The following is a 144,179-nucleotide window of genomic DNA, read 5'->3' as shown; positions in this document are numbered from 1 at the left end:
CAGCAGTTACATCACCCCTTCAGCCAGCCTTCGGCACTGGCTCTACTGCCACCATCGCTCTTGAGCTATGTTCAAACAACGTAGAACCTTCCTTCCCCCTTCTTAGCCTCTTGCAGGGCTACAGGCTCCCTGGTCTAGTAGGAGAGGCAAGAATATATATGTGGGTCCATACTGATGCTCATGGATTGGGGGTAGGGAAGGCAGCCTTTGTCCCCATCCCCGGCTTCTGTCTCTCACCCCTTGATGAAAGTCTGCAGCAAATGTGCTGGCCCAAGCTATATCCCAGAGCCAACCCTAACCCTAACTTTTCTAATGTTTGTCCCCAATGCTATGTTTCATTCATTCATTCATTCATTCATTCATGTTTACTTCATTCCAGTCCCCAGCCCCAACCAGTGCCCACCCCTAATGCCCAGCCCAGAAATCCAAGCCCTGGTATTACACTAATAATAGGTCATTGTACACAGACCTACTAGAGAATGGACTTGAGGATATGGGGAGGGGGAAGGGTAAGCTGTGACAAAGTGAAAGAGCGGCATGGACATATGTACACTACCAAACGTAAGGTAGATAGATAGTGGGAAGCAGCCGCAGAGCACAGGGAGATCAGCTCGGTGCTTTGTGACCGCCTGGAGGGGTGGGATAGGGAGGGTGGGAGGGAGACGCAAAAGGGAGGGGATATGGAAACATATGTATATGTATAACTGATTAAATCTGTTATAAAGCAAAAAAAAATAAATTAATTAAAAAAGAAAAAAAAACAAAAAACAAAAATAATAGGTCATTGTAGCTAAAGCTTGTAAGCTAGCACACGCACACACATGCGCGCACACACATGCGCGCACACACACACACATACACTCAGTCTTTATAGCAATCCTCTGAAGTAGGTACTATTATTATCCCCCTTTTATAGATGACAAAACTGAGGCTCCGGGGGATTAGGTGACTTTCCCAAGGTCACATAGCTTGTAAACAGCAAAGCTGAGATTTGAACCCAGGATCTGCAATCCTAACCTCTGAGTTCATGCCAACACTGAAAGTTTCACTCCCTGTCCCCAATCCAACCTCATTCCCACCCTCAGGCTCTCCAGATATGATGGCAGTCGGCACTCCTTAATAATGCAGCTGAGACCCACAGTCTGCCACCCAAAGTCAGGAGGCAGAGTCTGCCCACCTTGCCCCATCAAGTGCTCTCCTGACACACCCTTTCCCATCCTACAGACAACAACAGAGCCCAAGTCAGTGAGAGGTCAGTGCTTAACCAGGCCACGGCGGTCAGCTCTTGGAAGTCCTAGGGAGCTTCCCAGCTGCTGATTAAAATGAGCTTCAGACACCCAGGATGCAGCCATGGTACCTCAGGCCTACCTTCCAGGGCTGTGGAGGATGTTGCTGCATCAAAAGCATTCCTGTGTCTGGAAACGGCTGTGAAATCTGTGGGCAGCGGAAGAAGGCAGCTGTGGGAAGAACAGAAGGCCTGAGGGTGAGAGAGTTGACAGGAAAGAGGCCTGGGCAGAGGCCTTCACTTCCCCTGCAAGAAACAGCAGTGGAACCCACACACTGCCATTCTAGCGGAACCCTGGGCATTGACTTCTCTGAGCTGTGTGTCAGCAACTCCAGGCCGCTGTTCTGCAACTTTCTGGATCAAATTGTGCTCTCCCACTTTATGTGACTTTCCCAGCAAACACGCCTAATTTTATTCTCAAATTGACTCAACATCTCTTAGCTCCATCTGCCCCTATTCCCCCATCCCCACACTTCTAGCACTTCTTAAGGCATTCATCACTGTGGATTATTATTAATAATCAGATGTACAATTTGTTCAGAATTTACAGGCTAACTCATTTAGTTCTTACATTCATAAGTCACTTAGTGCTTTGAGATAGGCATTATGCCCATTTTACAGATGGGGAAACTAAATCCTAAACTCAATTGCCTCAGGTCAAGCAACTGACATAACACATTAACAGGGTCAGTATAAGACAAATAATTACACATTCCTTTTATTGAGATCAAGATAATGCCTTTTACTGAGATCAAGATAACTTTGCTGGGGCTTCCCTGGTGGCACAGTGGTTAAGAATCCGCCTGCCAATGCAGGGCACACGGGTTCGAGTCCTGGTCCAGGAAGGTCCCACATGCTGCGGAGCAACTAAGCCCGTGTGCCACAACTACTGAGTCTGCGCTCTACAGCCCGCGAGCCACAACTACTGAAGCCCATGTGCCACAACTACTGAGCCCGCGTGCCTAAAGCCCATGCTCTGCAAGAAGAGAAGCCACCGCAATGAGAGGCCCGCTCACCGCAATGAAGAGTAGTCCCTGCTCACCGCAACTAGAGAAAAGCCCACGCACAACAACGAAGACCCAACACAGCCAAAAATAAATAAAATAAATAAATTTTAAAAAAAAAAGATAACTTTGCTTTAGCAAATGCTAAGCAGGCAAAACAAAAATGACTCACTGGTTTCTCTGGCCTTTGAGTCACCAGTTTAAGATCCTTGAGTTACCTAACTCAAATCAGCCTGCCTATGCGAAACCATGCTCTTAACACCTAGGCTATCCCACTGCTCTATTATTCCCTTTGTTACTAGTCATTCCACCAGTCCTAAAAAGAGTTGTGTGAGAAAAGAAGCAAAGAACCAGTGTTGAAGAATCCCCAGTGCAGCTTAGAGGGGAATTCCTGCCAACCTATACTGCAATACAAATAACTAAGATACAAGACAGAACCTTGTAATCGTAAATTTGTGCACAGTTCAGGGAAAGAACTCTATCTCATTCTTTAATTCCCAATATAGAACATTTCCAAAGAGAAGCAAAACTTGCTTTAAAAATAAGGGGAAAAAAAGCAAAAGATGCCATCAGAGTCATTTTGTGTCTATTTCATTATCTTGTTAAGACAATGCTTTCCAGCCACAACCAATGGACAGGTCGAGGGGGTACGGGGAATACAACAGCTAAGAACAAGTATGAAACATGATCTAGGGAAGTGGGCTCTAACCTGAGACCATGGAATCTTTAATGGCCTTCAGGGGCTCCCAGTACATCTTGGAAGCTCCTTCAAAAATTTGTGTGTATGTGCGTTTTTCTGGAAAGAGTGTTCATGGCTATCGTCAAGTGGCCCACTATTGGGGGAAAAAAAACAAACCACTAAGAACCACTAACTTACAGTAAAAATAAATCTCTTCTATAACCCAGCAGTATTTTCTAAAACCCAACTGCCCCTCCCTCCTGAAAATAGTGACCTCTCCCCCAGTGGCACCTTAGAGGAGCTGGGGGGGTACCAGGAACTCACTGACACCAGGCTTGGCAACCCATCTTACAAGCCCTTCCTGTCATTCCTATGCCCCTGCCTAGTCTCCTCCACAATGGAAGGCCAAGTATGTTCCCACAGCACCCTAATTAAGCCAAACTGGGAACATTCAAAAGAGCTAAAAGGGATATAGCATGGAGAATAAACACCCAGTCCCCAGGAGAACACAGCTCAAGTAGCCTGCAGAATCGCTCAGGGAAGCCTGGAAGGCTGCAATCAGTCAGGGAAGCAGATGAGGTTTCTGAAGGTTAGGGAGGAAGAGCATATTACATGGGCTGGGCTTGCAGGTGTAACAAGCAGAGATCAGAGGCAGAAACAGATTAAAGCAACAGACATGCTAGGAAGGAACAGATGGTCTGGTCCAGGGCCAGGGAGGAAATGAAAGGCAAGATGAAGGCCATATCATTAAGCATCACTGAGAGATGAGGCTTGAACTTTTGTATGGAAGATGTCAGAGACTGGGCAGATTTCAATGGGGAAAGAGAGTACGTGACTATGCTCTACAGAGGAAGCGACTGAGAAATGTGGTTTAAATGAATAGAAAACAGAAGAAAGATATGACTGCAGAGAAGAGAAATTGGCCAGCACATGGAGTGTCAGGTATTAGTTTTGAAGGGACATGGTAGATGAATGGACAAGTCAGCAAGGAGCATATAAGACAAGATGCAGGTATGGATAAATGGGGTGACTTAGGTCAGAGGAAATGAAGGGATCCTCCCCTCCATTTCCCCACCACAGACCTCCACGGGCTACAGGCCTCCCACCATATGCCTATAGCCTGCCTGAACAGCGGTCTGCCCTTGGTTCTAGTAACTATTAACATAGAATTATTGTTAAGTACCTGTGATGGTTTCAACGTCCATCTCTGCCCATACCTCAGTGGAGCAACCTTTATCCCAACTGAGTAGCAAGGATTAAAGAAAAATAAAAATTATAGCACAAGAAAGTCAGAAAATGACCAATAGTCTCCTACTCAGTTCTAGAACAAGTCCCATACCCTGAACCTGAATGATCTGCATTCTTTTCCTTGACTTGTTGTTATTGAAGGAAATGGTGAAATTCTCAACATCCTAATAACCATCAGTAAATGACTGGTTAAATAGATTAGGGTTTATCTGTACTCTGGAATTCTATGCAGCTACTTTAAAGAATGAACTGCATCCAGATGTACTAACATAGAAAAATGTCCGAGATTCCTTGCTGGGTGAAAAAAAACAAGCTGGAGATCATATATATAATGTGATCCCACTCAGTAAAAAAAAAAAAAATTATACAAATAAATATATATTATATAATTGTGCTTGATATTCATCCATTCATTCAGGAAATGTTTATTGAGCATCTTCTGTGTATCAGGCACTACACAAAAATCTCTACCCATACAGAACTTACATTCCAGTGGGGAAGATGCATAATAAACAAGAGAAATAAACAAAAGGCATATGTACCATGTACAAAGTGCTAAGGATACAAAGAAATCAGAGAAGGGGGACAGAAGTGTGGGGTGGTTGTGATTTTTGACACCACTATCTAGTCTAGACCTCTAGGAGGTGTATTTGAGTACAGAATGGAGGGAAGTGAGGGAGGAAGTCAGGCTGCTGTCCTTAGGAAGAGCCAGGGAAATAGGAGAAGCAAAGGCTCTGAGGCAGGAGCCTGCCTGGAGGGTTACAGCCAGTGGAGGAGAAGGGACTGAGCAAGCAGGGGTAACAGGGCCTTGTAGACATTGTGAGAACACTGCTTTTACCCTAAGTGAGATGGATACATCTGCAAAGAAAAGCATCTTAGAAAATATGTTAATCAGAAGTTAATTGAGAAATGGGATTAGGAATAGGTGTGAAAAAATCTTTTTACTTTTCACATTATATACTTTTACACAGGTTTTAAATTTTTATTGAGTTTCTATACCTTTTATTATTAATTTTTAAACTAGTTCAAACTCAAGATTTCTATTTTTTTTTTTTTTTTTTTTTTTGCAGTACGCGGGCCTCTCACTGTTGCGGCCTCTCCCGCTGCAGAGCACAGGCTCCGGACGCACAGGCTCAGTGGCCATGGCTCACGGGCCCAGCTGCTCCGCCACATGTGGGATCTTCCCGGACCGGGGCACGAACCCGTGTCCCCTGCATCGGCAGGCGGACTCTCAACCACTGCACCACCAGGGAAGCCCAAGATTTCTATTTTTTAATGGTAAAAATCAGCATTCCAATAAATACATAAATTCAATTAATTTGCTGCTTTTGTAGGGGTCTGTGTTTTCTTAGATTCTGCATTTGTCTATTTGTCATCCATTCATCACAGAGCCAATTATGTTAACTATATTTTCTTATTTCCTGTATTCTTGATACTCTGGGGCCCTTACAGACCCAGAGAGACTGCCTCTCCCAGAGTTTGCTAATTCCTAAAGGTAATAACAACTTGCCAAAGAACACACCTTTCATATGCAAACCAATCTATCTCCCAGTCTATACTCCCAACTATCTTTTTATCTAACTCTCACACAACCGAGCCAATGTTTCCCCCACCCTAAATCAAACCCAGAGCCAGGTACGGGGCAACTACAGACAGCCCCTATGTCCCAAGGCCCAGTGCAGTTATTCAAGCCAGCCAATTCTAAACTGTTCATTCTACCCTACCTTGCCTTTCCCCAGTAAAGGCTCTGGTCCAATGTTTCCTGTCCCCTGCCCCTTCTGCCTCCTGACCATCCTTTCCCCTGGGGCCCTGTGCGATGTGGTGTAAAATCTTCATTCAACAGCACTGACGAATGGATAAACAAAAAGGTCCTATTGTATAGCACAGGGAACTATATTCAGTATCCTGTGATAAACCATAATGGAAAAGAAATGAAAACGAATGTGTATGTGTGTATATATATATATATACACACATATATATGTATATTATATGTATAACTGAGTCACTTTGCTGTACAGCAGTAATTAACACAACATTGTAATTCAACTATACATCAATAAAAATTAAAAAAAAACAACAGCACTGACATCTCCAAGCCATCACTCAATCAAACCTCTATATATTAAATCCTGGGAATAATTTTAGAATAGGTAGCTATGTGTCTTTAAAAATTCCAAGGATTTCCAGGTAGAGAGGAAGAGGGATCATTTTGTTTTGTTTTTCATTTTAACTGTTGAATTAACTTTCCCCGGCTCATTCAGACTTCAGCCTATGTCCTTGAGAAGCAGGAAAAGAGCACCAAAAACCATGAAGTGACAAAACTACAAATGTGACTTAGCTGAGCAAACTGTGCCCTAGTTAAAAACAAAAACACAAAATCACATCTTCCTCCTGCCACTCTCAACAATTGCTATAGGTAAGGAGGCCTTAGAAGGAGAAAGTTAAAGGGTGCAGGTGGTATTGAATGTGAGGAAGTCTGTAGGGGAAGCCAGGATGGGGGGGTTTCCGCTAGACCTGAAGCGGGTGGATCACAGAAGAGTACCTGCTTCAGCCCTCAAACTATTCTGGAACAGGGATTGAGATGCCTAATTAAAGGTGTCAGAGTGGAGTTTTTATATAAAAGAAAGATTTGAAGCGGAAGTCATTAGAAACCTAAGAGAATACAAAAGTTGAACCAAATTAAGTCAGAGAAGGCATGTGAATGTGTGTTTAGAAGTGTTTGTTGACTGTGGTCAGCCTCTGAAAGAGAGCCATAAAATGCAAATTATAGGTTTGCATTAGGGCAGGGGCCTGCAAACTTCTGGAAATGGCCAGATAATAAATATTTGCAAGCTCTACTGTATTTGTCATATCATCCCAACTCTGCCATTATAGCACAAAGCAGCCATAGACTACATAAATGAATGAGCATGACTGTGTCTGATGAAACTTTACTGATGGGCACTGAAATTTGGATTTTACATAATTTTCACATGTCACAAGATAGTATTCATCTTTTTATTTTTTTTCAACCATGTGAAAGTGTAAAAACCATTCTTAGTTTCCAGGCTGTAGTTTACTGACACTTTTCCTTAGGGAATGAAGTTTAGAAGGCTGTAAAGATCTTAGGAGAAAAAAAATGCTGGGCTTTGTTTCTTTTTCTGAGGATACCTTTTGGTGTGGGAAATCTTGCAAAACTCCTTAACAAGGAACTCCTACACCTTGTTACTCTTCCATTCTGAGTCTGTCTCAGCGTATTCAGTTCTCGCTCTCCCTCTGACTCAACAAATAGGGTCCTAATCCCCTTTTCTCATGTTGCTGTGGGTTCCTCTGTGTATTAGGCCAATGTTACATCCCTGAGCTAAAGGAAACTTCAGGATGGACTTACTTACTTATGAGCCATAGTAGCATTTATTGGATTTGGGACCCAGAAAACACCTTAAAATAACCTGCTCCAACTCCTATATTTTATAGCTAAAGCAACAGAGGCTCAGTGAGGGTAAATGGCTTGCCCAAGGTCACCCAGCTCTCTGGAAACAGGCCTGGGACTAGAACCCACCTTTCCAGCTTCTTCCACATTCGTACATTTCTGCTCCACTACTTCATTTGCACTCTCAGGAAAAAATTATGGAGCTTGCTATGGAATTGAGGGGTGGGTAGTGTGTGGAGAGATTGTAAACACTTTGTTAAAAGAACATAGAACATAATTAAAATACCATTACCACATCTATGGAACAAACTTGGGGCAAGGAGAAAGAAATCATAGAGATCTGGGAGACAGGGGGAGCTGAGAAGTATTTGCAAGGGATGCTCAAATACACACCTTCCCTAAGCATCGTCTACATACTACTAATGATAATAATGTCTTCCACACATCAATATTCTACAGCAATTCTCAGAGTGTGGTCCAGGAACCCACGGGGGTCCCTAGACACTTTCAGAGGCTCCATGAGGTCAAAATTGTTTTCATAATAAAACTAACACTTTATTTGCCCTTTTCACTGTCAATCTCTCAAAAATATACAGCAAAATTTCCAGAGGCAATTCCGTGTGTAATATTGTAACAGACTGAATGCCAAAGTAGATATAAGAATCCAACTGGCTTCTATCAAGCAAGACATTAAAGAGATTCATAAGGATGTAAAACAATATCACTCTTCTTTCTAATTTTTTTTGTTTTAGAAAACACTGTCATTTTTCTCACAAATGTATTATTTGTTAACATCTAACAGATTTATTATTTTTAAAAATGAATTAACAAATAAATATTTTAATTGTTCAGTTTTAATTTCTAATACAACAGATATCAATAAACAAACAAGAGACTTTTATTATGGCTCCTCAATAGTAAAGGAGTCCTGACCACAAAGTTTGAGAACTCACTGATTTACAATTTTTCAACTGTTTTGCCCATGCACGAAAAAAGCAAATTAATTTGAAAGTGTTACTGAATTTTTAGTAGCCTTTTATCAATATGCATTTTCTTAAAAGATACTAAAATTACAACTACTATTATATGGTTAAAATGGCTTTTATCACCACAGAAATAAAATTTGCATCTCCACAGGAATAAAATTATAAATATCTAAGATAGAAAAACTCTGCTGGACAAACGACGCAGTTTAATCAACAACTCAGTGGCAAGAAAAGAAAGAGGGCAAAGAAAACAGGAAATAAGAGACTTAGAAGACCTAGAAACCAAATGCAATGTGTCTACCTCATAAGACCCTGATTCTAACAAACCAACCATAACAAAGCACTCATGAGACAACTGGGGAAATTTGGATCCTGAGAAGATATTTGATGATATTAAAGAATTGTTACTTTTATTTAAGTGTAATAATGGTATTGTGGTTGTGCTTTTTTAAACAATCCTTACCTTTTAGGGATACAGGCTAAAGTATTTATAGATAAAATCATTTAATATGTTGGACTTCCTTCCAAATAATCCAGTGGGAAGAGGAGTAAGACAGATGTAAGCAAGATTGGCCATAAAATGATAATTATCAAAGCTTGGAGGTGGATACATGAGACACCATTCTTCATATATTTGTGTATATTTAGAAAAGTCCACAATAAAAAAAACATTTAATAGGTTGTCATGCTAAAAAAAAAAGTGATAAACCACTTCCCTAACTCATTCTTGATTTAGCCATTTGCAAATCAAAAAGCCATATAATTTTTCAGCAGGGAACTTAAACAAGGTGCCCCCTTGTAACCAGAACATCAGATGGTAAGAGAATACACTTAGAGCAAAAAGCATATCCCAGGAGAAAGCAGAAAGCAGAAAGCAGCTATTAAAAAAAAGCTGCCCCCAAAGGGGACTCTTGCTTTGGGTGGAACACAGGACCTGTGAAAAGAACCCTTAGATCTATCTTGTCCTACCTACTCCAAGACGCCCACCTGGGTAGCTACTAGTGTCTTACCAATCTACAAGTATACTAGTCTCCCTTGGAGGGCCACCATGTTATCAGGGGTATCCCGAAGTGCCTGGAACAGGAATGATCATGAAAGTGGACCACTTTACTTGAATCTGAGCTCACCTATACTGATCTCATAGACTGTTTTGTTTTGTTTTTGTTTTTTTCATAGACCGTTTTTAATGACAAAATTTAACAGATGCATATTGAAGAATGACTTATTTTACCATTTATTTTTCTATACTGACCACATTTTTTTTTTTTTTTTTTTTGCGGTATGCGGGCCTCTCACTGTTGTGGCCTCCCCCGTTGCGGAGCACAGGCTCCGGACGCGCAGGCTCCGGACGCGCAGGCTCAGCGGCTATGGCTCACGGGCCCAGCCGCTCCGCGGCATATGGGATCCTCCCAGACCGGGGCACGAACCCGTATCCCCTGCATCGGCAGGCGGACTCTCAACCACTTGCGCCACCAGGGAGGCCCGAGACCACATTTTTTAAAAAACTATATTGCACAAATGCCCACCACAACAACTTTGAAAAGTAGTTTGGAATTATTTACTAAAGTATAAGATACATATATCCTATGATCCCTCTATTCCATTCCTTGGTACATATCCAACAAAAATGCATATATATTTGTACCAGGAGACAAGCACAAGAAATTCTTAATGACAATGAAGTCAACCCCATGTCCATCAATAATAGAATGGATAAATTATTATATACATAATCATAATGGAATATGATACAGCAGTAAACATGAGCAAACAACAGCTACACCTACAACAGGGATGAATCTTATAAAGTTGAGCAAAAAAGACATATACCAAAGAAAACTTTCTGTAGTGTTAAAGGAAAAAAAATAATTTCATCTCTTGGTAAAGACTGAGTACTGAGTAGAAAAAAAGTACTGCCCAACTGAGGAACTTAATCCAGCACAGAGTAGAGGCTCTGGAAGATGAAACTGGGGGGACAAGAAATAGGGCAGGTCATTTAAAGCCAAAAAAACCAAGACTTTTCTTGGACTGATATTAGGAAAACAAAGCCTCATAGTGAGGTTGATTAGCTACGGGAATTGTGTTACCCAGCCAGGTTCACACAGATGTGGGCAGGCTAGGTAGCCAAGTTGGTGTTTCTTAGTATTAGTCCATCTAGGTATAGAGTTCAAAAATAGGCAAAACTTTAAAAAGCAAGGAAGTGGTTACCATAAAAGTCAGGATAATGGTTACCTGGGGTGTAGGGGAAGGTTGAGAAAGAGGTGATCTGGATGGGACACATGAGAAGCAGTTCTGGGGATAACAGCAATGTTCTATTTTTTGATCTGGGTGGTGCTTTTGTGTTTTTTTCTAATTATATTTATTTTGTAATTACTCATCATACTTTGTGTTTTATGTACCTTTTCTCTGTGTGTTATCTTTCACAATTAATAAAGGTTTAGAAAAAACAAATCAGCCTCATTTTATGTAACTATAGTAGTCCCTCTGAAATTGTTAAACTTTTAATAAGTGTATTAATACACTTTGACTTTTGGATGAAGGTATCAGTAGAAAATGGAAGCCATCTATTTCTGACTTGGCAAATTCTCATATGTTAAGTTCTCATGCCTGTTGACTTAAATACAGATGAGCTGTAGAATAAAGTTAACAAACTATTCCAAAATATGACATTTGGGTTCTAAAGAATTCCAAGAGTATTCTAAGAATGACTTGGAAAAGTACTGTATTGTAACTTATACCATAATTTAATTTGAACCTTCTCCATTTTACTAAGCCTTATACCAATTGAGCTAACATTTCCAGGCCATGAAAAGTAATTTGAAAGAATTCCCACATTCTCAGAACACTAGAAAACCAGTGCTCTGGAGATCACACTCTACAAGTTGATTCAAGCAAATTTCAATATGCAAATACATGCTTTTAAATTAAGCTTCATTAAAATGCACTTACCGGTTTAAGTGGAGGCTGATTTTGTAACCACATTTGGAATTTAGATTCTTACTACTTTAAAACAAACGCTATGTAAACATGAAAATTAGATAATCAAATGATTCTTTGCTCTCCTTCTACAACACTTTTCACTTGAAACAACTGATGTACTTTAAAACACAAATCTTCAAAATACCCCAGTGAGGAAATGGGAGTCCCTAGCTTTGGAAATACACTTGAACCAAGTCAAAAGCAGACTGCCCTGATGTCATGAAGACCACTGGAACAGGGAAATCTTAGAAAGGTCATCTGTAGCTCATCCCAGAAGCCCTTTCCAGGCCCAAGCAGGCCCTTTGCATTCTCCTGTCCTTGCCTGCCAACTGCAGGAGGCTGACCTGCATTCCCAGACCTGGCCTCCATTCCTCCGAGCCTGTGAGGTCCTCTCTCCCCACGTTTGGCTGCAAAAGGACCCAAGATCTCCTTCACACTCCCTTCATTACTTTGCTTTGTTGAGGAAAGGGAAGAGTGTGATAAAAAGACAGAACACAGAGACCTATAGCACTCATCCACCATGTAATGCAGCCCACACCCCTCCAAAACCTGAGGGGGAAGTGTCATTAGACCCTCATTTTACAGAGAAGAAAATCAAAGCCCAAAGAACTTGTGGAATCTGAGGTCACACAGCTAACACAGTAGAGCCCCACCAAACCACTGCTTAGGGCAACTGACTTCCCTGCCTCTCTGCAGACTTGGTATCTTAGACCCCACTCCACTCAGTGGTTCAGAGCTAGGGTTTAAGGTCAGATAATCCTCATTAGCATCCCAGGTCCATCACTTCCAAGGTGTGTGATCTCAGATGGATTACTTAGCCTCTCTGGCTTCAGTTATCAAGTCAAAGCTCAATGAATGGTGGCCATTATTATCATTTCTTTCACACATGCTAAGCTCTAGTGTAAACCTCTGTTCTCAGATTTTCCTTTCACTAAGGGTCACCTGAGGGAACTTGTTAAAAGCAGATTTCTCCTGCTCTTCCCTGGGAACCTCTGAGCCAGATCTAGAAAGCACCATTTTAATTTTTTAACAAGAGTCCTAGAGATCCTAATACAGAGAGCCAAATTTTAGCAAATACCAATCAAGTACTTCTACCTTCTCTTTTTACTCCTTTGAAATAAAAGAGCTCACCAGATCTATACATACATTTGTTTCCCTCAGGAAAGCTCTGGTTCTAAGAACTTGAGGTCTTTCTTCTGAAACAGATCCCATTACATATCTGTCTTCTGGCTGGTGGCTTTCAAACATTTTTTACCATAACCACAATAACAAATACATTTTACATAGCAACTAAGAACACATATGTGTTTATATATACATATATAAATAATTTTTTCACAAAATAAGGTGCTCACTATGCACATTGCTATTTTCATTCTTTTTTGATCATTTAATGATAGGCACAACTTTCTAATTTTATTTCACAACCAATAATGAGTTGCAATCAATAAAGACCAACACTAAAATGACCCAGATGTTGGAATTAGCATGCAAGGAATTTAAAGGAACTATTATAAATATGTTCAAAGGTATAAAAGAAAATGTGCATATAATGAATGAACAAATAGAGAACCTAAGCAAAAAATAAAAACTATAAAAAAGAACCAAATGGAAATCCTAGAATTGAAAAAAATATGTATATGAAATTAAAACTGCACTTACTGGACAGATTGAGATGGTAGAAGAAAGTCAGAACTAGAAATTATTCAGTTTGAAAAACACAAAGAAAAAAAAAAAAAGGAAGAGTCCCAGAGACCTATAGGACAATATCAAGCAATCTAACATACATATAACTTGAACCCCAAAATTATCAAGAAGAGAGAAGAAGCCCTCCAAAATGTCAAGAAATAGTGCCCAAACAGTCTCCTAACTTGGTGAAAGATATAAATTTACAAATTCAAGAAGCCCAGCAAAACCCAAGCAGAAGAAATGAAAAACACATCTATGTATATCACAGTTAAACTGCTGAAAATCAAAGATAAAGAGAAGAATATTTAAAGCAGCCAGAGAAAAACAGCTCATTACTACAATGATACCTTTACTATCCAACTTCTCATCTGAAACAATGAAGGCCATAAGACAGTGATGCAACATCTTTAAAGCATTTAAAGAATAAAAAACTTTCAACTTGAAATTCTACCTCCAGTGAAAATATCCTTCAACAATGAAAGCAGGGATTTCCCTGGTGGCACAGTGGTTAAGAATCTGCCTGCCAATGCAGGGGACACGGGTTTGAGCCCTCGTCCAGGAAGATCCCACAAGCCGCGGAGCAACTAAGCCCATGCACCACAACTACTGAGCCTGCACTCTAGAGTCCGCAAGCCACAACTACTGAGCCAGCATGCCACAACTACTGAAGCCCACGCTCCTAGAGCCCATGCTTCACAACTAGACAAGCCACTGCAATAAGAAACCTGCACACTGCAATGAAGAGTAGCCCCCGCTCACCACAACTGGAAAAGGCCTTCATGCAGCAACAAACACCCAATGCAGCCAAAAATTAATTTAAAAAAAACAATGAAAGCAAAATAAAGATGTTTTCAGATAAATGACAACTAAAAGAATTCATCACCAACAGAAGTACACTATAAGAAATGCTAAAGGAAGAAATTCAGGCTGAAAAGAAATGATACCAGATGGAAATTCAGATCTTCAGGGAGAAATAAAGATGATCAGAAGTAGTAAAAATGTAGATAAATATAAAAGACAATCTTTCTTCTCTTAATATATTTAAATACATATGACCATATAAAGCAAATTATAATATTGTGGTATTTTTAGCATACTTATATTAATACATATGACAACCGTAGCATAAACTGGAGTCAACAAACTTTTTCTGTAAGGGGCCAGATGGGAAATATTTTAGACTCTGTAAGCTATTGATATATGGTCTCTGTTGCAACTACTCAACTCTGCCATCATAACATAAAAGCATCCACAGACAATACAAAAATAAATGGGTATAGTTGTGTTGCAATAAAAAAAAAGCAGGTATGGGGCAAGATTTGGCCCAAATGTCACAGTTTGTTGACCTCTGGCATAAAGAATTGGGGGTAAGTGAAACTGTATGGTTGCAAAATTTTTATATTTTGCATTAAATGGAACCAAAACTCTAAGTAGACTCTAAGAAAACTTTAAGGATGTATTCTGTAATCACTAGAGCAATCATTCAAAACAAAAATGCAAAGAAGAATAACTAAAAAATAGAGAAAATAAAATGGAATTCTAAAAAAACCTAACTGACTTAAGACAAAACAGTGAGGAAGGAACAAAGAAACAACAAAAACAAAACAAAAAAAAAACCTCAGTAGAACCAATAGAAAACAAATAGTAAAATGGTAGACCCAAATCCAAATTTACCAATGATTTACAGTAAATGCCAATGGACCAAACATTCCAATTAAAAAGCAGAGATTATCAGATTCAGTAGAAAAGCAAGACCCAACTACATGCTTTCAAGAGACACACTCGTGCCAATTATCAGTATTTTGCCTCTCAGCCCCAAATTCATCATTCTTTTCAGGCTCTGTAAAAATGGAGTTAGGAATCTAAATATTTTCCCTTTGCCACCTGCCACAAGATTAAGCTCTGTCAGTGGTGACCACTGGAGATACATTGCAGGAAGAAAAGATTTTCTTTGCTGGCTTCAGAGTGCTCTCTCACCAGACACCTACAACACTGTCAGCTTCTCTAGTGCCCAACTCCTAAGTGCACAATGGTCAGCAGCACCCAGCATCCAGCAGATTCTCCAGAACCCCTTGGGCAGTCTCACAGCAGAAACCACCTCTGTGTGAACAACTTTCCTCAGCATCCTAGAGGGCAAGTTTCTGGCAAGTTCCAGAAGATTTCCAGCAAGATTTGTTGATGTGGCACCACATTGACTTCTCTGCCATACTGCGAGCTATGGCCCAACCCTCTCCAACAAGGTGGAGCTTTGCATTAGCTTTGGCAAGAGGGAGGTGGAGGGAGAGACCCTTCCTTGGGGACCCTATCTCAGCCTTAGAAATAGGGGTGCTACTTATATCTGCTCTTCTTATATTCTTGAGATTTTTTTTTTGGCTTTTTACTAATCAAGCCCTCATTATTCCAATCCCCTCTTTTACTTAATAATTCTTTATATTAAACTTTTCTGGTTCAAATTACTATAGTTTCTGTCCCCCAGTTGGACTCTCACTAATATGACACTTTAAATACAGAGATATATAGGTTAAAAAAATGTTAAAAAAAAAACCCTGCAAACAGTAAGCATAAAAAAATCCGGATTAGCTATATAATTATTATATAAAGTAGTCTTCAAGATGGAGTATTACCAGAGAAATAGTGAGACATTTCACAATTATAAGAGATCTAATTAATTAGGAAGACATAAATATGTGCCTAATAACAAAGTTCAAGATACATAAAGAAAAAGTTGGCAGAATTAAAGGGAAAAACTAACACAATCATTATTGAATACCTTAATACCTTTCTCTCGGCAATTGATAGAAGGCAACAAACAAAAACAGTAAAAACAGAAATTCTCAACAATACTATCAACCACCTTGACTTAATTGACATTTTAGAACATTATATCCAACAACTACAGAATATAGGTTCTTTTCAAACACACTTATTACAGTCACTGAATCAGACCGTATATGGGCCATAAAACAAGTCTCATTACATTTCAAAAGATTAGAATCCTTCAGAGTATGTTCTCTGACCAAAATGAAATTAAAGTAGAAATACATGTGAATATATTTCAACTTTTTCTGAATTACTCAAGGCTTACTATTCTAAATATTAATAATTTACCAAGTCCTAAATGTAAGGCCAGACACTGTAAAACTCTTAGAGGAAAACATAGGCAGAACACTCTATGACATAAATCACAGCAATATCCTCTTTGACCCACCTCCTAGAGAAATGGAAATAGAAACAAAAATAAACAAATGGGACCTAATGAAACTTAAAAGCTTTTGCACAGCAAAGGAAACCATAAACAAGATGAAAAGACAACCCAAGAATGAGAGAAGGGCTTCCCTGGTGGCGCAGTGGTTGAGAGTCCGCCTGCCAATGCAGGGGACACGGGTTCATGCCCCGGTCCGGGAAGATCCCACATGCCATGGAGCGGCTGGGCCCGTGAGCCACGGCCACTGAGCCTGCGATCTGGAGCCTGTGCTCCGCAACGGGAGAGGCCACAACAGTGAGAGGCTCGCGTACCGCAAAAAAAAAAAAAAAAAGAATGAGAGAAAATATGCAACGTTGCTTGCAAACGAAGCAACAGACAAAGGATTAATCTCCAAAATATACAAGCAGCTCATGCAGCTCAATAGCAAAAAACAAACAACCTAATCCAAAAATGGGCAGAAGACCTAAACAGACATTTCTCCAAAGAAGACATACAGATTGCCAACAAACAGATGAAAAGATGCTCAACATCACTAATCATTAGAGAAATGCAAATCAAAAAAACCACAATGAGATTATCACCTTACACCAGTCAGAATGGCCATCATCAAAAATCTACAAACAATAAATGCTGGAGAGGAGAATGGAGAAAAGGGAACCCTCCTGCACTGTTGGTGGGAATGAAAATTGATACAGCCACTATGGAGGACAGTATGGAGATTACTTTAAAAACTAATAATAAAACTACCATATGACACAGAAATCCCACTAGTGGGCATATACCTTGAGAAAACCATAATTCAAAAAGAGTCTCTATGGAAAATATTTAGTCTACACTTGTATAAATACATCTTTATGTATTTCATTTTCCATGACTCACATTAATTTGACTGCAACTTGTCTTGGTGAAATACTTTAACATTATAAAGCAGTAAATAATTTGTTATTTTTACAAAAAAAAAAAGAGTCATGTAATACAATGTTCATTGCAGCACTATTTACAACAGCCAGGAGATGGAAGCAACCTAAGCGTCCATCAACAGATGAATGGATAAAGAAGATGTGGCACCTATATACAATGGAAAATTACTCAGCCATAAAAATGAACAAAATTGAGTTATTTGTAGTGAGGTGGATAGGCCTAGAGTCTGTCATACAGAGTGAAGTAAGTCAGAAAGAGAAAAACAAATATCGTATGCTAACGCATACATGTGGAATCTAGAAAATGGTACTGATGGACCTAGTGTCAGGGCAGGAATAAAGACACAGACGTAGAGAACGGACTTGAGGGGGGTTGGGGAGGCTAGGACGAAGTGAGAGAGTGGCATGGACATATATACACTACCAAATGCAAAATAGACAGCTAGTGGGAAGCAGCTGCATAGCACAGGGAGATCAGCTCGGTGCTTTGTGACCACCTAGAGAGGTGGGATAGGAAGGGAGGGAGGGAGGCTCAAGAGGGAGGGGATATGGGGATATATGTATACATATAGCTGATGCACTTTGTTATACAGCAGAAACTAACACAACATTGTAAAGCAATTATACTCCAATAGATGTATAAAAAATAATAATAACAATAATTTACCAGGTCCATCAGAACCTAATCAAGGTGTGTCAAGACATTCCCCCTATGCTAATTAGCCTCAAATTGCTGTATTTGGGAACCATATATCAGCTTTTGGTAGATTTGCTAGATTTGTTATCTCCATCCCTCACCATCAGTTTCCTTTTATCTTGCTCTCCTTTTATCTCAAGAAACAATACTTTAAACTCCTATTTCCATTTGTAAAATGGAGATAAACAATATGTATTTTCCTATTTAATTTGTAAGGATTAAAACTAAATAGTTTGAAGATATTATTTTTATTTTTAAAAGTTTACTATAGTAGTATCTGTCATTCAGTTGCTCAATAAATATTAGATAATCTCACACACATACACACACACACACACACCCCAAATTTATTTCCAGACCAGACCTTTCTTATGAGTCAAATGAAGGACTTCCCGGTAGTCCAGTGGTTAAGAATCCACCTTCCAATGCAGGGGACGCGGGTTTGATTCCTGGTCGGGGAACTAAGATCCCACATGCCGCAGGGTAACTAAGCCTGCGTGCTCTAAAGCCTGCACGCCACAACTAGAGAGAAGACCGTGTGCCGCAAGGAAGAGATCCCACGTGCCACAACGAAGATCCCGCGTGCCGCAACTAAGACCCGACACAGCCAAATAAATAAATAAGAGTCAAATGATACCTGACACTCTACTTGGAAACCTCATAGGCATTGTAGTAGACTGACTGTAAAAAATGTCCCATTTCTTCATCCCTCCCTATAACTATGCACTTTGCAATGTGACTTTGTAGCTCTTCCCACAAAGAGGTGGAGTCTACTTAGAGTGACCAGCCATCCCAATTTACCCCAGACTGAGCGGGTTCCTGGGACACAGAACTTAAAGTGCTAAAGCCAGGAAAGTCATGGGCAAACCAAGATGAGTTGGTCATCTTAAGTCTACTTCCCCTTTTGACTCTGGACTGGCTTTATGACTTGCTTTGGCCAACAGAATGCCGTGGAAGTGACAGTGTGCAAAGTCTAAGTTGACTCTGGTTCCAGCCAGTGGAAGAAGGGCAGGAAAGAGTCTCAACTCTGTCTTAAATGGCCCATCTTAGGAGTGGTACTCGTGACTCCCACTCTGTTCCACTCATAGCCTAGAATTGAATCACATCATTAACCTAAGTGCAAGGGTTTGGTGGAAATGGCGGTCTAGCTGTGTTCCCCAAAAGATCAGATTTGGGGAGACAGCACCTGTTCTATTCCACAATTTTCCATTACTAGTCCAAATGATGAAGTTTTATTCTGATTAAACACTAAATTGAGGCACAGAGAAGTTAAGTAATTTTCCCAAGGTCACACAGCTTGCAAATGGCCAAGCTAGGAATTGAGCCCAGAGCCTATACTTTTAACCACTCCAATATATTTCTAATACTATTTGATTCTCTGACAAATTACTTTGTAATCTGTTAACAATAACAACGTTTCCTTTTATCTAAAAAAGGATGCAAGAAGCTGGACATAGCTATAGTCAGTTCCCTATGAATAACTTGCAGGGCTCCTCTTCATCCACCTCTACGGTTTCAGAGAGGTGTAGAAGCAGCCCGGGCATGCCACACAGGGAAACTACCTAAGGCTCAGCATAGAGGGACTCTGCCCAGGGGACTAAATGAGGATAGTGCAATGCTATATGAGTTAGGTAGTAAGTAGCCTGAGAGCCTTTCCTAAATTCAGTGCTGCAGGCAGCCCTGCACTCCCCACGTCCCAGCTCCTGACCTCTTCTTAAGGCACATGGGCCCTGCACTGCGACTGGGAGGCCAACGCCCATATCCCCAGCCTGCTCTGGTCCGCTGGAGTTAGCAGGCCTTCTCTGCTCTCAGCCTGCCACCTGGAGAAAGCATCCTTACGCACTGGAGAAGAAAATGGGGCAACACCCTCGCCTTGGCCTTTTAGAACCTGCAGAGCCTAGGCCAGAGAATGCCCAGTTCTCCAGATAAACAGGGCAGCAGACAAGAAAACACGTGGTGATATGTTCCCACACAATAATCCCAGGAGGAAGGTATTGGGTTTTTTGTTTGTTTGCTTGTTTTTGTTTTTGATTTAAGTAGAGTTGACTTACAATATTAATTTCAGGTGTACAACATAATGATTCAGTATTTTTATAGCTTATACTCCATATAAAGTTATCATAAAATATTGGCTATATTCCTAGTGCTGTACATTACATCATTGTTTTTTGTTTGTTTGTTTTGTTTTTGCGGTAAGCGGGCCTCTCACTGTTGTGGCCTCTCCCATTGCGGAGCACAGGCTCCACACGCGCAGGCTCCGCGGCCATGGCTCACGGGCCCAGCCGCTCCGCAGCATGTGGGATCTTCCCAGACCGGGGCACGAACCCGTGTCCCCTGCATCGGCAGGCGGACTCTCAACCACTGCGCCACCAGGGAAGCCCCATTATATCATTGTTAACATTGATTTTATACATAGTAGTAGTTTGTACCTCTTAATCCTCTTCACCTACTTTGCCACTCCCTCCAGGAAGGTATTATTATTACCCGCATTCTACAGATGCAAAAACAACGAAGCACAGAAAAATTAAGTCTTTTTCTCAAGGTCACACAGTAAGAGCAGCGGTTCAACCCAGAAAAGTCTGGCTCCCGAGCCCAGGAGTCAGCACATCCATAGGAGGTGGCACAGCTCTTTAGTGTGTGATGAGGAAGGGTCGGGGGTGGAGAGAAGGGAATCCGTGTACCCAAAACGGTACTCTGAGTTTCAAACGGTTCCTTCCAAGTTCTTTTCCCGTTTGGTACTGGGGGGCGGGTTGCTTCAACCACTGACTAGACAATAAAGTGAAATGGACCTGACTAGAGTCTAAGACCTGTAAGGCACAAGGCGAAATTGGCTCTGAAAGTTCCAAAAGTATGCTATAACTGACAACCCAGCACCATGAGCCTCAGGGGGTGACCATCGAGTTTGGGCGTCCGCACAGGGCTTCACCTCCGCCCCTCTTATGGGAGGAGTTACCCTTCAACCTGACAGGCAGCAGTCAACCGTGGCTGGGCACGCAGAGGGCAGGAGGTTCCAGAATGAATGCAGCTCTCCCCGCCCGCCCCGCAGGCACCTGAGCTCGCCCGACGCAAACGTTGCCTTGCGGCGTCCGCCCATGCGGTGCCTAGGGCAAAGAGGCGGAGATTGTTTTCTTTCAGGTTCAAGAATAAACCTTGTTGAGACCCATTTGTTTGCACACCTCTTATCACCCCACGTGGGTGCAACTGAAAGTGCAAAGTGAAGGTCCCAGTGTTCGGAGCTGGGGGGGGGGCGGGGGCGTAACTTACTCCATCGGCGTTCCTGGCCCGCCTGATCCGACACTGAGCTCTGAAGCTTTTAGCCGAGGAAAGAGAACGCGTCCCTCTGGCTCACTGAAGCTTGTCCGCCTTGCCTAGTCTCTGGCCTTGCGAGCCCCAACTGGACACTGAGGCCCTGCGCAGTGCCTCAGAACCCGGGGGACCCTTCGCCCCAGTCTGGGCGCCCTGGCGGGTCAGGAAACCCCGCTTTTGCTCTCTTTCCTTCAACCACTGAAAGAGGCAGTAAAGCGAAATGGGCCTGGTTCTGGGTCAGGAAGACCTAGAAGGTAGTCGGGGAAATTGGTCTGAAAGTTCTAGAAGCATGTTGAACTGACCACCCAGCGCCATGACTCACCCGCGGAAGGTTCGGGGCTGTGAACGCTGACCGTCGGCTCACTCTCGCCAAGCCCTTTTGGGCTCACTCGAGCAGGGAGCGGAGGTGCGGCAACTCAGCGGGGACAAAACACCTGCGCGGAGCTGCGGTTCGCGGGCGGAGCGGGAGGGGGCGCCCGCCTTCCCCGCGCCAAACAGTGACCCTCGAGTCTGTTCCGGGATGATCCCGGGTCGCGAGCCGTGCCCGCGCAGGCTAGTCTCCCGGAGAAGCCTCTCCTTCCAGTCCGCTCCTGGGGCCGCAGGGCCCCTTCCTAAGCCGTCCCTCTGCCTCGGAGCCCCTGGCCCGGGAGAGGTGGGTGTGCCGCGGCGATCTCCCGTGACCCCCAGGCCTGAAACCGGACCCCGGCAGCAGCGGCCTTGCCTCTGTGGCCTGGACCTGCGTTCGAGTTCTGACGCTGCTGCGTGTCCTGAAGCAAAAAAAAAAGAAGAAAAAAATCAGTCTCTGTAAGCCTTGGTTTTCTCGATGTGGATAATTGTGAACCCACCACATAGGATGGTTCCCAGGGGTCAGTGCTTGTCAGAACTCCTGGACTTAAGGAAACCCTCAAGAAATAAAAGCTGGCCGTTACTACTGTATTAGTTGTCGCAATGTATCTGCTTTTTCCACGAGACTGTAAGGTACTGGAGAACAGGAACTCCCAGCACCTGGCACAGTACGTGGCATGGTAAGCGAGACTAGCTGCCTGGGACCCTCGACGGCAGAGTGCAGAGTGGGAACAGGGGGCAGTCCAGCAGCAGCGCGTGTGACCCCGAGTGACGTAGGCGAGTGAGAATGAGCCTGTCCCGGCTGCGCACAAACGGCACTTCGGCGCCCACCCCGCCCCCGCTGCCGGCAGGGGTCATCCTCTTCCCCCACCCCCCCATCCCGGCACCCCTCGGCGTCCGCTTTCTGTGTAATGGAGGACGCCCAGTGGTCGGGCAGAGGCTGTGCGCAGAGCCAGGGGAAGCCCTAAACGCCTGACCCAGGCCAGCGGTGGGGCAGAGGCCTGAAAGCAAGGCGCAGCAGACCTGTTCTCCAGAGCCGCTCACTGTCTGCCAGAGGTTGGCAGCTGTTCGACCAAGGCTTACGGTAAGTACCCTGTGGTTTACACTATGGCAACAGAGAAAGGAGGGGTACCTAACTCAGAGGAAGTTGTTTCTGCCCTGGAGCCTCACTGTTCATGTGTACAATGGGAACTATGATTCTGTCCTTGCCTGCAAGGCTTGTCACGAGGCTCCCAAGGGAGGAGACAGATAAAGGGCTGTCGCGACAAGCTGGTGGGCATGGGATCCAAAACAGGAAGGTCTCAGCGACCGTACTGGAACATAGAAGACCAGAGCAGAGACACTGAGCCCCCTTCCTTCCCCCATCCTTCTCTAGAAAACTGAAAGCAGAAGAGGGGAAGGAGGGTGCCCTGAGGTGGAGGAGGAATTTTGGCTGCAAGGAGGCATGTCTATTACCCCAAACTCGGTCTGAGCCCCCCCTAAACTCCTCTCAAATCACTATGGAGAGGCATCCCCCTACTCTGAACTGTGGACAAGAGTGTCAGTTCTCTACAGTACTGTCTCCCTGACTTTAGACCAAAGTGAGGAAATCGTTTGGATATTGTGATCTGATAATTTAGGCAAACCCAGATTTGTGCCCAGATTATCAGAATTAACATCTCAGGTCTTTACTTGATTCTCCAAATGCAATTGTAAATTCTGCCTCTCTCTCCCTCTCTTTCTTTGCTCATTGCCTCCGGTCTTTTCTCCCACATACAAACAAGTCCCTTGTTTTGCAGTTAAAGGGGAACTGGGGTCATATTTCCTTCCAGGAAGATGCTATTTTCCAGATCTAGCTGACCTGGACTTCAGGCCATTAATGCAGGTTCTCACAGTTAATAAAATTAAACACATTTGCCACCATGAAAAAGTCTGGAGTACATGCTTGGGGTGGGAACAAAGGAGCAGAGAGACGGCAAGGTTATGGAAATTAGATCTTTTATATTTCGTTTTCAATAGGAAAACAAGTTTTTACCTTAGGTCAAAACAGCTACCACTGTGGTGACAGAAAGATTTGTAACTTGGTGTCAGGACACCAAAAAGCAATCTTGATTACATATCAAGAGGTTAAGTTTGAGACTGGGGCCCACAAAGCAGCAGGCTGAGCGCAATGCACTGATGAGGCAATGCGGCCTGTGGCGAGACCCACCTCCCGGAGCTTTCTAAACCAGCTCCCGCTTCTCCATCTAGGGGCCTCCTGTAACCAAGAGGAAGGCTGCAAACTAAATCCAGGCGGATTACGTCCCTCACTATTCCGCAGAGAGTGAGCTATGTGGATGCTGCAGTTTTAATTACACACTTGCTTTTTCTGAGGAAGAAAACCAAAGATATTTTTCAAAGTATTAACTTGTTTTCCATTAGGCAGTTGTTGTAACAAGTTCTTTCAGCGACGTGTTATGTCTTTAGAACGGGGTGCTTCAGATGGCGCGCACTAGCACAATTTTGTGGCTTTTAATTACTATTTTGTTCTTTTGGGGGGTTTCAGAGGCTGGCGCCTCGGCATGATTAGACCGTCTACTGGGCCCACCGCAATCACGAACACTTCCACCAGGTGGCGCCACAAGGCAGGAACTGCGGACTCCGGTAAAGGCGAGTGTCCCTCAACTCCGGGCCACGGTTTCCAACCACCAGGAAACAGAGATATAAAGGAAGTCGCCACTTCAGATTCAAAAGAAGAAGAAATTGCAATGATAGGGCCAAACACCGCCCTAAAGTGAAAAAAACTGTAAAATAGGTTTAAGTGCATGAGATAAAACTTTTCTGTTTCTGTAAATTTAGCAAGATTTGTAGTATCGAGACAACACTCTCACCAAAGTATCATCCCATTTCCTTTTTCGTAAAAACATGTAATTTAAAGTTAGAACGAACTTTGAAGGCCATCTGGTCAGTCCAACCTAGAGAGGAAATCCCCGGGATCGTTTTTCGGTTGTCAATTAGCTATCAAATACACGTAATTACTCAGAGTCTCGGTGTGTCAGAAAAGTACAAGGGAAAATGCTTTCAAATATATCATTAGCAATACTACCTTTGAATTTATATAGCTTTTCTCTCAAGGAACAAGGAAAATAGTTTAAATATTATCGAATTAATTGTCCTAATATCCCTGTGGGTTGGTTAGGAAGCAGGTATTATTATTATACCACTATATCAATGGACTCTGTCAAGTGCCGAGTGGCTGACAACAGTAAATGCCAGACCCTTCGAGGAAAAGCGGAGCTAGAACTGGCCGGGCTCTCCGCACCGCTTTATTTTGATTAATGTTTGAAAGCTGACCTCGGACGTGAAAGTATGAATCACTGGAATTGGTCGACACTTGTACACAGAATGGGTTGGGAGACCCCATTTCTTCTTCTCGGAGGCGAAATGACAGTCTCCGTCTTCACGCCTTCTGTCCTCCTGCCATCGGTCACCCTGATTCCCCGCCCCCCGCCTCCAGCCCCTCGCTTCGCAGCTCACATTCAGCAGCAGCCTGTCTGCACCCACGACCACAGCAGCCGCAGCGCCAGCCCTGTGATTTCCCCCCACACCCCCGCCCCGCGCCCGGCGTTCCTGAGCTCCAGAAGCCTTGTGGCTCGGCGCTTCTGATTGGCCGTTGCTAGGTGACGTCGCCTGAGCTCACGTGACGAGTGTTAAATGCCCACCCTGCGGGAGCCCGGCCCACAGACAATCGTAAAGCTGCTCGGGGCTGCTCACCTGCTCTCACCTCCTCCCGGAGCCCTGGCCAGGCCCCGCCACCCCTGCCCCCTCCACTGCCCGCCCCTCGCCCAAGCCCGCGCTGGGCAAGGAGCCGAGCGGCCCGAGAGGCGTAGAGAGGATGCGGCCGGAGGCCTCTGTCCCGAGCAGTGCACGGTGATCGCCTCCCCCGGAGGAGGAGTTGCCTAGACCATTGCCGCATTTCTTGTTTTCCTCCCCCCTCCCCCACTGTAATTACATTGGCTGCTGGAGGGGACAGGGAGAGACGGAGGAGGCGCCTCGCAACCCGCCTCGCGCCCGCCACCCCTGCTCTTTCCCGTCCCGGGCCAGGATGACTGGAGTCTTTGACAGTCTGGTGGCTGATATGCACTCGACCCAGATCACGGCCTCCAGCACGTACCACCAGCAACAGCAGCCCCCGAGCGGCGGCGGCGCTGGCCCCGGCGGCAGCAACGGCAGCAGCCTCCACAAGCCTCAGGAGTCGCCCACACTCCCGGTGTCCACAGCTACCGACAGCAGCTACTACACCAACCAGCAACACCCGGCGGGCAGCGGCGGCGGCGGCGGCGCTGGGGGCTCGCCCTACGCGCACATGGGTTCCTACCAGTACCACGCCAGCGGCCTCAGCAACGTCCCTTATTCAGCCAAGAGCGGCTACGACCTGGGCTACACCGCCGCCTACACCTCCTACGCGCCCTACGGGACCAGTTCTTCCCCAGCCAACAACGAACCTGGTAAGCATAACTTTCGCGTCAAGGGTGCCAAGTCGGTCTAGTTCCTGGGATGGGTGGAATAAAAATGTTTGGGACGGGGATCCATCTGGAGCCCTGGCCTTTCACATTGATTGCTTCCCGCTCGCCTCGCGCCCTTTACCCTCCTCAACTTTCAATTGGCCGAGGGTCACCGGGTACGTCCCTCGGGTACCCGGGTACTCGGCTGGTGGAACCAGGTGGCCTCGGCGGCCGCCTCACAACAACCTCATTTCCCTACCACCTGCTGCTCCTTTCTCCCCCGGTTTGCGCCTGTCTTCCCCTTCCCTGGAGGGGCCGACTCCCGGGTTCGCTGGCGGCGCAGGTCCGCGCGTTGCAAAGTTGTGCCTGAGCGCCGCGCAGCGTCTCCAAGAACCCGCCTCCCGGCTTAGGCCAAGTTCCACGCTGCTCTCCCGGCAGGCGGGGAACTCCTGGGCTCCCGCGGTTGCGCGGTTCTCACGATTCCATTTTATTGCAGAGAAAGAGGACCTCGAGCCTGAAATCCGGATAGTAAACGGGAAGCCAAAGAAAGTCCGGAAACCCCGAACCATCTACTCCAGTTTCCAGCTGGCGGCTCTTCAGCGGCGTTTCCAAAAGACTCAGTACCTGGCACTGCCCGAGCGAGCTGAGCTGGCGGCGTCTCTGGGCCTCACCCAGACTCAGGTGAGGGCTTGCGGCCTGGGAGGCACGAGGAGGGCGCTGGCCTGGGATGGCCAGGAAGCAGGCAGGTTTAGGACTATGTTTTTTAAAGTATTTTTTATAGTACTTTTAAGGATCTCGAGGCCCGCGCCTTGGGCGGCCTAAACTTCCACGCCCGAAGCTGAAATCCCCCAGGGTGCCACCTCGTGTGAGAAAAGGATAGGAGAGAGGTGGGCAGAAATCCGGTAGCAAGTTGTCCTTCCGCGTACTACTGATTAAGCGGGTAAAACAAGTGGCCCTCCTGACTCCCTCCGCTGTCACCATCACCTAAGTGCACAAACATCAGCTCTCTCGGGTTTTCTGAGAATACCTCCCATTGGAGCAGGAACCGACAGACCCTCTGAGGCCGCGGCACGTGATCGGCTTACCTGCCCAGGGTGTCCACCTCTTAACCAGCTGTCTTCCTAAGCTTCCTCCCCTCCCCTGCCCCAGGCCGAGGTTCCTCCATTAATGCTCAGGTCCCTTTTCCACAAAGGTCAAAATCTGGTTCCAGAACCGCCGATCCAAGTTCAAGAAAATGTGGAAGAGCGGTGAGATCCCTTCGGAGCAGCACCCGGGGGCCAGCGCCTCGCCACCTTGTGCTTCGCCGCCGGCCTCGGCGCCGACCTCCTGGGACTTCGGCGCGCCGCAGCGGATGGGGGGCGGCGGCGGCCCGGGCAGCGGCGGCAGCGGCGCGGGCAGCTCCGGCTCCAGCCCGAGCAGCGCCGCCTCGGCTTTCCTGGGCAACTACCCGTGGTACCACCAGGCCTCGGGCTCCGCTTCGCACCTGCAGGCCGCTGCGCCGCTGCTGCACCCGGCGCAGACCCCGCAGCCGCACCACCACCACCACCAGCACCACCACGGCGGCGGGGGCGCCCCGGTGAGCGCCGGGACGATTTTCTAACTCCCGGAGACTGCGCCAGAGACTGAGAGAGCAGAGACCAGTTATCCTTACTGCTCGTCCCCAGAGCCATAGGGTCCCTCCAGCTGGCCCGATGATGCCACCCGCCGCTCCCGGAGGTGGCGGCCCAGGATGGCCTACCCCAGGCCCTGCTACCCTCGCGGGGCCACCGCGCGGCCAGGGACTGGAAGGCGTCTTCTCGCGCCACGGGCTCCTCTCGGAGAAACCCGGCATCCGCGGGAGAAACCCTGCCAAGGCCGCCTTTCCGACCTGAGCCCCGCCTCAGACTTGCCTCCCCTCCCCTCCCCTCCCCTCCCCGCCCCGCCCGGCGAGGCAGTCCGGCGCCTTTTTCGCCCCGGGCCGCGAGCAGAGTCCCGGAGAGGGACGCCTGCCCCGCCCGCGAGGCTGCCTGGGCCCTCTGAGGCTCCTTTCTCCTTGTCCGCCCCCAGGCTCAGCTCCTGTCCTCTGGGGTTATTGACCTCCCGGTCCTGCCGGCCTGCCCTCCCCCCCACCCCGACCCCTTGACCCCGGCGGCCCGCCGCTTTTTTTCTGCCCTGCTGTTTCCAGCCGTTGGAGCCCTCGTCCCTCCCCCGCCTTAGCTCTCCTTGCAGGAACGCTCCCTCAGCTCTCTCCTCATCCTTCACCAGTGGAGTTTTTTTATTTTTATTTTTTTAAAAGTTTAGGTGCCTTTGCGGATGACCTCATTTTGATGTTGGGGAAAAAATGATTTTTTTAATATGTGGACACTGCAAAAAATGTGTTTAAATTATCTTTTTTAAAACCTATTCAGGATTATTAGCCTGGACTTCGATATAGCGTTTGTAAATAAAGGTGTCTGTGCAGATTTTCCCACTGATTTATTTGTATAAAAATACTCATCTTTTCAGACTTTTTTGTAAATCCCCACTTGTGAAAACTGCGGTTTAGCAGTGACCTCAGCAACCCCTCCGTTTTATTTTTCCCTTCGAAAAATGTTCTCAGTTTAACTAAGCTACTGATTTGGATTTGTTTTATCTTATCCTAAAGTCTTTGTTCTTGAAATGAAAGGTATTTTGGGGTTATTTATTATGAAAACAACATGCTCTTAATGTTGATTTTACAATATGAAGAGATTATTTAAATAAATTATTGTTTTCATTGGATGTGTGCGCTTTTTCCTTGGTGTCACGACCTGGAAGCTCGAGCCGCTGCCCAGGCAGGGAACTAGGTCAGACAAGAGTGACATTTACATCTATCGGAGGCTTCGACTTGCGGAGAGGTGCGGCGAGGCGAGGACCCGCACTCTCAGCGCAGGGCCGCAGCGAGAGTTCACGCTCTGCCCGCATCCGTGTTCCTGCGTGAGGTTCGCCAGCTCTCCGCGCGGTGAGTCACTCAGCGCCCGGTGGCTCCGGCCTCCGCCCGCCCGGCCCCTTCGGCGCCCGCGCCGCAGCCCCGTTCCTGGGAGGCCTCAGCCGCCCCCGCGCCCGAGGTGCTGGCAGGGCAGTACCTTCGAGCCGCCGCGGGGAACCTGCCGAAGCCGGGGTCTGACCCCTACTTTGGACCCTCCCCACTGCTTGCCCTGCAGCCCTTCTGGGACTGGTTGAGCTGAGAACTCAGTGAGTCACCCAGGCCCTCGCGAGACTCCGGAAAGCAGGGCGACCCCGGGCACACAGGGCTGCGCTAGCACACATGCAATCACACACTGACTCGCACAGTCACATCCATACTATCACATACTGAATTACACTTACACTCCTACACAGAACACTGACAAAAATTCATGTATATTCGCACGGAGACCGACGCACAGTGCTGTGGATTCGGCGTTGTTAACACCTCACGATCTCGAAAGGGAAACGTCCATACATGATTCAGCTCTGCATTCCACCTTGGGTCCCATGTAACTAGCGCCCAGCTTTGGAAGTGACCCTAATTTCTGGCATTCCCTTCAAAGGCCAGGGGTAGGTGGGTAATGCAGTCCTGAACCAAAAGTCTTTTTCCTTGAAAGCGCTGGGGCCTACAATTGGAAACGTCTTGGCTTCAGTCACAAACTGTGTGACTTTAGGCTACCCACTTAACCTTTCTGTGCTGCAGTTTGCAGATCTGTAAGATGGAATCAATAATAACAGATATCTCAGAGCTGTGAGCCTTTAACAAGGGAATGACAGTGTGTGGCACCTGGTAAGCACTCAATAAATTTTGCTTAAGTAGCATAGAGTTTTATCCCAATGCCCCCAAATAGTGAGGACATTGGGATAAAATGCCCTGCAGTTATGAGGCCCAGAGTTACCCAGAGGCCTTTCCAAGTTCACCTTGTGTGGAAGAGCAGCATTCTAGGGCATTCTAGGGCTGGGAGAACTCTGGCCCCTTCCTATATGAGAGGCTGAACCTTAGCCATCCCCTCTGAAGCGACCAGCGTCTACTGGAGAGGAGGTTGGGGGCAAGCCAGAGAGCCCAGTTTGCCATATGTCCTCTAGGATGGCTATTCAGGCCATCCTTTCTGTGTGTCCTCAAGTAATGTCTGCCAAAAAACAGACGTGGGGAACTTCCCTGGTGGTGCAGTGGTTAGGAATCCGCCTGCCAATGCAGGGGACATGGGTTCGATCCCTGGTCCCGGAAGATCCCACATGCCACAGAGCAGCTAAGCGCGTGTGCCACAACTAATGAGCCCAAGTGCTGCAACTACTGGAGCTCGTGCTCCGCAACGAGAAGCCACCGCAATGAGAAGCCCGCGCACTGCAACGAAGAGTAGCCCCCGCTACCCGCAACTAGAGAAAGCCCGCGTGCAGCAACGAAGACCCAAAGCAGCCAAAATTAAATAAATAAAATTTAAAAAAAAAAACAGACGTGGGACATTGGTGACTTTCTAAGCATCCCTGAGAGGAATCCTCACTTTTCTGGCCAGATTGTTTTGAGGCCTGCATTGAATCTAGTTTACAGCAGAGTATGGTCCACAGAGTTGGGGCTCTGGGGAAGGCAGGGAGGCCATTCAGTCAAGTGTCCGTTCGCATTCCTGCATTGTTTTCCCAGGCTAGGGAAGCCTGGGATGAAGCTCATTGACCCCATGATTCTGACTTCCCTAAGCAGTTGCTGCCTAGCAGACCCCCATTCCTGCCACCGCTCCCGCCCCAGCTCCAAATTTCGTGGTTTTCTTTGAGTGCCAGTAGCTGGTGCCAGCCTTCTTTCTGCGGTTGACTGTGCCCTCCCTTCCTCTGCGCGCACTCCCCTCCCCCTCCTGAAACCAGCGAGGAGAGACGGGGCAGTAAATTGGCTGGTGTCGAGGATCTGCAGCAGACAAGATGATTAAGAGGCCTACGCCGAAGCGCCCGGGGCAGGGAATGTCAGCCCAAGTTGGAATCACGCAACAGGCCTTGGCATGCGCGAGCCTGGGAGCCGGGAGGGCGGGCGGCCCCAGCTCTGGGGTGGGCCGAGGCCCCACAGACTCGCCGGAGTCACCGAACCTGGCACCCGGCGGCGGCGGGGTCGGGCCGGGCCACGGCGCGCCTTTTCCCGGGAAGCCCTTGAAGCAGAGAGCAGAAGGGTGCAGGGGCCAGAGGAAGGGGGCGTTTCCGCAGACAAGGAGAAGGGCAAAGAGAAGGGAAATATGGATGCACCTGGGTCCCAGAAGTAAGGGGGCGGGGAGGAGGAGGGGTGAGCGAGGGGAGAAACAAAGCCTGGCTGGGGGAGGAGGGGGCAGGCTCCAGCCCCGCCGGGGGCGACGCGCTGGCAAGTCCTTCTCAGTCTCGCGGCCCGCTGGGAGACGCGGAGCCCTGTGATCAGCCCGCCGCCGCCGCGCAGACAAGCTCCCCCCGCGCCCGACTGCACTCCCCAAAGCGCGAATGAAAAATGGAAATGGGAAGCAGCGATCTCGGCTCCCTGCACTGGGAAACCAGCCGCGCTCGGCACACACATAAATCTTCATTGTAATCCCCTTCCATTTGCTTGCGTGAAATATCAGGCCAGAGACAGGATATGACAAGAGCTGGGAAGCAGAGGGAGGGAAGACGAAGAGTGAGGGGTGCCCGGTTCTCTCCGCTCCACCCCCTGGCAGTGTTGCTCGGAACGCCGGCTGAGCACGGGCACTGAGGTCCAACTCCAGTTGCAGGCACTCCTGGCGAGCCCGAGTGCCCTGCCCCTCTCAGTTCCCCCTCCCCCACCCTCCGTACCCCCACCCTCCGTACCCCCGCCCTGCGCGCCCTGCGCCGCGGGCCACCCCGCCCAGGGTGCTTCCCGGGTGTAGACACACACCCTCCCACGGCCCCGAATTCCCGCCGCCCGCCCCGCCGCTCCCGGGCTGCGGGGGGAGGGGAGGGAGGCAGGAAAGAAAGGGAATGCATCCCGGGCCTAATCAGCGCGGCTGCAATGTGGGACCATTTAGGAGGCTTCCCCTCCGCCTTCTTTCAGGATTACTTGTGAAAATTGTGAATATCCGTCCTGTGTAAGGATTTCCGAGACTAGTGGAGAGAGTTTGGGGGAAGTATCAGGTTTGATGGGGGCGGAGAGAGGGCTGGAACACCGGAGCTTTGTTTACAAACAGTTCTTTGGTAGAAGGGAAGGGGGCGGAAAAGAGGGGTAAAAGGTCCCGTGAAGGAGAGTGATGTCAGGGAGCAGAAAGACCCCTTACCTTTCTAACAAAGATGTCCTCACTGACTGTAAAACCCAGGAGCAACTCCCGCACTCCCCAAAACACCTCCTCCCCCGTCCCCGTCCCAAGCACTTGCTCAAAAGTCACAAGCCGGGTCTTTTCCCGCTAGGGAACAGCGACCACCAGTCGCTTAAACCTGTTGGGGGTTAGAGACCTCTTTGAGAATGAAACTACAGATTCTCTCTTCCTCCTAAAATACTGGTTCCTTTGCATTTGACTTTGGGGTCCCCGCAAGCCGGTGGGTGGGACGCGATCCTGCAGTCTTGATTACGCGGGGCCCTGGCCGGGTCTGACTAGGCTCTCCGGAGATGGGCGGGCTCTCGCAGGGTCGTGATACCCAAAACCGCCCCAGGGAAGCCTCCCTCCGCATCTGGAATCTGCCCCCCAAGCCTAACCCGCTGCCCAGTCTCCCACCCCCCAAACTCAAAGGCGCGGGCGGATTCGGAGGCCCCCGCTACCCTCTGAGGCCCTCCTGCCGGGAGTTCCCCTCGCGGGGACGGGTTTGGCAGTGATTGCCCCATTACAAGACTTTACATTCCGCCCTGGGGCTTGGGGCCTGGGGCCGGGCGGGGCCGCGGGGAGGCTGTGTTTCACGAAAAGAGAGAGCAGGCAGGTCTTGGAGGAGCAGCCATTCCACCTCCACGTGAGAACACAAGCAGAGTCTCTAGATAGACCTTTCTTTCTCCGGCCGCCTCCGCTCCTCTCCGTCCTCCCGGTCAGGCCAGACCGCAAACACTGCAGTGTCTTAGCAGTTTGCGGGCTGCGCAGCGCTCCCAGGATTCTCCGGAGGCCCGTTTTGGGAATCCTCAGGAGTCCTGGTGCCACTGGCTGCGTCCCGGGTCCGGTCCCGCCAGCGCTAGGAGCTGGAGGGCGGAGGGCGGAGACCGGCGGTGAGGTTTGGGCGCGGAGCCCGGGAAGGTGGAGAAAGGCTCCCTGTGGTGGGTCGGGACTGCGGGCCAGAAGATTAGAACTCCGAAGAAAGAGAAAAGGCGAAGGAGAGGGAGGGACTGGACTTGGAGCGCGCCGGGGTAATCCCAGGGGGCCGACTCGGGCCCGCACAGAGCAAGCATGGCGGGCTTACCCCGCTCCCACTCCTGCCCTCCTTTTTGTGGCCCAGGAGGCTCAAATACCCTAGAGATGAAATCGTCGCTCACGGAACAATGGCGACTTCTGGCCCTGGAACCCGACCGAGTCTGGGCTGCTCCGAGCGGTGGCCGCACTTCCGTAGGCTTCTCCAGCCTGGAGCCGCAGCAAGCCCCCCCCACCCCGCCCCGGGGCAGCCCCCGCCCCGCCCCATCCCTCTGCGGCCCTGGCCTTGGCTTCTTAAAGTCGCAGGCTGTCTCAGTGCCCGAGAGAAGCACCGCCCAAGTGGGGAATGGGTGTTTCTCGGGGGCGCTCTCTCTCTGCGGTGGAGATCAAAGAAACGCCTAGGAGTTCGCGGGGCGGGCCCCGAGGATCCTCAGATCCTTCCCTCCTCTTCCCAAAGCTTCCAAAAAAGCAGGTTGGTGTCCGCCGGCACTGGGCGGCACTCTGTCTAGGGGTGATGACCGCCTCACACCAACTCCTCAGCCAGCTACCCCCACACCCCACCTCCCGCCCCCTGGACTAGGCCTGCAGATTCCAGGGCCCTACTTGGCTGCACTTTGGAGGGGGTTTGCGAGAATACGGGAAAGGGGACGAAGGAAGGAGGAGGGGAGAAGTGGAAAGAAAAAAAAAATAGAAGAGGTGTTGGGAGGAGGAGGGGGGTGTCGGAATCCTGCTCAGGCACTTTCTTGCTTAGTTGCCGCATTTAGGGTCGGGGTCCCGGGCCTCTCAGGCATCCCAGCTGGGGCCAGCAGGCACGCGGGAAAAGGGATTCTCTTTTCCCGCGGGAGAACAGTGAAAAGTTGCCTTGGGTGGCCAATTTTCTCATTTGCCCCTATTAAAAGAAAAAGCCCAAGAAATTCAATTAAAGCCACCCTGGCCAAGGCGCTATTTGAGGCATGAATGTCTCCCCTAAAGCTGCAGCAATCATGTGGCATTAGACACTTCCGGAATCCTATAGCCAACCTGAAAAATCCCAGACCCCCTTTTTCCCTAATTTTTGCTCTGATCTGTAATTTTATCCACATTTGCACTAGTTTGAGCATTCTGGCTCTCCCATCTGAAAGCCTGCAATTACTATATAATTCTTCGCAATTTCAGATGTCCTAATATGGACTGTAATTTTTGCGCAAGACAATTTCCTGCTATTTCAAGCATCAACATTGTCAAAGTTGTATGTACATAATAAATGGGAATATCAATGCATAGTTTTTAGCATAACATCTTGACTCCTCGATAATTATATCCGTTCGGAGCCTACGCAGAATTAGCCTGAATTGCATGGTAACTGCTGCTGCTTTAAAATTTTTAAAAATTACTCATAATTTTCCCAAAGATTACCAAGATCTCGAGTGCACAATGTCATCAGCGTAATGAAGAGTAAACATTTATGCTAATAATCTGCAATTTTTTTCATCAGCTATAAAGACAGAGGCTATATAGCCGAAATTTTCAGTCCTATTCTGCAAGCGCAGCGCTGCAAAAAGCCTGCGGCGCTCGGAGGCGTCTGGTCCTGGAGACCTCTTTCCACTCTTTACCTCAGGATAGGAGGATGGGGCTGGGGGATACTTTTTGGTTTTCTGGTTTTGTTTTGCTCTGGTTTGGTCGGTTTTGTATTTCCTATTTTTCCTTTTTTTTTCCTTTTTTTCCTTTTTTTTTTTTTCTTTTTTGCCTTTTCTTTCCTGTCATTCTCCCAGCCAAAAGCCGCCTTCGACCCTTTTGATTTGATGTAGCAAAGATTGTGTCCAGATTATCTGAAATTGACACTGAAGAAGGTAAGGGTGGAAACCGGTTTCATTTTTCAGAGGGTTGGAAGGCTGCGCTGCGCCCGCCGCAGCGGCTCCCGCTCCGGGAATAGGAGGGTGGGGGGAGTGATTATGTATGCACCAGCTAATTCTTCCATCAAAACTTCTTGTCAGCGATGTCAGGATTATTTTTTTTGCTTTTTATAAAAACACTTGATGTTTCAGGAAGTGTTAATCCCTGAAGGTTGGGGGATGAGGGAGGGGGTAGGAAAGGAGTGGGGTGTGTGTGACAGTTTCTTGAACCTGGGGAAGGCACCCTTTAGAGCCGTTTGCCAGTCTACACTGAATTGGGGTTTGTTGTAGAGCTGGGACGCAAGGAGGGTTTCTTTGAGTCATGGGAGGGAGAGACCCTTACCCTCTCTATTGCATTTGATAGAGATTTCTATGGCCACGAGGGATGAGAAGCAGAAAAGTCCGCTTTAGCCTTTGATTTCGGAGTGTTTAACCCAGGCGGTGGGATGACAAAAGCTAGAGATTTTTGAAATCGGTTTTTTAAAGATACAGAATGAAAGACATGAGTAGCAGGATAAAAATATATAGCTAGGGGCCTGGATTGCTTCTTTCCTCCCACTTTTTCTTGGGATCGAGTTTCGCAGGTTTTGTATCCAGCACCCAGACCTACCTTTCTTCTGGTGACAGAAATTGACAATTTCTTCAAGAGGAGAGATTTAGTTAATTTCTACATCAAATGACTCTAAGAGTAAATTCATACTTCCGTGCATGTAGATGCGGGGGATTCTAAAACTTTTTGTGGCTCTTTAAACAGAATAGGCAAATCTGGAGAGCCATCTGACCTAGCCCAGTGCAGACCTCAAAAAGAAAGAAATAAAAATAAAACATAATAATCAACGAAGGAACGTTGTGAATTATAAACATGTTTCCAATGTTGTATTTTAAAATATTGCCTAGATTTAGGAGCTTGATTTTTCTACAATTAGACCACTACTAGCAGGGCCACTCAGTCCCCAGCTTAGGAAACCCAAGACCAGTGAGGAGGGGGCTGGGGATTGTTGCTTCTGTCCCTCCACCCCCACCCCTACCCCTTTTAGAGCGAGTGTGTGAGAGAAGATATTAAAGAGGTATCTGTTGTTTGGCAATTTTGCTAAGTCTGTCTTCATTACTTCGACGCAGTGCATTTGCTAATTTGGAGGCCCGGCCATTGACAAGCTTGCTTCATACACCTGCAAGCAATTTGCCGGCTCCGATACCGGAGAATTGCAGAGATGGCAGCTCGCACCTATTTGATTTTTTTTTTCTTTTCTCAATGCACAGCAAATTTGGCTTTCAGTGCGTTATCTCTTTTGTTAATGCAAAAAGATTCCCTGGGCGAAAAAATTGCTCATAATTACCAGAGAGATGGGGAAACTGCATTAGAATAAATAAACCTGAAATTACTGTAATTATGTTGTGTTTGATGGGCCCGGCTTGTAATCAAGAAGAGAATACAGTGAAATGATGCTGACCCTCTTGGGTTTGCAGCTGTACGCGCACTTTGGGGTCTTTTTTTGCAGAAAAGAGTCATTTTGATAATCATTAAGCTGTGTGTAACCTATTTCAGAAGTGTTTTAAAATGAGGTTCACATTTTTTGAACAAGGGGAAAAAATCCCAAAATTGCATTTTGCCATTACAGACTCATACATAAGGAAAGGTTGTGTTTTCTAAGTGACAATTGTTAAGACATAATATTCAAAATCAGTATTTAATCATTATAATGAGGTATTGTTTAAATATAACCACCTTTAGATTATTCATAGTTTAATTAATATACTCATTATGAAAATCTTTGAATCGGATATTTGATGAACTACTTGTCAGTAACAAGGCAGCATTAATTAGACCTATATTGAGATTAACATTTTTTAAAAGTACAACCTCTTATAATTATAATAGAGCCTAACTAAAGACCGCCTTCGTTGAGCTAAAACTAATAATTTCTCTATTTGAACTGTTAGCATGAGATTATTAAATTAGTATAAGCTAATATCTCAAAGTATTAAAATCCGCTTGACCAAACAGATTTTGCCTGTGGCTTCAGGCGTTGGGCCCTGTCTGCCGTCTGGGGTACCAGAGTGGATGCGTGAAAGAAATCTGCCAAAACCTTCCCGCTAGCAAAGTCACATTTGGCAGGGGAAACCAAATCCAGGAAGGTCCCTGTCCCCGCGCCGGAGCCCAGCCCGGGAAAACAGTTCCCTCTTTTTAGCTTCGACACCCGCCCGCATGCATCCTGGTATCCAAGGTCCGATCACCCCCCTTAGCGCTCCAGGTTCTGGGGGCCTGTGGGAGAGGAAGAGCCCCACTCTCAGGCCCAGAAGGAGCCTCGAGGTTCCCCGTTCCATTCTCCACCACCTCCCCTCCCTCCACCATTCCCCCCCTTTCCCTCCCTTTCCTAAAGGGCGTCGGAGAAGCCTGGCGCATCTGATCTTTCACCAGCACCAATTGAAAAATGGGTGCTTGTCATAACACAGATCACTGCCTTCCCCTCTCTGCTCCCCACCGCGCACTGCAAAGGGGCCCCCAAAGGCGGAGCACCAGCCCCCTCGGGAAGCAGTGTCGGAAGGCGAGTTCGAGGGAAGCGGGAATCTTTCAAAGCAGCCCGTCGGGGCCCCGCAGCTTTCCCGAGCTCTCTCAGCTTGCCGTGGGGCCTGGGGCTGAGGCTGGTCTGGGGCGCAGGAGGAGGGTGCCAGACGGATGCTAGCGGCTCAGAGCCCACGTTCTTCTGGAGTGTCCTGATCAAAACGGTCCACCGGAGGTGCCCCTTAACCGCCTGGCCTTGGGACTTCTGCGCTGGAGGGGGTGGGGGCTTGGCTTGACAAGCTCTCAGGTTCCGTCGAGTCAGCGGAGCCCACTTGCCCCTCCCTCCGCACCTCCGCTTCTCCTAGTCGCAGAGAAAAGCCCGGGGTCATTAGGCAGGAATGGGCCTCTCGTTATGGATGGGCTCGGATGGGTGGGAGTGGCTGTGGAGGGGCCTGGGTGGCGCCTTGGGACTGTCCCCCGGAGCTCACTGATTGATTGGGGGGTAGCGTGACAGACGTGTCCTTCCGGCCCCTTTCCTGCGTCTGGCCTCGTCTTTTCCGCGTCGAGATCCAGCGCCCTGCGGGCAAGCAAAAGCCGGGAGGCCAGATCCCGGCGGATTCGAGGGGCATAGTCGGGTGTCTCCACTTTCAGGCTTCCAGGCCCCCTGCAAGGTGACTGGGCGCAGGGGGCACTTACATCTCACAGGGTGGCTGCTTGTGAGCTCTGCTTTCATCTCATTTCAGACGGCCTTCACAGTCCCTTTGGTTCCTGAGCCCTGGCTCTGCCAGGCCGCACCTGTTCATGATTCCCCTTCCCAGGGACCCTTGCCACTGCCCTCTAACCCAGGCAGGGATCAGACCCTTTGGGGGTGTGTGTGCAGGAGTTAAGCTTGAAGAATGGTCCCAGCAGGGGCTTCGCATGCCTCCGCTGTTATCCTGCTATGTCTGGAGACAGGAGTCGCTGCCCCTTCCTCATCTGTCCCCAGAGGTGGCAGTCTGCTGCCTGGCTCCAGCACCCCTCACACAGAACACCAGAGAGCAACCCTTTCTCGAAACCATAATTTTACTGTCTCGGAGAAACTTTATAACTTATTTACAAAGTTCTTTCCCCCCCCCCAAGATACAAAGCAATAAGTTAACATTCTCAATATAAAACTAAACTTTGACATAGAGAACACAAAACACGGTTGATTTCATTTGATCACATTTTCCAAATTTCACAAGTAAAATGTCAAGATTCTCATTTCACAAAGCATTGGGTTTTACAGCCACACACAACAGAAAAAAAGCTAAGCTGTGCAACATGTTTACAGAACAATAATAATAACAATAATAATTAATAACAATAATATGTACAGCAATTAGATCCTGCACTGGAGACTGTGCATTCAGGGTGGTGACTGGCATTATTCTGTGGTCGAGCCTCTGGGGATTGTTGTAAAGCTGCTTTCGTCTTACTTTAAAGCCCACCGGCATTAGGGCACTGGCGCACCCCTGCACGTTTTCTCTCCCCGCCCATCAGTCCTCTCTCTCCACAAGGGAAGAATTAGGATTTTCCCGCTTAACCAGGCAAAGCGATCAAGCGTTCTTCCCGAGATGAGGAAATTGTGTTGGCTTCATTTCTCTCTCTCTCTTTTCTTTTTAAAATAATAAGGGATATGTAAAAAATGCAAATCATTCTGTTCCAACCTCTCCATACCAGCGAAGTACAAAAGTTACTATATAAATTAAAAATCACCAGGTCCTCCTTATTCGTTTTTCCGGGTGCGTTTAAAGTAATGGGTACATTTGGACCCTGCGCTCCTCGCGCCCCACAGAACCGTGAATTGACCGAACATTCAGCCTCAAGCGAAGTCCATTTCTCAATAAATAAAAACCCCTCCCTCCAATTTCCCCCAATCCCCGAACGAGCCACACAGATGGTTAGGCAGGCCCAGGAAAAGGTCCGAAAAGACAAGACGTTCCAGTATCCGGAACAGGGTGGCCCGGTGGACCAAGCCTCCTCCGACCTGGTGACTTTTTTCAGCGGCCGAAGAACGAGGACAGCGGACGGACGAGAACCTCGACTTCGTCAGCGCACAGATACAGAGCGAAAGGAGACAAGAAACGGACAGGACAGAAAGAGCTTTTGCTTTTTCTACATTGTGTTTTGTTTTGTTTTGTTTTCCTGATAGTCCCATACAGGTGAGGGTCGGCGGTCGGGTCCGGCGGGATCTTGCTGCGGCTCCCGCTGTCTCAGGCCGCTGTGCCTGCGCTTCGAGGCCACTCTGCTGTCACCGCGCGGCCGAGGCCGGGGTTCGGGCAAGGGCGTGGGCGCCAGGGAAGTCGCCGAGCCAGACCGCGCGGCACTCGGAGGAGGCGGCGGACATCCTGCCTTTACTGTTCCTTCTTCTTTCCCTCTGGGCCCTTCTCCTCCGGACCCACGGCACGCGGACGGGGCGGATGGACCGGGAGGCGAGAGGGGCCCGGGCAGAGGGAGACGGGAAGGAGGCGGGCGGGTGCGGACGCGCAACCTCACATGAGCTGGGGTTGCTGCATAGCTTCTTGGTGCGCCGAGGGGTACCACGACGTGTAGCTGGGGATGTAGGAGCCCGCGCTGCCGCCCGAGCCCTTCCCGGAAGAGGAGTTGGGGTTCCAGCCGGGCGGCACTGGAGGAGAGCCTGCAGACAGCGCCCGGCCGTTGGCCAGCGCGCTACCCTCCAGAGCCGCCCCGCCCTGCTTCATCAGCTTCTTGAACTTGGAGCGCTTGTTCTGGAACCAGATCTTGACCTGCAAGAGCGGACAACAACGTGACTCGGTCTAGGTCCATTGTGCCTACCTTGGTCCTGGGGAGATAAGGGGGCCATGGGACAGCGAGAGAGGATACCCCGCGGGTCCCTGCCCTGCGCGACCTGGCAGCTCCCTGCTGGTGAAGCATACATACACCCCTTCCCCCATAAGAACCGAAGGCTGGGAGGCCCCACCGCGGGCCGCCGGTGGCCGGCAGGGGCAGCTCTCTGAGAGCCAGGGAGCGTGGTGGTGAGCGGTGCAGGGATCCAGGCCTTCGCCTGCCTGGGACTCAGCCCGAGCCCGGCAATCTTTGGGGGAAGACGCGGAGCCTGCATAACATCGAGGCTTCAATTCCAGTATGAACATCAATAAAAGAACCGAGTGGAGAAAAGAAGTGGAGGAAATTTATTTCCAGCGTGACCCGCCTTCTCTTTGCGCCATCATTTCAGCCCTTGAGCGAGTTGCGGGCTGACTGAGGAGGCCACAGGGTTTTGTTAAACTTTTCATTTGGACTCGAATCCACCTTTCCTTAGCGTCTCCTAACTCTGCTCCAAATCCCGGCCCGGACATTGGAAACCCGCACCAGTCGTGATCAGAACGCCCAAGGGGTCCCCGGAATCTTAGAGAAACCAGGGAAGGAAGGTTCCGTTTCTCCTCCAGGGTCTGGGACTTGGGAGGTGAGAGGGCGGAGGAAAGGATTCCCCCCGCCAGCCCAAACTGATGAGAAGGCAGAGGAGGAGGGAGACAGAGGCTCGGGCCCAGGCCAGGAGTGATTAGCCACACATTTTAAAGGCAAAGAAGGGATTAACCCCCGCGTCTATTGTTCCAGTTGTTCGGGCACGTGTGACCTCAGAGTCCCCAAACAAAATGCCTAGGGAAATCCTTCTTGTGCCCTAATCAGATTGTCCAGGAACGGAGGGCAGAGAGAACTGCGGAGGAAGGAGAGACGTTGCGAGAGCCGGGGTGGGACGGGGACACACACACACACACACACACACACACACACACACACACACACACACACACACACACACACACACACACACACACACACACACACACACACACACACACACACACACACACACACACACACACACACACACACACACACACTGACGCCCAGAGAGCAAGAAATGAAGCTGCGGGTGCAGGTTGGCCGCGGGAAGCCTGCGTGGCGCCACAGTGGGGCAGCGCCGAGGTACCTGCGTCTGCGTGAGTCCCAAGGAGGCCGCGAGCTCCGCCCTCTCGGGCAGAGCTAGGTACTGAGTTTGCTGGAACCTGCGGTTCAAAGCCTGCAACTGCAAACTGGAATAAATCGTCCTGGGTTTGCGGATCTTTTTCCCCTTGCCATTGAAGCGCACTTCACCGCCTTCCACCACCGTGCTCTTCTCGGAGTCAGCCCCTGGAGGGACAGCAGAAGTGGGGGCCGTAGTTAAGGCGAGGGACTGCCTTTAGTGCGGGGAGCCCAGAGCAAGTGACCGCAGAGGGGTGGCAGAGGCAGGACCAGGAGTGAGAACACTCAAGAAACTCCGAAAGCCAGGGAAGTGTCCCGCCAAGTCCAAAGGGCCCGACCCCGGCCGCTGCAAGCGGACTGGGGCAGTTTCCAGGCGCGCAGCTCCTGCCTTTGCAGGGAAAGTTTGCTATTTTTACAGGCGGTAGTTGAGGTTTAATTACCCTTAATTGCATACATTGTTTACAGCTCTACGCAACAAATAATTACCGAGACTAATAAGTGCACATGTGGGTTTCTGTTTTCCACCAAGGCATTGTGTGCTCGGCTCACGGAGCCACCCAGAGGCCCAGCCAGTGCCAGGGGACGCTCTCGGATTTATCCTTTGCTGGATAGTTGCAAGTTGCGTGGATATATATTTTTAAAATTTCTTTGCTATGACAGGGATGCATTTACTGATACCCAAAACCTTTCACTGCTCCGGCGCCCTCCCCACCCCCATCCCGTGTCTCTCTCCTCCACTCCGCTCCCTCCTTTCTCTCTCTCCTCCTCCTCCTCCTCTCTCTTCCCCCCCTCCCTCCCTTCGCACCTCTTCCTCTCCCTGGCAGGCGCACGTACCTGGGTCCTCCAGGCGGCTCTGGGCGAGGCTGGCGCTGCCCGGGTAGGACTGCACCGAACTGATGTAGGGGCTGGACGCGTGGCTGCTGACCGAGTTGACGTAAGGGTAGCCCAGCGGTCGGGAGAAGGACGAGGCCGAGCTGTAGGCGCCGTCGGGCTGCGAATGGCCCGCCGAGTGTAAACAGTGCATGGAGTAGTGCCCGTGGGACATGGGAGAAGGAGACATTTGCTGGTTGGGTGGCCCAAACTCCATAAACACCGCCTTGCCCGACACGGGGCTGTTGAGACTCTCTGGCATGGTGGTCATGGTCATCTCTTCTCGCGGGGTCTGGGTGTGGGTCTCTCTCTCTCCTCTGCTTCCCTTTTGGGGGTCTCTGTGTTTCTCAGGACAGGAAGGAACCCAATTTAAGCGTAACAGGGGTTTTCACTTTCCATTCATAAGAAAATGGAGTTTGTCTCTTTGAAAAGTCTAAGCATGATGCTGCCGAGCTCCCCAAACTCGCTTCAAAGCTTTGACTCAGCCAAGGTCATAAATATTCATGAGCTGGCGGAGCTGATTGGTCCGCTGTCTTGCATAATCACCGGGGATTGGTCCGAGGCGCTCCGGCTCCGCTGGACTAGAGCGGGCGAGGCGGCCCGGCCTCGGGAGAGACGCATCCACACCTCTCGGCCGGGGCTCCTCTGCAACAGAGCACGCAGCGTGGGGCGCACAATGGGCTGCGGCGTCCGCGCCGGGACCTCCGCGGCCCACGGCTCATCAGCCTCCCGCCTCCCCGGCGCGCCTTACTTCCCAGAAATCAACCAGTGGTTCGGCGCCGCCGCCCACCCCCTCCTACTGTTCCCACCCTCCGCCCGACCCCAACACTGGGGACCAGGGCAGTTTCTCCTAGCAATCGCCACCCGGTCCGGTGCAGAGCTAGGGCAGCTCTGGAGCCCGGCCGCGGCCTCCCGTATGCGGAGTCGCGCAATGGGGGCGCCGGAGGCGGTCAACAGAGCGCTGTCCTCCCGAGAGTCTCGTGCCTAGCGCAGCACTCTCCCAGCGGCGCCTCCCTGGCCTGGGTCCGCTCTGCCACATCCCTGGGGGCGGGTTTGGGGCCCTCCGGGCGCACTCACTCACTCGGCCGCCGCGCCGCCGCCGCTCCCTGGGGCCCGCTCGCATTGCTCCAGGCCAAGCTGGCCACTCCAGCTCGAGGCTGCACCGGTCTGATTAAAACAGTGCGCGCGGAGAGCCAGGAACCCGCGCTTCTCCTCCCAGGAAAGGCGACCGCACCGCCCCCTCCCCCCAACACCCACCTCCTCTTTCCCTCCCAACCTTCCTCCTCCCCCCTCCCCTCTCCATTCCCTCTGCGCCGAGCGCCCCGGCTCACTCGCCCCTAGGGCGCGGCACGGAGTGGAGCCTAGGAGCTGGCGGGCTCAGTTCTGCTTGAGCCGCGGACGCCAGGTGGTCATTTTCCGGCCTCCTGGGGTCTGGCGAGAGTACCCGGGGTGTAGGAGTCCTGGAGGACACCAAAACCCGCAGCAAAACCAGGCCAGTGGTAGGCTCGCTTGTCTGTGTGTGAACACGTCTCTCATTGTCACCCAGGATCCTCCTCATCTCCAGGGGTCAAAGCGGGCGCCACTGGGCCTGGGGTAGAGCTGGTGGAGGCAAAAGCTGCCGCGGCGCCTTCTATCTGCTGGGGCGCTAGGTACAGAAAAGTGCACAAAAGCCCCCGCCGCCACCGCCACACAGCCACCCCCATGAGGCGTGGCGCACACCACGCAGGCTGCCAAGGGGCTGTTGGTTCCCTATCCCGCCAGCCCCACGGTGAATTCCAAATTACTTTGTTAGGTAATTAGAAAGTGTTGATAATTATTTCTTTCATAATTTAGCGGTGTGACGGGAACAGGGAAATGATCTTGTGAAAGTTCACACGTGCAGATGTATTAGTTACTGATTCATTTGATTAAATGCTAGTCTCAAGTGCTCGGATCCGCAGCTGAAGGCGCTCCATTAGCATAACACTGATGTTTAATTTTCATACGCATAATTAGCCATATATTTAACACTAATAGCAACATGCAGCCTTTCAGCCTTAAACAGCCCAGGGTTTGATCTGGCCTGAGCTGAACCTTCGCCCAGGCACCTTCCCCTTTCTAGAGTGCGCAGTGATCACAGGACAAACCTCTGTAATCAAGCACATTTTGGCAGAGGGAACACCAATAAAAATGAACATTCAAAACAAATTACATCGGTGCTGTCGTTACAGATATTAGTGGAAGGGGCTTCTCTCTTTTAACTTCTGTAGCAGCAGCTGCTGCCCGGGGGAATTCCTCTCCTTTGGTTTAAGGGAAAGATATTGGGGGGCAGAGATATTTCAGGCAGCGTGGTTGGAGCAAAAAATAAAAGCCAAGCAAAACGAAACAACCAATCCTCCAAACCAATAGCGGGTTTGCCAACGTTTTAAAAGATTTTTCCTTCTTTCTTTCTTTTTCTTTTTTCTTTTTTCTCCCCCCCCCCCCCCCCTTAATCGCCGAAGCACACGGTGAGGCTTTGTAGCAACAACCAGCTAATGACTCCGCCACCAGACAACTCCCGGAGCCGTTCCACTCCTCTTGATTTCCGTGTTGCACTTGTGGTTTTAACTGCTCTTTCCTAGCGCCTGTTTTGGGGTGCGGAGTGCGGTGCGCCCTGCACCGCAGCTGATGTCGCCCGGGCCCCTGGTCTCCCGCGCGCCTCATGGGCCCTGCCCACGTAAGTGATCGCCGCAGCTGGCACGGGGTAGGGATTGGGACGGAGTGAAACAAGGCTGGCGATTCCGGGTGCTCAGGGCATGGCGTGAGGAAACCCGACGGTAGGCTGCCCTGGGCCAGTTTATTCCAGAGAACTGCAGGGTGGGGGAAAGGGAGAGAGGCGGCCACAGGTCGCGACGGTCTACAGGGCTCTTTGCCGTTCACTTCTGGAGGAGGAGAATCCAAGTCTTCCGCAGCGCAGGGGACGGGGCCGGCTCCAGGGAACAAAGGCCCCGCACGGGAAACGGTTTCGGAGCCTGGGTTATTTTTAAAATGAATTATATCTGGGCGAGGGAGTGTCTACACTCCGGAATTATTTCTTAGCCCCAGAGAAGCAGGTTCGGGGAGGGGTGGCTGAGCCGGGGCCCTCAGGTGCTGAGACTCCCGGCCTTGACTAGCTTCTCCATGTGTGATCTTATCTCTATTCTAAGAGCCCAGGGTGGATCTCTCCCAACCCTCACCGCTAAGGCGACACCTGTTCTGAAACACTGGCTTGCTTAGATCTTCGCCTGTCCCAACTCAGAGAGGCAACAAAACTCTCATTTATCCTGAGAGCCCCGGTTTCCGAGTAGGACCTGTAGGAGACACCACAGGACCGGGCGCCTTGTGGTATTAGCAGTAGTCACGCGTGGCTGGAATCCCTGCAACCCGGGGTGAGGTTTGGGGCCAGTTGAGTTGGCGGGATTGGGGGTGGGGACATGGACAAGATATTTTAAAATCTGCTTCCAAATTTCAACTTCAAAGCATGTTAAACGGAGTTCATTCTAATTCAAGTTTGTTTCCTACGGAGCTGCTGACGATTGGCTGGTGCTAGTATATATACATATATACATATCATATTTAAACTTGAGTTTAGTCACTTTAATAAGTAGGATTATAAACCTGTCCCATAAATACCCCCACCTCGGAAAAATTACTGCACAAGCAGCGTGTTATCCCAATGGCTGGTAAAACTCTGTGGTCCTAATGAAATTATTCTTGGGGAATCTCCGGGTAAACGGATCCGTAGATAAGATACTGGCTAATCGCTGCAATCCGACTAATCTAGGAGAGAAGTGAAGTCATTCTCTGGCAAAACTCTCCCAAGGCCATCTGGGCCTTGTTCCTCTCTAGAAAATTCAGGTTGTTCTGGGGCAGCAGCCTCAGTCTCTAGGCCTTTTCTTGGCCAACTCCCCGGCACCCTAAAGTTTTCCTGTGGATCTTGTAAATCTTCAACCCCTCCCTCATCTTTTCCAGCTCTCAGATCCACTAGAATCGGAATCCCCTCTGTCCAAATTCTACATCCCTGGACGCAGAGAAAGGGAGCTGGAAGGGTTGGAGGATGCCCATGAGAACCGAGTTCAGGGAAAAGCTCAAACTAGCCACTTTTCCAAGCACGCTCGTTGGCCTCAGTTTCCTATAACTTTTCCCACACTCTGAATGTCACATAGACGAGCTGGCTCTCCAGTCCTATCACAGAGGCCACCTGTCATGGCAATGACAGGTGTCCACACCTCTTTGGTGGTCTGGAGCTGAGCCCAGTCTGTATTTAGTGGATGGCAGCTTTGTAAAACCCGCTTCAGTGGAAACAAGAGTTAGCACAGGCACTGACGGACGGGACACACTAAAACCATGACCGGGGGAGACTACTTTCTACATGGCTTGTTAGAAGCCCAGCCCTTTCCACCTCTGAGCCCAGGTGTGTAGAGGTCCTGAGGAGCGAGCGCTAAGAAAGGCAGGGTACTCAGGGCGGTAATGGGCCTTGGGAGACGCAGAACGTGGGCCCTTGGATTTCCTGCTTCTGAAGCAGGTGGAGCTGCTGGCAGGCTGAATCAGGGTTAAACTCGCCAGCTCCAATTCCGACTAACTAGGCCCTTGCCGTCAAAAGTTCCCGTGACTCCTCTTGCAGGGATGCTCTGGGTCTCCAGCGCATTAGCGCGGGTCTGAAGGGGGCCAGTATTGGAAGAGATCAATTTAGGGAGGGGACCTGCTAGACACCGCTCACATCTGGGCAGGTGGGACCGATGCTCCAATTCCTAGGGCGACAAACGGTCTAGCTTGCCTTTGTGTGTCGGAGGGAGGGTCTCTCAAATTTAACCTTTGGGATGGGCGCGCGGGGCGGGTTGAAGGCCAGGGAAGAGGAGCCGCAGGGGACCAGGAAAGTCAAGTTTGGGGAGTGATAACCCCTGCGGAAGGGCCAGGCCCAGGGTCCAGAGGCAAGGAAATATTTGTAGCTAACTCCTCCACTGGCGGGCTAATCTTTTCATCGCGAAGCAGCTATGAAGGGGAAAGAACCGGAAGGGCTGGGGGCAGCTGGCCCCAGCGAGCTCCCTCAGGGCTGGCCAATGCGGGGGGGTCCAAAAGGGGGAAAGAAAGAGACTTTACAAAAATTCCTAACAGGTAGGCTCGGGCTTTTCTTTCTGCGCGCGCGTGTGCAAAGTTCAGAGACTCAAAAATTAACCACCTACCCTCTTCCCCTAGTAAACGTCAGAGACGAAGGAGCACAAGACACAGCGGTTTTAGGAGATGAAAGCTTTTTATTCGGGCAGTCAAGACACGGGAAAGAGAAAGCTATGCATTTCTAGGAATCCCTCGTCTTCCAAATGAGGGCGTCCCCACTCCCTTCCAGATGCGTTTCCCGCGTTGGGAAGCAGAGCCCGGCGCCAGGACCCGTCTTTCCGAAGCCGCACGGCCACATCGGGGCCTCGGATCTGAGCTCTCAACGGCCACCAATCCCCACCGCGTTTTCCCAAGGCGCTACTAGGTGCTAGGTAGGTTACTGTGAGACCTGCCGTTAGCCTGTTTCATCTCAAAGTTTTCCAGCTGGATTTCAGAAATTTAAGAAAAAAGGCGCCGGGTCTCTGCGACCTTTGGGTGGCTCCTCAGGCCTCGTGGGGCAGTTTGGTCAGGATCTGCGAGCCCCCCGACGTGATGAGAACTGTGTGCTCGAACTGGGCCGACCTGAAACACACAAGGCAGCGGTCAGCAAGCGCTCAAGCGCCTGCGGGGCGGGGAGGAGCAGCTCGCCCGCGTCGTCGGACGAACCTTCCCTTTCTACACAATTTAAAAGAAGCCGGGCAGAAAGCAAACACCTTCGATTGTCCAAGGAGACCACAGTCCATGCATCCTCCAGCACTTTAAATTCAGGGGATCCCTCGGTTATAATTGGCTCTGTAAGAGGGAAAATATTTACTGCAGTGATCTAATCAGATCCTTGTTAAACATTGTTTCGGCTGATTATCAAAAAAGAGAATAAAAAGGTTCTCCCCCCTCCCTGCAAGTGCTTCCCCCCACGGGTTCATGTTGTCATCTCGCAAGCGCTGATAATTGATGTTGCTTACATAGTATGCTACAAACCAAACAGTAGGAAGAGGAAACGCTATGGCATTCAAAAATGTTATGAAGTTGCCTAGTTCGTAATTTTTTTAGAGGAAAAAAGGGCATTTTAATCAAGCCTTAATTAGGACCCTGTGGATAATAACCACCCAAACACCAGTCCCTCTTATGAATACCAGTCAGTTTTTTAAAAATATTTGAATTTTTAAAAGATGCTCAAAATGTTCATTAATCAGCAAATAACAATTTTCTTATTTCACTCTAATTGCTTCTCCATTAAGCCCCACAGTCAGAAATATGATGCCTTCAGGGTCTTAGGTGATTGGAATTTGGTGGTGACACCAATCACATGATCAGCCAGGAATGGGTTACCAGAGAGTATGTCACTAGCTGACAGGGAGCAACGGACATAAATGCCTCTAGTTACTGGGTGTTAATGAAACACGAAAACAAAAACACCCCAAAAAACAACACGAAAAACCCAACCACCACATTACACTGGTAACAGAATTAAAGGTTGGACGGCTGCCGTCTCCTAAATGTGTTGGTAAGTATCTGATTTAGGAAGATGGGGCTCGAGGATATTATTTAATCAGATTTGCTATGCATCTGAATTATTTAATTATGCTGATTGGCTTTATTAGTCCTTCAACTGGACTGCCTGGCCTAGGCCAGCGCCGCTGCTTCCGCGAGGGATCCACTGCTCTCTGAAAAGGAGCTCAGCACTGACCTACGGTGAATGCCATGCCTTCCTCCATACGTAGATCGCTGTCATTCGCTGTAAAACAAAAACAAAAACAGAAAACAATGGGTGTGGGGAGCGGGAATGGGAAATGGAGAGGCCAGAGAGAAACGGAATTAGAGGGGTTAGGCTACTCAACAAACATGGTTATCTTATTTATTTTTTATTTTAGGAAGAAAGGGTGGAGGTTTCTAGAATCCTGGGTGGTAGCTACCACCCATGGGTTAATAAGCACAGGGCTCCTAGGCCTCAGCCTTTGCATTTTCTGAGCTTGGGGTCAGGGCCCCCAGGAAGGGTGCACCAAGGCTGAGCAAAAGCAGCCTGGGTGCTTGAGACACCTGTTGGGCTCCCCCTCTCCACTGTCCCCTGGCCACTTGCTCTGAGGTCTCCTGGCTTCGCTGGGTCCTGGACCTTGCCCTCCACACCTCCAACCCAAAGAGTAAGACATCTTGGGAGTTGAGTCAAAGGGAAGGCAGGTTGGTAGGAGGCAAGAACAGGGGTGACTTGAAATATTTCCAGGTGTTGACGCTGGGTAGGCACATGACTAAGAGGCCCTTTCTGCACTCCAGCCTGGGCCTCTTATGAGCTGCCAGTGGTGGAGCTCTTTGGCCCAAAGGGAGCTCTGACCTGCTGAGTCTCTAGGGATCTTCCAGGGGGTGGATTCCAGCCAGTAGTTCCTCCAGGGGCTGCTCCCGCCACAAGCACACAGGTCAAGGCTCTAGGACCAACTTTCCTTTGGTCCCTGTCCAGCTATGCACCCCCCTTGGGGGCACTCCATAGAACTGCTTCCTACCCTAACCCAAATACCCCACCCTTTCTGGCCCACCCTTGCTTTCTCACTGTAGGGTACACATCCAGGCAGTGAAAAACAGGAGATTCTGGGGAAAGAACACAGGGTGGGTATAATCTAGAAATCACTAAGAGTACACGCTGCTAAATACATCAGCTGTCAACGCTGTGTAGGATGTAATGAAGTTTAACCACAACAGTCAGCGGTTTGAGAAGGGGGCAGAAAAAGAAAAACAGAAAACAGTCATATGTGCATGCTGCTGGGACATTGATGCTGTGGCGTTTTGTTTTCAGTAACTTTTTCTAGGCAAATATCCCTTGTGCCTTCCAGCCATCACCCTTCAGGAGACAAAAAGCAAAACAAACCTTATTTTGGGACTGAAACGGCTGGGCTCTAATTCAATAACATAGTAATGTGCTGGTTATGATTAGGTAGGACCCCCCCCCCCATTCCCACCCACACACTCATAGGAAAGGATGACAATGTGGATTCAAAATTGCAGCAAGGGATTCAGGAGCAAAACTGCTTTATCCTGATTACATTCAATAAACAGCTCCCAAACTAACTTTCTTACCATGATGCCAAATTTCTGGATGTCCATGAAAGTAAGATCCTATCCCATGTCCCACAAAATGTGGACAGACTTGCAAACCATTCTGATGAGTTATCTGGCTTTAAAAGTAACCAAACAAAATACTTAATTAAATTGGATCATTTTAAATGCATACACAGATAAGACAAAGTCACTTCAAAATATTCTCTGAAAAAGAAAAAAATAAGTTATATTTAGAGTCGGATGGTAACAACTTGTTTTCATTATTCTGGAAAATTTCTAAATTTTGTCACAGCTTGTAACAACTCCCTCTGGATAAATGAAGGAAAAAAAGTATGTATCTAACACAGTAATTTGCTTCATTTACTTTATTATTATTATTATTATTTTTGCGGTACGCGGGCCTCTCACTTTTGTGGCCTCTCCCACTGCGGAGCACAGGCTCCGGACGCCATAGGCTGAGTGGCCATGGCTCACAGGCCCAGCTGCTCCGCGGCATGTGGGATCTTCCCGGACTGGGGCACGAACCCAAGTCCCCTGGATCGGCAGGCGGACTCTCAACCACTGCGCCACCAGGGAAGCATTAGTACAGCATTCAAACAAGGCCACTTTTAGATGATGAGTGTGCATGCACACATATATAGCTCAATATAACCAAGATACATGTACAGGTAATGCAGGTCATAAAAATCTGCCTGATTTGTATGGAGTTTCACAAAAAGGCTGTGCAAATTACCACTGATTTGGGAACCAAACAAAAAAATTACAATCTGAAATGTGACTTCCTACTTCTATAATTCCCTTATTCTGGTCTATTTCAGAACATTAAACATTTTACAAACAGACACGCTCACACAAAAGGTCTCATCTACTTTGTCAGTATCCTTGAAACACTCCAAAACTTCGTGATTATTTGGGATTTCTACTAAAGACTTACACCATTAACAAAATTCATTAAAAATGCTTTTTAATCGCTACGATGCTTAAGTGAAGCTAGTATTGTGATTCCTAATTCTTAGTGCTTCATTAGTTACTTCTACATGCAAATCTTTTGGGTTCCATCTATCCCATATAAGTGAAATCTTACAATCCAACCCTAAAATCTTCACCTACAAGGTTAAGAAGTCGTTTTCGCAATCAGGTGAACATGTTCATTTCTGGGAGCACCAGAAAGACAAGAACATACATATCATTAACAATCTATATTTTCATGTGGATGAAGGGCAAAGTGCCTTAACCCTAACCATAATAATGGATTGGGATTTACAGGCCCACTGTTTAAATTCTTAACAAAACCAAAGTTCTTAGATCCCAAACTAGAGGTTCCAACAGCCCTTCGGTTTAGTTTAACAGGAACTCAAAGGCGTTTAGCCAGCACCTTTATGAGCATTCCTGTCAATATACTTTTCTGTATACATTTTTAACATTCATCTCCAGACCTGTAAAATGTCTTCACTTAGGCCAGGATGTCACTATAAATAGCAGGTGGGCAGCCTCTCATTCAGATTTAATTTCCATGTAACAGTGCAGAAATAGGTGAGCTATGCATGTGTTGAGAGGAATGGTTAAGTGAATGCTTTTATCTCTTAAGTTGTTCTTTATGGTTATACTTATTTCTGTGTGTCTTTGCACTTTGGACAGGAGGTATTACAACTTTTCCAAGATGTTCCTATTTGTACCACACAATTTCTGAATAGAAACTCAGGATGGAGGGTGGATAGAGGGTGGAAGAGAGATTATTTAGTAAGATAAACTGATCTAGGATTTTTTTTACAAGAATAGGTTCTATCTAAACTTGTAAATTATGTTATCTATGTCCCAACAAACCTCAATAATTCTAAGACGATTCATTATAAACTGTTCTATTTTCTTTTCTTAAAATAACCAAACTAGTTTTTGTTTTTGTTTTTGTTCTTTTTTAAGGCTCTGATTGGCAGGCTTCACAGCTACCTCGTAAATGTGTGTTACAATGGCAATCTTCATTTTAATTTCCGATGAGAGGAGAGGAAGAAAGCTCACTCTGAAAAAACACCTGGGGTCCCTCCCCACCCCCTTAACTCTCACTTCTCTTCATAAAAGAAGCTGTGCAATTACTAGGTGGCTAAAGATATCTGAGTGCATTCTACAACAATTTACTGCCTGGATCCTGCTGGAACTTCTGGTTATAGGAGGATCATAGAATGTATGTGTCATGGATGCAAAGGATTTCACAGCTGTGTGGAAAGAGGAAAAGAACAGGACAAATTTCCCTCAGTTCCTTGGTTGAGCACCCATCTCAGTGCTTGATTCTCAGGAACTAAGTAAACACGCCTGTCTGCTTTTTAGGGTATTTTCCTTTTGGATTGGTAGTTTGCTTTTTAACACATACTTCCTGGGACTGAATGGAATAAAATTTCATTAATATTTCTAATTACTGTTGAAAAGTGTACCCCTTCTACTATTCTACCATATACTGTTCTTCTATTTTGGAATATAAGGGAAGCACAAGATTATTTACTTGATTCTAGGGTTTAAATCTAACTTTGCGGAGGCAATCCAAGCAATTTGTAGTAGCAAATTCCACTCTAACATGGAATCAAGTGGCTAGGATCCCTAGCTGTGGCATGGGAAAGTGGAGTACACGTGCTTCTCTTGACTGGTGTGTTGGGGAAAATGGAAGCTGCTGGGTGGGCAGGGGTGCCCAAGAAGTATACAACTGCTCCCCAACACCAGCCATCGAGGGTCATGACCCATTTCTGAGCATGAGGGTCTTCCTGCCTTGGACATTTCACAGATGAAATCTGCCTTTTTTGTTAAAATCTACCAAAAGAACGCTCCTGGTATTAGCTCTTCTGTTCTGATTTTCTCTAATTAAAAATTTTCTAAGACAGCCACTCACCTGAGCCTGAGTACATCTATGATTTGAAGCCCTTCAGATGGAATATTTGGGGATGAGAGGAGGGGAAAGGAGGAAGGAGATGTATAAAAGTAGTTTATGAACTTACCTGAAAATTATACTGTACTATTACAGTTCATGTTTCAGGTACAGTTTAGAGTTGAAAGAAAAATCTCTCTAAAGGAATTTCATCTTGTGATCATTTTCTTAATTTAATTCCCTTTCATGAGATAGTTTTCCTCAATTGAAGTTTTGTCTAGATAAATTAAAATTCTTGATACACTTAAACTACATTTTATGACTAAGAATACATTCTCCAAGAGGGCAGAGGAGTACTATATTTAAGTACATACTCTTCTAAAGAAATAAAAATGCACATGAAAATTGTTTTATTACCATTTTCTCATGAGCTCTATAAACAGCACTGATTTCCAAATGGTCACATATCTAATTAAAGGATCTCAAATGGCACCTGATTTTCTAAGTTATGGAATTTTACTTTAATCTTTCCAGATTTTTATTTTAAGCAGTAGTTTTGAATGCAGGAATGCACAAATTCAAGGATTCCCTTTAATGACAAGGAATGTTTAAGTACAATTAGTAATATTTTTGAAAGCCAACAACTGTTTTCTAAAAGAGTGGTACATTTTTTTGTTTCAAACTGGATCACAAATTACTGTATTTTTCTTACAATAGTGCTGAACTTTTATTTGAGGTTTTCTGTTTCTGAAAAGCAGACATGATGGATTGAAATAAAAGATAATTTATTGCAATGCTTACTTTCATGTGCAGAGAGAAGCAGTGTAATTGTAATTTACAGTAGCTGTCAAGAAAAATCCATCACAGATGACATTAAAATGACTTATTTTGCCTGAGCCACTTATTGTTTAAATGTGCATAATCTAATAGAAAGAGATTTTTAAAAATCTGCTTTATATTCTTCTAAATTAATATCAAAACATATACTTATGAATTAAACATTAAAAACCATTCATTGATACTTTCATCATGACATTTACAAGTATAAGTTTAAATTATTTTTGATTGAACTGTCACATATTTGTGATGCATAAATCTACACATTCACAATATCTTCATATGCACAGCTCATATCATCTAGAGGTAATTGCAAAAATACAGATTTAGAAATATTTTAAAGCAAATACAAGTACAGTGAGTATAATAACACTGTAACCTAAAGATCACTAGCTATCCCTCACAAAGCAGAAGGGCACAGAGAGAACTCTTTTCGTTAAAGTCTTCTAGCCAATACTTCTTCAGAGATACCATCCTATCCTTTAGGTTTCAGAAAATTTCAAAATTTCCTATAAAGATCACCAGGTTTTTGGTGACATAATACTACTGAAAGATGCTTGAATGTTCTTTTCATGGTGTATCAGTAGAGGGAGGCTATGCAAAAGATGGTGAGTATCTTAAAATAAACAAGGCTGAGTTGAAAGATGTTTGTCAACTTTAGGTCTGTAATGATTCCGAGTATTTCTGGCTTAAAGGTGGGGACTGTTTGTTTATTTACTCCCTTGAGATTTTGCCTGAATGAGAAAAGGCGAAATAACAGATGTCCAGAAACACTGCCTTAACACATCAGAACAAACATTTGTTAGAATTGGGGCCAGTTTCCTCCTCAGTGGCAGACACAGACCATCTAAATAATGAAATGCATTAGGGTAAAGGAAAAAGTTCATTGTCTGTTATTTTTCACATAGTTTCGTAAGTGCAGTTGTCGGGACTGATCTGGTTTTCAAAGGAGCTTGTACATGCAAATTCATCCTCTGTGAAAACTGACCTTTGTATCCAGATAGCTAAAATCCAATGTCACTTTCAATTTTACTCTTCTTCTTTTTTTTTTATGTAGCTAGAATTAATGTAGTGAATATGTAATGAAATGCATTATCCTGCATGGAGATTTATCAGATTTTCCGACTGAATGCTATGCTTTGCTAGTACTAGCTGGAGTTCACCTGCATGTTGGTGTGGCGTGTGGCTCTTTTTTGTAAAGAGTTAAGTCGTACACAAAAAAAGGGAACAAAGGTCAGCACCCAGCCGCCACTTGAATGTGAGATTTTTCTCTTTATTCCCCTTGATGTATACTAGGCTCTGTGTTATTAGTCTTAATGATGGAAAATTGTAGTGTTGATACAAATCTTTTTTTCAAAGTAGTAGGCGGGAGCTCCATTTGTTAGTAAGTTTTTTTGTGACTAAAAGCCACGGACAGTACATTTATGTAGCAGTAAAAGGCCTAGATGCTCTTTCCATAGCAGAGCTAATTATTCCTACTGTGACCTTACTGATCTAGCCTGTTCCTAGTACATCTCATCTGCACGCCTGTTCCTCTGTGTAGATGGTGTCAGAGAATATGAAAAACCCTATAATGAAACCATTTTCATGATGGAGAAAGGCTACTGGAGTTGCACTTGCTACAAAGAGGCTCAATTATATGAGTAATTGTGATAATTTTCTACATTCATAGCCTTCAATGGGGAAAAAAGAATGAGAGCCACAAAGGAAAATTACTTTAACAAGAAAGTACAGAGAGTAAAAATGGAAGAAGAGACAAAAAAGGGGAAAAAATAACCAGAAAAAAAGTTTAAAAAATAGATCTGGAGGGAGGAATAGCGAGACAGGGAGAACAACAGAAATGCTCAAAAGCCCATGTGCAGCTGTGTTGCACAATTAAATTGAATTTTTTTTCTGCAGTTGATGAATGTGACTACTGCAAATGTGCCTCTGTAGTTAGCTATCATTTGTTGTTCCGTGACAGGAAAAGGATAATTACCTCTCAGAGAGAATCAAAGGCTGACATGCCCTTTAGACACAGCCATGAATGCAGAGCTCGATAGAATGCTTGAATAAGAATCTAGTGTTCTCTGCCCCCTTCTACTGAAGAATAAATTTTGTTAAAATGCAAGAGCACCACCAGTAAATCTGTTGAACCCTAGGTGTTCAAAAATATGAGGTACATCTATCGACTCATCCCATTTGCAAAAATAAAACTGCATTTTGAATTCATTTCTATTATATTCATGGACAGTAAGATAGTGAGATATGCATTAAATTTCTTTTCCCAGTAGGGGTCTGATTCAACATTTCCTATGAAAGAACAGAGAGACACTATCCTTTTTTCCCAGGCTAGTTAGCCTATAATTTAAAACTGTCAAAAACACAATTTTGTTCAAAGTCTTCAATAAAAGCTTCTCGCATATAACCCAAAGAGATTTTACTAAAGTTTGATTCAGACACTGTTACAATATTTTTAAAGCCATAAATACATTTAACTGATATTTTACTGCCTTTTTTCTTAAAGTATCTGAAGGCTTACAAAGAAAAAACGCAGCATCTTTTCAAGGTGACTAAGCCTTCCATCCTTCAGACAAATGGGAAGTATTCAATGGTTCATATTAATGAGAACAGTACTTTAAAAGGTACTGATGTGATCATCTTTAACAAAATATGTTACTGTTAAATGAAAACACATATTCTGTATGTCTACTTCAAAACAGTTATGGGGAAGAAAAAGAGATCTAAAGTAGGTAACAGATTACAAAGAAAAGTCTTGAATTCGGAAAACACACATACTCTCAAAAAGCAAGCATAGAAGCCTGTGTGGAAAGTAAACAATGGTTTATAGGAAAAATGAACCAGAGCAAAAAAAAAAAAAAAAAAAGAAGATCACCTTTTCAGGCTGTTTGTTAATCCACCAATTTGAAAGGTAAGGCTTGCTTGAGCCAATGCTTTATGTCTTTCTATCACAGGAATATGTTTCACTTCATGCCTTTATAAAATCTAGCTTTTCTCCTGTCTCACTATCCAAGAGTTGGGATACTTACCCCTTCTTAGTTACTCCTTCCACGTTTGGTGTAATTTTGAATATAGGAACACTACAGACCAACATGTCAAGCTAAAACTAAAGCAGTCACAAAAATATTGCTTGTTGGTTCTATAAGTTTCTTTGCTGACCTGATATAATTCACTTCAAAAAAAAATTTTTTTTTAAACTCAGGGAACAACACAGCAGCCTGGCAGTTCACATACTGATATCAGACTGAAATGATGGTTCTGAATAGTAAAACATGTCATCAACTTATACCAAGACACCAATAACCTTTGTACCATTTGCCAACCCTCCCTTTACTTGTCAGTGTAAGGCTTACCTGATTGTGTTTCCAATTACAGAGAAGGGAGCCCCCGCTCTGCAAGCAGCAATTGCTTCATCTCTACACCTCCTGGCAACCTCCACTAACTTTTTACCACATTCATCCACATTGCCCACCAAAAATGTTTCAGAGGTGTCTCCATGGTAGCCATTGTAGTAAACCTAAACACAGGCAGAAATTTAAAAATATGTCCTTGTTTAAAAATCTACTCTCCTAAAGTCTACATTGCATTCATTTATATATTTAGTAGATTCATGTGTTTCACCCTTCCAGAATTCCTGTCAAGTTTACCTACAAAAAAAGAAGAAATAGCCTTACAGAAATTACGAAGAGGAAGACATGCAATGATATTGCAAAATCTTAAAATAAATTTGTGACTAGTATGGCTATTTCAGCATTAGGATTAGCAATGTTCTTTAACATTTTGAGTCCTCATTTTATTTCTGAGACAAAGTTATATATGCAGAAATAGTGACCAAAGACACTGACCCACAATTACTATAATATGTTTAGAGAATCCAGAAGTATTTAAAACAGTGAAAAGTTTCTTCAGTGTCATAAAGATACTTATCTTTTATTTACCAGTCCCACACTTGGAAGTGATAGATAATGGCAAGAAGAAATAAGATAGACATGTTGGTGTTATAACAGACAGAAGGAGAATTCAGTTCCAAGAACTGAAGTGGCTCAATATCGGAATGAAAAATGTTATAGAAAAATCCTGTCTGGAAGTGGAATCTTAATCAAATGTCCCAGATAGCAGAATGTTAACAGAAAACACTATACATGGATTTTTAAAGAATCAGAATGTAACAAAACAGGCTTAAGAATAAAATTACAGAAAATAGCATTTTATCTGTCTTCAATGACTCAGAAGGCCCTGTAGGATCTTGAAAGACACCAGATTCATTATAAAAATCAATAATTACCAAACACTGTAATAACTATAGAAGGCAGAGGAGACTGGTTGAATATTGATCCTTTGATATAGCATGGAATTTGCTATTTTGCATAAACTTGTCCTATGTAATTATTTTTCACATTTCTCTTTCTCATGAAATAGAATGCAAAACTGTAATAAAAAAGAGATTTATCTGAGCTTTCTGTTTTAATTCCAAATTAATATGTATACTCTTCTGCTTAAAAAATATACTCTGTGAGGGAGGCAGGAGGTCTTTATTTTATCCTCACTTTGTAAGTCAGGAAACTGAGGCACAGACAAGTAACTTGTCTAAGGTTAGTGGCAGAATACAGAGGTAGAACCAGGTTAATATGATGGATTATTGGCTTCTAATCAAGTGTTTCCGCTACTACATCAAATTACCTTAATTACCTTGCAATGAAACAGTGTTTTATATATTTATTTCCATTTGTAATCCAAGAGAGTATAAGTTTTGATTTTATACACAAGTATATAACATTTACTAATAAAGAGTAATTATTAAAACAAAATTGTAACTCTGAATGTTTGTATAGTTGCTATTTAAGTAAAAATGTATTTTAAAAAATCTTTATTTGCCTTTTCATATTACTTTTTGCTAGCCTGTAAAATGACTACTTGAAAGATTCAATATATATGGAAATAATACTTTTGAAAGTCTGTGGCAGTTATCTATAATTACTGTTTTTACCCACAAACTATTCTTGTTTTATACTTCATTTATTTAACAAATATTTATTGAGCAACTAATATGGGTATCGCATTATCTTTTTTTAAACATTCAACTTTCAAGGGGGAAAGAAGTCGATTTTCTTGTGATATATACTAATGTAAACAATTACAAAATGCAATGAGTATTTTCTGATGAAAGTATAGGATCTAATAATGGAGTCTTTCACTTAATAAAATATTTCATAAGAAATATAATTTAAGATACTGACCTGTATGTTTTCTTGGTCCCTTCACATTTCTAGACACTTGAAAATATTTCACTTTGACCATTTTAATGTTAAAAATGGAATTGTTTATTGAAAGTCTTCAGGAAACTTAGAAAAGGCATGGACTATTCTCTTTGGACACATTGGAAACAGGAAGGAAGAGTATGCTGATTTCATTCAAAGAAGCAATATTTTATTAGGGGGTGATTAGGTGAGACAATAAATGAAGAGCCCCCAAATCAGGTACAATCCAAAAGAAAAGTGCATCATGAAAAATACTTCATTTCAGGTACACTTCATAAAATACTTCCTTCTACATATTCTGAGTTGGAAAGATAGCAACAATATATGTAGAACAAATGTTCAAGTATTCTAAGTAGGACAAAATGATATAGGAAAGAGCATCAGCAATATAAGAATATTTGGCTATATCCTAAGACCAATTGATATGAAGAAAAAAAGCTGAATTAATTTAAACGACTAAAAATTGGACTGAACTAAACTACTGGATGCCAATCTCCACCACATTCCCACTCCCACCTAAGGTTCATGGTCTGGATATGAAATCACTATTATTAAGAATATTTCCTCATTAATAGAAACTGTACTCCTTGAATGCTATCTCAACTAGTTCTCATCAGATGTTTAATTTATATTTATTTATTTAAAATGTATTTATTAATCATCAGATGTATAGAATTTATTCACAATCTCCATAATCCAAAGGTACCATTACAAATTTTTTTAGTAAAACGAACTGCCAAAGCACAAATAACCCAAGTCTGAGAACAGTGAAAGGCTAAGGAAATTAGAAAAGGTTAGAGCTTGTACAGTTTGAAGTTCCTGTGTTAAATTACTTGGGGCTGTAATTTAAAAGAAAGGCTGTTAACCATTTGGTGAAAACTGAAGTTCAGAGAGAAAAGCACTCTGCTTGTACGCTTTGAGTTCAAGGCTCTCTATACCAGAAATGGAATACAACGTTACCTTCAGGGATTTTAATAAATCTAGGGAACACTGCTAGCAAAAGAGTTGCTGTCCAAATAGACTGACACACACAGGCCAATGTAGCGCCTAATGACAGAGTAAGATAATGACAGGCCCCACTCAAAATCAGCAGGAAGAGGAAGATCAATCTTGGCAGAGTGAAGGAAAAATGCTGGCTTTCTTCGCGTTAGCTCATCTCATACATATCTAGCTTCAGCAGCTGCCCAGTACTGTGGGCTCTGCATTAACTATACAGTGGATCAATAACAATTACACCTTCTCAAAAACATGACACATAGCAGGATTGGGTTGACATTTCACTTAGGCCAACATTGATCTCAGTGCATCTGATTCCAGCCCTAAATTCAAGTCAGGCCTGGGTTTACTTGGAATAAACACAGAGTTAAAGACAAAAAAAGGAAACCAGCTGCTTGTGTCTGGGTCTAGAAATAAACAGCACTTCCATCGGTGCAGTTCACATTTTCAATCCACTCTTCTTCTTGTTGCTACCGGCAATTCTGAAGTTGATCAAAGACTATTTTTTATATGATTTACTCACCGTGACATCAATGTTGATAATGTCTCCATCCTGAAGAGGTCGACTGAAACATAAACAGGCAAAAAAATGGTGACAGACAGATCCCAATAAAAGGAATATAAAAATAAATATCTAATGACTACTATCACAAGCCTAATGAGTTGTGATGATAATTCAGAGCGGAGAAGGAATGAATGGAATAACTATATTTAATCTTTAATTTGTGTTAGTCACATCAATTTTTACTAGAAATACCTAAATGAACATGTATTGCCACTGGTAAAAAATCTACTTATTCTCAACAAAATATACTTAATAGTTACCTTAATTTTACGAAGAGCCAAAGCAATAGTAGATGGTTAAAAATCTAAGATGGTAAAAGAAATACTTAATGCACAACCACTTTTTTTGTATTACATGTTGCTTTAACAAACATTAAATGGTGGTATTATGTCCATTTAGAAGCAAAATACTTCAAAATTGTTGCTCTACCATAATCAGCTTCAAAAGTTTGCAGGTAGGTTTCAATTAAACTATGGTGTCTTTCAACATATGTTATAGATCTTAGTTTCATGTTTCAGTTTCTAAAGGAACAATATGTTATTAAGCAATGAATACCTGTCAGGAATACCATGACAAAGCACGTTGTTTACAGAGGTACAAACAGATTTTGGAAAACCTCCATAGCCTAGAGGTGAGGGATAGGCATCATGACTGATGATTTCCTGATGAACAAGAGCATCTATCTCTTCAGTTGTCATGTCAACCTGAAATATTAAATAAAGAAATTGTGAAGCGACAGTTGAAGACACTTCCTGTATTTACTGACTATGCCTATAGCTACAGCACTTCCAGATGAGGCTGTATAAATTTACTGTGATAAACTTGTGGTACAACATTTTAATTAATTATGATTAACCTTAAAATCCTATTGTGCCTTTCTGACAACTGTTTGGGTATATGATGGTGTTATGGACTATTAAGAAATGGACATTTTAAAATCTAAGATCCTTTCAATCACTTGTGAGTCATTAAATGACATGACTCCTTTTTAGCCTGAAGGTTTAAAAAATATGTTCTGAGGCAATTCCTTCCTCTTCTTCAATGGTTAGTGCCCTGGGCTAACGGAAGCATAAAATTCTCAAAAGGATCTTCAATTTAGATGACAAAGCTTGAAAAGTAGGTCAAACCACACCTTTTTATCTCAGCGAAACATTACATGGGTTTCGCCATAATGGCATGGAGGTTATGGATCATCATTTAAAAAACTAAGTCTGATACATTTTGTAGAGACTCAGGTTCACTAATCTTGATTTCTTTCATGCCTAAATAAATCAATGTGTTTTCAAAAAATATTTTTCCCTTACTAGAAGGTATCCAATTGCTCCCAAACTAGAAGAAAACTGAAATCAAGTTTTGTGGGCACATGAGGACTATCTCCACAAATTCCTAAATCATGAGCAAAATTCTAAAACAAAATCTTTTATTAAAAAGTATTTCTTCAAGAGTTTTCTTTATGTTATTTTATATTCACATTATGGTTAGTTGTGTTGCTATAACAAGTCTATTACACAAATGATACACTAAGTGCTTCATCTTTGAGTCTCACTTCCTAAATTCTGCCCACCTTTTGGAAAGTACAGTATTTTCTTTTATGATCCTTACATAGCAGGATTCAGATTCAGTTTCAGAGTATTCCAAAAGACCTAAATCTTGTAGTAAGATAGTTGTACATAATTACATTGCTGAATTACCTATAGCTTAGTGTATCTGGTCTGTCTTTCTTTGCAGAGCCAATGTAAGAAAATAAGAGACAAAGCATGAGGCAAAGCAACTCTTCAGGCACACGGAAATAATGTGGGGAATAAAAGCAGAAACTACAGGCAGGAGTAAGAGGGGAAAAGTCAAAGCCATCTGCCATGGATCAACTTAGATAGGCCGATTGTGCTCAAAGTATCTCCAGAATTCTGCTACTTAACATCCAATTTGTATTTTCAATTATCTCTTGAATAAACACAGAAATAATATGATCCCTTTCCCCTATCCCAAGGCTTTACTTAATTTTAACAAATTAGATGTGTACAAAAGAAGAGTTAAAGGGAAAGGGAAAAAAGGGGAAGAGGGTTTGTTGCCCCTTATGTAAGTCTTCTAGGCTTGATGAGACGCCACCTTTAAACACTTCCCAGCCAGGAGGAGGACATGGCGGGCCAGCTGACAAGCCTGACGAAGCCCTTGAATCTGATCTTCATTCTTAACTTCTATGCTGTCTCCCCAGTCGGGTACAATGCCTGTCGTCACATAGTCTGGCTTCTTTATGTGCTTGAGGAAAAAGGATTGAAAACGAAGATCAGAACCCAGTGCATGACAATGGGATCATTTTTTCGGACACAGCCTCCTGCTTCATGGAGCTCTGCCCTTCCTGCCGGAGCACCGACCTCTGAAGCCAGCACAACAGACCCTCCAGGCCGCCCCCAGCTCCTTCCCCTGCCCTTCTGAACTTAACATGGCCTGTTAGTGCTGCCTCTGGATGGTCTGTTAACCTTTCTGTGCTTTGAGTCACACTGGACTGAAGGAGACTTCTGGTCAAAACAAACAGGAGTTTTCTTCCTTCTCCAACCCTGTTAGAAGCCTATTGCCATTGATAACAAATAGCACCAAGCTTCCCAATTGCCAAATGGTTAATTAAGAGCACTTTCATCTCCTCGACACAAAGATAAATTTAGGCAAAGGACAGCTCACAACACCCTCTCCCAATGAATATATGTAAAAGGCTGACCGTCAAGTTCACGGACGCCTATCACATATGCACTTCTCTTACACTTTGCAACGGTACCCAAACTAAGAAGGAACTAGAGGACAAAACGAAACGGCTCTCTTTCCTTTTCCTTTCTTTTTTTTTTCAAGTACATAAAAAATACTTTGAACACTTCCATCCTTTGTCAAAAATAAACAAACTCCCCCCTCCTCTAAAACTCAAAATGTTCAACTCTGATCTCCCTTGGAGAACATTCTCCACCACTAACTTAAATCCATGGGCAGTATTCAGAAAATAAATACTACCTTACACACAGAGCTCCTTTCAGTCCCAAGGTTTTGCACAGCTCTTTACAAACTATTTATGGCAACTGCTACATAAGTTTTGTTGAACAGTACCCAGTAAGGCTACAGAGCAGTTGGGGACAGGAAGCTGAGAGAGATAACGCTATTCAATGGACATCACAGCATCTCTGGAAGGGCTGAGGTTAGGGCTCTGCACTTTGGGAACTGCATCAGGCAGGATTTAAGGACCTTCACTTATTCTTGTGTTCAGATGGGCCTTTCTGACACAAGTAACGCCATTGCTTGGGCTGCAGCAGCCGAGCTCGGGGTGAGCATCTTCTCTGCTACAGCTTTACCACCAGCACCCACAAAGCACACCTGGTCTCCCACAGCCCCGCCTCCTCTCTCTTTGCAAGCTGGCCAGGTTACAACCACAGGCAGAAGGGCTGTTGGCTTGTCACTGAAATTCTAAAACAATACATTCACCTCTCTGGAGACTTCTTTTTTCTTTTCTACTAAGGAAATACCAGAAACATACTCTGGGCTCTGGTGGCCTGTCTTGTCAGCCCTTGTCACAAAAATGGGCCACTTACCTTCAGGGAGTATGATATACTTAATGTGGGTTTACTGCAAAAAAAAAAAAAAAAAAAAAAAAAACCCAGAAAAAGAAGGAAAGCAGGTGACTTTTGCGACAAATCTATATTTCTTTCACCTATTCTTGTTCTTCCTAAACAATCCCCACACCTCCTTTACACTGCATTTTGGAAAAATGGACAGATTGTCTATAATCTTATCTTCATGGTAGAAATTTAATATGGAAATTTTCATGATAGAAACTTAAATTCTAAGTGAATTAAGCAGTTATAAGCTCAGTGCTTTGTTTAAAAAAATGAATATTATAGAACTGCAGGATGTTAAAACTTCCCAAACCACAGTTTTAAATCACAGACCAAGTTTAAAAATTATAATTCAAACAGCTCAGAAATCAAAGGTGTAAAAACACTTGATTGCTTCTGCAGTTAACCTTTATCTTGGCTGGAAAAAGCAGCAAATAATAGGCAATACAGTACCTTAGGGACTGGATGAGCTGAAGAAACTGCAGCCGGCAAAACTATACTGTGTGAAATCTCTCTTTGTCTCCGGAAAAAGAAATTTCTTCTTTGTTGACTGCTTGACTGCTTGTGTAAGTAGATATGATTGAGTGGTGAAGAGAAAATCCTGTGACAACCTAGAAGCAGAAATACACATATCTTAAGTAAAAAAAAACTACTTAGTGCTACATTTTAAGATGTTGCTTTGTTGTCTATTAAATCATTATTGTAATCCTTTATTGGCTCAAAAAAGAAAAAGCCCCAAATAGAAAGGAAAGCAGTGGTATTCTGAGTTCTAGTACAATAGTAGCAAAGCATATTTATTAGCTAATAGTATGTTTACATAAATGTTTGACAATGGAAAACTCTATTCTAATGGGTAAGAAACATATAGAAACATCTGCTAAACACCAGGTCTATAAAAAGAGCAATTTCTGCTGTGGTACCTTAAAAGCAGCCATGTCCAGGATGACCCTAGATTCAGGGCACTGTTTGGGTGGCTTTATGTTCTTTAAAGCCATTTTCCTTTCACGAATCCTGGACAAATTGCCAGCTGCATTTTTTTGCCCTCGATAGGATTACTACTCTGTGTTAAGTTCATGTGCAGCGAGGCATTATACTGAAATTCATTGTAATGAATGCTCAAGTCAGATAAAGACTAAATAGCAAAACTGTAGGGTGTAACCCTGAAAGAAAACGAATGTAGGGTCCTAAAGTACCCACAACAGGAATTTAGAAATATCTATCAAAATTTTAAGTGCACACATCCTTTGACTCAGCAATTCATCTCCTAGGACTCTACTGTATGCAATGATGGATGTTTGAAGATGAACTGTAGCACTGTTTGTGGTAGAAAAAAAATGGGAAATAATCCAAATGTCCATCTGTAGGGGACTGGTTAAATATATTATGGTAAATCTATACAACAGAAAACTATAGAGGTATTAAAGAGAATAAGCTAAATCATCTCTATGTATTGACATTGAAAGAGGTCACAATATATTGTTAGGAAAATGGCAAATGCTGAGCAGTACATATTAAAAGTTCATTAAAAGGAGCTTATGTAAAAAGCTCATGTAAAAAGAACTTATACATTTATACAGGCTTGTATATGCCTACAAAATTTCTGAAAATTGATATTCATCAATAGTGGTTATTTCTGGGGTATCTGATTGCGGCTGGGGTGGGGAGGAAGACTTCCTGATTCCTTCTGTTTTCTTCTATACTGATTGACTTTTAAAAACATTCACTTGGGCCTCCCTGGTGGCGCAGTGGTTGAGAGTCCGCCTGCCGATGCAGGGGATGCGGGTTCGTGCCCCGGTCTGGGAGGATCCCATGTGCCGCGGAGCGGCTGGGCCCGTGAGCCATGGCCGCTGAGCCTGCGCGTCCGGAGCCTGTGCTCCGCAACGGGAGAGGCCACAACAGTGAGAGGCCCGCATACCGCAAAAAAAAAATAAATAAATAAATAAAAAAATAAAAAAATAAAAACATTCACTTGCATTACTTTTATAATTAAAACAATAGTTTTAAAAATCCCCAACATGCCATAATTGCATGTCAGGGGTTGGCAAACTACAGCCCAAAGGGCAAATCTGCCCTGCTGCCTATTTTTATATAGCCCCAACCTAAAAATGATTTTTATATTTATAAATGTTTGAAAAAATCATATTTTGTAATGTGAAATTATACAATATTCAAATTTCAGCACTCATAAATAAAGGTTTATTGGAACATAGCTACTCATTCACTTACAATTAGCCATGGCTGCTTCTGAGTGACAGTGGCAGAGTTGAGTAGTTGTGACAGAGAACATATGGTTCACAAAGCCTAAGATATTTACTACCTGCCCCTTAGAGAAGAATTTTGTTGACTCCCGGTCTAGAGCATTGGTTCTCAAAATGTGGTACCCAGACCAGCATATTAGTATCACATGGGGAAAAGATGCAAATTCTTGGGCCCCTCCTCAATTTACTGACTCAGACTCTGGGATGTGGTCAGCAATCTGTGTTTTAACAATCCCTCACCAGAGTGATTCTCATGCACACTAAAGTTTGAGAATTACTGGCCTAGGGTAATCTTTCAGCTGTGAAACACAATGGAAACACAAATTGCAGGTGAGTATTAGCCCCAAAACTCAAGATCTCTAAGTGGGAGAAAGGAAAAACGGGAAAAAGGCACAGATGCAAACAAACCCCAATAGTTATTGATTCAGTGTCCTAAGTTTCACTCAATTATGTTCTTCCAGAAAGCTGAAAGTAACATTGTTGAATCAAACTTACAGCAGTGTTTCAGGTATTATTTTAAACAATTCCAAATACCAGACAAAATGCTGCCAGTAATATCACTTCTTTAAAAAAAAAAAAAAGTTGCTTGATAGAGGCAGGTACATATTCCCTAAAGCTTGCAAAGCACAACATTTCCCTAAAGACAACACCACCAGCCCCAGGATGTTAACTGTCTATGAGGGGCAGGGTAGTTTCCTAGTAAAAGCAGATGGTTGGAAAGCAGAAGCCTGGACTTCTGTCTCAGCTCTACTACTTGTTAGCTGTGTGGCCCTGAGCAAGTGTCTTGTTTTGAGTCTCAAGATGGAATTAATTGGAATAAAGTCTGTGAAAGTGCCCTGCATTTAGTAGATGCTCAAAAAATGGTAGTTCCTTCAAGAATACTTGAAAAGTAAAATGAGAAAGAAACCCTGGGCTTCACTATAGCTTCTAATACTGAGAACTTAGTGTGCATCAATTACTATGCTAGGCCCTTTACATATGGTAGCTCATTAATCTTCCTGAGAACCCTGTAAACTGTAAACTGTTATTACTCATTCCACAGTTGAAGATACGGAAGCACACAAAGGTAAGTAACTCTGCCAGAGTGCCAAAGCTGCGGGAAAGCAGGTCCAGTTGCCTTCATGAAGTATATTGCTCTCCCACGCGTGAGAAAAAGATGAGCTAACAACACACAAGGACACACTCCGAAAGTGTAAAAGGCCTCACAAAACTTGTAAAAGTTACCACTATTATTGTTTTTTTTTTTGCAAAAGTGGTGATGGGTTGACCTAATCCATCCTCTTTCTCAAGCCAAATTCCCTTTGCTGACCAAAAACATGCTGTAGAGGTTTGGCTGGGCAGTCTGTGGACACAGAATGGAAAATCTGGGTCCCAGTTAAAGCCAGGGAAAGGCTCAGGTGGAGTCAATCCATGATTCTGGGCTCCCTAACTGCATCCCTAGGTAGGACCAAAGACAAGCTCCCAAGTGTTTCCCTCCTGAGAAAAGCATGTATTATGATGACTATTAATAACGATAACACTAATAGAAATAGAAAACAATAATAGTGGTTAACACTTAATGGCCAGTTTCTTTAATTAAGCACAGTGCCAGGTGCCCCCCACACATTAAGTCTTACCAGTGCTGTTAGGGAGGCGGGCAGCTGTTGATGTCACTATTTTATGGATGAGGAACAAAGGCTCACATCTCTGGTGGCCCCAGCTAGAGTCCTCGAAGTCCAAATCCAGGGCTGTGTCTGCCGCTCCAAGCTGCCTTTCAACAGTGTGCACGGGCTCTAGTAGCTGGCATGCTTTGCTATAGCATGTGTTTTTTCAGCGATTCAATTTCAAAGAAATTTTTTTTTTAATCATGAAAAAAAATAAACATCATGGAACCAGCCAACGTTCAGAATGAAGGTATTTTTCATGAAAAGTCTTAGAACTGACTTAACTGGGAGGCATTATGGTAGTGAAAATAACACGAGCTTTGAAGTCAGATCTGAATTACCAAAACTTCTGAGCCCCACTTTCTTCACCATTACATGGGAATAGTAGTGCTTTCCTCACCACCAGGTTGCTGTGAGCATTAGCTGAGATAACACATATCCCTAAACCATCTTTTAAAAGTAGGTGCTCCATGGGGGAGTTCCCTGGTGGCCTAGTGGTTAGGATTCCAGGCTTTCACTGCCATGGCCTGGGTTCAATCCCTGGTCGGGGAACTGAGATCCCGCAAGACAACGTGGTGTGGCCAAAAAAAAAAAAAAAATTCATAAATGTTAATGTCTTTTCCTTCCCCTTCTCAACACTCAATATGTTTACCTGTGGGCCTCGAAATTTACTTATTCTTTTATTTGACAATTACTTACTGAGCTCCTCCTACATGCCATGCTTTGGACACGAGGTGAACCAGGTGACAAAGTCCCCGCCTCAGGGAGCGCATATTCCGTGGTGCGACACAGACAAGAAGCAAACAAATACATTCGATTATATCAGATGGTGATATTCCTGATGAAGAATGGGCCCGAATGACACCACATTGGAGCTAGATGTTCTGCTCCTGGTCCTGCCAGGAGCTAACTGTGTGACCTCGGGCAGTAACAACAGCAGTGAACACTGGCTGAGAGCCTACTGGTGCCAAGCTCTGTGCTGAGCACTTCACAGACACTATCAACTGCTACAGGAGGTTTAGTAAAATGAGGGAGTGAACTTCATAATCTCTGAGGTCTATTTTTTTTAATATAAATTTATTTATTTATTTTTGGCTGCGTTGGGTCTTTGTTGCTGTGCACGGGCTTTCTCTAGTTGCAGTGAGCTGGGGCTACTCTTGGTTGCAGTGCGCGGGCTTCTCATTGCGGTGGCTTCTCTTGTTGCGGAGCACGGGCTCTAGGTGCACAGGCTTCAGTAGTTGTGTCTCATGGGCTCTAGAGTGCAGGCTCAGTAGTTGTGGTGCACGGGCTTAGTTGCTCCGCGGCTTGTGGGATCTTCCCGGACCAGGGCTCGAACCCGTCCCCTGCACTGGCAGGCGGATTCTTCACCACTGCACCACCAGGGAAGTCCCTGAGGTCTCTTTCAGCTCTGACATGTGTGCCTTCATTCAGCAGCTTCTGACTGTCATTCTATGTCCCAGGCAATGGGACGATGTAGAGTCTGATCAATTTTAGGACTCATGTAGATTTTTTTCAATGCAGTTGATAACATGAAAGAGAGGTCATCTTTATCAGTATTATCAAGTTCAGTACACAGTCATTACAGGGGGAATCTTTCCAATGTTCTTAAACTGAACGCATGAAGTCATCAGGTCTCTACTAGGAGATCTGAATGAGGCTTCTGAGACATTCACTTCTAGAATGAACAGTGTTGCCAACATACCTGTTCTGCTAAATAATGGGCTCACTGCCAGAAAGAGGCAAGCACCTCCACACATGACTTAAACATTGGGAACATAGCCTGAATACATCCAATCTGTTGACAATTATGGTTTTGCAGTGTTCTCAGCAACTCCACTTTCATAAGATACATTTTTATTGGAAGCAAAATCTTTTCTTTCAATCTGATAAAAGACACCCTATAAATGTTGTCACAAAGTAACAGGATAATAAGGTACCATACCGTGTTTATTCTAACTATTCATTACAAACCAGGAAAAAAAAAAACAATTTAGTGTTTTCACAGGTGAAATGAAGAAATGGTCTTACATCAATATGTGCCTTTAGAAGATAATGGCTCTCCAATTAACATGACAAAAAATGTGTGGGGGGGGAGATCCTCAACTTTGCTTATCATAGCGTAATTCATAAATAGCAATTAACAAATTTTCTAAATGCAGAGTGAGTAAAATGAAAATCCCCCATCCCAATTATACTCAGGGTCACAAACTACATTATCTGCTATAGATCACTCTAGAAAAGCTTTGTTGAATTTCCTGTATATTTCCTTTCTTTGTAAAAGTACTGCTTTGTACATCCAAAATGAACACATATGTTACACATCTGTTATATTTCAATTTAAAAAATAACTAAATAGAAGAACTGCTGATACCGTCTAATAACTACATGTAACTTCCAACTTGCTACTGTCAATGTTACACAGCTAATTTGATGCATGATGCCCATCATCAGAGGCAGGGACACCAGGCAGGTTTCCATCAGCCTCCGGACTGGCCCCTCGGTCTTCTGGGCACCATCATTCACCCAGGACTCACAGCAAACCCTCTTTTGTTAAAGCTATTTTTAGGAAACAAGGGTTAAGCTGACTAATCTGAAGTTTAGGAGATGCCAGTAGGAAGTCATCAGAAACCTCAGAAGAGGAGAGCCCCAGATCAGCAAGGAGCTGCTTTGGACTAATTTGATCTTAAAAGACATGATCATAGCAAGTGTTGTTACTGTCAATTATGTAACAGAAACTCTATATAAGGTCTCCTTAGGCAGTAAATCTATACGTTATTAGTTATGAATACTAGAATACTTACTGTTATCACAGGTAATAACAAGAATTTATTTTCAGTGTCATAAAAATTCTATCAGCTCCTAGTTTGAGCTGAATGTCAAAAATTATAAGCAACTGCTTCTTTCCTTCCACGGAGGAGCACGCTGTGCGGCCTGAATGTCTATTGAAATTGCTATATGACCCTTGGATCCTGCAGCACATTTTTCATATTCTAAATCTGTATTTGAAATGTAAATTTAGGTTACAGTTTTAAATATTTTCATATTCAGTAATAACATCAATTTCTAAAAGCTGTATTTTATTTCCCTTTACAGATTAAGTCTGAAAGGTGGGACTACAGAATTCAAGAATGATGAGGGAAGAATGCATTTAAAATAACTAATATTGCTGTACATGACATGCCCTATATTCACTGGCCTCTTACTCAGGGTTCATTTTAATTGTTATCTGCACGTGCATTCTATACCACATAATGAAAAGCTTCCATTTCACCCACTGAGCCCTGGGTTTTTATGTGCACCTCTACTCATGACCCTTAATTAAGCCGATTTTACCCTCGGAAATGCAAGTTTTCTTTTGGTCAACAAGTATTTTTAAGAGAGAGTTCTGAATGAACTTGCAAAGAGACATTTAAAATGCCTATTAATGCTTATTATCTTAAGCAGTTGTAAAACTGAACAAAGTACATTTGTACTCAAGTGTGGGCTACCAGCACCTCTATGTTTCACTGTACGTTTCCAGGGAAGCACTTTCACCCTCCAGAGTGCCATCAATCCTCAGTTATGGTATGTTTCAGAGGCTTCAAGTATCTGGGTAGAAAACAACACAATAAAGTAGCCTGTATCACTTTACATTAGTCAACAATGTCAACCAGAGATAATATGTAATTTAAAAGACACCCTGTAAAATGTCTTGCTGAATGTATTTTTTCATAATGATCAGCAAATGTCAAAGTCTAGTAACAAAACTATTATTTATAGCATATCAACATCTAATTGATTTTACAAATGGAGGCAATTATTTTGGATGAAGGGAGGAATGCCTGCCAGATTTAAATGATTTATGATTGCTAAGAGAAAACAACAATGTTTTGCTAATTCATTTTCAAATATGGCTCTTACACTCATTGATGATTTTAATTTTAAATCAAAGGATTTGCTAAAATAATACATTAACTCTAAAAAAAAGCAACTTTGTGACAGCAATTCAAGATATTTTTAACTGTTTAGAAATATTGCTTCCTACAGTAGGCTCAGGAGGGACTGTACCACAGAAATACATTTTCAAGGTGCTGATTTAGAACCACAGAAAGATCACAGTTCATGAACTCCAACCAGTTACCCAGGGTAGCACAGGCTCTTACAGCACGGCGAATGCAGCCATGTCTCATATTTCCTGACCTAAAACATTGACAGTCCGCTTGATAGGTTTGATAACTTGCACAAATGTCGTGAAAGGAAAGTTAAATAGTCTGCCTCACTCTCTGTAACTCCCATTGATTTTTATAATCTAGTAGTAAGAGGTACATGTTTTAAGAGTAAATGAGAAAGAAAGTTCCTTCCCATATCAAGGAGACTATAATGCAGAAGAGAAGCTCACATTTCACAAGAAATAACCTGTGCATCTGTTGAAGAAGAAGAAGAAGAAAAAGAAGAAGGGAAAAAAAACCAAAACAGCTAGGGGAATGCCCCAGGCTGAAGCAGATACTGATTGGGCAAAGCTTAAGGACAAGGGCCCTTGGAACTAAACAAAAGCAAATTCATTCTGTTGACAGATGTTGATTACATCAAAGCAACAAGGAACTCCCCCAACTCCCATTTTTTAAAAAACAATTAATACCCCTCTACAATCTACACAATAAGGACAAAGTAAGTTTTTAAACCAATCATAACAGACATCATTAAACTTGTTTTTTAAAAGTTTTGGTTGAGTTCTGGTGTGTTTTTAGCTATGAGCTTCTCCAAACAGTGCTTTATTCATTCCCACGGACATGTCTGGGGAGCTAAGCTGCCCATGCCATCAGCCCCTTCCTTCCAGGGGTTAACTGCTCTGACTGCCAAATAAAATACAGAGCAAGCCATGTAATTATGGAGACAGTCAAAGGGCAGGCTCTATTTTGAAATCTATTTGCACAGACAAGGTCTTCCAATTGAGCTTACAGGAAACAAGCTGGTAAAGAGCCTCCTTTTCCCCAGATGCTTTCCACACTTTTTCTCCAATTCAGAAAATCATGGATATGGACACCATACACCATTACTTCCTGGATTTCAAGCTAAGATGCCATTACAAGGAGAAGAGTGGATCTGTTTCACAAACTTGTAAATGTAACTTTTTTTTTTTTTCTTAATTAACAGCATTTGGCAACAGCATCTGGCAACAGCCTCTGGACGATAAAGCTACAGTGTTTATTAAACAACATTTCTCAAGAGGATACAGGCCAATTGTTATGCAGGTGTTGGAAAACAGATCATTTTCTTTAATGCTCAAAATAAAGCACATAGTCAAGTCTAAAGTGTTCTGGCATAAACAATTATCTGAAATAAAGATTCTACTCGACATCCAACAGGGTTGTCCTTGAAGTTATTTATAGCTAAGATTGCTAAAACAGTAAAAAAGATTCCATAGAAATAAAAAAAAAGAAAGGTGTAAAGTATTTTAAGTGACAAAAAATCACAAGTCACTTTTATGCTGAAACATAAAAATTTGTCCTAGTTGCTTAAAGCTCTAAGTTTGCAATTTCTATGAGACTTTATCATACTCATATTAGAATTGGGCCACCACAACTAATAACACTAAGTAGTCAGAGGAAGGTGAGATAGTCTTCACCACACATATGAGGCTACGGATGTAACTCATCATCAAGCCTATAAACCAGAGCCTGGGAGTCCTGGTTCTAAAGAAGATGAGCTGGAAAGCCAGCCATAGAGCACTTCTGGGAAGAGGAAGGGTGGCGGCCTGAGGGCACCCTCTACCAATAATAACAACATTCAAGAATGATGCCCAGGTCACGGCAAAACATGACCTTCCCCAAGGCTCCATCAGGAAGTTGGCTCCGTGCTACATCCCTCTTCCTTTTTAACAAAATGTATCAATAGCAACTGATAGAGTATAATGTCAATGACAAGTTCAGAAATGGGTTTAGGAAAAATACTTCATTTTGCTTCTTAACAAAAGCTAATTGGATAATATGTTATTATTCATTAATTTACATCACTAGCACCTAGGGATCTGTGATTTAAACAAAAAGCATTCCCTTCTTCTTGGGTGACAAAAACAACCCAACCTATTCTAGAAACACAGATCAATAAACATACCTATTTAATAAAGTAGACTCAAAAACAACCCAACCTATTCTAGAAACACAGATCAATAAACATACCTATTTAATAAAGTAGACTCATGTTTGTGAACCTAGAAAAAAGTTCCTTTAGGCCGGCCCAATCATAGCCGGGGGAAGAGTGTCAAAGATTATAGTAAGAACACAAAATCTAAATCTAAAAGCAGATCATTTGGTGGATAAGTGGAAGTTACACAGAAATGATTAATCTGTAAAAGGAACTAGGACTACTGTATGAAACTTCTCCATTTAAGATGAAAAATGTTTAGTTCAAACTTTGAATTTAAATTCATCTTTATAATCATAAAATACTGAGTCACACTGAAATAGTATATGCTTAGAAAATCCCATTGTGTCTCAGCTAAAGTTTAGAGAAAAGCAGCTTTTTAGCACTTCAACAATACATATACTCAGGCAACTTCTTGGACAAAGAAATATTGTACCCTTTCACAGGAAATAAAGAAGCTGTTTATTAGGGCTGTGGTTAAAATGTAATAATTCATTCCAGTTGAGCCCTGTGAAAAATGTCATCAAAATATCATTTTCTTTGCCAGATTTTCTGGATGCCGTAGTATCATTTAAATACAGAATAAAAGTCAAGCTCTGATCAGAGTAGAAGTACGACACCAAAATGACCCAAAAGCAAACATTCATTCTGTCAAAGTTACAGGAAAGAATTTCACACAGTCCTGATACCCAGAGAATGCACACTTCTAGGTTAGCACAGAACATCTGGCAAACTTCAACTTTCCAAAGTCTCTCAAAAAAACATTCCTATTACCTCACATACTTGGGTTAAAGAAGAGGAAAAAACAGAAAAAAAATTATGTTAAAGCACACAAGTAAGCATCAGAAAGAGCAGTTTCACAGAAATAACACATGGAATTCAATTTTAGAGAAAGTCTGTATAAAAATATCATGAGTTTACAAAAAACTGACATAGTAAGAAAGTCCTTCTTTAATTCTTTAAAAAAGACTATTCTTAAATACTACTGTCATGTAAAATCCTACTCAAAATATTAGTTATTTGGATAAAAATATCCAGTAGTAGAAGATGTTGGGACTTACAATTTATGATCAAAGGCACAGCTTTAGTATGAATATTTTTCAATTGTACTAAAGCCTTTGAAAAGACTGTAATTTTAATCTTCCTCTCACAACAGGGTCAACTGAATTCTACATGCAACATGCTCCAGTTATATTGTTGGATGCATTTCTTTTTTCTTTCTCTTTATGAGCCCTTTAAAGTTATTTATGCAAATAATTGGTATAAAATAGCTCAGAGCTTTGACCCAAACAACAGTATCATTACCAAAAAACCCCTACAAAACCCAAAAAACATCTTAATATTTTCCTGAGAATGCTTTCACTGTACAGCTCCAAGTGAAAGGCATGAAACAAAAAGAAACCATTTGAATATAAATCCTACGGTGGTATTTTGACAATCGTGGGAGTTCTGCCCTGTAACCAGGCAATAGAAGTGGTAGGTAGTTAGGTAGGTCAATAATCACAACCGAAAATAAGAAAGCTAAGCTCCAGGAAAACAATATATTTTCAGCTTCTGCAGTTGAGATTACACAGATTCAAGACAATAGAAGCCAAGATCACTCATCAAGGAGTCATTTTCACAAAAAATAAAGAGAAAATACACAGTAGCCTCTTTAGCAAAAGAAAAAAGTTCCAAATTATCTGAAGGCAGCTTTTTGAAGTGATGTAGTTATGTTGCCACAAATAACTTTATATTTAATTCAACTATGTAGCCTTAGTTAATCACATGAAGAAATAACAGCTCCATTGCTTTAAGAATTAATGCAAAGAGTACAATGTATTAAAATGGTACAGGCTTAAAAGGGGAGTCCCACAGAAGCCTGCTTACAAATTGGCTCTTGTATTTTTTTTTTCAGATATGGATGCTCAGCTATAAAATCATTATTTTCTGTACTAAAGATTAAAAATGAAAACCACTGCTAGCACTACCCAAATGTGTACTCTTTACGTGTATAAAGCAGGCTGCCTCTCATAGCTGAAAACACAGTATTACTTGAAATCCATAGCTGACCAAGGTCATTCACATTTGGTGGAATGAAAAATTCATCATCTCATTTTTAGATTAAAGTCTTCAGTAGAGCCACAGTCCTGAAATATTTAATGTGTACAATATCTGAAGCATGCTATTATCTAATGTGAACACTTTTTCAACTATAGTTCTACCCAAGTGTTATAAAACAAAAACAAAAATCTCAAGAAAAAACATAGCCCATTTGGAGGTAAAAAGAAATAGTAGAATTTCAAACACTTTATATTTTGCTTGTGAATGTGCCATGAGATTTTCCTCTGAAAGGTGTGCCTTTCTATTTATATTTACTTGAGTTCTTGTTTAAATTGTTTTCCCTTCTCTGAGCATTAGTTGGTTTACTTGGACAATTTAGTTAAATTCTCTAAGCCTTAGTTTGCTCATCCGTTAACAGGAATAACAATACCTTCTTCACAGGGTTGCTATGATAAATGTATGACATGAGGTATGGAGAGTGGCACAAGGTAAGCACTCGATAAATGGTAATTATGATCACTGGTTGCCTGACTATGGGAGAAGATCACTCTAAAATGGACTGATCAGTAGGTAGAAACCAGCCTGAACGTCAAAATGTGTTTTGGATAATTCACAAGGTAAGTACTTCACAAAATATTCATGAGATCCTAGGTTGGGTCCCAGAACTGCTACTTAAAAACCATGCTATCCAAGGCACTGGTCCTCTCCTGCCTTTATCACAGGACCACCCTGACCATCAAATGAGACTGCAGATGTATAAACACTTTATAAACCAGACGGCATCTCATGATTGTAGTGTATTGAGAGAAGGCTTAAATTCAGTAGGATGAATCATGTACAGCCTAATTTTGACATTTTTCTGAGAGTTCTTGGTGGGGCCTTGCTAGAAAGCTGATGGTAAAGTCTAAGGAAAATCTCTTCTTCCATTTAGAAGCATAAACGATCCCAGCTTTATTCAAGAATCATATCCTTCCAAACACATTAGTATATAGAATAGATTTTATATTTGTGCAAAGGGTGGGATGAAAGAAGTATGTTCTAGAAAGATTCTACTTGGCAGTGAACACATCCCCTGTAAAGCTCCTTACCACAAATAATTCTGAGACAGCAGAATGTTATTTTTATTCTGTTATTAAATAGTGTTCAGTCAATGTTATGCTTAGCCATAAACTGTTACGTTGTCCTTGGTAACCTCAGTAACTTAGTTTGTAAGAGTTTAAACACATTTGTTTGACTATTTAATAGAAATATTCTAGAGCTCACCGAATCTTACTGTTTAAATGTATCAAGAAGTCTCCTTTGCATAAAAATTCCTGTTTATTCAACAGTAATACAAGAACTTATTTATATTTCAAGCACTACCAACATACATCATTTATGACAAAAAAGGCAAGCACTCCATAAGAAATGCTCAAGCACTGTCAATCACAAACACTAAAATATAAAAACCAAAGCAAGCCGTGTGAACTGTATTAAATTCAGCTAAGCACAGAACTACCAACAGAACAAACAAAAAAACAAATAATTATCAGTGACTCACAGATCTATTTACATGAGATACACAAAATAACTTGCAAAGGTGTAACCATGGTAACGTGATAGCCTAAATTGAGTGCCTTTAAAATTTGCACTTATTTTAACACTATGCAAACGATGTCCTTACAAAATTTAAATATTTCAAAAGTAGTCAAAGCTTATCTTTGTTATCTGATCATTGATCAAAATAGTTTCAACTATAAATCAGCTGTCTTTAAAATTATTCATGGCCCAATTTAATGAAACCATGATAAAAATATCAAACAATTTTTTCTAATTTTTCAGCAAACTATTTTCACAACCACTGATTAACAATTGAAAAAACTTAGCTGTATACAATAAATCTCATAATAGTCAAATAATATTAAAACATGCTTTGACATAAAGACTTTTCTTAAACTCACACTGTTGCATGTAACCACCCCCCCTTCTAATTAGCTACTAAAGCAGTAATGCTATCAGCTGTTTCAGTTTATAGGTGATTTTCACTGACAATTACCATTTGAATAGTTTAATATTTAATGCTACAGTTAGTCCTAATGTCTTCTATTTTATTTCTTAAGCTACAGGAGTAAAACATTATTTTGTAGTTCACTGGCTCCCACACTTAAGATGTAATGTTTAGTGTGTATTTCATTATGTAGATGAGCAATGGATGTTGCTTGACATGATTTAAATGGGTCAACAGTATTTTCCTAGTCACATTAATCATTCGGACAGCTAGAATTTAAAATATGGCCTTGAAAACTAAAACTGGAGAATCTATTCACACAAATGACACTCACCATTGGCGGGTTATCTAGGATGTGGTTAAGGAGAAGGAAGAGTTACAGACTTTGAACACATGTTTCATTATTTACTCGGAAACCACTTCAAGACCCTAGCTCTGTTTTCAGAATCTAAGTGAACACCCACAGGGACAGATTTCTGAGATACCAAACTGTAGTTAAAAAAAAAAAAAAAAAAAAAGCATTAGATGGAAATCTATGAAAACTTTTTCATTTGAGAAGAAAGAATAAAATTTGGGGATCCCAGCTGTAAATGAGACAGGGCCCCAAGGGTATGATCAGGCAAATGGTATCTACACAAATATACCGCAGCATGGATGAGGACACACCACTCACTTTGGACAGCCATCATGTCTTCACCCGCTGATGGCTCCTAGGAAGTGAAGAAGAGAAGGAGAAAAAGAAAAAGCAGAACTGGCCGTTAGAAATAGTTGCAAATCATCTTGTTCCAGCTGCATCAAAAGAAAGAATCTGATAAGGAACATGGAGAGAGACAGATGTGAACCCATGAACAGCAACTCCAGTTTCCTCTTCCCTTCATTGTCATGACTGACCTCTCCACTGAGTCTGACCGAGGGACGTTCTGGTCTACATGGCTAGGCAATATGCTGGAAGACCATCCTGGACAACCATCCTACCACTTTGTTCCATATGAATTAGGTGCTTTCAAATAAAAGTATGGAAGCCACATGCAATCGCTTCCCTCCCACCAGAAGCTCTTCAGTGGGTCTTTGGCAGCTGTGAAGAAGACAGTGTCCGGCATTAGCTTTCTCTTTCTGAACTCACTTCAGAAGGGTCACCCTCCCAAGTGGATGTGCTCTGTCCTTGCCTGAAGCCACACAGAATGAGCCAGAGTTCATGGGAAGCCTACTTTTTTTTTTTCTGATTATGAAAATGGTATATGCATGGTATTAAACATTTTTATAACAATACTGAGAAAGCATAAATAGTATAAAGTAAAAAATGGTAAAGAACTTCCTCAAATGATCACTGTTAACATTCAGCAAACACACTTTAGACCATTCTCTATGTACCCATTAATATATTTTTATTATATTTTTAATAGTATATTAATTTATATTTTATAAATATTCTGTTTGTACATGTAGTTTTATAAACTGCTATTCTGAAAGCTAGTAATTTCTCTCCACAATATACAGAAGTTTCCAGTCTTTTTTTTTTTTTTTTTTTTTTTTTTTGCGGTACGCGGGCCTCTCACTGCTGTGGCCACCCCCATTGCGGAGCACAGGCTCCGGACGCGCAGGCTCAGCGGCCATGGCTCACGGGCCCAGCCGCTCCGCGGCATGTGGGACCCTCCCAGACCGGGGCACGAACCCGCGTCCCCTGCATCGGCAGGCGGACTCTCAACCACTGCGCCACGAGGGAAGCCCCCAGTCTCTTTTTTAAATTAATTAATTTAATTTATTTTATTTTTGACTGCGTTGGGTCTTCGTTGCTGCATGTGGGCTTTCTCTAGTTGCGGCGAGCGGGGACTTCTCTTCGTTGCAGTGCGCGGGCTTCTCATTGCAGTGGCTTCTCTTGTTGTGGAGCAGGGGCTCTGGGTGTGTGGGCTTCGGTAGTTGTGGCCCGCGGGCTCAGTAGTTGTGGCCCGCGGGCTCAGTAGTTGTGGTACACAGGCTTAGTTGTTCCACGGCATGTGGGATCCTCCTGGACTGGGGCCGGAACCCATGTCCCCTGCACTGGCAGGCAGATTCCCAACCACTACGCCACCAGGGAATCCCAAGATACCTATCTTTAACAAAAACTATAGATCTACATGATACTTGTTATCCTCCTGGGTTACTGGTTTCATAGTATTCCTTTATATGGATGGGTAACATAGCACTTTATTTAACTGATGATGAGCATTTAGGTGAGTTCTTCTGTTTTGTGCCCTGCACAATATACCTTTTACAAATACATGTATTTGTAATTATTCTTTTTAGCTTAAATTCCCAGAAGTAGAATTCTTGGGTTAAAAAATATACAGAATTCTGACATATCTGCAAAACTGCTCTCCACAAAAGAGCAATTTATAATCCCAATGGTGCCTATTCCTCTCCACCCTCACCACTATTTCACCTTTGTCAGTCTGATAAATGAAAAATGGTATCTCGCTTTTACTTGTTTTTCTTCAGATACTACTGAGGTTGAAGATCTCTTTATTTATGTATTTATATTCTTTTGTGAAATCTCCATTTAGGCCTTGTGGGCTGTTTTTTTTTTTTTTTTTTTTTTTGGCGGTACGCGGGCCTCTCACTGTTGTGGCCTCTCCCGTTGCGGAGCACAGGCTCCGGACGCGCAGGCTCAGTGGCCATGGCTCACGGGCCCAGCCGCTCCGCGGCATGTGGGATCCTCCCTGACCGGGGCACAAACCCATGTCCCCTGCATCGGCAGGCGAACTCTCAACCACTGCGCCACCAGGGAAGCCCCCTGTGGGCTGTTTTTTTACTGGATTTACTTTAAGTGTGCTCTGTGAACTAGAAACATTAAACATTTGTGTACTATATTGTTTCAAAATTTTTTTCAGTTTGCCATTTGCATTTCAACTTTGTTTAAAGTGTGGGTTTAGGGACTTCCCTGGTGGCTCAGTGGTTAAGAATCCACCTGCCAATACAGGGGACACGGGTTCGAGCTCTAGTTCGGGAAGATCCTACATGCCACAGAGCAACTAAGCCTGTGCGCCACATCCACTGAAGCCTGAGCGCCTAGAGCCGGTGCTCCCAACAAGAGAAGTCACCGCAGTAAGAAGCCCGCGCACCGCAACGAAGAGTAGCCCCCTGCTCGCCGCCAATTAGAGAAAGGCCGTGCGCAGCAACAAAGATCCAACACCGCCAAAAATAAATAAAATTAAATATTATTAAAAAAATAAAATAAAGTGTGGGCTTATATTGAATTTATAGATTAATCTAGGGAGACTATGACTCTCTAAAATATTTAGTTGTCTTATTTAAGAGATGTCCTTACATTTACTGCAGTCTTCTTTACTGTATCTCAGTAGACATCTAATGTCTTCACATAGGCCCTGTATATTCCTTATTATTTGTTTACTCTGGGATATTTTATATTCTTGGTTGTTATCATAAATGGATTTTTTCCATTATATTATCTGCCTAAATATAGGACAATAATTGTTTTTCTTTTAAAAAAACATAAGTTTTAAAAAGATGAAATATAATATTCCAGTGTCATACTTTCATGCTCCTTAATATATAAAAAAAATCAAACAGACATACAGACTCACATGCTTTTTCCACTGGAAAGAAGTGAGTTGGGACTGACTGGGGTTAACCAGACTTTCCTTTCCAACACTGCCAACTCACCCCCTCCTACCCTGTCTCTCCCCAACGTTCCCCTCCCTCTTCTCAAATATGAAGTGTTAAACGAGATAGGCTAACAGGTGCTGGAAGTGCCAGTAAATTAAAGGCACCAAAAAAGAAGGATAGATTTTTGGGAAAGGTTTGATATTTAAAATATTCCCCCTCAAAAGCAGTGATCTAATCATGAGGGGTTGGGGGGAAGAGTTAGAACTTTTTAAGACTTATTATTCTACACTTACCTCAATTTACAGCTTAGTCTTGTTTTTGTGTTGAGTTGTGTGTCTGGGTTGGTACGGGGCAACCGTAATCTTTTCAGTGGTAGGGTTCCATCTTAACTCAGCCTTTATGCAGCTGTACCTGTGCCTGTAGGCGCAAGAAGGTCTGGCTGCATTGAGCAAACAGCACAATTAAGAAAATTCCCCTCATCTTCTAACAGTGAAAGAAACCAAGAACTTTAACTAAAAATAAAGTTAAAACGAATCTGCCAGCTTTCCGACCAAGGTCTCTGTATAGCTCTAGTTGCCAGGATCCTCTCATATTCAGTTTGACTTCCCCCGGGGAAGCCAAATATTCCTTAAAGTTGTAGAAGGGGGGTCAGGGTGTGTGTGTGGAAAATCCTCTCCTTACTGTTCTCTTAGAGCAAACGCTGTCCTGACGTATTCTCTTCCATGAGTTTCAGAATACTACTTTCAACTCCACCTGCAAGTTTGGAAAATCCCTGTGACATATATTTGGCAGAAAAAAATGACTACTTTTTTGCATTATAAATATCTGATCCACAGGTAATAGCATGGAGGGTTATACCCTTTCCTCTAGTTTTACCTATATTTGAAATTTTCAATAATAAAAAATTTAAAGAGCATTTGGTCTAGCACTAAAAAAGAAAAATAGCTTTCCTAAAGAATTCAAAGAGGGCTTCCCTGGTGGTGCAGTGGTTAAGAATCTGCCTGCCAATGCAGGGGACACGGGTTCGAGCCCTGGTCCAGGAAGATCCCACATGCCGCGGAGCAACTAAGCCTGTGAGCTACAACCACTGAGCCTGTGCTCTAGAGCCCACAAGCCACAACTACTGAAGCCTGCACACCTAGAGCCTGTGCTCCACAACAAGAGAAGCCACTGCAATGAGAAGCCAGCACACCTCAACGAAGAGCAGCCCCTGCTCACCACAACTAGAGAAAAGCCCGTGCACAGCAACGAAGACCCAATGCAGCCAAAAATATAATAAAAAAAAAGAATTCAAAGAAGTGTAGGAAATGGAAGAGTTATTCTAAATCTAGCATGCTGTTTACACATGAAAAAACAAAGTAGTTAAAATGAGCATTGATCTGCAATTGCTCCTGTTAGGAACAGCCCCAGGACTGATGCTTCTTGATGGTAGAAACTGCAGAGTTATTCACACATTTCTAATTTGCAGTTTACAGTCACGCATGCTTCTTTGGAGTAAACCTGGGGTTGAGTTTTAACTGCTCATATGTTATGCAAGTAAAACTCCTAAAGTACATTATAGCACAAGAGGGCACAGGTTTGGACACCAAACTCTTTCTGAGCACAGTGTGATATAAGGTGCTGGCTGGGATCTGAAAAGTGTCTGGGGCTTGGCCATCATGGTGATGTACAAAAAGGTGGGAAGTCTTCATGGAAGTTCAACACTGGAAGTGCTGGAGAAACACTGCAGTGAGAGAAGTTCCATTTCCACCTTTGTGTCATAAAACCTTAGGCAGCAAGTAGATTTTTGCACAATGGTATGGGGCCCCTCAGGTAAGTATTTCAGGGATAATATATACAACAGGAAGGCCATAAATCTTGTAAAGGGGGTAGCAGTGGACTGACATGGACAGAATTTACACCTAGAATTAATGCGTCATCATTACCAAATCCACTCTGCTCTCAACTCCACTGCCATGACTAGATGATGCTGACCTCACTGAGTAATCTGAAAGGCTGGCAATATTTGGGTTTCGTGATGGCTAACTTCAGACCTCATAAATATTATGTAACTCTAGTCTTTTTGCCTCTAGCCAACAAGCCTGACTGCAATTTTCAGCCACAAGTGGCAAACTGACATTGAGAATTTATGAGCTCTGTCATATTAGTAATGCACATTTCCTTTTGAATTATTCTAGCCTGTAGCCTGAAGCAGATTATAATTATCATTCCTTTTGCCATACAAATCTGAAGATCTAAAAGTGGTTCAGGTGGCAACATCAATGTTTCAATGTTCTATGTAGGTTGGTAAATAAAAGCCCATGTATGACAAATGAAAAGCACGTGGATATTTGTATTGCTAGAATTTTAAGATATCTTAGCTTATTGAAGCTTGGTCCCCATCACAGTGTGTCCATATAAATTGATTCCCTATCCTATTAGAGATGTTTTTCACTTTACTATCAAACAAATGCATGTTGTACAGTTTGCTTGGAGCAGGATATTCAGGTAGTCAGTGATCCATACTATGGAAAAAGTTAGCTCTACACCAAGACAAATATGTGGTCTTAGCTGTTAGGAAAGCATTTTCCTACAGAAACAATGTGTCTAAGTTCTAGGCTAGCCCATTTGCCCATAATATAACTGAAATACTACACATTTGCAATGAAAAGAAAAAGCTAGGAAACAATTCAGCTGCAAACACCTGATATTTTAGCTACGTTATGGATTTTCTGGGAATGTTGCTGCCATTTACAGTGTGGTTTCTAGAGGAAAACATGTTCTACATGGACAATGAGGGAAAGTGAAATGTCCTCTCTATGGCCTTCTACCTCCCATTCTCAGCCTCTTCCTCTCCATCTCCCACTGGAAAGGGGATGGAGGCTGAATGGCCCTGAAAATGCTAGAGAGGAGAGTAGGCCAAGTCTCATTCCTTCTCATAAAAACTGTACCAGCCCCAGAGCTAGGAACCTCATGCTGCTTCAGCTTCTTCCAACATCTAGAGCAAGTGAAAGGAAGCAAGTCTGTTTTGAAGTTCAAGCAACCCCACTTCCCTGACCCTTAGCACCAGAATGAACACCTCAAGCCCCAGTACAGCCACCTTGAGAGGAAACATGGTGGCTCTGTGGGACTATGGTCACTCTAACTGGAGTTCACCAATATGGGCAGGAGGTCTGGTTAATAATAACTTAGATGGAGCCAGGGGAGCTGGATTGTCTAACTTCAGTTCTGGCTCTAAGATTTACTAGCTGCCAACCTTCAGCAAGTTACTTAATCATTCTGTGCCTCAGTTTCTCTATCTGTTAATAAAAAGGGAAAATTTAAAAAATTGTGAGGATTAAATAAGTTCATATGTATTAAGTATTTATCATTATGGCACCTGGCACATAGCAATCAAGAAGTTGAGCTATCATTCATTATAGGTATAGTATCACTTTGAATGAAAAAGGTACATAAATGTTCTCTCCTTTTTTAAAGCTATATTATTTTTTCCCTCTGGTCTCCAGAGCAGTAGTGGTTAGGTAGGAAGATGAAATTTAGCAAGTGGACATTAATGCCCAGAAACAGTTTATGTACCTCTAAAATACTCCTACACTCACAAGGATGCTTCAACATATGCAAATCAATCAATGTGATATACTATATCAACAAAAGAAAAGAGAAAAATTATGTGATCATCTCAATAGATGCAGAAGCATTTGATAAAATTCAACATACATTCATGATAAAAACTTTGACCAAAGTAAGTATAAAGGGAACATATCTCAACATAATAAAAGCTATTTATGACAAACCCACAGCCAACATAATGCTTAATGGTGAAAAGCTGAAAGCCTTCCCACTAAAATCTGGAAGAAGACAAGGATGCCCACTCTCACCACTTCTATTTAACTTTGTACTGGAAGTCCTAGCCACAGCAATCACACAAGAAAAAGAAATAAAAGGTATCCAAATTGAAAGGAAAGAGGTAAACTTGTCATTATATGCAGATTACATGATATTCTAAATAGAAAACCCTAAAGACTCCACACAAAAACTATTAGAACTGATAAATGGGGACTTCCCTGGTGGCGCAGTGGTTAAGAATCCACCTGCCAATGCAGGGGACATGGTTTCTATCCCTGGTCCAGGAAAATCCCACATGCTGTGGAGCAACTAAGCCCAAGTGCCACAACTACTGAGCCTGTGCTCTAGAGTCCACAAGCCACAACTACTGAGCCCGTGTGCCACAACTATCGAAGCCTGCATGCCTAGAGCCTGTGCTCCCTAACAAGAGAAGCCACCGCAATGAGAAGCACACGCACCGCAATGAAGAATAGCCCCCGCTCGCCGCAACTAGAGAAAGCCTGCGCACAGCAACAAAGACCGAATGCAGCCATAAAAAAAAAAAAACCTCCTAGAAGAGAACATAGGCAAAATATTATCTCACATAAATTGTAGCAATACTTTCTTAGACCAGTCTTCCAAGGCAAAAGAAATAAAAGTAAAATACTCCTCTACATACATACACACACACACTCCTCAAATAAAACCCAGACTTTTAAATTACAAGTACATATGAGTAACAGACAAGAGTAAACTTATTTATCCATGTTGTTTTTACTAATAATTTTTTTTTTTGGCTGCATTGCGTCTTCATTGCTGCGCATGGGCTTTCTCTAGTTGCAGCAAGCGGGGGCTACTCTTCATTGCGGTGCACGGGCTTCTCATTGCGGTGGCTTTTCTTGTTGGGGAGCACAGGCTCTAAGTGCACAGGCTTCAGTAGTTGCAGCACGTGGGATCAGTAGTCGCGGCACGTGGGCTCAGTAGTCGCGGCGCGTGGGCTCAGGGCATATGGGCTTCAGTAGTTGTGGCTCGTGGGCTCTAGAGGGCAGGCTCAGTAGTTGTGGCACATGGGCTTAGTTGCTCCACAGCATGTGGGATCTTCCCGGACCAGGGATCGAAACCGTGTCCCCTGCATTGGCAGGTGGATTCCCAACCACTGCACCACCAGGGGAGTCCCACTAATAATGTTTTAAAGAAAGCATTTTAAAACTTAATGCAAGTACAGGTGAGGATGTGGGGCAACAAAAACACTCAAATATTACTGGAGAATGTGTCAATTGGTACAACCACAATGAAAAACAGAATGAAGTCACTAGTTCAATCCCAGGTATACATGCAATAAAAATGCATACTGAGGTACAGAGATGCACCAAAAGACACGTACAAGAATGTCTGTAATAGAAAAAAAGTGTAACTAACCCAAATGCCCATCTACAACAGAATGGATAAATTATGATAAATTCATAAAATGGAAGGCTATACAGCAACCAAAATAAATGAACTACACCTACAGACAATAATATGGATGAATATTTAAAATATAAAGTCAAGTCAAAGAAGCCAGAAAAAAAGAGAATCTGTGATTCTATTTATATAAAGGTACAAAAACAGGCAAAATCGAATCATACTCTATAAGAATCTATACATGGGCGGGGGGGTGGTTAAGAATCCGCCTGCCAATGCAGGGGACACAGGTTCGAGCCCTGGTCCAGGAACATCACACATGCCACAGAGCAACTAAGCCCGTGCGCCACAACTACTGAAGCCCATGTGCCTAGAACCCGTGCTCCACAACAAGAGAAGCCCCCGCAAAAGGAAAAAAATAAAAAATAAAAAAAAGAGAAGCCCCCGCAATGAGAAGCCCGCGCACCACAACGAAGAGTAGCCCCTGCTCGCCGCAACTAGAGAAAGCCCACGCGCAGCAGTGAAGACCCAATGCAGCCAAAATAAATAAATAAATAATATTTAAACTAAAAAAAAAAAAAGAATCTATACGTGGGGGTAAAACTATAAACAAAAGTAAGAAAGTGAATACTATTAAAGTCAAGATTGTGATTACCTGGGAGATGAAAGAGATTTGGACTGGGAAAGGCAATGAGAGTTCTTCTGAGGTACAGGCAACATTCTGATTTTTTTTTTGTTTTAACTGGCACAGTAGTAATATAGGTGTTTGCTTTACAATCACTCGTTAAATTGCCCAATCCTTTTACACATGTTTCTCTCTATATATTATATTTCACAATAAAGTGCTAGAAGGGAGAGAGGAAAGAAGGCAGGAAAAGAAGAAAAGAAAGAAGGAGGGAAGGAGGGAAGGGGGGAGGGAGGGAGGGAGGGAGGGATAAAGCCAGAACTAGAAAACAAAATAAACCAAAAAAAAAGATGAGAACGCATTCTAACAATCGGGTTTCTGTATATTATGATGCAAGTAATTCAAAATATTAATATGTTAATTCAAGCAATTTTTAAAAATCAAGTAAAATAGAAAATCAGAAATAATTCACAATTCTTATTATACAGTGAAAATTAATAGCATAGTTATCTATATTATACTTAATTGACCAGGCTATTCGAAATTTGTATTTGAAAAAAATTAACATGAATTCTTATCATTATTCTATTACTACAAACTAGTTAATAAATATCTTCGATGGCCATATAACTATATTCTTATTCCAGGGCTTTTTAATTGATATAACGTACATGGGACAACTATACTGCTTGCTGAAGTAGAAAAACCTACCAAACTTTCTTAGCAGGAAAACTGTATCCTTTCAGAAGCTTTATAATAACAATAATAAAATAGCTGACATGTTTATAGCAATTTACAAAATAACTTCATACAGATTATTTAATTTGGTCCAACAACTTGCGTAAGGTAAACTGGGAAGATATTCTTGTATGTATTTTACAGGCAAAAAATGCTTGAGACTCAAGGGGGTTAAGGGATTTGCACAAGATCACAAAAGTTACAAGTGGCAGATCTGAGTTTCAAACCTGAGCCTATTTCTTCTTTTTGAGTTTTTTTTTTTAATTTATTTTTTTATTCCTGCCTGCATTGGGTCTTCATTGCTGCACGTGGGCTTTCTCCAGTTGTGGCGAGCGGGGGCTACTCTTCGTTGCGGTGCGCGGGCTTCTCATTGTAGTGGCTTCTCTTGTTGCAGAGCACGGGCTCTCTAGGTGCGAGGGCTTCAGTAGTTGTGGCACATGGGCTCAGTAGTTGTGACGCGTGGGCTCTAGGGAGTGCAGGCTTCAGTAGTTGTGGCTCGCGGGCTCTAGAGCGCAGGCTCAGTAGTTGTGGCACACGGGCTTATTTGCTCCACAGCATGTGGGATCTTCCCAGACCAGGGATCAAACCTGTGTCCCCCGCCTTGGCAGGCGTATTCTTAACCATTGCACCACCAGGGAAGTCCCTAAGCCTATTTTTTAAAACTTTTTTTAAAAATAGAAAATTAGAAACATATGCAAAAGTAGACCGATTACTATAACAAACTCCCATGTACCCATCATCTAGCTTTAACAATTATCCACTCGCGCTGATCTTGTTTAATCTACAACCATTCTCCCTTCCCACTGAATTATTTGGAAGCCAATCCCAGATATCATATCTGTAAATATTTCAGTATGTAGATCTAAAAGATGAGAAGTCTTTAATGATTTAACAATATAACCTTATCATATTAAAAAATTAATAGTAATTCTTTAATATATCAAATATTTGTCATCTTCAGATACTCTCCTTTTGTCAAATATATGAAAATTATATGTATAATTCAATTTTTTATTAAACAAATGGTTTGTTAAAATAGGATCCAAGAAGATCTACACATTGCATTTGATTGACAAGTCTCTTATGCCTGTTTAATCAATTCCTCTCTCTTTTATTTTTTCTTCCATGTAATTTATTTGTTAAAGAAATGCATTTCTTTGTCCTTAGCATCTTCCTCACACTGGAATTCACTAGCTATATCTAGTGGTGTCTCTGTCCCTTATATTTCCTATAGACTGATATTAAACCGAGGGACTTGTTTTGATTCAAATTCAGTTTTTTTTGGCAAGAATATTTAAGGGGAGGTCTCTGACAGATGTCTCTCTTTTTGTGAGGTTAGCAGCCACTGATGGTCAGTGCCTAGATCCATTAATTCATTAGGGGTTTGCCAAGTGGTAATATTTCATCAGTACTTTAATTCGTTGGCAGCAATATTTCTACAAAGAAATCCTTTCTTTTTTTAGACTATGTATTTGGCCATCCTTATGTTCAGTTCATACAGGAAATCAAGCTAAAGGCTTGATTCTTTCTCTCTACTTAACCAGTTTTCAGAATAGCTAGTTAAAAGCTCAGAGCTCTCAACAATAAATTCAGTGTTCTTAATCAGAGATTAGATAAAATTTCTATCGAAAAGATTCTGATCTAAAATATTATCTATTTCTGTGTAAATAATTTCTATATGAAAGATTGAGTCAGTGAAACTCAACTGCACTTTGAAGTAAAAATACTGGTCAGAGTCCAGTGAAACAGAAACATTCTATTAATTTTCATCGTAAAGTACAAACATTAGTCACCTAGGCTTAATAAATCACATATCTCCTCCACCCTTTTCTTCTCACACTTTCATTTGGGGGGTGGGGTGGAGCTGGAAGATTAGAGGTAACAAGACTGCAATTTAAAGCGGGGGGGGGACCCAACTCCAAATGGATTTTTCTTTAAGAAAGAAACCCAAAACCGAAAGAAAACAGGTAAAATTAGCTATTGGAAATTATGGCCATGTGAATCAACCCTTGCTCCCCACATCTGGCAGCACTTAGCTCCCTGAGGGCACACTTGGTGCCCTAGGGCACCGTTACACATGTTTGACCAGCGGGGCAACAACAAAGGACACAGAGGCTCTAAACAGAGGCAGCAGGTAACCATCAGGCCGGCCAAATGGCTGAGGCACTTGGACAAAACACACAATGAAGCAACTGGTTATTCCCAGGGCTGAGAAGTCAGCGAGGGAGGGCTGTATGTTAGGATTCAAATTCCACAGCATGCCGCTTTAAGTCACTGGGTTACTTCCTTGTTTTAATCAGGCCCACAAATTCTCCCTTTTCTTTCAGACACTCAGTGAAAAACATGGGAGACAAGCTGTATAAAGTGACCTTGTGTTCTTGCCAAAAACCCATCTGAGAATTCAGCTAGACTGTTTTCTGGACTTTCCCCCCAGACGGTGGAGGCAGTGAAGGCGCCAAGTTATTCTGCACACCCTGTGGCATCCTGCTCCAAAAGAGACAGAAGTGTTCATGAATGACACGGTCCATCTGATTATACCCATTCTACAACTTAGATGAGTACAGTACAATTAGTTTTAAATACGGCACCCCCATAAGCAGTCATTTCATATTTAGGAAGTAGGGGCTCTGCCTTTCCCACAGCATAAAGCCCTCTTTTGGAGCCCTTGGTACTGGTGTGTCTCCCTTCTCCCCCACCAAGAATGCCCACCCTCCCCTCCACCTCTTCACTAAGACTATTAAAAACATACCAACTCATTCCTTCGAATCCAGTCTTAGCAAAACACAGGAATGATAACGCCTATTAAACAAAGGCTTTGTGTGGATATTCCCTTAATCCGAAGGAATGATTCTACTTGTAGGAAATTTTAGATTCAAACAGGCTGTAGAGTGGGGATATTTGGGGGCCAGCGGACCCTTCTAGTGTTTTCAGTTACACCACTGTTAACGATGTTTCATAAACATGAAGCTCTGGGGGGAAAAAAAGCTATAAATGTCTTTAGTCTCCCTTTCCAGTGAAATATTTCTGAATTATGAGTTTTTGAAAATGATGAGCACTTACAATAAAATATTTCTAAATTATCTTGAGTACTTATTCCATAAAACAATTTCTTAAAAGTAAGCAGCAGGAAGATTTCTTGAGGTATCAGGCATACATACATGTCGGTGAGTGTTTAATTGTGGAATTAAGATACCTTTTAGCAAAAGCGTCCCATACAATTCAGTGTTTGGAGAAGCTAAATATTTACTTTTTTTTTTTTTTTTTTTTTTGGCTGTGTTGGGTCTTCACTGCTGCGCGCGGGCTTTCTCTAGTTGCAGCGAGCGGGGGCTACTCTTCTCACAGGCAGTGTTGCTCTGCGGCACGTGGGATCTTCCCAGACTAGGGATCGAACCCGTGTCCCCTGCATTGGCAGGTGGACTCTTAACCACTGCACCATCAGGGAAGTCCCTATATTTCCATTTTTAAGTACAGAAGAAAGTTACGTGAAAGATTTTATTAAGAAACAGAATATTTCTGACCCTGATGTTGCTCCAGGGTCTCCAATTTGCCATAAAAGGCAGAAAGGTAACTGATGAGTGCATAACTATTGTTTGTGACTTTATTACAAAAACCAGAAGCATATCAACGATTTGAATTTAAAAAGATACTTCCAAATGCTGAAGGCTGGGGCCAGGGTTCATGGGTTAAGAGTGCAGACAAGGGTTTTGTCCGAGATATCCCTCCTGTAATGTGATAGCAGTGCTGTGTTACACATCCTCAGGCCCCTTACTTCTTGCCTGCTTTAGTTCATTTCCACCTCTGCAATATGTTTTTTTTTTTAATGTAGGCTTAAAAATTAGCTACGTCAGGTTTCATGAATTCAAGGCAGTTATTTTTGTAGCCTATAGTTCTTTCATTCACCTGCTATTTTAGAAAATGTTTGGCATAAAGCCCATACTACAGGGGATTCTAAGACCAGAAAACATAATCCTTGTCTTTGCTTTACTGTAATATAGACAGTTTCTCCTGTTTAAGCTTTTGCTTAGATTTTACAAATGGGCAAGAACTAAAAGATGCCAGACTTTTTACAGTTTAAGGATTTTTAGGTCTATTTTTACAAAAATTAAATATGTTTTAAAAGTGAATAAATATGTACATTTATAATTGTTGACAATAGTAAATCACACTTTTCAAGGTGACATTCTCTGTGGAGTTTATTGATCATCTCTTGGTTTGTTATGGTTTGACCATACACTTCCTGCTGAATTCTTATTCTTCTATCTTCCTTCTTTGTTCAAGCTGTGCTGTATCTAGAAGACTAAAAATGGCCTATAAAGTTGTTTTAACAATAAATACATGATTAAAGTAACATACTAATCATGATTAGCTTATGAGAAAATCAAGAATCAAGTTAGAATATGTCTTTAATGTTCTTAAGTTACTGAAGTGAATTTGTAACTATAATGGACATTAAAAGCAAACACTGTCCATTTTTTACCCCTAGGAAACTGATTTTTAGCCACAGCTTCAAGTTCTAACGTATCTACATCTATTTGTCATGCCGTTCACAGCAAATCAAACTTATTTTTCCTTATAAATCTTCCTTTCATAGATGCCCATGATGTTATTGGTAAATGAAAGAGCAAATTGCAGATCACCTACAGCAAGCTACCATTAGAAACACACATAGGGAATTCACTGGCAGTCCAGTGCTTAGGAATCTGCGCTTTCACAGCGGAGGGCATGGGTTCGATCCCTGGTTGGGGAACTAAGATCCCGCATCCTGCAAGCTGCGAAGAGCGGCCAAAAAATTAAAAAAACAAAACACACACACACACACACACACACACACACACACACATAGAGGTTTGCACATGTGTAGAAAAAAAGCCTAAGTGAAGATAATTACTAAGTTTTCCTGCTTAAAATTCTTCAATGTTTGTCAACTGCTTTTAGAACATTAATTCCAGCTTCTCAGAGTTGACATGGTCCTGCGTGGTCTGGCCTCTGCCTACCTCTCACACTCCACTCCCCCTGTCACTCACGGCCAGCCAGCCACCGGGCCCCCTTTCTGTTATCAGACATACTAAGTCCTTTCTCGTCTCTGCATCTGCTCTTTCACCAGCTCCTCACGTCACTGGCTCATTCACATCCTTCAGGCCTCAGCTCAAATGTCACTTCATCGGAGAGGCCTTCTGGGACCGCGCTCTCTAAAGTGGTCTCCCCAGTTACTCACTACCTCTTAACTGTTTATTTCCTTCCAAGCACTTTCCTGTTGCGGAGTTATTGCATTTGTCTAATTGTGTCTTTGTGTCTCTCCTATCAGGATGCCTGCTCCACCAGACCTAATCCACAGCACCTACCGCAGCTGTGGGTCTGTCCCTCTCCTGCTGTAGGTCTCTTCAGCCTGAGGAAATATTTAGTACTTTACACAGGGATTTTCTTCTCAGAGTCTAATTTTCCCAATTTGGATTTCACTTTCTCCTCAAAAAAGCTAGTCACATGAGCAAACTCCAAAGTGGGTATAAAGTATAGCTAATTCACTTGCTACCTGAGAAGCTGGAGATGAGAAAACTTCACGCAAAGTCAGTGCAAATGACATCTGTAGATAAATTACAAATGAAGAAAATGATTTTTTTTTTTTTTTGCCATTTCAAATGAGTTGGTTTAATCCCAAATGGTACAGAATTCAGGATAGAACAAAGACTTAAGAATGCACTTTGGCAGGATTCTGGGCTGGGTTTATATGGATCTCATCGCTCAGGTAGAAATGGCTGAGAAGAACTAAAGATAAGATGAGCCACTCTATGATTTAAAGAAATGATTTTTGAAATCATAATATAAGTTAGAGGGGAAAATCAAGTAACACATACATATATGTGCCTATATATGTATAAAATTATATACACACATATATAAAATCAAATACACACATACATGTGCCTATATATGTATAAAATTATATACACATACATATATAACATCAAATACACACACATATGTACAAATATATATATTTGATTACCTATAAGTATAGGATGAGACTCGATGGCTAATTCTAGGCACAGAGGTATATGGTTTTATGCATTAGGTTGGGAGTACTCTAGTATTTACCATCTTCCCCAGAGCTGGCTCAGTGTCTGCATACACTCGACCATCAGTACGTGTTTGTTGAATGAAGGAATGAACCCATTCATTCCCAGTTCCTGGAGAGATCTTGGCATATCCAATTTATTCTTTTAGACCCCTTCACACTGCTCTCAAGGAGAAAACTGGGGTATAGGAAACCAATATGGTTATTGTTATAAGTAATAATTGTCTGCCCCTGATCCAGAAACCTCATGTTTGCTTTCAGGACAAAGTAAATAAATATAGGTATTAAAAACTCATTGCCTTCCCCTCAGGATGGGATGATGGTACAGAACTGGAGGCTCTTACTGACTTGTACTTATACCAGGTCACCTTGCCTGCAACTGTGGTTTCATTATAGGGCCCCCAAATTTCTGCTCAGTTGTGTGGTCATCCATTCATCTTAATATGTCTCAGAAACTGAAATAAATGTTGAAGGCACTAGGACAAATTTTAAAGATTACTATATTGTGAAAATGAGACTAAGATGTGAAAGCAAGAAAGCCTTTCTGCTTTTTGTAGCAAACACAATGTCTAAGTAGGCAGCTATGGGTTCACTGTGAAAGCTGTGAAAGCTTTAAAAGCCTAACTTAGAAAAGGAAATACCCATGATGAGAGGGAGAAGGTTCTTCCATGAACTACTTATAGTCAAAATACGGGGCTCTCCCTAGGTTGGAACAGATCTCAGCAATGATCATCAATAGCTGCTAACATGACATAAAGAGAGATAACCAGACATGTGCCTCCTGATGGAAGTATATGACACAACCAATGATGCATTTTAGCCCCCAGATTGAACTTTAATCTGATCAAACTTCAGGATGGAAGTGATGGAATTTACAGGAAATACGGGGGAAAGAAAAATGATAAATGACATCATGGGGATCCAATCAGAAAATCTAGACTGAGAAAATCTACAGAACAAATGGCCTAGTTTCTTCAGCAAATAAATCACAAGGGAAAAAAAGAAAGGAGGGAAGGGGGACCTCTAGATTAAAAGATTAAAGAGACACATCAATCAAATGCAATGTGTAGACTGTGTTTGGTTCCTTATGTCAACAAATCAACTGTGGGGGAAAAAAAAAGAGAATCAAGGAAATCTAGACACAGACATATTTGATACTAGGGAATTATTCTCTAATTTGGTAAGGTTTAATATGGTATATTTTTCAGAGTACTTATATTTTAACATTTGAGAGTTGCCTACTAAAATATTTATGGATGTAATGATATGTCTAAGATTTGCTTCTGCAAATCATCCGTGGATGAAGTGTATAGGGAGTAGATGGCGTAGAAGTGAACTAATACTGTTGAAGCTGGGTGATGGGTCCATGGAAGTTCGTTTTACCATTCTCTCTACTTTAGTGTATGTGTAAAATTCTCCCTAAGAAAAAGCTAAAATAATACAAGATTCTATCAGTTAACATAGTACCCATCAAAACACACCTACGCTGGTTTTCACGTGGTCCAATAATTACATCAGTATCACACCAGGCATTTATTAAAATGCAGCTTTCTGAGCTCTGCCCCAGACCTACTGATTCAGAAAACCCAGGTGTTGGAAGCTGGAATCTCTAACAAACTAAATGATTTTTACACACACTAAAGTTTCTTACATAAATGATTCTTACAAACACTAAAGTTTGAGAACCCCTGACCGGGTATGTTGTGCCAGGTTTCATTTCTCATTTTCCAAGTGAAAAAATCAATGAATGGAGATAAATTAACTGGCCAGAGTTCATTGTGAGACCCTGAAAGAATTGAGATCTTTGAGCCTCTCAAATCTTGACTTTCCAGTTTACTGTTCAAGCACCAACTGAGCAACACGGCCTCATTTAAAAATGTATTATCATTAGCTTTTAAAAGTTTGGTTCAAATTCCACCAGAACCAATTTACCCTTTTGACCCTTCAAGATTAAAACACACACAACATAAGTATCACAGAGGTCCCATATAAGATATCTTTAAAAAGAGGCCTCTATCAGGATGTAAGAGATAGCTTGGCATTCTGATAAAAGTAGAGGTGTTCATGGCCAAACCCCTGAGATTTGGCTGAAAACCGAAAGCCCATTTTCATTTGATAGGGCCTTAGTATAAGGTATACAGCAGGGGGTTTACCTGCTTACCAGTGGTGAAGATTATGTGTCAGGAGGCCATGTCCTTCTCCATGGTTAGGGGTCTGGAGGCCAATTTTTATCTGCCCAGAAAGGTCATTGGTTGAGGGCATGATGTGGGTTTCTCAGAGCTCTTCTTGTTTGTAAAGACACTCTTGGCTTCCACTCTTGGTAACGGCCTTTCAAAAGTAACTAGAGTATGAGGTGGGTACATTTTTCTATTTATCTAAATGGCTCACATTCACACTCCTCCCCCCTTCTGATATTAATCCAAGTGGCTTAATTTTGAATGAACGGGGGCTAGAATTAAAAATGGAGGTATACAAATCCTTTAATGAGCAATAACCAGTACCTTCACTTTTTCCCCAACATTTTATGAACATTTCAAACATATAACCCGATGCAGGGGACACGGGTTCGTGCCCCAGTCCGGGAAGATCCCACATGACGCGGAGTGGCTGGGCCCGTGAGCCATGGCTTCTGAGCCTGCGCGTCTGGAGCCTGTGCTCCGCAATGGGAGAGGCCACAACAGTGAGAGGCCCGCGTACCGCAAAAAAAGAAAAAAAAAAAAAGTTCAAAGAATTTTATGGTAAATATTCACACTACCTAGATCCTACAATGAACTCCTTACTATATTTGCTCTTTATCACATTTCTAAACATTCTATATCCATCTTTTTTTTTTCTTTTGGAGGCATTTCAAAGTAAGTTTCAAAGACAGTAACCCTCTCCCCCATATTTCAACACGTATAACATTAACCAAACTTCAACATGTGTTTAGAATTCCTTTTTTTTTTTGTATTTTGAGGTAAAATACACATACTGTGATATGAACAAATCTTTAAATCTTAAAGTATATCATTTGATGAGTTCTGACAAATGCATACACCTGTGTAACCAAATACCTATCAAGATATAGACTACTTCCAACATTCCAGAAGTTCCTTTTCTGCTCTTCCCAGCAAACCCCACTCTCACCCAGTACCTAAGGAAATATGTGATCTGATACTTCCACATCATCAGGGACTGAAATTATTGTAACACTTCCCAAGTAGAATAACTTGGGCCAGACAGCGATTAAGTATTTTTCTTAGATCACATGAACATGGCATGAGAACAAAACCTCAGACCCTGAAGAGTTTCATGCTTTTCCCACTTGATTATATCCCAAAATTTCATTTCAAAAATTTTAAATTAAATTAAAATCTAATTCGTGATTTCTGACTGTTTCCAAGCAAATAGACAAATTTTCTATAACCTTTTCTTAGGGCAAACGTATGGGAATAGCTAGTATAGAGGAAAAGAGTCATAAATGCATTTTAAAAAGAGACTAAAAATAATTCATATAGGAAATGCAATTAAGTTTAAATACATTGAATGCTAATACTCCCCCTGTAATCATAAAAACAAATGTTTGAAATATATTCTAATGAAAGGAAAAGCCCCTAGTATATTACACAGCTAAAAATAATACATTTGCTTAATATTTCCATTTTTATTATTACTTTAAATCTAATACAACCCAGATTTCAAAAATTAATGATTCTGTTCATTCTACTATTTTCTACTTATACAAGCGAAGGCAGTAATGTTACAAGGATATCCTTAGAATATCTGCAAACTACCCATAAACAGCAGTTTTTTTCTTATTTGTTTAACAACTGCTGTCATTCTTTCTGTAAGCAGCAATCACAAGATGTCAAACAAATTCTGCCTTGACTGACAGATGTCTCTGCTTGTTTTTATTGAAAACAAAAAATTTTTCCCTGCATTAATCACCAACACTGGAGAAGTGGGGCACGGCTGGGATGTGCACCAGCCTCTGGGCAAGCAGAGATGCAGCACAGAAAACCACAGCGCGAACTCGACTACCCGAATACCAGAACACATTTTTTTTTAACTCCCTTGGGAACCCAAGGACTCAAAGTTTTAGATTCCCTTAAAGGGAAACGCAGGAGCATGCATGGGGGCAGGGTGGGATCATGTTTATCAGTCCCAACAGTTCATCTGGGCCTGGATCCAGGTAGTCTGCACGTCTAAATTTGATGAAATATAGGCGCCACCAGGTAACAGTAGTGGTCAGGGAGCTTGCCAGAAACCTGTAACTCAAAACTGAAAAATGAAATTAAAAGACTACTTTGGCCGGGCAATTTCTTTCTGCAGGATGCAATAACTGCAAACTACGAAGTTGAAAGAACAGACAATTCTTTGTATGTTTTAAAATTTCTTCTTCCTAAAGTGACACAACATCTGGGCCAGAAAAATAGACATAAATATTTTCAAACTTGTATTTCAAGACTGAACTGTAATGTTTCTGCAGAACTTCGCCTGTTCTTCCTCCTTTCTTCTTTCCTTTCCCACATTGTGCAGGGGGATTAGGCTTACAGCAGGGAGCCCAGGCTGGCTGAGGTCTTGGATGTATCCGGAGGGCAGGTAGGAGGGGCAGTGGCGGCAGAGCAGACGCCTGACCCTGTCCTGTCAATAAACCTTAACCCCGACCTGCCAGGCCCCTGAGCCGGCTATTCTCCGTCTAGCCTCGTCTCTAATTGCTCTAAAAATGACTCTTCATTTAAAAGTACCTTTGTGTAAACACCCCACAGGAACTGACAGTCATCAGAATTACCACACAGTTCTAGTTTTTAAGGAGTGCGAGAAAAGTCATTTTCTACCTCATTGTGGAAGGACTTTGAAAACAGTTTCAACTGCTGTGCAAAACAATACTCATCACTCTTTTAGCTGACTCTGCAGGTGACATTAGTTAGACTTTTAAGACTGTTTACAGTGAAATGTTTGATCTTTTGATTAAATCATTTGAAAGTAAAGATGGATACGTGATTCTCCCCACAAAACTAGCCTACTCCTGAGCACCCCCAGACAGGTAAAGCTAAAGTCCTGTGCTTCTCATGCATATGATGAGGCTTCCCTATAAATTCTAAAAGGACCCATACTTTTTATCTAAACATGAAAATCCAAACCAAAAATGAAAAAGGGGAAGTGGAGAGATAAGAGGCTTTGGAATGAAGTGGATTTCTTTTTTTTTAAATAATAAAATTAAATCAGCCTTGCAGATTAGTATAAAACACAAACTTCCTTTTACTGCTTTGTGGCTTAATTCCTTATTTCCTTTTTCTTTGTAGTGGTAACAAAAAATCACATAATTTACTAGGACTCCTTGGGAGCAATTCCTTAAATTATTTCTCTCCTACTGACATATAATAACATAATGGGAAAGACCGCTATTGTCAATTTTTTTTTTTTTTTTTTTTTTTGCTGTACGCGGGCCTCTCACTGCTGTGGCCCCTCCCGCTGCGGAGCACAGGCTCCGGACACACAGGCTCCGCGGCCATGGCTCGCGGGCCCAGCCGCTCCGCGGCACGTGGGATCCTCCGGGATCGGGGCACGAACCCGTGTCCCCTGCATCGGCAGGCGGACTCTCAACCACTGCGCCACCAGGGAGGCCCTATTGTCAATTTTATAAACAGAAACTAGACTTGAATTCTGCAAATCCCAAGCTCTGTTCTGATTGGGTGCAGGTTGACTTCTGCCTTTTAAAGTATGGCTTATTTAAACAGCTCAAATTAAATAAATTATTTTCTCTAGTAACTTATTACTAAGCACTGACAAAGTAAAAGGAAGTCCTCCCTCCCTGTTCCATTTTCTCCACATTGCTTATCACCTTCTAAAATACTCTGTGATTTACTTAACATATTTATTTATTGTCTATCAATGCAAGCTCCTTGAGGGTAGGGATTTTTGTCTGTTTTGTTCATTGATGTCCAACAAATGACTAGAACAGTGACACATGGCAAGCCTTCAACAGTCTCAGAATTAATGAATAAAAAGTTGAACAGATTACGCCAACACTCTTAAATAAAATCAGGGAATTTATCTTATTTCTACTTACCTACCTTATCCTACATTCAGTATAATAAGCAATCTTACAGTGGGCATGGAAGAGGACTGCATAGGCAGTCTTTCTTTTGGCTTTAATCAACTACCCAAAAGCTTTTTCTCCCCTCCTCAACACCAGTTAAAATGAAAGGAAAAGGGCTTCCCTGGTGGCACAGTGGTTAAGAATCCACCTGCCAGTGCTGGGGACACGGGTTCAAGCCCTCGTCTGGGAAGATCCCACATGCTGTGGAGAAACTAAGCCTGTGCGCCACAACTACTGAGCCTGCGCTCTAGAGCCCGTGAGCCACAACTACTGAGCCTGCGTCCTGCAACTACTGAAGCCCGCGTGCCTAGAGCCCGTGCTCCACAACAAGAGAAGCCACCGCAATGAGAAGCCTGCGCACCTCAACGAACAATAGCTCCCGCTCGCCGCAACTAGAGAAAGCCTGTGCGCAGCAACGAAGATCCAGTGCAGCTAAGAATAAAAATAAATAAATAAATTTATTTTTTAAAATGCAAGGAAGAAAAGCCTTGACGTTTCAGAGTTGAAGTAGATCTTAGAAACCAATTAAAACTGAGGTCTGACATGGGGAGGGGGAAGGGTAAGCTGGGACGAAGTGAGAGAGTGGCATGGACATATATACACTACCAGATGTAAAACACATAGCTAGTGGGAAGCAGCCGCATAGCACAGGGAGATCAGCTCGGTGCTTTGTGTCCACCTAGAGGGGTGGGATAGGGAGTGGGGGAGAGAGACCCAAGAGGGAGGGGATATGGGGATATATATGTATAGCTGATTCATTTTGTTATACAGAAGAAACTAACAACCTTGTAAAGCAATTATACTCCAATAAAGATGTTAAAAAATAAAATAAAATAAAGATACAGAGGATATAGTTTAAAAAAAAAAACAACTGAGGTCTGAGCCTTCAGAATTCCCCAAGGAGCTTGTTGAACATGCAGATTCCCAGGCCCCTCTCCATACCTACTACTTAGAATCCCTATGTTCAAGTAATTTATTGCCTAGAAGGGAAAAAAAGATAGACTGATTAACCCATGGTTACAGTACAGCCCTAGAGGTACACTAAGGATGCTGCTGGAACCAAGAGATGGTGCATATCAATCAAAGTGTACTTGAGATGAATTTTAAAGAATGAGCATAAATGTAGTGCCAGATGAAGATAGTCGTGGTATATGCATTTCACACAAAGAGTAGTCTTTGTAAAATCTATAGGTGTTATGGCTTGAGGGAAGAGTGCCCATCACAAGATTAGAGATGCACTGCTGAGGGTCAAAATATGAAGAGATTTGTGTTCTAAAATAAGGAGTTTAAAGAACTGTGGGAAGACATTAAAGACTCTTGTGATTCTAAATGCACAATACAGTTAGAACCACTGGGATAGCCTATCTCTAACTCTAGAGGACAGTGAGCTTTGGGGAATGAATAGACAGATCAATCAGCAAAGGAATGGCAGCTGAAGCCATAGGCTGCCAACTAAGGGACCTGCCTAAGGTCACATGGTAAGTTATACCCAGAGCTGAAGTTACCACTCCTCATTTAGTTTTATGGTCCCACCTCTGCACTACTTATGGAAGCATCTCTTAAGTGAGCCTCTTATCTCAGACAAAGAAAAGATCTCTAATACAATTTATCTTCTTTGTTGTATCTTAATAAGTTATCCTTCAAACCCTGACTGCAATTTATTATTAGAGTCCTTACATCCTCATAAATCTTAGTTTTAAGACTTAGTTTGGATTTACTCAAGTCAAGTTCATCACCTTGGCTATCCGTGACAAGAAAGTCCTCCTTATTTTCCAGAGGCATCTATTTTCTAGTAATTTTTTTTTTACTTCTTTTCTTTTTCTTTTAATCATCACAGTAAGTCATCTATTTCTGTTCTTAATAAGCCGGCACAAGTTTACAGGACTCAATTCCATCTACTACCCTGAGTTTTCTCATTTCAAACATCAATAGCAATTGCACCTCCCCCACAGGACATTTCTTATTCAATGACATTAGAACCATCTACAGGCTCTCTTCTCTTCAGTGTTAGAAAAAAGAAGTAATTTGTAGCTAGAATCTCAATTAAACTTCTGTTTTTTACATAAACAAACTGAAATTTTCCCTGGAGTTTTTCAGACTTCCTTTTAATTACTCCCTTGTCTTATCTTGGGTTAATATTAAAAAGGTTTTCCCTTATATCCAAGTAATGATGCTAGTCTTGGCAAGATGACTCAGTTTCACTCATATAGCAAATAGTTATTTAGTTCTTACCCTCTATAGAAACTTGTGTATTTACTGTGAGGGGGTATAGGAATTATTCATAATCCTATCCTAGCAGACTTGATAATCCACTGGTGTGACGAGGTTAGTGTGAAAACTATTACAAATGTAACAGCCCATGGCTCACACTAAGTGTCTGTGGAAAAAATGATCGTCTCAGCATGCATTCCAACCTCCTGCTCAGTTGTCTTCTGTACCGTGGAGACTCAATAGCTGAGAACTATGTTTCCCAGACTCCCCAACATCAAGGTTCTACATCTGAATTTCACCTTACCAGTTAGAAACATTCATGGGAGATTTGAAGTGGGGAGTGTGATGGCGGCCTCATTCTTGCTGCTTCTGCTATTCTTTCTTCTGCTGGTGAGCATGATGGGGAAATGTAAGGGTTTTCTGAGCAGCATCCTAGCATCCCACATTGGCTTCGTGAGTATTCAGAAGCAGTTGGAGGTGGTGGCAGCTTAACTTACCTGGTGGGCTGGTTCTGGAGGAAAGGAGGGGCTGTTCTGGAAGTTGTTCCCCGCACGCTCCGCCAACAGGCTGTTTCTTTAACCTCCCAACAATTATGGACACCCAATTTCCATGTTAAAGGCACTTCTGCTTGAAATAGGCAGAATGAGTTCAGTTCCCTGCAACTTCCCCAACTGGTAGGGTTCCAATATTGGTGGAAGAAAGGAAGGAAGGGAGGCAGACAGGCAAGATGGCAATTATTAGGGAAGACCAAGAGAGGCTCTATAGAGAAGGTGGTGCTTGACGTAGCCCTTGATATACAGAGAGGCTTTTGACAAAAATGAAGGGTAAAGGAACAGCATAATAGGCTGAGGGTAAAGCATGAACAGAAGTGTAGAGTTATGAAAGGCCGGAGTATATGAAGTGTCGAGTGGTTTTGTTTTTGCTAAAGTATGGAGTATGCTTATTTGGACGAGTAAAATAAGACTATATTCTGAAAGGTTTAAAGAGCTCAGTTTAGATTTAATTAAGCAAATTATTAAAGTTTTTATGTAGGTTAATGCCAATATCAGGAATTGCTCTTATATGAAAAGGAATATATATATATATATATATATATATATATATATATATATATATAAAACTGAGTCACTTTGTTATACAGCAGAAATTAACACAACATGGTAAGTCAACTATACTTCAATAAAAGTTTTTAAAAATTAGTCTTTAGGGAAGTTAAAAGGGTAGAATGGATTGCAATGGAGAACCAGGATATTGCACAGTTAAGAGGCTATTACAAGAGGACAGATGAAAAGTAATGAGGGATCAAACCTCTGTGGTAATTTAGGGAATGTAAGAAAGGGGATGGATACCAGAGACTGCAGAGGTATAATTTACATAACCTGATAGTTGGTTACACACATACAGATGAGCGGAAAGGAGTCAACGATGACTCTGATGACAGAAAGGGGAAAGAACAGAGGATACGTTGGTTCTGGTCTGGGGAAGACTTAGTTTGGATTTACTGAATGTCAAGTAGCAGCAGGACTCTATGTGAGGGTATCTGGAAGGTATTTGGAAAGGCAGGGTTGTTGCTGAGGAGAGAAGTCAACCATACTGAATCTGGAAACTTACCTCAGAATCTGATGATACTTAAAGTATTAACTAAAAGGTAATTAACCATTCCTACTTCTCTAGCTACTCCTCAGCCTCTTTTGTAGGCTTCCCTTCCCTGAGCACTCCTTATATATCAGTTTTTCTTAGGGTTCTGTCCCTTCTCCTCTTCTTCTCAAGCTACTACCTTCCCCTAGGGAGCTTACATATGTTCCGTCACACAGCCACCACGTGTTCATGACTTCCAAATCTGCATCTCTGGCCCAGATCCCTTCCCCAAACTCTCCCAACCTGTTCATCTCCTCCGCTTGCTGGAAATCTCCGTTTGGCTCTCTCTGGGCACTTCACACTTAACACTCTCCATGTTAAATTGATCATCTTCTCTTCCAAAACTTGTCCTCCCTCCAGTGTTCGCTATGAATGGTACCATAATCCACTCAACTGCCTAAACCAGAACCTGGGAATCAGAGGGTCACCCACCACTCATCCTTTTCCATCATCTCCATCCCCAAATCCAAGCAACAACCATTCTGTGAGTCTGCCTCACCAACAGCTCCTAAAACCATTCACTTCTCTCCACGCCCACGAACCTGGTCTAAGCCACTGTCATTTTTTGCCCCAAATGGTTACAAACGCTTCCCTACTGTTCTCTCCGTTTCTAGGGTCCTCCTCCAAATCATTCTCCTCCCTGAAGCCAGGGCGATCTTTATGTCATGCTGCTTTGAACCTGTTCCTCCCTGCTTATCACCTCTCTCACTTTCTCATTCAACGGCCCCATCAGGTCACCCCACGGCCAAGCTGACCCACAGCAGCTTGTCCCCATCCCTTGCTCAGAGTTTCCACTCAGTTTGTCTCTTTTTTTTTTTTTTTTTTTTTTTTGCGGTACGCAGGCCTCTCACTGTTGTGGCCTCTCCCGTCGCAGAGCACAGGCTCCGGACACGCAGGCCCAGCGGCTATGGCTCACGGACCCAGCCGCTCCGTGGCATGTGGGATCTTCCCGGACTGGGGCACGAACCCATGTCCGCTGCATCGGCAGGTGGACTCTCAACCACTGCGCCACCAGGGAAGCCCAGTTTGTCTTGTTTTTATTTTCTATTTTGAAAATAGTACAAAGGGAAACAGAGGTACAAAAAGTTCCTACACATCCTTCAATCAGCTTACCCTAACGTTAACATTGTACATAACCAGAGTTTTACCATCCAAAACAGGAAATTAGTATTAGTAGACTAATATGAACTGAAGTATGGATCTTATTTGAATTTCACCATTTTTTCTACTAATGTCCTTTTTTCTGGGCCAGCCTCCAAATCCAGTATTCCACAATGTAATTAGTTGTTAAGTCTTTTTAGTCTTCTACAGTCTCTGACAGTTTCTCAGTCTTTCCTTGTCTTTCACGAGCCCACTCAGACTTTTAAATCCCCCATTCTTATACAGAAGCAAGCAACCATGGATTTCCAGATGTCTGAGAAAGTCTCTTATATAAAATATAAATACCAAAAAACAAAAACAAAAACCTCAGAGGAAACAATATATAGAGAAGAAAATTTCTAGAAAACTATTAATAATGTACTCAAGAAACCATGGTGAGTATATTAATAATATACTCAAGAAACCATGTTGCAACCATGAAACAAGAACAGAATACTATTTTTAAACAAAACTTTCAGGGAACAAAACAGACTCTGGGAGATTAAAAATATGACAACAGAAAGGAAAACTTCAATTGAAGGGGCAGAGAATAAACTTGAGGATCTCTCTCAGAAAGGAGAACAAAATGACAAAGTTCAGAGGGGACCTGGGCATTAAAAGAACAACCACACAAATGAACATATGATTTTAAAATGTGGTATGTGTTATGAAAGAGAAGCCTAGGCCACAATGAGTGAGTATACTGGGGGGGGGTGAAGTACAGGGGTGGTAAAGAGGGTCAGGAAATCCCTTTGATGAAGCTAAGACCTCAAGAACAAGCAGGACTTAGCCAGACAACAGCTGGGGAAGAGAAGTTCATGTGCAAAGGTCCTGGGGAGGAAAAGGCTTAGGGAATGAGAGGACCTGAAAAGCAGGCCAGTAGACAGGAATGGAGGGGAGAGTTGGGGTGATACGACAAAGCCTTGGAGGTCAGGATTTTCATGGTGAGTGCAATGGGAAGCCAAGGAAAGGTTTAAGAGGAAGTGAAATGATCCAATGTGCTACTTAAAAGGCCACCTGAGTGTAGCGTGGAGATGAATTAGAAGAAGTAGTTTAGTGACTATATAATAGTCTCTCTCATCTTACGGATGTATCATAATTTAATCATTCCTCTATTTTATTACACATTTAGGGAGCTTCCAGTTCTTCGCTAATATGAGTAATACTGTAATAGACATCCTTAAAATGAAATCTTTGCCAGCATCTCTAGTTATTTTCTGAATATAGACTTCTTGAAGTGGAATTAAATAATTGAGTTAAAAGGTATGAAAATTTCTGACTATTTTTTAAAAGTTATCTTTAAAAGAGAAAGATTTTGATCATTACATATGAGAAACCTGCTTCACAAAATGGATATCTTCCTACTTACTCAGTTAAGTGATATCAACAGATGATTACCTAAGATGAAAAACTTCCATTTGTATGCAAAAAGTACTTAATTTATTTGTTTTTTAAAAATGGTAAGCACTTAACATCATTAAAATTGATATCCAACTTCTTGGTTGGGATGAGCCACATTTAAGACAATCAACACGCCAGCAAGCATTTGGGACATCCTAAAATAACCTTAATGTAATGTAATCTTCTAAGGGTCTGTTTGTGGTTTAACTTTTTTATAACAATACTTTTTTGTTATAAACATATTCACGGGCTTCCCTGGTGGCGCCGTGGTTGAGAGTCCGCCTGCCGATGCAGGGGACACGGGTTCGTGCCCCGGTCCGGGAGGATCCCACATGCCGCGGAGCGGCTGGGCCCGTGAGCCATGGCCGCTGAGCCTGCGCGTCCGGAGCCTGTGCTCCGCAACGGGAGAGGCCGTAACAGTGAGAGGTCCGTGTACCGCAAAAAACAAACAAACAAAAACCAAAAACATATTCACAAATCTGAAAAAATGCTTTGTCAGACCGTGTTTCCCGGTGATGGGCCTGGTCAGGTTCTATGGAGCAGAGAGCTGTTTTGCTCTCTCCATTTTCTCTTCCCGTTCTCTCACAGGTGGCCTCTTTCACACGCAAATTTACCTCTTTTGGCCCTCATCTCAGCATCACCATACGCAAGCTCTTTCACCTCTTTACCTAGCTCTTCCTACTCTTCTGTCTCCTTGTATACAGACTCCCTCACCCTCAAGGTCTTACATATTTATTTTCTCTTCAGCGATGTGATCCTTTCTCCCTCTTTCCCCCACACCCCTTCGCTCTCACTTTCATCTTCCCCCCGACTCCTCAGCCCTCTCCTCTCTCCTCTCACACACTCGAACGACTCCTTTCCTGGGTCCTGGTTCGGGCAAGGACTGTTGGTTAGAAAATCTGCCAAGGTGGCTGAGGAGATAATTGGGGCAAGGGTGGGGATGCAGACGCACGGATGCTGGGCATGAGGAGACCAGGTGGTCAGCCAGGGTTTCCCAGGCCCCTGTGGCAGGAGGGGGTAGGCCTGAACTAAAGGCTGGGGCCGCCAAAGCAGGGGACAAAGGCCGAGTCCTGCTGCTCGCCAGCCGGAGCACACGCACTTCAGCCACCCAGAAACACTCTGTGGCCTGGATGGGGTCTGAGAGTTGCCAGTTGGACATACTGACCTAGACAACCAATTAAGGCATGTTCAAGGTCTGCTGAACAGAACAGTCTTTTAAACTAGGCTAAATCCCCTCTTCAGGGTTGCTGATTTTTCTCCCCCTAAATTTTCCAGATTTATAATCATAGTAAGAACTAGAAGACAAATCAGACAAGGATACTGAGAAATCTCATGTACACTGAACATTAGAGTTAATGTACTTTTGGAAACAAACCAGGTGCCTCTGGTGAACACCGAGGGATCTAGTAGGTATGCTTGATGAGAATCTGTGCTGGGAAGGAATTTAAGATCAAGGTCAGGAATGATTAATATGCATGAAGTAAGTCATCAACATTTAAGGACAAGCAATATGAATCTCATTAAATCTTCAATCGCTTCCTATTGCCTGAAGGAATTGGTGATAGTCTAATGATTAAAGCAATAACATTAAAGTAGAAAACAGTATTAGAAAATTAATCTGACTTTTATAAAAGAAGCTAGCACAAAGCACCAATCCACCTAAGAGACTTGACAAGACTCTCCTCAGCAGCTGTGATTTTTCTCTACTGGTGAAAGAGACTTCTGGGGGCTTTCTTTTTTTTAATCGAGGTAATTGATAATCTTTCACACGCTTCCCAGTGGGCCATCGTACTGCTGTCTGGCTGTTTGTCATGTCTCCCACTTACTCACTGTATCACCAGAACGCACCTCCCTCGGCCCCAGCCTTCTCCTGCTGTGTCGCTCACTCACATTTCTGATTGCAGCACCCCTGTGCTCACTCGGCAATACCCTGAACAGCTGCTATTCACGGAGCATAAAGTAGGGGAGAAATGACAGAAGACAACAGAGAGGAGCTGTTTTTGTAACATCAGTTCTTAGAGGGGCTGGTTTTCAGCTGGACCAGCCAGTTGGCAGGGAGTCCGGTGAGGGTGTTCTTTTCATCTGTGACCTATTTCTATTTGATCTTATAGGAAAATCACAATCTTACTGATGACAGAGACAGGGTATGTGATGCCCCAAATTCAGAATTATCACAATGCTGAATAGAAGGATAAACAAGTGTGATGTGCAGACTCCAAATGTGAGAGATAAAAGGACCTCAAATGTTAATTTTCCTAAGTTAATATTTCAGTAATTAATAAGCTTTGTCTTGTAGATGTGGAAGGAATTTTTAGAAATCATGGTCCTATTACTAGTAGCCCCTCCTTAGGGAAAAAGTCATTTTAGAAATGCCAATTCTATCTAAATGGTGGACTGTGAGTGACTTTTACTTTCTTCTTTATACTTTTTTTTGTTTTTGTTTTTGTTTTGGTGGCACCACTCAGCTTGGGGGATCGAACCCAGGCCACGGCAGTGTAAACGCCGCGTCCTAACCACTGGACCACCAGGGAATTCCCTCTTCTTTATACATTTTTATAATATCTTTTTAAAAAAATAAATTTATTTGTTTTTATTTTTGGCTGCGTTGGGTCTTCGTTGCTGCACGTGGGCTTTCTCTAGTTGCGGCAAGTGAGGGCTACTCTTCGTTACAGTCTGTGGGCTTCTCATTACAGTGGCTTCTCTTGTTGCGGAGCACGGGCTCTAGGCGCGTGGGCTTCAGTAGTTGTGGCATGTGGGCTTCAGTAGTTGTGGCTCACAGGCTCTAGAGAGCAGGCTCAGTAGTTGTGGCTCACGAGCTTAGTTGCTCCGCAGCATGTGGGATCTTCCCGGACCAGGGCTCGAACCTGTGTCCCCTGCATTGGCAGGCGGGTTCTTAACCACTGAGCCACCAGGGAAGCCCCACTTTTATAATATCTTAATATTTCCACTATGAATACAGTTGACCACTGAACAACCTGGGGGTTAAGGGTGCTGACCCTCCTCGCAGGAGAACATCTGCAAATAAATAGTCAGCCTTCAGTATCTGTGGACCATGTAGCACTGCAGTATTTACTATCAAAAAAAAAAATCCATGTATAAGTGGACCCATGCAGGTCAAATCCGTGTGGTTCAAGGGCCAACTGTAGTTATTAAGGGCTTATTATTAAGAACTGTGTGGTAGCCAAGGTGGTCGCCAATGACCCAGCCTCCTGGCATCCACACCCTGGTCCGCTACACTGTGCTGGTCTGTGGGAGCAGGGGGATGGGATGTCACTTCTGAAATTAGGTTATAAAAGACTGTGGCTTCTGCCACAGTGGGCACTCGGGTACCCTCCTTGGATCACCAGTCTGGAAGAAGCAGGCTGCCATGTTGTGAGCAGTCCGATGGAGAGACACAGGTGGCAAGAAAGTGGCCTTCACAAGGAACTGAGGCCGGCCAAGAACCATGTGAGCGAGCTTGGCAGCGGGCCTCCAGCCCCAGTCAAGTGCTGGGATGACTACAGCTCCCACCAATAGCTCAACTGCAACCTCGTGAGAGCTCCTAAGCCATAGGCCCCCAGCTAAGCTACACCCAGATTCCTGCCCCTCAGAAACTGTGACATAGTGTTTGTCATTTGAGGTAATTTGTTACACAGCAGTAGGTAACTAATACAGCTGCACAGGTATTATTTCTTTAATCTTCATAATAGCCTAGTGAGGTAAGTACTTGTCTCAACTCCATTTTAAAAACGAAGAAACTGAAGCCTGGATAGGTTAACATGCCCAAGGTTCCACAACTAGTAAGCAGCAGCATCAGGATTTGAACCTAAGGAGCCTGATTTGACAACCCACACTCTTAGCCTGTGTTTATACAGCCTTCCTTGTATTACTTTTATAATCAGAAAATATATTTTCAAAGTATTTTCGTTCATAGAAAAAGAAATTCCCACTCGTCCTTCACTCCTGTTGTAGAAGTAGAGATACTCTCACCCCTTCCAAGGGGAATTTTCCCCCTTCTCCTCCTTCTATTCCTTTTCACCTCTTTCAGGTCTGCTCTCTCTCCAGGAAGTCCCCTTGCTCTCCAGAATTTCCTGTGGTCCTTGTTCCTTACCAGTTGCCTTCCTTCCTTCTGCGTCTAAACATAGCCAGAACCTCTATGTGAAAACCAAAAGGTACGTCCACACAAAACTTGTACACAAATGTCCACAGCAACATTATTTGTAAGAGTCAAAAAGTGGATATAACCCAATGTCCAACAATTGGTGAATGGATAAACAAAATGTGATATCCCATTCAGTAGAATATTATTTGGCAATTAAAAAAGGGATGAAGTACTGATACATGCTTCAACATGAATAAACCTTGAAAACACAGTCCTAAGTGAAAGAAGCCAGTCATAGAAGACCACACATTATGTGATTACACGTATTTGAAATATCCAGAATAGGAAATCTATAAAGCCAGAAAGCTGATTAGTGGTTACCTAGGGCTGGTGAGGATAGGGGGATTGGAGAGTGACTACTAATGGGTAAGAGGTTTCTTTCAGGGGTGATGAAAATATAAAGTTGATGGTGGTGATGGTTGCACAACTCTGAATACACTAAATACCACTGAATTGTAAACTTTAAATAGGTGAATTGCATGGTCTGTGAATTATATCTTGATGAAGTTGTTATTTAAAAAGAGAACCGGGCTTCCCTGGTGGCGCAGTGGTTGAGAGTCCGCCTGCCGATGCAGGGGACACGGGTTCATGCCCCGGTCCGGGAAGATCCCACATGCCGCGGAGCGGCTGGGCCCGTGAGCCATGGCCGCTGAGCCTGCGTGTCCGGAGCCTGTGCTCCGTGGCGGGAGAGGCCACAACAGTGAGAGGCCCGCATACCGCAAAAAAAAAAAAAAAAAGAGAGAGAACCAAGAACCTCCACACTTCTCTGCAGCCACCACCATCACTTTTCATCTCTCCTTCCACTGCTAAAATTTTGGTCTAAGTCTCTATGACCTCCAAGTGGCCAATTTCACTGACCCTTACTGAGTCATCCCAAAATTTCCCCCTGAGCCTCTTTTCCTGACTAGGTTCTCTGTTTCTGCCAACTCCCTCTCTTCTGCTCTGACAGCCCCTCTCCTTCCTCAGGTCCCCTTTCTAACCACCAGGTCCTGATTCCTCCTTCTCTGTATCATTTCTCTTGCATCCATCTCTCCCTTTCCATCCTGCAGACAAGGCACTAATTCAGGCCCCCATCACTTTGTTTCCACCAATATTTCCCAAATGATACGATAGCTTTCCCTCTTCAATACATCCAGGGCACCACCAGCTGCAGGTTATTTCACTTATTTGTCAAAAACCTTCATCAGTCTCTGCTGCCTATAAAATAAACCCTAAGCCGACCTTCAACATTCTCATCACCTGGCCCTAACCTGTATTATTAATCTTCCTCTTCATAACTCTTCTACGCAAACTCTCAGCTCCAGCCAAACCCTCCATTCCAGAACCCCCTGAACAGGTCTTGACTTTTCCTGTATTCACATGGTTTCCCCACCGCTGCCCTGCTTTACCCCCTTAGAAATGCCCCTCCCTCATCCCTCCGCCTCTCTGCTGACCACCTTACTCATCCTTCAAGGCCCAATTCTGTGAAGTGATCACTCCAGCCCCAAATTATCTTTCCTTCCTCTTTTGCCCAGAGCACTGTCATACTGTTTTGCATTGTTATAGGTATTAGGTTTCTTTCTCCAATTAAACTAAAAACCATCTAACCCAGTTCAGAAGTCACCTCCGTGGTGAAACTCCAGACTACTACCCCCAAATCTTCCAGTTCCTCACTTCTCATTCCCATTATACCTGTTCTTTGCTCTTGCTGGAAATTCTCGTCTTAGGACAACTCCTTTCCCCCCGACCCCCAAACTATCAGTCTCTTCCCTTTTTACTTCTACGCTCTAGATTATTCATTGTAATAATAATGAGCCCAGAAACAAACAAAATAGACAAGGTCCATGACCTTGGGAAACTTCCAGCCTAGGCTAGACTCTAGAATGCATTAATTCAACCCCCCTCTTGCTAACCCCCCACTCCCCTTTTCTCTTACTCCCTGGTCCTTCCAGTGCATCCATCTGGAAAATTCCAATCAATCCAACTATCTACCTTCACTCTTTTATACACACAGGATGATGCCCATTTGGAGAAAATCACACAGTGGCAATGAATGGGGTCACTACAGATACACGGTCTCTAATTTCACTTGGATCTCAACACTGCTGGGCAATCCTTCTATTATCCCTTATCATTTTTTCCTCCTATTTCCCAACCCCCTACCTCGTTTCATCTCTAATCTCTGCAAAAATGTACAGGAAGAAACAGAAGTAATTGGGGGACGAGGAGCTTCTTCAATTTTCTGTCTCCTCTCCCAGCTGAAAAACTATCTACAGGCACACCTATCATTTCCTCCATCCCTAAGGGAGCAGGAGTGTGGTATCTTTACTCCTTTTCACACACATGCCTCAGTTGTCCCATTCAGGTAGTCCCCAAATCCTATACATTTTACTGCCAAAAGTAGCATCTCCAACTGGCTACTCCCTAGCTCTCACCCTACTTGCTTGCCATATTAAGCCAGCCGAGCTCCCAGAAGGCTGCACAGGCTCTCACCCCTCTCTCTGCCTTTGGACAAGAGGCCTCTCTGTTTCTAGACTCCTTGCACTGGAGGACTCAGCCTAGTCTTCTCCTCCTCTGTAAAGGTGAAGGCGCGTCGGTCTCTACTGGATGATCCCATTGCATCATATGCTTGCTTACCTCTATCTGTGCATCCTTCTTATTCTGCTGCAAAACTGATTTACATGTTTGATTCCACCAAGGGCTGTGAACTGATGGAGGACGAGAACTGTGTATTCCAAGGCCAGTACAGTGTAAATGGCACATCCCCTGCTATCTAGTTTCCTTTTGTGTTTCCACAATACTTGGGTCAAATCTCCTCTTTCCCTGTTAATTTGTGCATTATTGCTTTGTGATCAGAGGATGCAGTTTATACAATTTTTCTTTCTAGAACTTACTGAGGTTTTCAGTAAGTTCTTTTATCTTATTTCGTGTATATTTGTAAAAAAAATCCTAATCCAAGGTATCAAATTTAATATTAAATCAAATTTACTAATTATAACATTCTGAAATCCAATAACCTTATTATGTCTACTTAAATTGACAAATTAGAGGCATGCTAGCTTCCTATTACGATTGTGGTTTTATCCATTTTTCCTTTTATTTTTAACAGCTCTTGATTTATGTATTTTAACATGTTATTTGACTCATAAAGATTCATTATTAATAACATTATTGTATCACTATTAACTAGCCACTTTTCATTTATTCATTCAAAAAATCTTTATTGAGTGATTATTATGTGCCAGGCATTGTTCTAGGTCCTTGGGATACATCAGGGAAAAAAACAAACAAAAATTCTTCTCTTTGCCAAATTTATAGTCTATATATGTGGGGAGGTAGGCAACAGACAACATGACAAATAAGTAAGTCATACAGTGTGTTAGAAAGTGTTAAGTGCTATGAGTAGGGCCTTACAGGACATTATAAGGATTTTGGCTTTTACTCTGAGTGAAACGGGTTTTCAGCAAAGGAATGACATGATCTGACTTAACATTTTTAAAAGTTCAGTGGGGCTGCTGTGTTGAGAATCCAGTATAGGAGGGCAACGGTAGAAGCAGGGAGACCAGTAAGTGGTTACTACAGTAATCCAGGTAAGATGTGATAGTGACTCAACTCAGGCTGGTGACAGTGGGGTGTCTAAAAATGCATTCTGGGTATATCTGGGTATATATTCTGGGCTTCCCTGGTGGCGCAGTTGTTAAGAATCTGCCTGCCAATGTAAGGGACATGGGTTGGAGCCCTGGCCCGGGAAGATCCCACATGCCGCAGAGCAACTAAGCCCATGCGCCACAACTACTGAGCCTTCGCTCTAGAGCCCGCGAGCCACAACTACTGAGCCCACGTGCCACAACTACTGAAGCCTGCGCGCCTAGAACCCCTGCTCTGCAACAAGAGAAGCCACGACAATGAGAAGCCCGCACACCGCAACGAAGAGTAGCCCCCGCTCACTGCAACTAGAGAAAGCCCACGTGCGGCAACGAAGACCCAACACAGCTAAAAATAAATAAGTAAATTTATTTCTTTTTTAAAAAAGGTAGATTCAATGGGATTTCTTGACAGATTGGATACGTGAGAGAAAGAAAGGAATTGGGGTTGATTTGAAGGTTTATGGTCTGAGAAACTGACAGGATAAAAGTACCGACAACTAAGGTAGGGAAGTCTTTGGAGTGGAGCAAATTTTAGGGAAGAGATTAGAAGTCCAGTTTTGGAGTTTTGAACATGTTGATTTCGACATTTGGAAATGTTAAGTAAGCAGATGGATGCATGAGTCTGGAATTTAGGAGAAAGGTCTTGGCTGAGGGCATAAACACTGGAGGCAACAGCTTAATGGGTTATTAGAGTCATATAACTAATGAGATCATTAAGGGGATAGTGAGGGTAGAAAGAGAAAAGGTCCATGAACCTCTCTCTGTCCTCTTTGATGCTTTTTGCCTTAAATTCTATTCTGTCTAATATTAATATTCTTACTTTGCTTTTCTCAATGGATAGTTCTCTATTGACACATTTGACCTTGGGTTAACTTTCTAGCTCTGTTCTCTTTGGAAACCTGGCAAATGTGGAAAGTCAGCCATGATACTGAGTAATATCACTTACAGTAAAAATGACTCCAGTTTGATAAACTTCATCTAGACTATGAATAAATTATAAATATCTGGTTATAAGGAATTCCCTGGCGGTCCAGTAGTTAAGACTCCATGCTTTCATTGCTGAGGTGCAGGTTCAATCCCTGGTCAGGGAACTAAGATTCCAAAAGCAGCGTGGGCAGCCAAAAAAAAATTTTTTTTAAATAAATTTATTTATTTATTTATTTTTGGCTGTGTTGGGTCTTCGTTGCTGCACATGGGCTTTCTCTAGTTGCGGTCAGCGGGGGCTACTCTTTGTTGTGGTGCGCGGGCTTCTCATTGCAGTGGCTTCTCTTGTTGCAGAGCACGGGCTCTAGGCGCACGGGCTCAGTAGTTGTGGCACGCAGGCTCAGTAGTTGTGACTTGCAGGCTCTAAACCACAGGCTCAGTAGTTGTGGCTCACGGGCTTAGTTGCTCCGCGGCATGTGGGATCTTCCCGGACCAGGGCTCGAACCTGTGTCCCCTGCAGGCAGATTCTTAAATGAAGCCCAATGGCCTTTTTTTTTTTTTTTTGCGGTACGCGGGCCTCTCACTGTTGTGGCCTCTCCCGTTGCAGAGCACAGGCTCTGGATGCGCAGGCTCAGCGGCCATGGCTCACGGGCCTAGCCGCTCCGTGGCATGTGGGATCTTCCCGGACCGGGGCACGAACCCGTGTCCCCTGCATCGGCAGGCGGACTCTCAACCACTACGCCACCAGGGAAGCCTGGCAGGCAGATTCTTAACCACTGCACCAATAGGGAAGTCTAAAAACAATTTTTTTAATAAATAAATAAATATCTGGTGATAAGTCATACTTGTTGTGTGTGATGACTCCAAGTTTTGTGGGAGATATTTTGTGACTGCCTGCCTGCATGTACTACCTATAAGTTGTTCTTTAGGTTCTCCACTGAAAATTAATTGCTGCTGGCTCTTACGTATTACATAGTGTTCTAGTTAATACTGCTTTATAACGAGTTACCCAAAAGTTAACGGTGTTTTAACAGAACTAATAATTTTATTATGCTCATGGATTATTTGCGTCGGGAATTTGGAAATGAATGTCTGAAGCTGCATGATATCTGAGGCCCTGAGTAAAGAAGAAGACTTGGCTGGGGATGACTCTAGGGCTGAGGGCTGGAACCAGCTGAAGGCTCATTCACATGTCTGGTGCCTGCAATGGGATGACTCAAAGATTAGGTCTCCTGACTGGATAACTTTCAAAGAACCTCTTCAAGTGACTTGGCTTCCTCACAACACAGCAGCCCCAGGGTAGTTGGGTTTCTTACAAGGCAGCTGAAGCTCCCAGCATGACTGTTTTAGTGAACAAAGCAGAAGCTGCATCTCCTTTTATGACAGCCTTGAAAGTCACACAGCATCACCTCCTCAATTCTCTTTTGGTTGAAGTAGTCACAAGACAGTCTAGACTCAAGGGGAGGGGACACAGGTTCGAGCCCTGGTCCGGAAGATCCCACGTGCCGTGAAGCAACTAAGTGAGACCCCACTTCTCAGTGGGAGGGGTATCAAAGAATATTGATATTCTAAGGGAGATGCTATTTGTTTTTCAAATCATCTTACTTCGAGAAATTAATGAAAGTCACGCATATTTTCCTTCAGGAAAGTGTCCATATAGACAAAATTTTGCATGTATTGGAGGAGTTCATCTTCTTCCTTCCCATTGTATTCAAGAAACAGCCTTAGATTGTCTTGATTCATTGATATGTATCCCATCAAGAGGGACTCTAGGGCTTCCCTGGTGGCGCAGTGGTTGAGAGTCCGCCTGCCGATGCAGAGAACGCGGGTTCGTGCCCCGGTCCGGGAAGATCCCACATGCCGTGGAGCAGCTGGGCCCGTGAGCCATGGCCGCTGAGCCTGCGCGTCCGGAGCCTGTGCTCCGCAACGGGAGAGGCCACAACAGTGAGAGCCCCGCGTACCGCAAAAAAAAAAAAAAAAGAAAAGAAGAGGGACTCTATATCCCCTTCCCTGAATCTGGGCTTCCTTGTAATTGCTTCAACCAATGGAGAATATCTGCTAAAAGGAAAGGGACATTTCTTGTGCTAGATACTTTCACAGGTTCTCCCACTTAATTTCTTAATTTTCATTTAACTTAGATAATTTTATACCCTTTCTTTTTTTGAAAACAGGTGAAGAAAGTGAAATTCAGAAAGGTTAAGTTGTTTTTTTTAATAGACATAGTTTTTAGAGCAGCTTTAGGTTCACAGAAAAGTTGAGTGGAAAATTACGTTACTTTTTAAATTCACGTGATAATAAGTTGTAGAGACAGGATCCAAAATCAAATCTTTACCAGTTGCTTTTTCTGATATATAATCACTCTCTAGATATTAAGAAGCATATTATTCTAAGCACAAGATCTGACATTTCACTAGATACAAAACTGAACCTCTTGCTGCAATGTGAAGGACTAACACTGTGGGACTCAACTTGCAACAAACACTGGAGGATGTTCAATCCTTTCTTACTCTATAATCTCCCACTTTAACATTGTTAGAGTAAGAATTCCCTAAATTCATTTTTTTTTTTTTTTTGCGGTATGCGGGCCTCTCACCGTTGTGGCCTCTCCCGTTGCGGAGCACAGGCTCCAGACGCGCAGGCTCAGCAGCCATGGCTCACGGGCCCAGCCGCTCTGCGGCATGTGGGATCTTCCCAAACTGGTGCACGAACCCGTGTCCCCTGCATCGGCAGGCAGACTCTCAACCACTGCGCCACCAGGGAAGCCCACTAAATTCATTTTTTTAAATGCTATTTCTGTCAATTGCTTTTGCTCTTCTTTCTATAATCTTTCAATCTTGCTTTAGGATTACATTTCCACACTGTGTGATCCTTTCATATACTTTCAGAAAATTAAGGAAGTAGATACCCAATTAAACATAAATCCACACAGTTCTAAACACAACTCATTGGTCACTTTTGGAGGATGAACTTGTTATTTTAAAAGCTGGTAAATATGGAGAACAAATCAAACATTTAACTTTTCAGGATGAGGTCTATCAGGGTAATCAAATACTTGATGAGAAAGTTTCTTTCTGTAGATATCTTCTAGCTAATAAATGCAGAAGGAATGACTGAATTAAAATATTACCATTTTGCAAACTCTTAATGAGCTAATGGAGCCAAGTAATGATCACCAGTGGCCACTAACATCACAAAAAGCAATACTCTAGGAAGTATTCTTGCCCAAAACAACAACAACAACAACAAAAAGTGTAACCTAAATCAAGTCAGGCCTTGGATCTAACTGCCAGTTAACAGAGGAACATTTTAAATGACTCCACTGGAAATACAGTCAGCAAAATCCAGAATGTGGAAAGCTCCGTTAGGGCAGACTGCCGAGTCAGTTGCTTCAACAAATAAATTTCAAGAAAAAAAAAACTGGGAAAATAAACTTACTGAATAAAAAAAAAAACCTGACATCCTCTTCTAGCCATGTTGGCATAACTGGTACTAGAATTCCTTCCTGCCTTAAATGACTAGACAACTAGACAAAACGTGAAGGAGCTATTTTTTGGCATTGGCTGCTGAACAATGCAGGACAGTGAACCTTGAGGGTAAAGAAGTACACAAGGTGAGCCCAGATTGGCTCCAGTGTTCTGCCTGGGGAAACCGTCCCAAATGTGGCCTTGGGAGATGGAGCCCAAGCCAAGCACAGCCCCTCACTGTTTACTTAGGGAGGCAGAGAGCAGAGGGCTGCCTGCTGAAGCAGCTGGAATTTGTGCGGCACTGAGGGTTCTGGGAAACAGAGAGGCACAAGGCCTACCGGACAGCGGCTGGTGCAAGGCTGAGAGCTGAATAGAGATTCCAGACGTTGCAGGGCTGGGAGAAGTTGAAGTCTTAGCCCAACCCGAGTAGACGGACCTCACTGAGCCCCACAGGCATTCAACTGGGACCAGAAAGATCAACTGGGCCCTCAGTGGAATAAGAACCACGCACATGCAGAGCAAGGGTGGGCAAATTAAGACCTGTGAGCCAAACCCGGCTCACTGTCTTTCTTATAAATAAAATTTTATTGGAATATAGCTATGCTCATTTGTTTATATACTGTCTATGCTGCCTTTGTACTATATTAGCAGACTTGAGTAGTTGCAGTAGAGACGATAGGGCCCACAGAAGTTTAAGGTATTTACTATCTGGCCCTTTATAGAAAAAGTTTGCTGAACTCTGCACTAGAGTAAGAGCCACACTCTAGTACTAAGAGCAAAACAAACAGATCCACCCTACCAAAGAAGAAAACCATGCCTGGCAGAACAGCATAATCTCCACAAGGTATTATCCTCTTGGGAAGAATATACAATTACATATATGAAGAACAGAAAAATGTGATCCACAGTCAAGAAAATAAAGTCAATAAAACAGAAAAAGACCCTGAGATCACCCAGATGACAGATTAACAGATAAGGATTTTAAAGCAGCTGTTATAAATATGTATGTACAAGTACTTAAAGGAAAAGATGGACGTGAGTAAACAGCTGGGAAACCTCAACACAGAAATGGAAACTATAAGAAAAGAACCAAATGTAAATTCTAGAACTGATAAGTGCAATATATGAAGAAATTTTAAAGGCTCCTGGCTTTTGGAGATACATAATGAAAAATCTACAGATGAAATTATATATCTGAGATGTGCTTCAAAATAATCCAGCTTGGGGAGGGGAAGTGGCTGGGGGTAAAGATGAAACAAGAGCTGCCATAAATGGATGACTATTGTAACTAGGTGATGGGTATGTACTGCTCTCTCCACTTTTCTGTATGTTTGAAATTCTGCACATTCAAAAGCTAAAAAAGAAAATCCAATCTCTACAAGAAAAAACTGTTTTAACTGAAAAACAAGGTAATGTTCAAATGAAGCTTTGCATATATCTTATTCTCCTCCCATCTTGCCAAATTCCCAAAGATACATAGCATCCACTCTGCATTTTCAAAGATTCCCAATGCTTGGGGAAAGTGAACATTTCATAAAAACTGTGAATATTTATGTAGGTGAATGCCATTCTCTCTATCTTTCTCTCTCTTTCTTTCTCTCTCTCTCTGTATGTTCTACACTTTGACACACATGGATATATCAATATTTGATTTCACAAAATGAGATTATATGAAATTGCTCTATAACTTGCATCTTCCAAATAATATACGTTGTGAATATCATTCCATGTCAACAAATAGAGCTCAACATCTTTTTTTTTTTTTGGTTAATGACTGCACAGCATTTATCATTGAGGGTCTACATGCCCTGTACTGTGTATTAAAGTTCATAATTTCAATGGGAGACAGGAACTATGCATTATAGAAAGCTATTTCAAGCAGAGGGAAAACATAAGAGCACACATGGCTTGAGGGACAAGTCTGACTTTAGGGAATTCAGGGTCATGATTTGATTGTGAAGTATGCTTTAATTTATGTAGTAACAAGCCATATCATAACAGAGTTTATTTGTATTTGTATTAAGGTACTTGTTAAAAAAATCATATAGTAAAAATCCATCTCCATTCTCAGCTATCAACACGAAGAGTTTAAGTCACAGGAAGCTCCTTATTAATAGTATTGATATTTTCCAAATCATCCATAGCCTGCATCCCAAAAGCTGATTTCTAAGTTGGTTTGATGAAACTGAGGATACATTTTCCTACTGAAGCTATACAAAACAGTAAGGATCTCAGGTCAGTTGACAAAAGTTTAAAGTGCCTAATTTATGGTGTAAAATAGCCCCTCCCCTACCTGGAGGTTAAATTTTTGAAAAACCACTATCATAAGAAAATTCTTAGTGGAAGAATCTATGGCCTCAGAGTCACAGATGAACAAAAGCACTTGTAAAAATTTGTACATTTGTTAAAAAAAAGACAAGAATAATAAAATATTAGTAGCATTATATGCATCTTAAATTACAGTAATGAGTATATGTAAGTAATTTCCAGTTACCATTCCTTGATCATGGAAATCTTAAAGGTGTTCATTTCCTATATTATAAATTACATAGACTTTTTGCTTTGTTGCAGAGAATATGCACAGTAAAAGAAATTTTTCCCTTGCGTCTGGTCCCATTCAAACATTTGATATCTTTTGTATTTGCTTGGTTGTTTTTTTCTTTTATACAGTTTTTAAAAAAAAGGTTTGGAAAATAAAAATGCTATCTTCTCAATGTATAAAATTCAAACACATCAATTATGAAGAAAGTAAAAATCAGTACAATCTCACCATCTGGAAATAACAGCTATGAATACTTGGGTGAGCATCATGCTAGATATTTCTTTGGGCATATATACATATAAGGAAACAAAGATACAAACTTTATGTAAGTGGGATTTACTGTTCTATACCAGCCTTTTCTCCTCTATGCATGTCCATGACTTTTTAAGTCTACAGTATATCTACATCATCTTTTTAATGGCTGTACAGCATGCCATTGCTTGGATAAACTATAATTTATTTAGTCATTCTCTTACCAATGGACATTTCAGATTATGGTGAATATTTCCCAATTACCATTATTATAAAGTTACATTCTTATTTATCCATCTTTGTACACTCATCCTATTGTTCTCTCAGGATAAATTCCTAAAAGCAGAATTGTTAGGTAAGAAGTATGTATACCTTACACCTTGATACACATTGCCACACAGCCCTCTGGAAAAGGCAAACTATTTCACACACCCACCAACTGTGTCTTTCTTAGACTTTCTGCTGGACTTGCCCACAATCTGCCCCCTCTCCTCTCACTGGCATCAGTTCCCTCCACATGGACTGTGGAAGGACAGCAGGATAGTGATTAGGTCCAAGGGTTTACTTCCATCAGCTTCCTTCATCGCTCCCATGACTATACTGCTTAAAACTTAAGCAGTTCTCTTTTAGATTTCTTCCCTTCCCCCTCCCAACCTCTTTTTTCTAATTATCTCCAGTAAGTCTCAAATTACCTGGAATTCTCACAGTTGCCCAAAAAGGTATACAGAAGTAACACTGCCTTAAATTAATCTTGGAGGGAGATGGACTATAAAAGGGGGTGGGGGCAGGGAATAAAGTCACTAACTAGGCCGGTCATATGACAAAAACTGACATTTTGAGATAAATTATTCTTTAGGCCTACCATATAACTTTTGTGAACAAATGTTTCTACAGGAGGTTGCAGTCTGAAAGGTCTTTCATTTGGTTATGAAACTGAGTACTTACCATGTGCACACATTGTACGCCAGGTTTTGGGAAGACAGAGATGAAGAAGATAAGATTCTTGTCTCTAAGACGTTCCCATTCTAGCAAGGGAGATGGAGGTGTAAACAAATACTTTTCAGATAAGTGTGCATACTCTGATACAGGGTAATAAGTGTTGTGATAAAGGCATGCCCTGAGTGCTATGTAAGCAGACTGGGTTAGTTTAGCCTGGGCAGAGGCAAATACAGTTTCAAAGGAGAGATGGCATTTAAGCGTGGCCTTGAAGGATGAATGGTTTGCTGGGTGAAAAAAGACATTGCAGGCAAAGCAATTAAGGAGGTACACAATGGCAAACCTTAGCAGAGATATGAGGTTAGGAAACTGGCAGGACCTGAGGCTGAAAAGGTAAACTGAGGCCAGACTGAGATGGTCCTATCCTTTGATGCTGAGGGATTCAGACTATCCCAGCAATGAAGAGTCCCCAGAGGTTTTTTTAGTAGGGAAGCATCATAATCAGATCTGAATTTTAGAAAGACAGATGGGTGTGGGGAAGAAGATAGACTGAGGTGGAGACCAGTTACAGGGGATGGTAAAGAATTATACCGAGGGCCTCCCTGGTGGCGCAGTGGTTGAGAGTCCGCCTGCCGATGCAGGGGACACGGGTTCGTGCCCCGATCCCGGAGGATCCCACATGCCGCGGAGCGGCTGGGCCCGCGAGCCATGGCCGCGGAGCCTGTGTGTCCGGAGCCTGTGCTCCGCAACGGGAGAGGCCACAGCAGTGAGAGGCCCGCGTACAGCAAAAAAAAAAAAAAAAAAAAAAAAGAATTATACCGAGACCATGCAGAAAACTGGAGGCACCCAAGAAATGGGATTTCCTGACTCACTGGACACAGACGCTGAAGGCAGTGGTGGGGACCAAAAGCCCTTAAATACTTACACTTAGGTACTACCTGGATGGCGATGTCATTAATGGAGACAGAGTATATATGCGGAGAAGCAGATGTGCAGGAAAATACTCATTTCCATATTGGACTTGTTGAGCTTAAAGGGCCTGTGAGACATCTAGGAAAAGATACCTAACAGAGAGCTGGCATTCAGACCTGATGCTCAGTTCCAGGAGATCCTCTGTTGATTTTTAAAAACTGACAGTCATTGAGGTAGGTAAATTTGATTGCTGACAACAAAGAGAGGAAACAGGGATGAGGGCTTAGAACAGAACCCTGGGGAACACTAATATTTAAAGACCTAGAAGTAGAAGAAGAGCCTAGTGGAAGTCTGGGAAAATCAGAGAAACAGGAGGCAAGCCAGGAGAGACTGGCTCATAAAAGGAATAAGAGTGTAAAAGAGAAAATATGCCCCCTTCTTTGCCTTCACCATTCCTTCCCATACTCACTGGGCAAAGGATCTTATGTGCCAGCTTCGAGAGCTGGAACAAAGATTCTAATAAAGTGGGAACTGGGAGTGAGAGATTAAGCAAGAGAGCACTCCTGGGGCCCCAGGGTAGGGATTTTGCACGTGGGATTTAGTGTCAGTGCTAATACCAGGAGTACCTTCATCCCTAAAAGGCTCTTGTTACCTTCTCTCTACCTTCCAAGAGACTAATCCATCCTTTCCCCTTTCCAATGTCACTACTTATAGCTTCCACCCATCCCTTAGCCCATGATAGAAGAGAACAAATTTGGCCAAGCTGCAGGGCTTGCGGGATCTTGAGCGGGATCTTAATTCCCTGACCAGGGACTGAACCCATGCCCTCAGCAGTGAAAGCACCCAGTCCTAACCACTGGACTGACAGGGAATTCCTCAGAAGAGAACAAGTCTTAACAGCCTCTCAATTCAGTAAGCTCTTGAGCCAGGTACTATGCTTATAGATAGAGATATAGATAAGACACGGTTCCTGCTCAACAAGAATTAACAATCTAGTTAGGAGTGGGGATGGAGAGAGGAAGTAGGTAACTACTATACAGAGGGTGTATTGTGATTAAAGCTACAATGATCTGGAGAGTCATGAGAGAAACCTTATGCCCTTCTTAAGGTTAAAAAATCTCTTCTGGGGCTTCCCTGGTGGCACAGTGGTTAGGAATCTGCCTGCCAATGCAGGGGACACGGGTTCGATCCCTGGGCCAGAAAGATCCCACATGCTGCGGAGCAACTAAGCCCGTGCGCCACAACTACAGACCCTGTGCTCTAGAGCCTGCGAGCCACAACTACTGAGCCTGCGTGCCACAACTACTGAAGCCCGCGCACCTACAGCCCATGCTCCACAACAAGAGAAGCCATTGCAATGAGAAGCCCGCACACCACAACGAAGAGTAGCCCCCACTCACCACAACTAGAGAAAGCTCATGTGCAGCAACGAAGACCCAACGCAGCCCCAAATAAATAAATTTAAAAAAAATCTCTTTTTCCCATTTTCCAAGAGGGAAAGGTGCACATAGATGCTGATGATAAATCCTGGCACATAAAGCCTTATAGTGGATTAATTTACATCAATCTAAAAGGGTGAAAAGGAGGAAGAGAGAAAAGAGAGGACTCTTCATAAATTTACCCTTCTTTTTCAACCCTGGGGGGTGGAGAGCAGGTGGTACAGGACAACCTGTCTGCAATGCATAATAAAAGTAATTATGAATAGCCCATAAAGGGGCCTTTCCCTATCACTAAATCTCTTCCTGATGACATATTTTCCCTCCCTCTTCTAATCAGAAGATCTCCCTCTTCTAGTCAGAAGAAAACCCTCTTGTGGGGTATAGTGGGATGGGTTACTATAGCTATTTCTGTAATAGCTTTTTCCAAGACTGTCTGAACCACCATTTGTCAAAATCATAAGTGACAAAAAAGATGAATATGTTATTTCTATACTCTGCAAAGAGATGATATACATATACATACATATATGTGTGTATATATAACACGTGTGGGGGGGGTTGGCTCCTCCTCTACCTTGACTATCTGCCCAGATCCTCTTCACCATTACCTGCAGTGCACAAAAAAGAAGTCTAAACGCCATTATTTCTTGTCAAAAGAGGAAACAGAAGAAAAGTAACTTGATTAGTAAACAGAGTTTGGATTGGAACCCAGATCTTAAGAGATGTAAATTGGTGCTCTTTTCACAAGGCTGTACTCTCACACTGGCCTCCACTCTCCCTTCCATCCAGTCCAAAATACTGCCTACATCACCTTCCCTTTACACATCTCTCACCTCATATCTTCCTGTGGCTCCTTAGTCATCTCCACTAACACTGTATTACACTGAAAGACTGAGGTCTATCTGCCTACCAACCTCCTTCCTCTCTAAAACCATCTTCCTTTTTACTTCTCACACATGCTCATCATACTTGTCCTGTCTCATCTGAATCTTTGCAAACTGATTTCTGTGAAGAGACCATGCCATGCAGGGCAGAAGAATGAGCACTTAAAAAAAAAGAAAAAAGAAAAGAAATCAGTGCCATGTTCAAATGCCCATTTTGCCTCTTACAATCTGTGCAATCTTAGTCTTATTACTTAACCTCTTTGTCTCACTTTTCTCATCAGGAGAGAATAATGCCTAACTCACTGGGTTTTAAAAGGTAGCTAGTATATGTTAGGTGCTTAACACAGTATCATGTACTTCAAAAGCACTTAATAAACTGTAGCTATTTACTGTGAAAACAATATTTGCTTCACAGGACTGTTGGTCCTACATGCCTGAAACCTAAATAGTCCTTGAAAATATTTTAATTCCCTTCTTCCCCCATCCTTGAAACAACTTCCTAGTTCTTTCCAACAAAGGTTCAGAAACCAGTTCAAATCCAACAAAGATTCACCTGCAAAAGTATTTGCACATTTACTAAAATCTCACCACTCACACAAGAGTAACACCTACTGAAAGCTAGCCGGACAAAATTTCTCCTCTTCTTAACTTTAAGTCAATGGAAGAGAATAATCACATTTTGAAAGTTCCCCAAAAGACGTGTTGTATCATGCCAACGGATACAAATTGCTTTCTCTGCGGCAATTGGGTGTCCAGGCGCATTTCAGTTACTGTAGGTTCATCGCTCTGCCCCAGGAATAAAAAAGTTTGCTACAGCAATCACACAACTGACGTGGGCGAAGAAAACCTCAGACAATGTCCCATAAATCTCAAGGAGGGACTGCAAATAGATGCCACGCAGTGACGTGATCTAGGCAAGTGACAAATGAACACCTGTGGGTATGTTCCGGTGGCAATGTGTCATCGTGTGTCTGCGTGTGTCCGCAGAACTGAAAGCACATTCGTGTGCGCCGAGATGTCTGATCGCGGACGTGTACTCCTTTGAACCCGACTGCATAGCCAGTGAGCGACAGTGAGAAGCCCCGCGGGGCTGTCCTCCAGGTGCTTACCTCTACGGACGAACAGGTGGACGCCGCCGGGCGCCGCCATGTTGGCGTCTGTCACGTGGCCGCGAGCTCTCGCCCCCACCCCCCGCTCGCCCCGCCCCGCCCCGCCCCGCCCCGCCCGTTGGAGCCGTCCAGTCGCAGCCGTGCCGAAGACCGGAGGCGCCGAGGCCGCCGGAGGGGGAGTGCGCGTGCGCGGCGGGGGCTGGCTGCGGGAGCCCAGGCGGCGGAGCGGCTCGGGCACTGGGGCCAGTAGGGGAACCCGCGGCCGGCCGAGCCCGCTCCGGCCGCGAGAGACGGGCTGCAGCCGCGGTTCGCGCGCTCGCTCTGAGCCCCCGCGCCCAGGTGGGATGGAAGAAGCCTGTCAGGTAAGCGTGGTATCCAATATTCGTAGCATCAACATTTTGGTGCATGGAAACGTAAAGTTGGGAGGAAAAAATAAAGCACAATCTAGCGTTCAACATAGCACTTTGCATCGTCTGCCCTTTGTTGCAAATTATTTCCCTGGATTCGGTTGAAAGGTAAAATTTGGTTCAAAGTCACCAGCTGCCCCTTTGCTGTCCCAGAATCTACATTACTCAGCAGAGACAACAGACAAGACAGGATCTGTGTGCAGCTGCAAAATCTATTCTGAGTACCACAGTGGGTATATTCAGGGGACTTCTCCTTCCCCAAGGACACCTCGAGCTCAGCGGTATTAAGTGGAGTCTTAATCCTAAATTTGACTTTTAACAATGAGAGGATGACGTCTGCCAATTGCGCTGCCGAAAGATGAAGCCTACAGAAAGAAGGCCAGTTATGAATCAAGTGAGGGAGCTGATGTATCCCTAGTGATGACAGTGAATTTACCAAATTCGCTGTTCCTCTTATCTGCATTCTGGGGCAGATTTCCATTCTGTCATGGACCAGGTATTAATCATCTTGGTAGCTTGGTACCCAGCAAAGAACCTGATATTCAAGGAATGTCTGGTGAAGGAATTGAACTCTGCATGGACCCAGTCAAACCAAGAATGTAACAGTCTCTAAACGCAGTAAAGATTGATAAGGATTCTTGGTGAACATGTGTGATGTCTCCTAATTAATATTTAAGAATTTAATTTAACTACACACTCCGTGAAAATCCCAGACAATTCAGAAATGATTTTTTTTTTTTTTTTGTGGTACGCGGGTCCCTCACTGCTGTGGCCTCTCCCGTTGCGGAGCACAGGCTCCGGACGCGCAGGCCCAGCGGCCATGGCTCACGGGCCCAGCCGCTCCACGGCACGTGGGATCTTCCCGTACCTGGGCACGAACCCGTGTCCCCTGCATCAGCAGGCGGACTGTCAATCAATCACTGCGCCACCAGGGAAACCCTCAGAAATGATTTTTTAAAGAAAGGGTAAATCCCCCTCCTCACCCTCTCTACACACCACAATCCCAGTATTTAGTCAGCCACTGTGTGTGTCATTCCATGCCTTTTACAGGCAAATGTGTGTAAAGATTTTAAATGGAATCACATACTTACTGTTGCAACTTGCTTTTCCACTCATAAACATCAAATCTTAGAACACTTAGAGCTCATTCTTTTTAATGACTACATAGTCCTGATGTTTTTACTTTTTTTTCTCATCTTTATTGGAGTATAATTGCTTTACAATGTTGTGTTAGTTTCTGCTGTACAACAAAGTGCATCAACTATATGTATACATATATCCCCATATCCCCTCCCTCTTGCATCTCCCTCCCACCCTCCCTATCCCACCCCTCTAGGTGGTCACAAAGCACCCAGCTGATCTCCCTGTGCTATGTAGCAGCTTCCCACTAGCTATCTGTTTTACGTTTGGTAGTGTATATGTCAGTGCTACTCTCTCACTTCATCCCAGCTTCCCCTTCCCCGCCGTGTCCTCAAGTCCATTCTCTACGTCTGCGTCTTTATTCCTGCCCTGCCATTAGGTCCATCAGTACCGCTTTTTTAGATTCCATATATATGCGTTAGCATACAGTATCTGTTTTTCTCATTCTGACTTACTTCACTCTGTATGACAGACTATCCCTCTACTGGGTATGTACCCTGAGAAAACCATAATTCAAAAAGAGTCATGTACCACAATGTTCATTGCAGCACTGTTTACAACAGCCAGGACATGGAAGCAACCTAAGTGTCCATCGACAGATGAATGGATAATGAGGATGTGGTGCATATATACAAGGGAATATTACTCAGCTATAAAGAGGAACAAAATTGAGTTATTTGTAGTGAGGTGGATGGACCTAGAGTCTGTCGTACAAAGTGAAGTAAGTCAGAAAGACAAAAACGAGAGTGAGTTTGGGTAGTTCATTAGAGGACACATCTATACTTCTTGCAGACCCAGTTTTGTATGCTCTTGGGTCACCTTGAAAGATAAAAAGAAAAAATGTTTTCCACTGAGGTAAATAAAATATACAAGGATGAGAATGAAAAGTACTCTTTCAGGTGACTTCAAGCCCCACCTTTTTCAAATGCAGATCAATTCCAAGGAGAGAGTTTTTGAACGTGCTAATCTGTCCTCAGTGTAACTGAAGCCAACAATCTGAGCGCAGGAAAGGAGCCTGAGAGTTAGCAGAACACCGAGTCTCAAGAAGTGTGCAAAAAAAAAGAAACCTAGAAGTCCCTAGAGAACTGTCAGAAGACATTAAGCCCAATTTCAAACACATCTGAGATAGAACACATGTTCATGTGATTCAGCTCAGCCAATCCTTGGAAAACCAATGCACAATTTATTCCCCTGCAACTAGAAGGAAAAGGAAAAGGAAACACTATGAGAACTCAGGTGGCACCACCATAGTGGAATCCAGTGAGGAAATTTCCAGTAAGTTCAGCAAGGATGTGGATATGCAGGATGAGCTAGAAATGAAGCAGACATGAACTTGCACAGGTGATAGCTTGTGCACCGATTCTTGATTTAGCTTCTTTCATCACATCCTTCGGACCTTAGAAAGATTAAGAACTGCCAGCATGTGTCCTCCAAAATCATCAATTTATGAGATATATGCATACTGATCAACGGTATAAGAAAGGGCTGGACCCCTGACATAAGATCCGTGGCAATTCTAACATCTATGATCCTGGGTGTTAGGGCATTAGATTGCTTTCATTTAGTTGAGTAACTACTTCTGACTCACTTCTCTACTCCATTTCTGCCCATCTTCCCATCTGTGAAATGAAGGTTAATTATGTTGTGGCACTTCATTGATTTGAACGCCCACCATTATTCAGATTTTGTACTTGTGTTTCTTGAAAAAAAAAGTTGAATAATTTTTTTAAACCAGGGTTCAAGAAATAAAGTATAACTTCCTAATACCTTCAGTTTCTGTGTCCAGAAATTCATTCTTAAATGTTAAAATATTTTTATTAACTGTGATTAATTATTGCTTTATAGGTCTTTTACCTTGGTTTTTAAAAGATTGTCTTATTAGCATCTTTTAAAATCTAATCTTCTTTTATTAAAGAAATAAATCAGAAATAAATTCCGACATTCTCATTTTTAAAAAGTCATTTTTTTCTTTCCTCCTTCTTCTAGTTAATGATAGTTTATTTTAGACTTATATTACATAGCTTTTTCAAAAGCTGTATATAAATTTGTGATAAAATTGAAATTATATTGGTTTCTATAATGTAGATACAGAATTTGTAATTCAGATTAACAATTTAAAATGCTCTAGGGATTATGCTACATGAAATAAATCTCTTTTTTTAAAAAATAAACTTATTTATTTATTTTTGGCTGTGTTGGGTCTTCGTTGCTGCTCACAGGCTTTCTCTAGTTGCAGCGAGCAGGGGCCACTCCTTGTCGCAGTGTGTGGGCCTCTCACTGTGGCGGCCTCTCCTGTTGCAGAGCACGGGCTCCAGGCACGCAGGCTCCAGCAGGTGTGGCACGTGGACTCAGCACTTGTGGCTCAAGGCACCAGAGCGCAGGCTCAGCAGTTGCAGCGCATGGGCTTAGTTGCTCCATGGCATGTGGGATCTTCCCGGACCAGGGCTCGAACCCATGTCCCCTGCGTTGGCAGGTGAATTCTTAACCACTGCGCCACCAGGAAAGTCCCAGTAAATCCTTTTAAAAATAAATTTTGCTTTGTAATACATCATCCTGTAACTTGTTACACAGTTTAAATTTTTAAGTACTTATGAAGATTACTTATAATGCAAGATACTTAAAAACATAGACTATAAAATAAAGACTAAGGTGCTTACATATCTATAGAAGAAGCTTGTTACATATGAACACATAAGACTAACTGAAATAAAGTGGTGTTTCCTACAAAGCAGGCTCTGTGGCCTGCTGGGGGAAACTGTTGCCCTGGGACCTGCACAGCTTCAGTAGGGCTGTCATTTAGCCTCAGGTGCCTTCATTCTCCCTTCCTGAGCTTGCTTCTCAGTTTTGCCATCTGAATCAGAAAAATTAGCCTTTTCGTTTAATATTAGGATCGTTTCTTAGCAGTTTACTCTATGGCTTGAGAAGAATATTTCCCATCCTGCCCTCCAATGTGTTCAGTTTTGGTGTGAGGAAATACTTTTATTTATTTACATTTTTTAAAGCTTTTTAAATTATTTATTTATTTATTTATTTATTTATTTTTGGCTGCATTGGGTCTTTGTTGTTGTGTGCGGGCTTTCTCTAGTTGCGGTGAGCGGGGGCTACTCTACATTTTTTTTTTTTTTTTTTTTTTTTTTTTTTTGCGGTATGCGGGCCTCTCACTGTTGTGGCCTCCCCCGTTGCGGAGCACAGGCTCCGGACGCGCAGGCTCCGGACGCGCAGACCCAGCGGCCATGGCTCACGGGCCCAGCCGCTCCGCGGCATATGGGATCCTCCCAGACCGGGGCACGAACCCGTATCCCCCGCATCGGCAGGCGGACTCTCAACCACTGCGCCACCAGGGAGGCCCTACTCTACATTTTATTTAAGTCAAATGAACGTTCTTTCCATGAACTTGGAGTCCTGCATAAACATAATCTGCACATATAACAAGGAGCTGTCTAAGCTGACTGGACCCCTCTAAAGTTAAGGTCCAGCTTCAAATGATTCTATGTTCAGGCAGAAAGTTTCTAGGGCACTCTCAGCCAACTTGCTGGTAGAATGTTGTTTCCTGTACCAATCACTTGAGACAATGATGGAGATGTTACTGGGTAATCTAGGGGGACCCTTAGAGAAAATGTGTAAATGCTCCATGTTTTCTTGAGGAAAAGTAGTGTCACGTGCAAGAGGATCTGTCTGTGCTGTTTGTGCCCTGCTTCCTTCGTCTCTAGCAGTGTCAAGAGGAAGCCAGGAGGCAGGGGAGGGGGGCTGGCATCATGTGTGACCCTCCTGCCTCCCCATTTTTGATTTGTATAATGACGTTTTCTAGACCATGTAATTCCTAGGCAAATGAAACTTTAAGTTCCACCCCCTTCTAACAAGATTGCCCTACCTGAGCCCCTCCTACATAGAAATTCTGAAGATTCTGTGGCTCTCCAGCCATTTATAGGCCTAATCCAAGTGGGCTCAGCAAGTAGCATGCTGCACCCTCCCGAGCAGCCTGTCACTGTGATTAAGCAGAGTGGAATGGGATCAGATAGGGCTAACTTAGCTGTAGGGTAAGACCAAACTTTGTCTCAAGGGAGTTGTTGCTCTCAGGCACAGTATGGCCCACATTCATTTAAAGCCGCTCCAACCTCTTGGCTTGAAAGATATTATGGGAGATTTGTAAGCAGAAATAGTGCTTCAGCATAACAGCCTGTCCATTGTTGGAGCAGCAGGCCACCTGGAATGGTGGCAGGGGCCAAGGGAGGGAAGAGATGGGAAGGCCATAAGGAAGAGGATGGGGGTGGTCCCAGACCTCACTCACTGATGCATCTGAGTTTTATCTTTTTTTTAAATTGAGGTATAGTTGATTTACAATATTTTATTAATTGCAGGTGTACAACATAATGATTCAAAATTTTTATGGCTTATACTCCATTTATAGTTATTATAGTATATTGGCTGTATTCCCTGTGTTGTACAATGTATCCTTGTAGCTTATTTACCTTACGCATAGAAGCTCGTACCTCTTAATCCCCTACGCCTATCTCTTGCGCTTCTCCCCTTCCCTCTCCCCACTGGTAACCACTCGTTTGTTCTCTGTATCTGTGAGTCTGTTTCTTTTGTGTTATACTCACTAGTTTGTTTTATCTTTTAGATTCCACATATAAGTGATAACATACAGTATTTGTCTTTCTCTGTTTGACTTATTTCACTAAATATAATATACCCTCCAGGTCGATCCACGTGTTGCAAATGGCAAACTTTCATTCTTTTTTATGACTGATAGTATTCTGTTGTACATATACCACATCTTCTTATCCATTCATCTGTTGATGGATACTTAGGTTGTTTCTTGGCCATTGTAAATAATGCTGCTATGAACATTGGGGTGCATGTATCTTTTCAAATTAGTGTTTTTGTTTTCTTCGGATATATACCCAGGAGTAGAATTGCTGGATCATATGGTAGTTCTATTTTTAGTTTTTTGAGGAACTTCCGCAGTATTTTTCACAGTGGCTGTTGAGTTTTATCTTGAGGGACAGGGCTTCCCTGACCTCATTTCTTGGCTCTAAGGGAAGCTGGGTTAAAGCAGAAGTGGTGTATTTGCCCCATGAAATCTAAATGAAAACGTGTACCGTTATCGACTATCATCCATTCTCAATTAGTAAGCCCTGGAAAAGTAGCACCTGCTTACACACTTCTGGAGAATGAAGAATTCCATGCAGAGTAAGGAAGAAAGGCAAAAAGTTTCCAAGAGAATTTAGTGATCAATCAGCCAATCAATAAATACTTAAGTGCCTACTCTAGACTCCAAGGAGATGTGATATTACTTTTGTTCTTAGGAAGCCAGTTGGAAAGCTGAGACTAACATGCTCACAAAATTGTCCATAAAGACCGACCAAGTACCCTTGAGACTATAAGCCTCTTAGGAGCAACACCAGGTGTGAGGGGTCACAGATTTTGGCTATCCCTGGCTGCCAAGAACTGAGAAAAATGCTGAACTCTAATTATATAAATTCCCAGGAACTTGCACCTGTTAAAATCCTTCCTGCAAAGATGAAGGTGAGAGGGAAATAATGCTTCCTTTACCATCTCTAATCCACATTTGTAAAAAAAGAGAAAGGAAAACGCTCTCGATCTCATTGTTAGAATTTTTTTAAGTCTGTTTTGGTTTTTCTTTTTTGTTTACACATGTATGTAATATGTGCTCTTTAAAAACATTTTAAAAATACGGAAGTGTAAAATATAGAAAGTAGAAGTTCCCCAGAAAAGCTCTTCCCAGGTAATCACTGTTAATACGTTGCTATGTATTCATCCAGAGTTCTTTCTGTGCATATACCATTTGCTGAACTTTCTAAGGGAAGTTACCTGTTTTACTGTGACTAGTCACATATCTATATAGAATAAAAGACAGACTAGGCAAAGCACATGTGAGAGGACAGGAATGGCTAGTATTACCTATGTCTTTGTTGCTGTCTACTGTACATTCTCTTTTCCTTTTGCCTTCACTCTGCCCTTGTTTCTCTTCTTCCAATGTTTCCACCCTTCTATAAGATTACTCCTCTTACTGTTTTTTCCCTTTCCCTCCTGAAATGATGGTACATTCCTGGTTACCTTCTCTTATTTTTTCGTCTTTGCTTACCCTTCTGCTGGGTTTATGGTTCTGTGTTTACTGTAGTGTGTTTGAGTAAACAGTGTCCTGGAGGGTTATGTGAGACCAGTTCATATAGAAAGCAGTTGGACCACTAAGATCAGAGGTTGAAAATATTTGTGATTTTGACATTTCCTACCTAGAGGTATGAAGCAGCACTCCTTGGTCAGTGAACAGTTATGCAGACTACACTGCAGTAAGAATCTCCAAAGTGGAGATTATGAAATAACAAGGGATTTAATAATAGAAAAAGAGAACTAGCCTGTGTCCCTTTTCCCTCTCCCACTCTCCACCTCCACTCCCCAAACTGTCTGACAAACTAAGCAGAAATGCACTACTGCTTAAACTGCATTTCTTAACTTCGTCTACTCGCCTCTCACTCAACAGATTCTGTATTCAAGACGGAAAAGCTGTTGAAACAAACAAGGGGGCAGATGCTGCCTCGACCTCTCTTCCCATTGAGCTGAGCTCCTCTGTGCTCCCCCCATCCACTTTCACCCAGAGAATAACCTGTCTGGAGAGCATTCTCCTCATCTGAGGCACACACAAACATCACCACGTTTTCCTTTGCTGGAGAAAGGATAAAGGAAGAAAGGCGGCAGCTGCTCCAGGAGCAGAGAGCAAACAAACCTCACTGTGGTGGTCCCACAGCCTTCACAAAGGGGATTCAGAGAGCTAGGCAAACACACTGCACAGCCCAAGACTTCTGCACAGATTCACCTGCCAGTATTATTCATTAAAGATCTAAAGGACTGTCCAGGTGAACTGAAAGTCTAACCAAAGCACTTTTTCCAACTGGTCTTTTATGGAGTTGGAAGAGGGAGAATACAGTTGAAGAACTGGAAAGGGCTTTAAAGATCACCTAATCCAGCTAGAACTCTATCCCTCCAATTTTAAGGTAAAGCTAGTGAGGCCCGGAAAGATCATAGGAGAGAAGATTCGCCCCTTTTCCAGCCTGTGTACATTGTAACACTGGAGGTCTTAAAAATTTTTGTTTTATAAGACATTTATGAGGCATTTCTTGTAGCATTTTTTGTTTTGTTTTTTGGGTTTTTTTTTTTGTGGTACGCAGGCCTCTCACCGTTGTGGCCTCTCCCGTTGCGGAGCACAGGCTCCGGACGCGCAGGCTCAGCGGCCATGGCTCACGGGCCCAGCTGCTCCGCGGCATGTGGGATCCCCCCGGACCGGGGCACGAACCCGTGTCCCCTGCATCAGCAGGCGGACTCTCAACCACTGCGCCACCAGGGAAGCCCCTCTTGTAGCATTTTACACGCAACAGCTCTTCAGATGTTCATGAGACCGCATTACACTTTTACTGCATTATATTTCTCCACAGGGTTAATGAAAAGCCCCCCAAATTATGACATGAAAAATTTCAAAGCATTGGTTTTACATTTAGTGTCTGTGGATTCATAGGGCCAGTGTGTGAAAGATGGGGACAGTTTGCTTTTGGTAGCCAAATAAAGTATATGGTAAACTATGGTTCCCTGGAGAATCAGTTTCCAAAGAACAGAACTGAGTATAGCACCCCCCCCTTTTTTTTTAAAGAAACTCTTTACTCTCTTTTGTTTTGGCAAATTCTGCTTTGTGGAAGTCAGGCTGAGCACAATCTCACTGTTTAAAGGTGCCACTTACCTGCTTCAGATAAACTTGTTTTTAAAATTTCCTTAGTTTACAGTTGTATTTTCTTTGACAATTATATGGAGCTTCAGTTGCTGAACAATATTATTTAAACAAAATTTTATATCAAGGTAACACATATTTGGCTTTAAAAAACATGCAATTATAACAAGGTTTACAACGAAAAGCAATAGTCTCCCGCCCTAGTGTCTCCCAGTTTGACCCGACTCAACCAATCTGAACTGTTTTCATTTCTAGTTACTGCTCAAAGCCATGCCAATTATAGTTGATTATATTTAGACTCTGACTTTCTTCACACTTTTTTGTAATTTCCTATTCTAATTTGGACCAATTACTTTTGTAGACATGTTATTCAGTTGCCATCCTCAGATTTTTTTTATTGGAATCAGAATAGTTTTACTATTTCCTGTACTCCACATCTTACATGCTCTGATTTCACCTTCATGCCGTTGAAATAGATCAACTAGTAACTTCATCAGAAAGTGTGGGAAGTAAGTTTTCTGATTTCATAGATTTTCAAAACCACCTTTCTTTTCTCTCACACTTGGGTATAGGATTCTTGATTCAAAATCATTTTCCATCCGAACTCTGAAGTCACTGTTCCATTGTCTTTTAGCATGAAGTATGGCTGATAAGGAGTGTGGTGCTGTTTAAATTCCCCTTGCTCTCCCAAGTTTCCCCCTCTGAAAGCTTTCAGCACTTTTATGCTCAGTGTTTTGAAATTTAATAATGTAGTCTACATGTGGATCCTTTTAGCTAAGTGTTATAGTGGTTAAAAACGCAAGTGAATTATACTGCCAGGGCTAAAATCCTATCTCTGCCACCTACTAGCTGTGTGACGTTGGGCGAACTAATCTCCCTCGACCTCACTTGAGGAGGATACCATGTGTACCTCTGAGAGTTGTTGTGCAAACTGAGATGACTGTTACAAGTGCTTAGCAGATAGTAAGTGCTCCATAAATGCTAGTGATGATTTAATCCTGCTCAACCTTCAGTGAACTCTTCTAATTTGAAGATTCATGTCTGCAACTCTGAGGAATTGTCCTCCCTTTCTTTGATAATGTCCTTCTGTTTGCTTTTCCTCTCTGAAAATAAGCCAGCTATCAGATTTCCCACACTGATTTATCTTTTCTCCCATCTTTTCTCTTTTTTGATGTTCTGGGGAATTTCTTCAACTTTATACCCCAAGTTTCTGCTGCTTGAATTATAACAATCATTTTAAATTTCTAAGAACTCTTTCTTATTCACTGATTGTTCCTCTTTCATAGTATTGTTTTTATTTCATATATGCAATATCTTTCCCAAGTCTTATTTTGAAAACATAAAAGCATAAAGGTTGAAAGAATCACATAGTGAACACCTGTATATCCCTCCCACATAGATTCACTCATTTAAACCTTTTGTCATATTTGCTTCATTTCTGTTTATGTACATATGTCTATGTATGTATGTGTATGCCATTTACACAAACATACTTTTTTCCTGGACCATTTGAATGTCAGTTGCAGATGTCATGACTCTGTTCCTAAATAGTTTAGCATGTGACTTCTAGGAATAAAGACATTCTCCTACACAATCACAGTACCATTATCACAACCATGAAAATTAACAAAATTCCGTATCATCTAATATAGAGTCCATATTCACATTTCTCTATTGTCTCAAATGTGTGCAAAACGTACCAAAATGTAAAATGTCCATGCCCGTTTTAAAATTTTATTTATTTATTTATTTATTTATTTTTGGCTACATTGGGTCTTCGTTGCTGTGCATGGGCTTTCTCTAGTTGCGGTGAGCAGGGGCCACTCTTCCTTGCAGTGCACGGGCTTCTCATTGCGGTGGCTTCTCTTATTGCGGAGCATGAGCTCCAGTAGTTGCAGCACGTGGGCTTCAGTAGTTGTGGCATGCAGGCTCTAGAGTGCAGGCTCAGCAGTTGTGGCGCATGGGCTTAGTTGCTCTGCGGCATGTGGGATCTTCCCGGACCAGGGCTCGAACCCGTGTCCCATGCACTGGCAGGCGGATTCTTAACCACTGCACCACCAGGGAAGACCCCAAAAATGTTCATGCCTTTTCACTCAGTGATTCCATCACTATCTTGCATACATACCCCCACCACATGTACAGAATGAGGTGTACACAAGAACGTTCACTGCAGCACTGCTTGTAAAAGCAGAAGATAGGAAACTGCCTTAAATGTCCATCAATATAGGATTGGGTTAAACACATTGAAACCAAACTATGGAATAAATATCCAACAGCTGTTTAGAATCAAGGTGTTTAGAATTGAACTGTTCTGATATGCACTAATAAAGATATGAGTTAAATTTAACTGGAAAAGATTCCAAGTACTGCATGTAGTATATCACCATTTGTGTTAAAACAAAAAATGATGGCTTTCTGAAACTGATAATTAACTCTAAGGGACAAAAGAGAAACTGGGAAAAGTAATTGCTTCTGGAGAAGTGACCTAGGTGACTGCGTGGAAGGGAGGGCAGTTTACTTCTTATCAAATACTCTTACTCATTTTGAGTTTTGTACTATGTCCATGTTACATAATAAAAAAGTCAGTGCTTAATGTGGGTGAATATCCAATCCCATATAGCAGTGGTTCTTAACCAAGGGTGATTTTGCCCCCCGGAGGACATGTGGCAATGTCTGGAGACATGTTTGGTTGTTAACAGCTGGAGGTGGGGATAGTACTGCCGGCACCTAGTGCATAGAAGCCAGGGGTGTTATTAACCAGCCAATATATAGGTCAGCCTGGCAAAACAAAGAGTGATCTGGCCCAAAATGCCAAGAGTGCTGAGGTTGAGAAACCCTGCTGTAGAGCAGTTCTTCTGGATGATAAGGTTTGAGAAGAGCTAAGCAAGACTAAAGGAATAAACAAAAAGAAAGTCACGTGCATATGCCTAAGTGTTATCATCGTGCCTTTAAGGTACTTCATATTTCTAGTAGTATAGGAAAGAAGTATAGGTTGGAGAAGTCCAATATGCTCTTGTTTGCATAGCTGATTCCAGATTGATACAGTATTATGCTTCTGTAACCTTAGTTGGTGTTAATAATGTTAACTGTTGTGAACAGTAGTATGGTCACTTTAAGAATGAGGTCAGACTAAAGTCCATGATTTCTAGACTTTAATCTGTAAGTATACTTGCACATGTATGCACAGCACACGTACAAGAACATGCATGCATTGCAGCACTGTTTGTAATGGAAGATACTGACACAACCTAAATAATAGGGGACTGGTAGAGTAACATGGTATATCCATACAATGGATACCATGCAGCCATAGCTCTAATTATCTCCAAGATATCATTAAGTTTAGGGAATTCCTTGGTGGTCTAGTGGTTAGGACTCTGAGCTTCCACTGCAGGGGGCCCAGGTTCAATCCCTGGTCAGGGAACTAAGATCCCCCAAGCCGTATGGCACAGCCAAAAAAAAAAAAGAAAAAAACAAAACCCCCCAAAACCAAGATATTATTAAGTTTAAAAAGCAAGTTAGAGAACAATATCTGTAGGAGGTTACCATATGTATATATGATACATAAAAGATATATATGCTCATTTATACATATCTCTCTGAAAGATATGCAAGATCTCAGAAATAGCGGTTGTTTCTAGAGGACTGGGGCAAGGAACTTTTCACTGTATGCCCTTTTGCATTTTTGTACTATATGCATACTACTTTTTTTTTTTTTTTTTTTTTTTGCGGTACGCGGGCCTCTCACTGTTGTGGCCTCTCCCGTTGCGGAGCACAGGCTCCGGACACGCAGACTCAGCAGCCATGGCTCACGGGCCCAGACGCTCCGCGGCATGTGGGATCTTCCCAGACCGGGGTACGACCCCGCGTCCCCTGCATCGGCAGGCGGACTCTTCAACCACTGCGCCACCAGGGAAGCCCGCATACTAGTTTTTATATACATAGACAGCTCTGCCTAAGTCATTTGAGTTAATGCACTGTGTAACACCACTGCAATGCATAATACAAGGAGAATGAAATATGTATTACAATAAAGATGTAAAGGCATATGGAAACACAGAAAAGTTGTAGATGTTGAAAAATTGAAAATGTTGAGAGGAAACGAGGAACTTCAAGCCGTACTTCAAATGAGGCACCAATAATTTGTCATTATAAATAAACATCTTTTTTCCTAATACTTCTTCCTGTAGGTTATAAAAACAAGAGGGCAGTTGGGGTATTTGTCTAGTGACTAGGGCAAACATGCAGGTGAGGTATTTCCCAGATGGTGATGAAAGAAAAGCCCCTCCTGGCATGCTTAAGACTTGGTTGGCCTGCTTGATGGAAGATGAGATGGAGGAGTGGAAGCCAGGAGCCTAGGGTATATAGTCCTGGCTTTGCCACTGATTCACAGTGTGACCTTAAGCAAGTGAACCTCTGGATCTATTGTCCATCTATAAAATCAGAGTGTAGATCCTAAAAAACAAATTTAAAAAATCAAATGGAAAGGTTGGATTAATAACTACAATTGTGTCCAAGCTAAATCAACTTATGAAATTCCTTTGTTTTAAAATATACCTTATAACATTTTGAAATATTTTGTTGATATGCTAAGGTATTTCAAAGGAGCTTAATAAATCAATGTAAGAGTGTTTTGTCTACGGCTTCCAAGTCACTACAGGAGTGCAATAAGAAGTAGAAAAGAGAGGGAGTGACAGATTCTGTTTAGAAGATTGAATAAATAATTCTAAGAGAAAAAAAATCAAATGGAGAATTCATATCAGGGAAAAAATTTCACAAAAACATGGAAAATTATTCAGCCTTCCCATTAAGCAAAAGGAATATAAATTTGAGATTTTATACCTATTGAGGCAACAACAAAATCAATTATCCCGTACCACGGGAATTCTGTTAAAACCAGTATACACATTAATATCTGTTAGTAATGTACAAAGCATTCTGGAAAATATGGCATGTTTATATAACTGAGCCATAGAGATATTCCTACCTTTTGACTCAGTAACTGCATTTCCCAGGAATTTATCTTGAGGAATACTTAACAGATACAAAAATATATATACACGAAGACACTAATTCATTTGAATGTTGTAATAATAAAAGAAAAAAACCTAGGCAAATGACTTAATATGGGCACATCAACATGAAATATTGTACGTCTATAAGAACCATTTTGAACACTAGAAATGTTTGTTAAAAACAAAATGCTACTATGTTCAATGTATGTAGAGATAATATATAATTTCATGGAGAAGGAAGAACTATGGGTACCTTATTATTTAATCAGTATTTAATATTCTCAAACTGGCTTTTCAATTCTAGTAAAAAGAATGTAAGAATGAATTTGAGGAAGTAAATCACTTGACCTCTGAGGTCTGTGATTCTAATAATTCTCTGATATAGCACTGGAGGCTTTGCTGTGAGCTTTCCTTTAGTAGGCAAGAAAACAGATCAGATAAATCTTCAGAATAGACAATAGACTCTGGTACAGCAAGCTGAGGCCCCTGCAATTCGGAGACAATCAGGGACATATAGTGGGTTTGTTTTTCTTTCCTCTCACACATAAACTAACATATAAACTGAATTTTGTGTGATTTATAAAAATACTTTTAGACATATACTACACCTACACCGACATCTGAGTAGAAAAGCTTAAGAGTGATGAGAAAAGATGTAAAAAGGATTAAGCACAGATCTTAGAACAGGGAGGGAGCCTTGAGATAATTCTAGTACAACCTCATTTTACAGATGAAAAACACTGATGCTTAGAAAGAAAACATGATATTACACGTAGAGAAAATGCAACTTGGAGAAGATAGGGGAAAAAAATAAGAGTGGTGGACAGGGGAAGGGGAAAAGGTAAAGGCAGCAAGTAAATACAGTCAATGTGTATGTGGGTGATAAAGCGGAGGAAGGCTACTACCACAGGGTGAAAAGTGACTGCTAAGACCTAGAAGGTGGCTGTGTTAGGTTTCACACACGGTCCTGTACATCTATCATGGTATTTAATTAGCCTGCACAAGGTGCAGATCAAACAGACGTACTCTTCTAACTCAAAAGGAAGGTACAGCCTTTCAAGTCCGAAAGATTAATGCTAAGCGAGATCTTTAACCATGGAACACAGAACACTGTTTAAAAACAACGTACAGGGCTTCCCTGGTGGCGCAATGGTTGAGAGTCCGCCTGCCGATGCGGGGGACGTGGGTTCGTGCCCCGGTCCGGGAGGATCCCACATGCCGCGGAGCGGCTGGGCCCGTGAGCCATGGCCGCGGAGCCTGTGCTCCGCAACGGGAGAGGCTACAACAGTGAGAGGCCCGCGTACCGCAAAAACAAAACAAAACAAAACAAACAATGTACAGAAATTGGTATCACACTGGCTTTTTCTGGTTTCTGTATAAAAAAGGATGTTGAAAGATAATTTAGATTGTACTGATTTTCTTCCTCCGAGCTCATTTTTAGGTATCAATTGTGACTTTTCAATAAAGAATTCTAAAATCTGCTAATTTAGATGGAAAACAAACTGTTTTCATATAGTTTCAGAAGGACTCTGAACTGGTTCATTCAATCTGTACAAGTTATGTACATGTATATACTCTTTCAGAAATCAACGAATTTAATCTATATGTAAGCTTCTGAGATGAGATTGCCTGAAACGTTTGCAACACTCTCATTTTAAGGGGATGGTTTAGTGCCATTGGTATGCTGCTGGCCACAGCTATTTTGTGTCCAGAGGGTACTAGTCATTTTCCTTCTCCTATGTTTGACAGATTTTACTGATGGAAAGCTGATCTAAGGATAAGACAGTGCTTGTCCAAGTTGGGATTTTGCCTTGAGCATTGAACACATCAGATTTTAAAAGTAAAGTTCAACTTACATCTCATTTTTGATGTTATACAATACGTGGCTTACTGGCACACATTAAAAAAATCACGTTTTTAC

The 144,179-nt window shown here is 43.1% G+C and overlaps 3 protein-coding genes and 1 long non-coding RNA gene across 5 annotated transcripts in view; 1 reads left to right on the top strand and 3 right to left on the bottom strand.

The window, feature by feature from the left end:
• LOC132494903 (uncharacterized) overlaps positions 1-33,652 on the bottom strand; it is a 49,403-nt gene extending 15,751 nt beyond the window's left edge. Inside the window, exons 1-3 of the long non-coding RNA XR_009533176.1 lie at positions 33,570-33,652; positions 21,733-22,177; positions 1,369-1,457 (exon numbers count right to left, since the gene is read on the bottom strand). This is a non-coding gene — a long non-coding RNA (uncharacterized LOC132494903). The remainder of the gene's footprint in view (positions 1-1,368; positions 1,458-21,732; positions 22,178-33,569) is intronic.
• Positions 25,609-28,854, top strand: DLX2 (distal-less homeobox 2). The gene is made up of 3 exons (XM_060106308.1): positions 25,609-26,221; positions 26,715-26,899; positions 27,411-28,854. The coding sequence occupies exons 1-3, from the start codon at positions 25,819-25,821 to the stop codon at positions 27,816-27,818; spliced, it is 996 nt and encodes a 331-aa protein (XP_059962291.1). The 5' UTR covers positions 25,609-25,818; the 3' UTR covers positions 27,819-28,854.
• A 6,703-nt stretch (positions 33,653-40,355) lies between the features above and the next one.
• DLX1 (distal-less homeobox 1) lies at positions 40,356-42,994 on the bottom strand. Of its 2 annotated transcripts, XM_060107094.1 has the most exons (3): positions 42,682-42,994; positions 41,816-42,015; positions 40,356-40,610 (listed from the first exon to the last, which is right to left on the bottom strand). In XM_060107094.1, the coding sequence occupies exons 1-3, from the start codon at positions 42,992-42,994 to the stop codon at positions 40,356-40,358; spliced, it is 768 nt and encodes a 255-aa protein (XP_059963077.1). The 2 variants fall into 2 exon arrangements, with proteins under 2 accessions (XP_059963077.1, XP_059963079.1); XM_060107096.1 differs by lacking the exon at positions 41,816-42,015 and having other exon boundaries at positions 40,534-40,610.
• A 4,963-nt stretch (positions 42,995-47,957) lies between these two features.
• On the bottom strand, positions 47,958-128,413 carry METAP1D (methionyl aminopeptidase type 1D, mitochondrial). Its single transcript, XM_060106547.1, is given in 11 exon segments — positions 47,958-48,390; positions 48,522-48,600; positions 49,496-49,543; positions 50,872-50,969; positions 57,895-58,058; positions 61,319-61,361; positions 61,916-62,064; positions 63,467-63,616; positions 65,407-65,564; positions 127,956-128,124; positions 128,126-128,413. Coding segments are annotated over 11 exon segments (1,425 nt in total). The 3' UTR covers positions 47,958-48,311.
• Between the last annotated feature and the right edge of the window lie 15,766 nt (positions 128,414-144,179).

This window comes from Mesoplodon densirostris, chromosome 8 (genome assembly GCF_025265405.1).
Source record: "Mesoplodon densirostris isolate mMesDen1 chromosome 8, mMesDen1 primary haplotype, whole genome shotgun sequence".
In the NCBI taxonomy this organism is placed as follows: domain Eukaryota; kingdom Metazoa; phylum Chordata; class Mammalia; order Artiodactyla; family Ziphiidae; genus Mesoplodon; species Mesoplodon densirostris.
This window is presented reverse-complemented; position numbering and strand designations above follow the sequence as displayed.

Coding starts and splice junctions, on each gene's coding strand:
- DLX2 (XM_060106308.1), top strand. CDS start 25,819: ATGACTGGAGTCTTTGACAGTCTGGTGGCTGATATGCACTCGACCCAG. Junction 26,222..26,714: donor CCCAGCCAACAACGAACCTG/GTAAGCATAACT, acceptor ATTTTATTGCAG/AGAAAGAGGACCTCGAGCCT. Junction 26,900..27,410: donor TGGGCCTCACCCAGACTCAG/GTGAGGGCTTGC, acceptor TTTTCCACAAAG/GTCAAAATCTGGTTCCAGAA.
- DLX1 (XM_060107094.1), bottom strand. CDS start 42,994: ATGACCATGACCACCATGCCAGAGAGTCTCAACAGCCCCGTGTCGGGC. Junction 42,016..42,681: donor GAGCCGCCTGGAGGACCCAG/GTACGTGCGCCT, acceptor CTGTCCCTCCAG/GGGCTGACTCCGAGAAGAGC. Junction 40,611..41,815: donor TGGGACTCACGCAGACGCAG/GTACCTCGGCGC, acceptor CCGCTCTTGCAG/GTCAAGATCTGGTTCCAGAA.